The sequence below is a fragment of the Amblyomma mixtum genome, chromosome 3, assembly GCF_055824585.1.
Source record: "Amblyomma mixtum isolate Tamu chromosome 3, ASM5582458v1, whole genome shotgun sequence".
Classification (NCBI taxonomy): Eukaryota; Metazoa; Arthropoda; class Arachnida; order Ixodida; family Ixodidae; genus Amblyomma; species Amblyomma mixtum.
In genome coordinates, this window is record NC_143014.1 from 114,723,257 (window position 1) to 114,849,286 (window position 126,030).

At 48.2% G+C, this 126,030-nt stretch overlaps 4 protein-coding genes across 4 annotated transcripts; 2 read left to right on the forward strand and 2 right to left on the reverse strand.

The window, feature by feature from the left end:
- Positions 1–38,071: 38,071 nt before the first annotated feature.
- Positions 38,072–88,811, forward strand: LOC149351457 (uncharacterized). The gene is made up of 7 exons (XM_089577033.1): positions 38,072–38,152; positions 39,782–39,949; positions 82,326–82,404; positions 82,920–83,072; positions 86,862–87,032; positions 87,936–88,037; positions 88,749–88,811. The coding sequence occupies exons 2-7, from the start codon at positions 39,879–39,881 to the stop codon at positions 88,809–88,811; spliced, it is 639 nt and encodes a 212-aa protein (XP_089433159.1). The 5' UTR covers positions 38,072–38,152; positions 39,782–39,878.
- Positions 45,898–56,068, reverse strand: LOC149351458 (uncharacterized). The gene is made up of 6 exons (XM_089577030.1): positions 55,973–56,068; positions 53,739–53,745; positions 51,033–51,145; positions 47,670–47,846; positions 46,062–46,166; positions 45,898–45,981 (listed from the first exon to the last, which is right to left on the reverse strand). The coding sequence occupies exons 1-6, from the start codon at positions 56,066–56,068 to the stop codon at positions 45,898–45,900; spliced, it is 582 nt and encodes a 193-aa protein (XP_089433156.1).
- On the reverse strand, positions 64,791–81,762 carry LOC149351459 (uncharacterized). The gene is made up of 5 exons (XM_089577032.1): positions 81,068–81,762; positions 79,790–79,906; positions 77,561–77,728; positions 65,504–65,593; positions 64,791–64,862 (listed from the first exon to the last, which is right to left on the reverse strand). The coding sequence occupies exons 2-5, from the start codon at positions 79,889–79,891 to the stop codon at positions 64,791–64,793; spliced, it is 432 nt and encodes a 143-aa protein (XP_089433158.1). The 5' UTR covers positions 79,892–79,906; positions 81,068–81,762.
- Positions 88,812–91,541: 2,730 nt separating the features above from the next.
- Positions 91,542–102,268, forward strand: LOC149351460 (uncharacterized). Its single transcript, XM_089577034.1, has 5 exons — positions 91,542–91,613; positions 92,168–92,293; positions 97,195–97,371; positions 99,886–99,990; positions 102,206–102,268. Exons 1-5 carry the CDS (start codon positions 91,542–91,544, stop codon positions 102,266–102,268), a joined length of 543 nt encoding a protein of 180 aa, XP_089433160.1.
- Positions 102,269–126,030: the final 23,762 nt, after the last annotated feature.

Genomic DNA, 126,030 nt, shown 5'->3' on the forward strand with positions numbered 1-126,030 from the left:
AGAGACGGGCAGTTTTTGCAGCGATAGGACGTGATGGTCGCCGTTGTTCACAATAGCTGGGTAGTTCACTTTAGCTGCAGCGTACACAGCCGGCGAGACTAGTTTCGCATGTGCGCCATGCAGTGTTGAGGGAAACTGTTGCACGAACGCAGCTTTCTTTGGCAGAACACTGAACGGCACCTTATGGACGACTTGGGTGGCCGGCAGTTTGGCGCTTAAGCCGGCTGAAGCATGTCCGTCGAGAGCTTTAATCTTTGCCAACTGAAGGCTCTGTAAGACAGTTGCCGTATGCAAAGGAGTAGCCACTAAGGAGGCTTGGTCGTACTCCCCGGAAACAGCCGGCAGCACGGAAGGAACGGAATCCGCCAGTTTGGTGACCGGGTACTTTGGTACTGCAGTCACATAGCCTGGAACCTAGCCACGTTAAACAAAGAAACAAAAACAAAGTAAAAACTTTGTGAGAAGCAACCAGCTTTATAATATATACAGAGCACTGCACGGGCCTCAATTTGAGGCCCAAGCCCGGCCCGGGCCCGAGACCTGAAGCCCGAGCCCGGCCCAGGCCCGCGGCTTCAAGCCCGGGCCCGGCCCAGGCCCGCTAAATTATTGCTCTGGCGAGCCCGGCCCGGCCCGTGAATCCCGGAGTGAAGCCCAGCCCGGGCCCGGCCCGGCCCATTTCACAGTAACGCTTGAGGTATACTGCTGGAATGACATTTTTTTTAGTGAACGCGATCTCACAGGCTGAACTCATAGCCGAACTGGTCGCCTTTCAGCAGAAACGAAAAGCTAAAAGGCATGAGTATTTCACGGTGTGCGGTTTGGAGACTATAAGCGTCCTAAACTAATATGTCCTTCATGAATGCATTTCTGATAGTGTATAGGTATGTTTTGGGATGACGAACGATCAGTGGCTGATTAAGACCGGTTAAATTTTTCTCTTGCTGGTGGAGCAGAAGATAACGCGTGAATCACGTGATAACTTACAGGGCAAAACGTCTGTCATGTCAACCAGGCTGAAGAAGCGAGGAGGGATAGATGTGGTTATGAGATGAGATTTAGAAACTCTCATGAGCTTTTGTGGCTATTTCATTTATGAGACGTTCCGGTCAGATGATCAAAAAGAAAACCAAACGCGCTTTAGTTTGTCAATTCTCACTTGAGAAAAATATAGCTATAAAATAAAAGCTATATTTGTGGGTCTTAAGGGCCCAAGGGGAGTCAAGCTGTAAGAGACACCGAAGCAGAGGGCTCCGGATCATTTCGACCACCTGGGTTTCTTCAACGAGCAACTACAAAGTACAGTCTTTGTCAAAAGTAACCACGCTGCATGGTTGCTTCTAGCTCGTACAGTGGAGCGCTTACAGCTTCCTTGAAGCTGTTATGGTCGTTAAAGGTAAGGACGGGGGGGGTCTTCTTACCTTCCAACAACTTTTGATCTTTAGGAAAGTCGCATGGGCTCCACTATACAAGCTAGAAGCAAACCATGCCGACTGGTTACTTTTGACAAAGGTGGCACATGGCTGTCACGCTGGTCGCCTGAATAGAAATGCGGCCGCCGAGGCTAGGAGCAAACCCTGGTTCCCTGGCTCAGTAATCAAGCGCCTTGACCACTAAGCCACCACGGCGTGGAAATAAGGAAATAAATAAGTCAAAGAATAAAGCTTAGTTTTTTTTCTCAGCCCGTACTATAACCCATAGCTCATCCGTATCGCTGCTCCAATGCCACAGTTATGTACTTCACTCTGCAATAGTGAATGAATAGTCGGACACCAGCAGTTTCTATACGAACCCAAGTCCGGCTCGGGTCCGCAGCTTTAAGCCCGAGCCCGGCCCGGGCCCGCAACTTCAGGCCCGGGCCCGGCCCAGGCCCGGCTAAACTGATCATGTCCCGGCCCGGCCCAACCCGCGGGCCGGGCCGGGCCCGGGCTTTCGGGCCGGCCCGAGCCCGTGCAGTGCACTAATATATACTCCGCCATCAGCAACACTGAAAGCAGGTATTCTCATGTCAGATTTGCATATATTACGGTATTGAGCAACTTAGTACGCGCGAAAGCCACCAGATTTCTACGGTGGAAACCTCATTTTCTTTTAACTACACCTGACAGCTGTCCTGCATATGGATCCCAAACAGTCTCGTTGGCATCGTCTTTCGAGGGTCAATGTACGGCGCCAGAGAAGGTGTTCAGTTTTTAAAGGTGAAACAGTACGAATCTTGCGGCAAAGCATGCGAGTTTTAGGCGGAAGAATTCAAGGGGTAAATTTGCAAAACTTGCTTTTTTGTCTCCTGCGACGTCAGACAGCAAAAACAAATTTAGCACTCTTTTACATGTTTGCGCACATTAGCAAAGCTGCACCTTTGAATGCGGCTTTTTCGTGCATTTCAACGTTGCTAAGTCTTCATCATGCTTATCAGCAGCCCTTATCTTTTAAAGTCGTATCCTTTTCACATGACCTCAAAATTAGTCATGCTTTCTGCGTGCGTGGCGAAGTGTTGTTAGACCTCGTAAAATTAATGTCTTGCCGTGTGCAACTGTCATGAACTGGCTCGGCCAGGCGGGAGGTAAAAAGGCGAAGACAAGACATGGTCAAATGCAGGACACATGAATTTGTGCTTACTTAAACATTTTCAGTTAGTTCAGAAATGCCAGACATTTTGAAAGGCCCCTTACAGATTGAAGTCTTGTATTACTCAACGGTAACTTCTTGCCGTACCCCAGCAGCGCAGCTAATCGACCCAATACTGGAAATGTATTGGCAAAGGCCGGTCCTACAAGGGACCAGAGTGGAACCATCAATTTCCAATACTGGGCCAATTACCTGTGCTGCCATGAGACTATGTCGATGGATGGAGCGTGCGGATATTGAGCGACCTTAAGGTTAATTTTTCTTGCGCCACGTAAAGTTCCGTACGAAGTTTAGTCGCCTGTATTGTATTAAAGTGAGCTACAACTAGATGGTTGAGGAGCAGGCCGCTAGCAGGCCTGCCACAGCTGATATATCTCTGAAAAGTGCATGCTTTGTAGACTTTTTTTAATAATCTCTAGCCACGTGTATAGCCTCCATCTTGTACTAAATGTCGGATACAACTCAAGATTGTAGCGGCAAACACCACCCAAAGGAGGTCCTTCAGCCAATGGCGTCCACCGATTGTCATGGCGTCATCCTATTTCACGGAGGCACCTGGCTGTCACCTCCAATGTCATACTAGGGGACTAAGCGTGACGTCTTGACAATCGGCCGACGCCATCGGCTGAAGGACCTCCTTTGAGTGGTGTTTTCCGCTTCAATCTTGAGTTGTATTCGACTACAGATCTTTCTGTCTTGTTTTTCTCGTTGGTTCCCTTTCAGATTGAGCATATCGTTTGAGTTGAGCATATCGCTCCTGGAATGAAACGATATCGTCGTTACTTCAGCAGGAGCCTAAGCTGCGCTCAACAGTGCTGAGCTTTACTGGGAGTGACTCCTCCAAGTTGTGACATATCAACCTGGCTGTTTTTTCTTCCTTGTCTTCATGTTTACGGGGAAGTGGAGTCAAGTTATATCCCGTTTCTATGTGATATGTCTTTATTTTTAGGGAAGTTGGTACGTGTATGAAAGGTTTTCGATCTCATGTGCAACTCAGTTGGTTTGTGGGTTTTAACGCTCCAAATCGACTCAGGCTATGAGGTGTGGCGTTGTGGATGGCCCCGTGATAATTTCGACCACCTGGGGTTCTTTGACGTGCATTGACGTCGCACAATACATGGGCCTCTAGCATTTCGCCTCCATCGAAACGCCATCGCTGTGGTCGGGATCGAACCCGCCTCTTTGGGGTCATCAGCCGAGCACCATAACCACTAAACCGCCGCGGCGGATCATCTGCAAATGGTTGCCACCAAACGAAAGCTGACACTGAACAGGCAACTATTTTCAAAAACAGTCCAGTTATGTTTAAAAGTGATGTGCTCGCAGCGCCAAGTGCAGCGCGAACAAGAGAACTGAAACGCGGACAGCAAACAGCACAGCGATATCTTTCTAGAAGGACACTGAATACTATAACGCAGTTGATTTTCCAAAGGCGCTAAGGCAGCTCTTTGTAACTGTCGATGCACCCCGACTGTATTTCCTGCCCAGCAGCTAAAATTTTTGTGCTTCTGTTGTCGTGTTACAGTAGCGCTGTTCGCATTTCATTTGACGCCAATGGTACATCTTTTTCAAGCGCATATTTTTCATTGTACTCCGGCCGGAGTAGAACGGCGCGAATAAGCAGAGCGCGAAACCATAGAGCGAGAGACAAAACTACGCGCGCAGCCAGCCCCTGAAGGTCGCATTAAGCGACTGCTTCGCATGTCAGAACGCAATCCTCCCATGGGAAGCGCATGTACTTGCGATGGCATAGACGCATGTTTGATTCGTATGGCCTGCAGCAAGTTGTATCGGGCCGAAAGGTAGGCTGTAGTTTTATGTCTCGCCGATGGAACTATCGCCGATGGACTATCGCCGATGGGACTATCGAGTTCGCCGATAAGCTAACCCAAGTAACGTGCATTTTACGAAGCCATCTGCAGTCCCCGCCTTATTTTGTCTTCCGTGGAGACGTTTCTTTAAGGTAAGATTAATTTTTGCGTCTACTGCACGTAATGGAAACCAGCGGGCAACTCACCTGGTAGCTGCTGAAGGGGTAAAGTGCGCTCAAGGAAGCCGTGTCCTTGTAGTAGTACGGCTGCCCTTCGGAGAGTAGCGAAGAAGACGCGTCGCCGAAGGAGAGCCCTTCGCTGCCGCGGAACAGGCTCTGGAAGCTGTCGCTGCTGTACGGCCCTGAAGAGAGGCTGGTGTGGCCCCCGTGGTCCAAGTCTGGAGGAGCGTGCCAGCCCTTCTTGCCATACCCCTGGCCGACGCTCACGTGGTAGCCGGGTTTCCCGCCGTGCTTCTGCAACGTGAGCGCGCACGCGCATGCGCGGGAGATAGATCACACGGACTATCTGTTGTTAGGGATCCTGGTGCTTAGTGTTGTAGCTGCATTAAAGGCGCTGCTCAGAGATTTAGCTCAAAGGTGTATTCTGAAAGCCCATGTAGTTATCACGGATATGCCATTCGCAGTAGAAAGGCGCATGACGGTTAAGCAAATCATGTGACACGACAGCTCGTCCTAAACCACAGAGGTCTGTGAATTATCTAAATCTACCGCATTAGATCAGCCAATTGCGCACAACTGTGAGGACATTTCGCACCCTCCTCCTCCCGTTTTAGCCACATCTCGTGGGCGAAGCCCGTCGCGTAATTGGTGCAGGTCCAATGCATGTATATGCTCAATTAGAGAGTGATGATGATCGATTTATTAAATGGCATCTGACCTGCCCTTCAGGGGCGAATTTGTCCGCAACGAGCGTTATTTTTCGTATTTGGCTTCAAAAGACTTTGCAATATCTCCGTAGGGGACTCCGTGACAAACGCAATGTCAGCATCGCCGTCGTTGGCGTCCATCATCCTGGCCAATTTGAAATGTTACCGAGGGTGCGGTGGACCTGGAACACGTGGCCTCGGAGTGAGCGCCCTCATAGGCTGGCGGAGAGACGGTGCAACCGTCGCCCTTACTTTGCTTCCCAAAGAGACGGGAGAAAGGTTTGGCGGTCTTTCCCGCTGCCGAGAGCAGAGCCTCCCTTACCATCTTGACGCTAAGCCCCACAAGGTGGCCGTCGTTGGCGGTCACTTGCGCCGACAGAAAGCCCCGCTTCGCCTCGAGCAACCGGTGCGCCAGGTGCTTGAGCCGGGGCTCTGGCAGTTCAATGCGAGCAAGCCCGAGCCGGCGTTGGAGCCGCGGCGTCTGCGGGAACGATGACCGCGCGCTGAATGTTCAGACGACTCACCACCGCCACTGGGGAACCTTGCCCGTTTTTAAAGAGACCACGAGCATAAGAGACCAAAACGATAGGGTAAGAATTTGTGGGGCTAAGCTTGCCGGCTTAACACATTATTCAGCGAAAGCTATTTTAGCTTTGGTTTAGCCATTTAACCCTATATTTGGCCGGAGAATTTACATCGTAAGCCGTAAAAGAAAACCTAGTCATGCTCATGCGAACCAGCGAAATGTGATCTCGCCACGCGTCACCTCCCACCCTCTCTTTTCACTCTCGCACTTTTCCTCTCTCTTCTCTCTCCTAAAAGGGGTTAGGCGATTTCCCTTTCTCCTCTCTTCCACCTGTGGAGGCCACCTGCCTCGGGTGGAAGGTGACAAATTTAGTTTTATTTCAGTTTAGTTTAATTACCATAAATACATTACATTCATTAGGTTAAATTAATTCACCAAGTAGTTAAGGTCTTACGGATGACTCTGGATTCCAAGGTAGAATGCAGGGCTATATGGCAAAACAAAAGCTATAAAATCTTTTGCTGTAAAAAAAAAACAAGGTTGGAACCATTGCTGTCGTTCAGTGGTGTCCCTGGCTCGCAGCCCAAGTGGGATGGCAATGCAATTGAGGCAGACCTCTTGCGTCACAGAGCGATTAATATAGCTTAGGGCACGCCCTTTCGTAATGCTTTTATAATGCACAGGTGCCTTTCTCTGCATCCATGCTTTCTGCAGCTGGCAAACGTGGCGTTACAGAGAACGACTTGCCCCATCTTCTACACTGTGCATCATTTCTGGAGAGCCCAAGTGTCGCAGATGACTGCAAATATTAAGATTTCCCGCAAAAAAAAATCAACTGTAAGAGTATCTATTATAGTTTGCTTCAAGCTAACAGCAGTAATGAACAATAAGCTTTTGGTTTTATAGGGTTTAACGTCCCAAAGCGACTCAGGCCATGAGGGACGTGGAAGGCTCCGGAAGATTTCGACCACCTGGGGCTCTTAACGTGCACTAATATCGCACAGTACATGAGCCTCTAGCATTTCGCCTCCGCAGAAATACAACCGCCCCGGCCGGCATCGAACTCGCGTCTTTCGGATCAGCAGCCGAGCACCATTACCACTGAGCCACCGTGGCGGCAAAACGGGAAGGATTGATGCTGTTATAGTCGGATACAAGTTAAGAACGAAGCGGCTTTTCCCCCTCGAAGAACCCCCCTTCAGCCAATGGCGTCGGCCGATTCTCATGACCCTGCTAGGGTGACAATGCAGGGAGCGGCGCCACAATGGAGAGGGGTCTATCCCCGACTATGGAGGGAGGGGACTGTCTCCTTTCATCTACCACTCCCTGCTTTGTCACACTAGCAGGGTCACGAGAATTGGGTAACGCCATTGGCTGGAAGGGGTCCTTTGACGTGGAAAAGCCGCTTCGTTCCTAAGTTGTATCCGACTATAGTACGCATAGTTTTCAATTTGGCTAATTCATATTGACTGAGGCGAGTTGTCTTTCTTTAATATATATTTGCATTGCGTTTCACATTTGACGGGACCTTTAATTCTTACCTTATGAATCTTCTTGGTCTTGACTGAGCTAGAAGTTGCCAGCGTTGCTGCCGCAAGGGCAGCGAGGATGCATATCTGCGAGGGAAGGAGAGGACAACGGCTCACGGCGGCAGAACAGAAAGAGGATGGTAGTCCCGGGCGTCACGGACTAGCGACCAGTAAGGGGCCTTAGCGATGAGGAGCGAAATGCACTCCATCGGTAGTTAACACAAACTAACGGTAGTTCATCCACCGAAGAAAAGATTTCTCTGATTTTTTTAAAAGTCGAAAGTGGTTATTCTGAATGAGCTAGCTGGTTCCTGTGCATCAGATGAGTGCAATGACCGCCTTTATTTTGTACGCATACTAAAAAAAAATATCGTGTGCAGATTTGCTTATGAGGAGTAAGAAATATGGCAAGCAGTTCTGTTACGAAATTATTAATACTGAAAACATCACTCAACGTTATGACAAATTAGTGCTCGCAATGAATAAGTGGTACTGTGGCCATGGGAGCATCACCAAAAGTGGGATGAATCGGGTACATTATATTTGCATTTGCAAGGATGTAAAAGATACATAAAGCTCGCGAAATTTAGGTCATTAATTCAATGTCACCCTGTTAAGGCAAAGGTAAAGTACAAAAAATACATTAAAACTAAAGACTAGGCTGTATGCTAAGCCGCGTCGATAAACCTCGAAATAACTGAGCACATTCTTTTACAGTTACCGCACGAGCACATTATTTATGAGGCAAGTTTTACCTCATGCATACAGCAACAGACGCACCAAGGGGATCTGGTGGTGCTTTTTCGGCAAAAATATTTGTTGAAGTGGTGGGTTGTAACTGGCCGAAGTGCAATGCGTGCCTGCCTTTTTACCTGCAAGCATCGTTCCCTTAAATAAGCATTGTTAGCAGCAGGTAAACACGCTTTTTCAGCGAAATGGAAATGTTGGACTTGAAACTGGCTGGGGTAACGGCATGGGCGCTCGGGAATCTCGACGCTGATTATCAAGATTCCTCAGGGCTCCCCCGGCAGTAAGCCATACTCTATGAATCGTCTTTGACATGCTACTCTAGGAAGTTATTACAGATGGCTCTTGCCCCCCCCCCCCCCCCCCCCCCCCCCCCGGGTAATATATAATCGTTAGAGCAGTAAAAGCTAACTAGGCGGAAAGTAGGCGCCATCTGGAATAATAACATGGTAAATATCGAAGCGGGAATGAACCACGCAGTAAGCCTGAAGGCAGCACGGAGTAAATACGGCCTAAGCACTGGCAGAGACCAGTTATCAGTTATAAGCGAGAAAAAAAACTAAGTAGGCAACACCAAAAGCAATTTGGGTTATATAAGGCAGCATGATTTTGTAACAATATCGATAGTGAAATAAAATATTCGGGAATAAAACTGAAGCTGTATTGTTGGCGATTGCCTAGAGGAAGCAAGGGCTCATTTATCGATTCATTATTTGCCCTTCTGTCATTGGTTAGTACCGCTGGTGACATGGGGCGTGGCCAGTAACAGGCAGCGTCTTCATCGGATCTGGTATCAAAGGCGAGGCTGAGACATGAAGCGAAAGAATGAATCGGAAAAAACAGTTTGCACGGCTCGAAAGCCATGTACTACCTTGACCTGTGTTGATTTACCTGATTTATTTTTCTCTCTCCCAGGTTATGCAGAAAAAGATATCGCCGTATGTTTTTACACTGCTGTGACCGTGCCCCGATGTTTAAATATGGAACCGTGAAGAACGAACCGAAACCTTCGAAGAAGTTCTTCAAGGTAAAGTGCAGGCGCACCTTTACGGTGACCGCGTCCTTGTGTGCGCCGCAGCCCTTATTCCCGCTAAAGTCATCAGGGTCACACGCACGCTATGCCGTCGAGGGGCAACGCTGATGACCCGCTTTCATTTCTGGATGCGTGCTTGGAGGGACGGACCCATTAGGGTAGGTGATTTTCAGGCGAATTTCACGTACGTAAATAAACTGCATGTTTGAATAAATTTATGTAAAATATTGTTTAATTGCATAAAGGCGTGTGACGATCCCTGCTCGGCGTGGGAAAGCTTTGCGCTACTGAAACCAGAGCTTCCATTTTCAGTTCCCTGATCGGAAAATATGGAGATGTCCGCTGTTTTCCACTCTGTAAAATACTTTTTGTTTGTTCCGATTACGAATTGTTTTATCCAGTTCCGTGGCTTCCAATGCTAGCATTATTAGCCTTAGTTCCTTTTCTCATGCAATTGTGATTACACATCATTTTGGCGTTTTTTGTTGTGCGCTGAAGGTCACACCTGCACTGCGGATGATGACATGAAACCTTCGCCTCCTTTGTATGACGTGCAACAAATGGTTCTTTTTTTCTTCGATTACTGTTAAGGTTCATAGCGTGAATGATAACTTTATCACTGTTTCGCCTCTTTTTTTCTTTTTTTTTTGCTTCTGTCAACCTTTTTGCGGCGCTTTGACATCATACTTTTGTTATATCGATAGTTTTATCCTTGCGTTGAAATACCTGCGTGATAGCCGCCTGTCTTACACAAAAGTCTTATGGCTCATCGTTTTTGTTGGTGTTTAGCATGGACATGAACTAGAGCTTAGGTGGGAACCATGATCACAGCGTATCATATGAATGATCTTCCATGAGATTCGCGCTCGAGTAAGTTAGCAGTTCTAGCAATTTATGCGGCCCGCATCAGCTATTTTTAGACATGGTACAACAGCTGACACAGCTAAGATATCGGAATCTTTATATTGCCTAAAAGAAGCGAGTACTTTTCACAGTCAGTCCCGAATCGCAGCCGTGTTCTGCGAGATTTGTCTTCCGGTCCCAGTTCTTCGGGCGTATGAGCACAACAGCGCCGCCGCATGAAGCCGTGCCATCATTTGCATAACCACGTTCATTGACTCAGTTGGTCGACACTTCAGACGTGTGGAACTGAAAGTTAGCGTCGCCAAATTCAGCCATTTTAGCAGCGCTAGAAGGGAACTGCGACTTCCAACATCATTTGCAGTCTTGGTCATGAGGCGGACATACGGCCGTCTATACACCTTTTCAACCTGGGCGCTGCCATATTGTTTCCGGCGGCGGAACCGGTTTCTAGCAGTCCAGAGAGGAGGCGTTTCGCCGCTTCCACCGTGCTAGCGGGAGGTGCTCACTGCAGTCCAGGGAACAATATGGCAGCGCCCAGGGAGCCCTTTTTGGAAAGGTCTATAGCGCAGCCAGGTTCTTCAGCTTCAAGTGGCCTTCCTTTCTGGTGCTGGTTTCAAGCCCTGGTTTTGTGAGTCATAGCGAATAACTGAAGCAGGAACCAAGAGCTCCTGTAAACGGGCTGAGTTGCACTGGCATCCTTCCTGCCGGACGGCCCACAGCGTCAACGCTGGTGATCCGCTTGTGCGACCCAGCCCGCCGGTCGGCGCGCCGGTCGAGCAGGGTCCCGCCCAGCGCCCGCAGCGTCAGTTCCTCGATCACGGGACGGTGGACGACCGACGGCTTCTGCGCAGCCGCTGCCCGAAAGTGGCACATCGCGATGGGAGCGGCAGCCTCGCCTCCACAGCGCAGTATTTAAAGCGCACGCATGCACACAGTTAAGCTCGGAGAGCGCCACTCGGCGACGCCGCTGACGGCGACGAGTTTCCGCTCGAAATCGCGTGTGAATAGAAAGGACGCCCATTATTTCCTTTGGCAGTTTCCCTACTCGGATCCGAGGCGACGCGTGTCGATAAGCGGGAGGCGGTCGCACGGTTACGGCGATATTTATGTCCGGTGCAAGTTTAGCTTGGAAACTCGCAGCCTGACACCCTAGGGGCTTGGGGCAACGTGTGCAGTGTACGCAGGCTTCGTCACACTGCACGCGCACACTCGTCGAGCACCATTTCTCTGCTCCTGTCGATGAAGCGTCGTCAGCTGCATACTATATGACAGCAGAATGCGCACAATGATTGCTGTGGGTTCAGTTTATCCTCGAGGACTTCAACATTTGTTTATTCAAGCCTGTTTGCTTCCTCAGGCACGCAGAATTGCTCGAAGTGTATCATGTATACTTGGGTTAAGAGCGACGAACATTCTACAGATACGTTACTACATCAGTAACCCTACTGTACTCCCTCTAGCGCTTCACTTCCTAGTGCCTTTGGAACTACAGTTCCATATTTCTGTCTGCTACAAGCACTCGCATTTTCTGGGTCTCCAGGTTTCGCCTGCTAGCTCTTAATTAACATGTGAGAGAATCCTAATTCGTTACTTGTAGTCTCCGCAGTTTTTTCTTCTTTTTTTTTTTACAGCGATAGCTGCTCGTGCGTCGCTTCCCCCGATGCCAACGCGTGCGTCCACTCACACCGATCACACTCCTGCACGCGCCTCGCCCTACTCTCGTCATCGGGTGGGGCGCGCGCTCACCCGTGATCGCGTGACCACCACCCTGTCGTCGCGCTTCGCGCAACCTTTGTCGTCAACGGATGGGATCAGCAATCTTAAGACGCCGTAAAACGCTTCCAAACGCCTCTCGAACGCTGCAGGTAGCCGAGAAGCGAGAGCCCGTAGACATGCGGCTGGTTTAACACAAGAAGCACTCGGTAAGGACGCTGCCCAAAAACGAGCTGCCTGAAAACTCCCGCATGTCTGTCAAGTGACAACGTTTGCGTCATGCTGCGTAGCGCAGGACACGAACGTCCTCGAGCGCACTGCCGAAGCCACAGAGGGTTCCCGCCTGCGTAGGCGTTACGAGTGTAGAAAAGACATGGTAGCAGTCTCACAATCGGTGGACACCTGGTCCGCACCGGGAAGAAAGGGATTAAGGAAAAAGAACCTTTACGCTACCTATCGTTGAATTCGCGATTCATGTAACAAGCGTAAACATCGTAAAGTATCAAAGATCTCTTGTTGGATATCACACAGCTGACATTAATGCAGTGTACCGCTTTCAGTACACGAGCACGTACAAAACCGTGATGCCGGCAAAATGAGAATACGAATGTCAGGATCTCCTCAGTTCACGTATAAGCATAAAAATAGAGATTTCGACAAAGTGGTATTATTTCATTTCCTAGCCAAGTACGCTTGAAAAAAAAAAAGAAAATAGTTCATCCTCTTTTTTTTTTTCCATTTGTGTGGAGTTAACTGTACACCGTGAGTCGCGAGGGGACAGCCCCAAATGACGGTTTTCTTCTTATCAAGCACAAGTACTTCCTCATAAATGAGGAGTGGCATTTTACTAGACTTTTCAGTATGCAATCTCGTTGTTCGTCCGTGGTCAAGTCTTCTAAATATATTGCCACTGCGCAGACGTTTTCACGGTTAGTGGGACAGACTAGCAGAACAGGCCGACACATTCTCACAAAGGAATTTACAAACACAGACAGCACCTACGACCAAACTAATGCGTTAAGCTACTTTCAGTTGTATACGTATCTTGCGAACTTTTGTGCTTTTTTTGCTCCTGTTCCACTCCTTTATATTTCATGCCAAGCACCAACATTATAAGGAAATTAAAAATGAACCTACAATGCCAAAATGCTAATTATGTAATTTTCTTACAAGTGTTCATCAAACCACTTCACGGAATTGCTTCAAATTTCGACATAAAAAGCCTGCTCTATCTGATCGGCTTCGCTACGAACACACAAAAAATAAAGAAATACAACGACTAGGTATCAAAGGTTCTGCTACTCAGATTACAATAAACGATAACCAAGATTTAAGTAACTCCACAACTTCTACGCGGTAAAGGCTTTGGTAGCTAGAAGTCAAGCATGTAACACAGAGAGTGACTAATAAACTTCAGGCAACATTACTAATGCGCGCTATTCTAAACTAAGCAAAATAAACAAAATCACATGCCGATTTCTTTTTGTCAATTCCCAGGAGTTGTGCGTCTCTGCATTATGGAGCTTTACTGGTGTCAGTGCCTTAATAATATGTAACCACGAATGAAATCAGTTTCGCGGCAGTGAACGCAATGAAAAAGAGGCAACCGCGTTAGCCGAACTTTCTTGTTCGGCATCCCGTGCATGGCCTTCGGTACGGCAAGGTTCTCGGTGTCGTCTTTACACACCTTCAGTGCGAAGATGCTGCTCGGACCAGCTTCGCCTGCCGACGAAGCTTGGTTGCCTGCACCTCCAAGCCCTGATCTTATAGCGTACAGCCGAGAGCAGAAGTTTACGCGATGTGAGTGTGCGGAGCGAAGTTCATTTCCATGCAGCGACGCCAGTCAATCGCCTAAAATGTCTGCAGCTAGGAGGAGACGTGCACGCTCCATCCACTGGTATCAATACGAGGCGACTGGCAGCGCTACAATAAATTTGTCTCCCGGGAACACGCATCCCGTGAACTTTGCTGCTGACTGCACAATTGACGCTGCCTTAGTCGGCCTCTTGCACTATCCTGGCTCTCCTCTCTCACCGCTCTTTCCTTTTCACCTCTCTTGAACAGTTTGCTGTTTATGTTACTACGTGCTTCCCCTTCGCAATGAACTCTTCTCTCCACCTCTTTTGGCGGGCATGATTCCGGACGCGTCTTTGCGCCACTTTCGAGCAGATGGAAAACCGGAAGACGGGAGCCAAATGCGGACGCCCTCAGAAGTTGTTTGTTTTTGCGGATGCTGTAAGTCATCGGCACTTACACGCCTTGCACACGGCCGCTGTACTCTGCGGCATCTCATATAGAGTACGCTTGCTCCCCGCAGCGGCAACGCACGTAGCATATCGCGAACATATCAGCGTTGGCATCACAGACCAGCTTTATCGGTAATAATCACTTGTTCCCGCAATAGATAATGTCGCGGCCCACCAAGTGGGACAGCTTGAGGAAGAGTGGTTAGAATACGCTTCCGCCTTTCGGCGAGGCTGGATAGGTTCGCGGCACACCCCAATACACCATACGCAACCGTAGACGTCTGCCACGCCCCAATAGCGCACGAAGCCATTAATCCATGTTCTTTCCCCGGAGGTTGCAAGTCAGCTAGGAGATCTAAATATGGACACCAAAAATAAAAAACAGCCATACTAGCAGTAGTTTTCCTTAAAATACGGTGGAGCAATAAACTGAAACGAAAATAGAAAGATCTAGATGCATTGCGCTTTACCGCAGCGCAGATGCATAAAGCACTTCTCAAAGATGTAATAACCGATAAATGGATATTTTTCACGCATGAATTTCTCGGTGCAAGTAAACCCAAAAGCTTTTGCGTGCAGCTCATCATCAGATACGGGCACTCGTGAAGTTACAATTGTCATCACAAAACGCTGCAAAACGGCGGCCGTGGGCCGACGTAGATAATTCAGGTATCCTTATTCAGGTTTAGCTATGCACAGCATGATGCCGGATTCCACACTATGCCCTGATACCCAACCTTGAATCAACTTTACTTACGCACAGTCCGACGCCAATTTTCAGGGCAGTTCATCCATGCGCTGCTGCATTAAATGAATACTAGTATGCAGTAACTTGGTTTGGGACTGATACGGCGAAAAATTCGAAGCGTGCCGAGTATTTTCCGTGACACTGCATTGCATAGCATTTTATCATTCGCTTGCAGCGTTTGCGATGAGAATATACATGCCGCAGACATAAGAGCGTATCGCAAAAGACACGAAAGCCGCACAACCGAAGCCTACACCACAGGCGCGTGTCCCGGTTCTTCGTCCTTCGTGATTTTTGCGCAACACAATTATGCCATGGATTACCGACTTGCACAAGTATCCACCCTGTTCCGCAGCCCTGCATGTCGAATCGCTAGTCCAAGCATCTGTTCTTAGTCTGTTAAAAAATTTGTCCAATCATCAAGATTTGCAACAAACTATCAGTGGATATGCGTCAACATTTTCGATTCTGCAGTCTTTGTGCATCAGAAGAAAACAACGTAGGCCCAGTTTTAGCAAAAGTTATCTATATGCCCTGACGTTTTCTTTTTTTTTTTTGCAAGCTTGGACGCATTATAGTACGGCATAAGGATTGAGGCCATTCGCGGGCTTATACCGGCTGCGGTTCCACTAGGCAGAATAAACTGCAATAAACAGAATAACCCCTTATGTAACACCCCCTGAAAATGGGGCCTTTAAGGAATAAAACTGAACTGAACTGAATAAACTGTAATAAGAGGGTAATCGCTCATTATCATCTACCCAAGCGCAGCCATACGGCTACGGCTTCAAACATTTCACTAACACCTTTTCCACTCAGAGTTGTTGATAAATTCGCTCTCGCCCTGCCATATGCTAGCCGTCCCGTTTAGTTCAGTTGGTCGAGTGACTGCCATGGTGAGGCGATCGTCCCGGATTCGAACTCCTGACCAAAACGAATTTTTCTTCAGCTACGAAGTTTCTGTGGAAGCTGTACAACTTTCCTTCCTAGCCGTATGGCTGCGTTTGGGCGGATTCTGATGGGTAATTACCTCCTTATTACTAATTTACTCCACCTTGGGAATTCCCTTAAACTATAGCAGAGCAGAATGGTGGGCCTGCTGGTATGGCATGTCAAAGAAGAAAACCAGCCAAAAAAAGAGGAGCACAAAAGGAGAGAACCAGCCTTTGTCCATGTGTTGTTCTTTCCTTGTGTGTTGGGCTTTTTTGGCTGGTTTTCTTCTTTGAAATCCCTTAAACTATGGACCAGCAGAATGAACTGGCGTGACAGTCAAACGTGTGCTGAATTTTGGTGTTCAATTCAGATTTCTTTAGTGTTACTCTTAATTTGCAGCCTCCAGAAGTTTCTGCTATCAGTATTTACTTGGCATAAAATGCTCCTTTGCTCCACTGTGAGCTGCACCTATGTTGATGCCTGAGAGGGCATATCGCAGTTTTTCGAACAGTCTTCGAATTCCAGCCGTCATATCGCTCACTGGGTTCATATAGTTCGGACAGCAAATAAAAGCCACACACTAGTGGTCGAATCGGAAATAGACGAGTCGACCTCTTGGTTCTGAAAGCGGCGCTCTGTCGATGGGATCGTGAGTCGATCAGCGCAAGCACGTGCAAAAAAAAAAATGGATAATTAAGCTGGCGGACCGCTCAGCAAGACAACGGAAAGCGCGTACCAAGTCTCATTAAGAAATTCGCGATGGCTATGAGCGCGCAGTGGACATCTTCAAACGATGACCTCCCTGAAGGTCCTATTCATTTGATGCCGTTGCTTTGCATCCAGATACATTATTCCTTCCAAGTCTTTCAAATGAAATGATGTTCCCATGCGGTCCCTCGACTTTCGCGTCTAGGCGTCTCAGAGAGTAGCAGTGAAAGTTGCTTAACTATGCTAATCGATAACCGACTAGGTACTGTATTATATTAGAGCGATACGAGAGCCAAAATGGAGCCATCAATTGCAGCTCCTCGAGATACGCTCATAATTTTTTTTCATTATCTTAGTACCGTATTCGCTGCGTGGAGGTTCAAAAATTGTTGCTGTGACTACAAGATTAGATCTCCGTCGAACTTTCTCTTCTGTCGTGCGCTTTGTGAAGCAGAAAAATTATATAGATTCCTGTCTTCCCTTGCTAATTAACACTATGTATAGTGAACGGTTTGACACAAAGAACTTTCCTTCGCTGAGGTCCGGCGAAGGAAGGCCTTGTAAGTAAAAGAACAAAAAAACAACTGTTTACTTCTTCGTGCTTTGGAGTGCCCGAGAAAAAAAAATAGAAACGCATTTTGTTCTAGCTTAATCTAATGACGCAGCTTCAGCAGCGGATAAATTGTTGACTACATTTCTGATTTACTGTAAAAGGAGTAACTGCGGTAACAGCACTTAACCTATAGCAGAGAACAAAACGCAATGCACATATGCTGCGTGTTACTGACACCGGTTTTTCTTCATCAGAAACGAGCGATCAAGAAACAAAACTGCCAAAGTAATTGTTTGTCCACAAGGAATTGTGAATAATGAAAAGGGTTAGTTTCGACTCACAGCTGCACTGATCGTTAATACGTCTAGCATATTGGGATGGGGACGGCGCAACTTTCGGGGAGCCAGAGAGGCAGTAGGTGACGCTGAAAATCTTATTAACAAAGAAAAAAAAATTGTGCTGGGCTGGACGAAACACCTGATGCCTCATTAGACTGCAGAGTGTTCGTCCAAGTAGAAGGAATGCTTACTGTTCGCATGTAAATCCCTCCTTGTCGAAGGAATAAGCAAACTTAGGTGCGGCATACGAAGCAAACGTGCTTCGACGAACAAAATCGGGGCTGCAGACGCAGCCTATGAGCTATCGGTTGCTTCACCAAGTTTTGAGTTGGGGAAAATGGCACGAAAAATGCACAAGAGAGCCTAGGGGGTAAGGACTCTCCTGCGTTTATTTCGTGTCCCCCTCCCACGCCTTTCTTTTTTCCCCTCGCGGTATTTTCGTACCCTCTGCACAGTCACTCCCATCCTTTTTTCCAGCATCACCGAACCACTTCGTTCTCTTCGATCATCAGGCCGGCTTTCTCGCACGAGAAAAGCGGGCACATTTCCCGTAGCGGTAAGCGACGCATCCCAGGGCAGCAATGACACGTGCGGTCTCACTCACACGTAGTGCCTGCATCCTGCCAATGAGCAGAGGCGCTCGCCGGAAACGGTTGGCTCAGAGGCCGGCTCTCGCGGTCGCACTGGGGCTGCTGATCTCGCGACCCGTGCTGTGCCGGCGGCGGGGTACTCCAGTCGTGGACGCGGGTGGGCGGAGTGAGCGGCACCTGCCACCTGGGTGGCGGACAGCGCGAACCGGCGACCACAATGCGCGCGCGCTCGGGCAGCAAAGTCTTGTGGTTCGGAAGACATGAGTGTTATATACCGGGCCAACGCCCTTCGCCTCCGCCGACCAGCGCGAATGCAAACCTTCGCTTATTAGGGCTGAAAGCGAGAGGGAAGAGGCGAGACAAAAAAAGAAGAAAACGCACATATTATTAAAGGCTGCGCCTCGTCTCCGCGCGAGGCGTCGTGCGACTCGGCACAAAGGGGCTGCCGTTAAACGAGGAACCCAGAGATCGGATGAGGAAGGGTGTCAGAGCCCGAGAAGAGAGAGCACGCCGGCGCTCTGTCCAGCCAGGAGGAAAGGGCGGCGCTCCTGGCGTTTCCCTCCCGGAAGCCTGGCACTCTCATTTGCTTCTTCCCGCGGCCGCCTCCCTGTGCGAAGATCGCTCCCCGATTAGTTGTCGCGACGAGAGTCGCTATCGTCGGATCGGTCGCATCCGCCGCATCACCGCGCGCCGTGCGTGCATGGAAATGCGACGTTTCGGTTACGACGCAGCCGGCTTCGTACAAGGGCCCGGTCCACTTGGTTGCATCAGCTAAACACGCGTAAGCTTCGAATAATAGCCGACCGTCACTGATCGCGTGCTGGGCTGATCGGCTGCCGGACTGGTCTGCATGGAGCCATGGCAACGCGATTAGACGCTTCGCACCAACGTCCGTAATCGTTCGCCGGCTTTCAATGGCGCAGAAAATGCCGGATTTGAAATGCGTGACTGTCAGGTCAGTCCTGCGCTTTCCATTCCGATTTTTAAACAAAATCTTACTATCTTTACAGTGAAGAGCATAAAGTTCGCCTGGGCCCCATTCTCACAAGACTGCTGCTAAACGTGCTTCTCAACGTCAATTTGAAACTGGCTCTAAAAACGGTGCCCCGAAACCGTTCCCCGAAAGCTATTCCAGTGACGTCGGCCGCCAGCGCGCATTTTGACCATTTTCATCCACGTCAGAAGGCACGCAGTGACCGCAATGGTCGGTCGGCGGCTGCGGCGTTATCCTGTAGAGAACGAGCTCGCTGTTTGGATACCTAACTGGGGCGGCCGCATTTCAGCAGATGTAACGCACAAAAATGCACGACGACTGCACAGGCCACTCCCTGGTCCACCTGCATAGCATTCTTCACGGACGGCAGTCCAATGCGGGAGTTTTCGATTACGGCAGCCAACGCCGTATATGCCGAAAAAGTCACCTATGCAGGTGTCTCCCCCCAAAAAAATGAGCTCGAAACATCGGGCGTCGCGTTGTTATATTTATCGCCTTTTTTTGAGGTAGTCTCAATGCGATGAAGTCATTACCGGCATTCAAGACCGCGGCCATGCGTAGGCACCATTCACATATGTGCGCGCTGCCTGGCCGAACTTTTTCTGCACGAGTCCGACCTTGGTCGTACATAGCCGCTACAGGACCTCACGGGCCAATGTCGCTCGCTGCCGCTTCCCGGGGCGAAAAGTCGCGCAAATCAACAACCGCACCACAAACGTGGTTCCGACGCCGCACTTCACGGACCTGCGCTGAATTTAGAAAAGCGGCGGTTGCAATTTTTACTGACCACACCGGACTGTCCTCAGCGCCAGATTTTACTTTGCGATCTTGCACCAAAGAAGAAGGGTGGATAGCTGGCGAGTTGGTGACAGTAGTTCATTGTGGGTGGTACAGCGCGAAAAAGATGAAAGACGAAGTAGAAGACGACACGGACGAGCGCTCGTCCGTTTCTTCTTCTCATCATCATCTTCTACTTCATCTTTCGTCTGTTTCGCGCTGTACCACCCACAATGAATCATGCAACATCCTCAGCAGTGCAGTAGAACAACGCTCACTGAAAGCATGCTTATCGATGGCAAGCAGTCCTGAATTCAATGAATGTCCAGTAATATATAGCAGGCACAGTGACGTCAGCTCTACTCCATCTATCTTTTATTGCACTACGAGCGCTCTGGCTCGTACAGTTTCACGGAAGCCACGCGCAACCTCCAGCAGCACAGCACAACCTCACTGTAGCACAGTTTTCGAACGCTAACTGAGGCCATGTGCTTCATGCGTCTTTTCGTTTCTGTGCACGAATCTCGAGCAAGGCAACTAGAAGGGCATCGTAAGTGTTCGGATTAAGAGTGACCGCCGCTATAGAGACTATATACCGACTGAATGTGTACAAGCGATCCGCGTGGAAACAAATTTCTCTTGTTTGGAGCTTTTATTAATTGCAATGACGTACCCTAGACTTCAACATTCCTTAGCGGCCCTGCAGCCGCTGCGGTGGCTCAGTGGTTGCGGCGCTCGGCTGCTGACCCGAGAGACACGGGTTCGATCTCGGTCGCCGCGGTCGAATTTCGATGGAGGCGAAATGCAAGAGGCCTGTGTACTGTGCGACGTCAGTGCATGTTAAAGAACCACAGTAGGTTGAAATTTCCGTAGCCCTTCACTACGGCGTCCCTCATAGCCTGAGTCGCTTTGGGACGTTAAATCGCCACAAACCAAACCATCCTTAGCGGCCCCTAATAAAAAGGATTAGCTAAATTTGTGTAATTTAGTCAATGAGCGCCGAGGGGTGCCCAAATATGCTGTTTGTTCTGACAAGCCCAATTTTATCTGCTGTTAGTTTCAATTAAAAGGAATTCCACGGATACATTGAACAATATGGTCTCGCTCCCAGATTGCAGTTATCGCATGAAAAAAAGAAGACGAATGTATTTTTTTTTCTGAGTATACTTTTCTCAGCTTACTGGGCACACCCCAGTGGTTGAATTCGCGGATTATAATAATTCTACTGGCGGTGCTTTGTCAGCATCCACTGTCCTGCTGCAGCGATCGAATTCCGGTTGCATTTCGATGGAGGCAAAATACAAAAGCGTCCGCGTGCCGTGCTATGTGCCGTGCTGTGGCATACGGTACCGTATTCCATCATCATCAACACATGCTCAGCCCCTGAGCGCTGACCCTGACCTGCATGCAGCGACCGCAGCTTATGCATGTGCAAGGCCCCCAACGCGCACCGAAAAGGAAAATGGTCCGCCGTTTCTCTATGGCACGTTTTCTCAGACGCTCAGTTCTTCCGTTTGTGTTGTCGTCGTCAGACGTATTCAAAAGTTGTTTGGTTTCTTGAATAACGTGCTACGGCATTAACCGGCAGCCGCGTTCTAATCAAGATGTCTCATTACATTTACCCTGGATATCTCTGTTAACGCGATAATATACGATAACTGACGGTTGCTGCGATAACTGACGGAAGCGAAAAGATGCACCATCGGATGTCAAACTACAAGCATATAGATCAATAGTGAGACCAACTCTGGAATACGCAGCATAGTTTGGGATCCGAATCAGAAATATCTTGTAGATAAGGTTGAACGTGCTCAAAGATTGGCAGCAAGATTTATATTTTCGTCTTACCGAAGAACGCAGTCCGTATCAGAACTTCTATTACGAGCACAGTTACCAACATTGGCTATTCGCAGAAAAATTACTAGGCTAAAGTTTTTTTATCAGCTTTATCACAATATGTTCAATCTGGATTCTACCTTGTACTTGCGCCCACCCGGAAGACTGTCATCGCGTACTAACCATCCCTTCGCAGTTATGTCATACATGCCGAGAGTTGATGTGTATAAGTTTTCGTTTCTGCCTAAAACAATTACAGAATGGAATAACCTTAACCGACACGTATTCAACAAAATTTGTTCACTTGAAACTTTTGTAAAAGAGCTGGAACTGTGTTGTACTGAATGACTATACCATTCCCACCCTGTAACAGCCCGCAAGGGCTGACAGTATTTGGAAATTAATAAATAAATAAAATGCAAGCATGATTCAGTGAGGGCTGATGACGTTCCAGTGTCATCATCAGTGCTATGGTGCCCTGAAAGAGTAGAGCCCTTTCTATTGTCAGTGTCGCTAGTCCCTTCACCATTTTCCAATTCGCTGCTCAAATCCGTTACGCCGACGTCGCCCGCAGACAAAGTTTCAACCAGGCCACCGTTCTTGAAGTGCGCGCGGCAGCAGCAATTGAGCTCCACGCTTCGCTTGCCCACTCGTCCGCCTCGCTGAATGACGGCGTCCCAGGAGACCCGCGGGGAAAAGTTGAGCCCGGCTTTGTTTAATATCGGTATTTTAAAGCACCGTCATATATGCTGCATGCCCAGCATGGCGCACCGATGAAAATATGAGTAAACAGGACAACTGTTTTTACAGCAGAAAACCGGGTTGCCCTTCGAGCTAATTTTTAATCGAAGACTTGCTGCTGTCCATTCCCCAATAAATTCATGCCCTGACTTACCCAAAATGAGGCGCGGCGTTATTAAATCTTGGCCTGCGTTAATCATAACATACGATACAGGACTATTTGACGCAAAAAAAATAAATAAAAACAAGCACCCTTTTTTGTTTTCATTTTTCTTTCAGTATATATTTACCGTCATTGATTGATTTTGCCCTTTCCTGCATCATTATGCTTGTAACACCGGTGTGCCAGATATTGTAGCAACATATAAACGTTAAAACGCAGACGGTCGAATGATGATAGCGCAGACTCAGCATGCCGCTGTCCGAACTAGACGCGAACACGACACCCAATGGCGCTTTCTGTCGCCTCCCGCCTCTGCCAGGCGGTGCGCAGCCAGAGCTGATTGATATGCTACGCTTGAAACGCAGATATCGTATCCTGGACCGGATTTTAAGGCTGGATGCTATATCGCTGACTCTTCGGATAGTCTCTCTCTCGGCCATACCGTTCCAGCAGATTCGCCGTGCGGAAGGCCCCGTTCATTGAGCGATCGGCTAGCGCGCGGGTATGGCATTCAAACTAGCCGGAAAAAACGTCGCAGTTCTTCCATCGGCCGGCTGGCTCGCGGCGCCGTTTGGTTCCCGTTTGGCTCAGTGCCGGACCTGCAAAGTACCCCCCCCCCCCCCCCCCTCTTTCGGCGGCACGCACGCCGGTCACCACGTGTGAGGAGCAACGACGTTTTTCTAGGTCGGGCCGTCGACCGCCACCACTGGGCGCGCGCACCACACCCGGCGGCAGATTACCTGACCACGTTCATAAGCCGCCAGGCACCTGTGGCATTGGCGCTGCTATTGCGGGTGCTGCGAGACACTCCACGCCCCGGGGACACGTGCCTCACTGGTCTCCGAGTACGCGCTGCCCTCTTCCGCACAGCGCACGCCCTTCGCGGAGCTTTGCTTGGCCGCTTGTCGGGTTGCGTGCTTGAAATCAGCCAGGAAAGTCTTTCGGCGCATCGGCCGACGCCGTAAGAGCTCGCGCAGTGCCGATTTCTGTGCGGCTCGTGCGCGGTACTCCCTTGCCTGAACGTTGCGAGTAGAGATGTGAAGGCCTGAAAAAAACACTGCAATTTTGGAAAAAAAACGGTTTTTTTCGTTTTTTTCAGACGAGGAAAAATGGAAAGAAACATCGAAAATTTCAATTTTCAATTTCAAAATGCAATTTGAAGGTTTTATGGTTGCTTGCTTTCAGTTTAGGTTTTTGTTTTTGCTTTGAAAACCATTACAGCATGCATCATTAAAAGATTGGAGAGCAGTCGTCATCGCCGGTGCCAGGTAGTGTTTTTAAAACGTTCGTGCGGCGAGTACGCGGGTTGAAGGCCAGGTCACATATAAGCTCCAGGCTTGACTTAGAAACACACTAATAGTTTGAACAAAATGGCTGCAAATTCTACAGCGCTACACACACGGCTTAAATAACATAGGCTGCTGTGCACGTAAGCGGTTTCAGCCAAATACAAGCCTAGCTTCTTGATTTCCAACGTAGCAGAGTACAGTACATCCGCAGGAATTTGGTCCAGGACAGGGGTCTTCAGCGAAGCACGTGACCCCATCTACCTGGTGGCAAGACCTTTGCACCAACCAGCCGCTAACTCGTCTGGCTTGCCGGCTGCGGCAGATACCTCCATCATCCGCCAGCTGCGAACTAAACTAGTCCCGTTTCGGAAACGTCCATACAAAGATTCGCAACAGGCTTTCAGGGGAACGCGTTCGAAAGCTTGCGTATGTGCAGTCGAACCTAGCTGTGGACACAGCTTCAACCCTTGCTGCTGCGCGTAGTGCCGCATCCAGCGACAGTGACTCTGAGTCCGATGTGGAGTGAGTTATAGATTAGTTTTCATGTTCCCTTTCTCTTGCAATAGAACAAGAAGTTCGTTCCACAAATATGATATTTATATTTCCATATTCGCCTGAAGTGGAAATCATTATTTATCTTCTCGGTGCAATAGAAAAAGAAGTTTGTTTCACAATATGACATCTATAACTACATATTCGACTGAACTTCGGAGCATTATTATTGATCGTCGTGTTGTTGCAAATAAGTCTGTTTTTGTAATGTTTTGCAAAATTTCCAATTTTTCATGAAAAAAACCCTGAAAAAAACGTTTTTTTTTCATGCCATTCAAAATTTCATGAAATTTTACATCTCTAGTTGCGCGTGAGGGATTTTGAGTTGGCCGCGGCAGAGATCGGTGGTCGTCCGAATCTGACTAGGCAGCAAACTATCACCTACCCTCCGAACGCCAGCACGGCTACTTCTGGAAGACGCCAGGCTGCATTTCGCCTCATCCGTTCTCTAATTATTCGATTACCAGCCGGCTCACCATTTCGTCTACTGGAAGCGCTATGGAGAATAGCACGCTCCTCACTTCTATACCGTTTTTCCCTTGCCTGCTGTGGGGAGTTTCGCCAGGATGGGGAGTTAGTGGCCAGCTTTCGCGCTGCTCTGTGGGCGCTGCAGCTGCTTCAGGCGTGGGAGCACGGCTCATTTGAGGCTTGTAATGGTCGCATTTCGTCGAGGGAGCTGCCTACAGATTACGCCAGGCACACTCTTCGTACTTTTTGGTATCTGAATGCAAGTTGAAGCGCTACAAGTTTGTAGGTCGAAGCGAGAGGCCTGCGTAATTAGCATCCCTAACAAAGCAGAGAAGGCAATGAATGTTTCGTTATGCGCTTACTGATGGTTGGTAGGGGAGGATACCGGCTGCCTTCCAGACGATCTGGTTTACCGGATTGCTCAGTGGTTCTATAGTTGTTCGAAATACATGAATCTCCTTTCCGGCGCGGCATTCTTCCTAATTTAGCACGCAAGAATGCGGAAAGAGTGCACAGAGATTGAGCAATCTCCTTCCAACACGAATCTACATATTCGTTATTCTATCGACCTCTGTTGAGTTGTTGGGGGCACGTGTATGGTAAACATAGCTAGCGGACGACTTTCAATCTCGACTCTCACCACCCCGCCGAGCTTCAGTGCGCACAGACACACCCTTTTTAGTTCACTTTCTCTTATCCTCCTAACCTGCGCAGCTCATCCATGATGCATTTATTTCGTCACTGCCAAAAGCTGCTGCGAAGTGCCTGGAGCGGCACCTTTACTCGGCTTTATCCGAAGCGGCACGTCGCAACAAGTGTTCGGCGGCGAGGGGTGGAATCGACGTTATGCTCCTCAGGACCGACCTCGCTACCTCCCCCCCCCCCCCCCCTCCCCACCTCTCGCGCTGAGCAACGCGGGCAGCGCAATTCGCGGACATGGTCCAATAGGCAGCGACTTAAGTTTGCGGTTACGATTCTGCACTGCCACGGAACCTATCGCCATTGCCGCGGCAGGAACTTCGTGACAGTGTTTGAATCGCTCAGTGTGTGACCCAACCGTTGCACAAGTTAACTAAGCAGGACGGCGGCTTTGTGAGAATTTCCGCTGCGCCTTAAAAATGCCAAAACATCAGAAAAATCGGAGGCCCTCCACTTGGACGCGCGTATCAAAGCATGTCCTTTCCTTTCCTTTATTTTTTTTTTACGCTGACAACTCTGAGGCACACTTTGCTATGAAGTTCGTTGCTTATGGCTAATTACCCTAACGCAGCGAGGCATGGCGCTGATAACTGGCATGCCAGCTGTGTATCGAACTCACAACTGGTCAGTCAATATTCAAGCGCCCTACCTTGGAGCACAGGAGCCATTAAAAAAAAAAGCTCCCTGTTAGTCATGGGGCATTTCACTGTCGGTGTCCGCACTCCTCGTTACAAGTTCGACTCATTTAGCACAGCGCGTTGTGAATGCGCTTCCTGTGTACATACAGAAGCAAATGCCACGATGCCTACTCCTCATGTAATAACAACTGATGAGTGATTGGCTGCCAAGGGCTGTTCTTAGTTGCACAGCGCCACCGGAGCTAATATGCGGTGGCAGTTCTTGTTCGCCTAATCTCAGAGGACAGCGAGGTTATCCGAGCCTGCGAAGCGGCCTTGTGCGGCCCTGTGATGCCTTAGAATTCCCGCACTTATGGAGATGCGACGGCATCTCCATAAGTGTCGAATGATGGGCAAGGAGAGCTATCGCACACCTCGTATGCAGGTTCCGGCAAGGAGTCTCATTTTTTTTTTTTTCTGTGTGGTTTCAAACTATTCAGACAGTCTAAAAACCATGGCTATATTTTCATGTCTATGAAGTGCTATGAAGGAAGTGCTATGACTATGAATGGCGAGCTGAGTGATCGACAATGGGCAACTCTAATGGGAGAGCTACTTGAGACTGCTGCGCAGGGGCTGATGGATACAAAAACCAACTAAGGCATGGCAATATTTTCCCCACAGTAACGTTATTATTGCGCTGCTCTACCCAATCGAAAACGTGCGCAGAGGCATACAATGGGTGTCGAATAGTGATGACAACCGACGCTGAGAGACATTAAAAAAGTCTGACGTCATGTGCAAGCCGGTTTGCAACTACATACAAAGAGATGAGCAAAGTTTGGTAACTATACCCACAGTCGTCCTAGCTGACCAGAATAATGAGACAGGACAGCATATTCCAGTAAATGAGACCAACATGTACTAGCACCTTCGCAACTGAAAGAATTCCTCTCAAGAGGACACGGGTCTTTCATGCCCACCCATAATCAAAACGTCATAATCAAATCGCCGTCAAGTATTCGGGATTGGCCTAATATAAATTTTTGTCCGTGTACAGCGGGACGGTCCTCCTAACTTCCACGGTATTTGCCACCCTCAGACGCGCACCCAGCAGCAACCAAGAAAAGGAGATGTCAGCAATGACATACAGGGCGAACAGGAATGACATTCACGAGCGGAAATGAAAAATTTCGAGATAAAGAGCGACAGGAGAGCCGGCTGTAAGTAGGGCCCGTGTGCACAGAGCACACGGTGTGCAGAAGCACTTATCACTGACGCACCGAGTTAGGCAAGTATAACTAAGCATGCATAATTATTACATAATCACATAAATTTGACCTGAAACAGAACGAGAACCGTAGCTCTGAGAAAAAATGGTGGCCGATTCAGCATTGTTAAACCAAATGTGAATTAGGTGCGCTAGCACTTCATTTTTCACCTCAGTTTTGGTTTGAGGCTCAGTTTTCAAGGTCAAGCAAGCTTCAGACAAAGATCGACGAAATCGGACTTAAGCTCCGCATTGAGGGTATGGCGCGATAGCATTACTGTGTTAATGCCCATGAATACGGAAATGGTCATTCTCTACTTTGCATTCATAGATCGCTGGGAGTCCTCATACCTCTCCTGGCTCAGTGGTGCCGCTGTAAACCGATGAGCCACTGCCCTGCGATGGCAATGGCAGATGCTGCCACTGGTGAGGCTTGCACGTGAGACCCAGGTTGCTCTTCCCGAGCAACCTCATGGTCACGGAGAGGTGCTTCGTACAGACAAACATCGGCGAAATCAGATTGGGCAGCTTAGTGCTGGTACACTAGAACTGGTGGCGTGGGTGGGACTTGAATGGCGCTGGAGTGGCAGAAGTTGCAAGCACACGTGTACCTCACATGCCACGCAACGCGACTCTCCAGGATGTACATCCTACGTTGGTAAAACTGTGAGCAAGTGCAAGGGAATAACAGTAGGGATAGCGCGTTTGGGTCATGTCTCTAAAAAATGGTCTAAATCTTCCTTTTTATGATGCCATGCCACTTAGAGCCAAGGTTCTCACAAGGGAAACGATGGCCATCGCCATCGACGACATCAGCATCAGCATTAGTGGAGGACGAAGGCCTCTTCCAGCTCCTGCAAATGCATCTGCCCTGCACCAGCCTCTTTGACCCATGAATGACTTTGCACTCTGCTTCTATCGCTCGTCGGCACCTACTTCGCTACTATTGTCGACTTGTCTGTTCTGTGCATCGCATAGGTGTCCTGCCCACATCTCGCTTTTTTTTTTTTTGCTTTGAGCTACATGCTATTCCCCAACGTGAGTTCATACACAATTTCGCTTGCGCCACGTTAAAATGAAGGATTGGAAAGAAGAGGCGACAAGCGCACACTTCCAACGAGCATACTTGATCAAAGCAACCTGATGTCGAAAAATCGTAATTAGCTGTTCAGCCGAACATCGTGAGCTAAACTAAAGGAAACAAAGACACTGGGCTCGTTTTCCTCAACCTTCGTGTTCATTTGAAGTGTGCACTTGTGGCTCTCGTCTCTAATTACCCGTACCTCGCCCTACTGCTGCACAAACGAGGATACGGATGCCCACAATCAGCTATAACCCGAAACTACACGTTACCAACACGACTTAGCTCCCTGGCACATGCTGATCTTTTCATATGCATGACTATTTTATGCATATGAAATATGCATAAAATACCTGAGCACCGGCACGATTACACACTACACTGCGGCAGCAATAGAAGCAACAACCGCTAAGCTAAACACATTTGTGCGAGCTAGTACGTACAGTGGTGAGCAGCCTTGTCTAGAGCGCTTGAGCAGTGCGCACTTGGTAACAAAAACCGAAATTAGAGAGCAGCCCCTCATTACAGGGCAAAGTTTTCGTGCCTGCTTTGTTTACGAGGCTATCTGGCGCTACTTCCGTGCAAGCGTTGCAGCTGGACCCTAGAGGCTACCACAAAATCTGGATTTGTTTGCAAGGAAGTGCACCGCCCGAGCGCTCTAGACAACGCTGCTCACCACTGTATACGCGTATCCGACATGTACTTAAGTGATAAATTCACTGTAGCGACCGGCTGCTGGCTTCGTGTGACTCGCTCGCCGTGGGATAAATAGAACCGTGGGAAAGAAAGAACTGCTCTCACGTCATATAGCCGGCTCACTCACTCAGGTCGCTAGGGCTGCGTCAACGTTCTTAAAGTCATCACCGAGTACGGCACATCTGCTTGAGGCCCCAATAACGGAAGAAGGCAACATCATTTGCGCACCCGATCACCAAAGTTGCTCTTATTCTGAGCAACGCTATCTTAACGACTTACACTATTTAGCTTCTTTCTCTGTTAGAGCGCTATTAGTGTGTTCATTATCAAATTGCGCTGGAGTATTTGGTTCGTACCATTCGTTTGTCTCGTCGCCGCTCTGTTTGCTCGTTCTCAAATATTCCTTGCTGCGTACTATACTTTCTGCAACTGGCCTGCTCACTCCCTTCCGTGTCCTCCAAGGAATCCATGTTCGCTAGCAAGCCCTTGATCATATCGATATGAACAGACCCAGTTAGCATGCGTATCTGTAAGCTCTATATTCATGTCTGGTTTTATTATTATATTTTAGGATAATACAACCTGTTTAAAAAAAAAAAGCAGTACATCAAGTGCTCGTTTTGTTAATGCGAAACGTCTCCATTTAGGAACAACTCAGCGCTAAAAAAAAAAAGGCGTGGGCGAAACAAAGATTAAGACACAGCGAAGTGTTGTTCTTCTGCAGTACACGTACTTTCTTCCGGGTTGGTTCGCTAGTTACAGACCAGCAACTTGAACGGGCCTACTACTGCCTCTTTCTGGACTCCTGTCTTGAAGTTATCGGCAATAGTGATTCTTTAGGTTGCGACGCTGCTTTTTGTCATTTATTTTACAGTTTAATATTTCAGTTTGTGCGGCTTCCTTTTCTTGACGTCCCCCTTTTCTCCTTATTCTGCTTGCTGCAGAAGAAGAGCCAGAACAAACGAAAAACACAGGAGAGTAAAAAGTTATTTTTTTCCTGTAATTCTTCAGCCTCTTAGTTCACTCTCTCCGCCGTGTGTCCGTGCTTGTATCTCCAAAATCATTTCGGGCCTCGAGCTGTGTATTAATGCTCGCCCACATTTCTTCAGCTGTTCTCGAAAGATCGGCTGCAGCTCACCCTGACTTTGCAGGACGCCGAATCCTTATACCCTGTCGCACTGCACCGTTTTTAGTTACCTACCCACGCCTGACGCTGGGCGGCTTACCCTTCTTTGCCTAACTTCCAGGCATGATTGTATCTCTGACAGTTTAAGCGCAGGACTACGTTCCTAAAATGAATAACCCGGAACCGCTTCCCCTTTCCAGCCAGAGTGGTCGCACCACTTCTCTTTTTTGTATCCCGACACCAGTGCGCACTTTACTACCGTATTAACGCAGAATTAAGCACCCCTTGTCTTCTGACGACCTCATTTCAGAAAAAAAAAAGTGAAGCAATGAACCTAAACGCGTTTCGATTCTAAGGAACTTGCATGCTCTCTATGGTTACAAGGTTCATGGGGGGAGGGGTTAAATTTACGACAATGCGCGCTATAGCCGCGTTTCTCTCTCTTTTCACGTGAAAATTTTCTTCATGGGTTTTCAGACACCTTTGTCCTTTGCGCTTGCATTGCTGTCGTTGTCCTGTGATTACGAACTCCAATCTGTCCTATACTTCTGATTTTTCCTTGCTATCGTTGCAATACCTGTGTACTTCTTTTCCGCCCAGATGGAGCACCACAACTAAGCAGGAAGAACGTGGTTTTTTACTTTTATTTTCGTGCTTAACATTTACAGGGCTAGCCCTCGGCACTTTTGTGACGGGTATCCAGCGTCAGGTATTGCCTGGATATAAATGCCCACACTATATATTAACAGGACACACGGCTGCTTTCGTATGCGCTCTTCCCGCAATACGTTCGATTCTCTTAGTGCAATGCATGATGAATGCGTTTTCTGCTGTGTGCTCACATAAGCTACCGCAGTCATGTCTGCAGTTCATGTACTAACTGCTGCTGTATGATTTGCTGCAAGAGGGACTCAAGAAACGTCGCATAAATAGCTGTACAGCGCCACAGGAGCAACGAGTGATGACGAAATGTACTCTACCCTGACTGAGCCGGGGACCGTGGACGTACAGTGTTGAGCAATATGAAAGGGAACAATCGTTTTGCAAAAATTGCGAATTTTCTGGGATTTCGCCACTAAATTGATAACGGCTTTTAGATATTATACGGAAAATTAGTTAGAAAACAGAAAAAACTTTGCTTGTCACACAAAATTATGGAGTAATCTATAAATGAATGCCCAAACTTTCTTCCCTTTCGTACTGCTTACGACTGTACATTTCTTAAAATCGCTAGTAGCCTATACCTAAAACACCGAAGCATAGTGTGCGCTGCACACGCTAGAAGATGAGACAGGGCGATGCATTTTTTTGGGGAAAAAAAGTGTGGATATGTGGTTACCGGTGAGAAAGGAAGAGGGAAGAATGCCACCGGCAAAGAAAGCATTATTCTCTCAACAACTGGTGTTCATCGATTTTCGTGCCCGGTCCAGGTACCGCCGTTTGCGACTTGATTTTTCATGCTTCATGCTTTGTTGATTGCTGGCGCTAAGAGGCCGATTATGCAAGGCCTTTTCTTCGTAATCGGTTCCTGCGTATTCTAATGTGCTGCTTTAATTACCGCCTAAATTATTCAAGGTTAAACAAGAAGCTTTCCATAGCTTGCACCCAGACGCACTGGCTATCAACGCACACCAAGGGTACAGCAGCGACCGGCGCCCGCCAGCAGCATTGTCGCTAGATTCGTCGTCGTCGCCGTAGGAAGTGGCCCCGAAGTAGTAGCGATCTCTTTGACCCGAGTGGCGCGTCGCTACTCATTGAGTCAAGTTTCCCACCAAGAGGTCCGGCCTATTCCTCACGTCTAGTTCAACAGGTAATCCGCGCAGCCCACTTGCCAGCAAAAGATACGCCAAACCAAAAGAGAAAGCTCGCTGAGAGTCAAATGCGTTCGTTTAATTTTACGCTGACACGCGGCCTGGTTTTTCTTCTTGTCCCCAGCGATGGTTCCGCATAGTTGCGACGTCGTCTCGTATCGCGAACCGCAGCCTTCCCACAGGCCTTGCGCATAAACTTGGCCGTATCGGCCGTATATACATAGATAGGTCCGCAGCACTCGTCCGCGCACCCATCGTTTCGGTTCCGCGTCCGAGCCAGGGAGGCACTAAGGAGCGTCAATTTTTCTCTGTCTTGCTTTGCTTTGCTTCTTCGTTTCGGCTTCCACAGTGCAGACTGCGTCGTAGCAAAAGTGAATCGAGCGAAGGGAGACAAGCGGGCAATTACAGCGGCGGCGGCGGGAGGTGGCACGATTAAAGCAGAGGCACAGTTCCGCTCGCGCGCGCGACGTCCGGAAGCTAAATCTTTCGCTTCCGGAAGAGAACACGGTGCTGGCGGCAAAGCAGAATTTGGTTAGAAGGGAACGAGGCGGCCGGCTGGCCGACGCAGACTGATTCCGCGCGAGTTGGCTCGGCACCGTTTCTGCGTTGCCAGCGAGATCTGTATCGATCCTGTTTGGTCATAGCACGCATATAATGCAGATGCCCGCCGAAAGCGGGCCGCACTGGGCTGCGTGCGAGGCGGCATTTAGCGCCGGCCTGTGCGTGCCAGCCTCTCTGTCTGTCTGTGTGGCTGCCTGCATGCCTTCGTTGTAACTGTTTTTCTCCCCCCCGTTCCGCTTCTCTTGGGGAACTGTTGACGCGTGTGCTGGGCATTCCTCTGTTGCTCGTTTACAGCTTTCCTCTTCGCTTGCCACGGATTCGAGGAGAAGACGAGGAAATTTCCCTGTGGTATGGAAGCCCTGTTTTCTCCGTTGCGTTGCGTTACTGATTTCGGCAGACGGCGGCAAAGGGGGATCGCGAGTGCCCTAATTAACGAGAGCACCTCTGGCAAGATGCAAACATAGTGCAACTGGTCGGCCAGCTCCTGTCAGCGGTGCTACCTGCGTTAGATGTTCCAAAGGCGAATGAAGGCCAGCGTTTGGCGTATACTATAGTGCCAACGCAATCGCACACATTCACACACGCGGTGGAGAAGATCGACCGAGATTAATGTTATTATTATCGCGGGACGTTGCGCCACTTTCAACTCCTTCATTTTCTTGTTCGCAACTTCCGACCAGCTGGACGGAGGCAGAAAGAATTTATCTATTTAAGTACCACACCTTCGATGCCTTTCTTTCTAAATAACGCTTTTGACGCTGTTGCCACGCAGCAATATCTAAGGGTTCGACGACGTATCTTTATCTCTTCGTTATCGTACAAAGTTAGTACTCCATTTTGCATAAATAAAATGATTTCAAGCTTACGCAGCCGGAAGTTTCCTCTAGACCTCGTATGGTGTAACCGGTCGGCTACTTCCTCATAGGCAATCGCTGGCCTTAATCCAACTTTACCTTTATCCGGTTATAAATGTACCCTTATAGATTATCATTTATGCAACAACACTCCATGAATGTACAAAGGCAAATATGCTTATTTACACGAAAGCAGGCAATAATAATGCAGCTTTATTCAGTTTTAACACCATAACTTGGCCACCTGTGTCTGGCACTAAATAGAATGAGTGTTAAGAACAGGGAGAGCCAGAATGACAGAAATCGTCGATAAGTACAGCAATAAAAGGTAAATAAATAACTAAACACCTGTTTCTTTTATGTGAGTTTGCTACAAGTAATTAAAAATAAAGTTGCTCTTACAGAACGCAACAGCCTCGCCGATATCTTGAACAGATCATTAATTGGCGAGCATGTGTAAGCCAAACAATATCGAACTAATTGTCTTCGTGTTTCCTTTCCCTTGTTGGTAACAAGACTACAGATTATCATCTGGCGCGAATTAAGGTTCACGCCAGTATTTCCAGATGGCAGAATAAATAGTTCGTTGTCAACGAGCGTCGGCGTTCACATTAACTTTTCCCTGTGTGTTTACGTTGTTTCTTACACGAGGTGCACGTCTCGTGCAATGTTCAGTGTCACGGAATGGGCGCCAGTTGCGTCAGGCACCAGTCGTCGCAAATCACATAGCGCCTTTGGCATAAAATTTGCCTGATATCTGTATTCTGAAAAGGCAAGCCGTAAAGAAGCTGTAAACTAAAAACTGTGACGACGTCAAAAATGCATTCGCACGAATGCAACCTCCTTGTACAACGACACGAGCTCAGGCATCTTCTGCCAGCAAGTTTCTTCGTTTGCTTATTTGCTTGTTGCTTTGTTTGTTTTTGCTGCGGCACAATGAGAAAATTTATACCTCACTAAGTCCTTACTTCGCACGCATATACTTTATTTTTGCGGCGTGCGTTAGAACTGCTCGAAAAGCAGCCGGCCTGCTCCTCTCACCGGCGGCGCGGCTCGCAAGTCGGAATGCTCCGATATCTGTGATCGCGTCTTAACCCAGCCCGCAAGCAGCGAACCATTTTTCGAAGTTCTCTTTTCAGTTATGAGGCCTGTTCGAAATGATAAGAATGCAGGTAAGAGCGCTAATATGGACAACAAGAAAATCACATAACGCACAGCTAAGTTAATAGCAAAGCGCTGTTACTTATCCTTTAGGCATGGATAAACGGCTTCTTCGTGATGCCAACATTGTCAGCGTGCAGCGCTAAAAACAACTGGCCGCTGCTTTCATTTTTTTTTTCACGTCAGTAAATATAATTTTCTTATTATTGAATGTTAAATTCGAGCATTTCTTTCACGTGAGACCACCGTTTTGAACAGTGAACGCGAAACTTGTTGACAGAAAGTCTGCCGAAGGCACCGACTGCACAAGCGAGACAATCAGGCCCGCCAAAGATTGCATGATATTATTACAGTTCGAGCGATGTGGTGAGAGATACATAAAAATTCGGACAGCTTTATTGACAAGCAGAAACTGAACTTATCTTACTCTAAAATATACTGTTTGTGTTTTTGCAAGCCGCTGACGCTGATCTGCTTATACACTTGGCACGCCTTCAGAGGTGAGCGTTCTGCTCAACCTGTTGACCGAAAACTGTGTCAGCGATGGGTGATATAAAGAATGCGTTCCCCCTTCTTATCCGCCGAAAGTGTGTGCGCAGTGTTCATCAACTTGCATGCGTTACACGGGACTTTGCGCCTTCTCGTGAAATCGTCGAGCAAGGAACGGGAAACCATAAGATCAAGAAACGGTAGTTTATAGTCTGGAGAGGTAACGAGTGGTCACAACTGGAATATTTCATGCATTTCTTCCTTATTCACCGCAAATTACAACGTAGCGAGGCTCACAGTTCATTTCATTTTTCCCTTTGTTTATTCTGGCTCTATCTACTTCTAATTTCGATGACGCCTTTCACTGTAAGTAACCGCTTGACCAACTCTCATTGCAATGGACGCCGATGGAGGCAAGAAAAGCCAACAAACATAACTCCACCCGTCCTCGGTGGGGTCGTGTTTGAGCTGCCGTCATTGCCTGTGCGTATTAAGTTCACAAGAGAAAGAAAAGGGCCTACGTCACTTGCTCATGTAATTTGTGTGGCATTACGGTGGAGCTGACACCTTTGATTGTTTTCTCTTTTTTTTATGTAGCAAGACGTGGAGTTAAAATTCAGGGAGGGCACTTAAGTCACCTTACGTACAGCAAGGCGAAAGCCTCTCTGCCATCCTGCTGAGCACTCTGGAGCGCTTCTGATTCTTCATTATGTGCATTTGTTTGCTGTTATGCTCGTTATAACCGATTTTGAGTTATGGCATACTGCTCCTTCGTTGTCAACGTATACAGCGCAAGAATACAAATCGTTTGACACCACTTCTAATGTTCTGCGCCAATTAGTTTGGCCGTATTTAACGTATACAGCGCAAGAATACAAATCGTTTGACACCACTTCTAATGTTCTGCGTCAATTAGTTTGGCCGTATTTAAGTTTCAAGAAGTCACAGTTTGGGGAACCAAAGGTTGTCGGTTCGGATCCCTATGATGAACTACGCTTTGATTCGACTAGTAATCTGATGCCCCGTAACGCGCTGAATCGTTTGATACTACTTCGAACATTCTATGCCAATTAGGTGGTCCACAGTCTGTGTACCAATGGTACCACTTACTGGTCCTACTTGAACTCCTCACAGAGGAGTATATATAGGGGAACGAAGGTGTACCAACATATGCGGGGGTGCCGCGCTGTGCAACTAGGTTTGAATAACAGCTCGCGTGACATGACGTCAACTTGTGACATCACATGTTGATTGACAGGTTCTCGCGGACGGACACGTGGCGAGTCATGAGCCTATAAAGGCTTTCGCCTTAAATGTGTCACTTCGTGATCCTCTGCGAGGAAACCCGATGTGACTTGATTGTTCTGTTCCCGGTGTTCACTTTTCTGTTCAAATGTAACCCAATCTGTGTGATTGAAGAGTTTTCTGGCGGGGCAGTGCGTGATTGAAGTTCATTTTCGAACTGCGCAAAGAACAACCACAGTGCAAAGGACACCCACACAACACAAGCCAGAAGCTTTGCAGCCGTTGTAAATGCCCACGGTTCACTGCGAAGAGTTCTGTCCGTTTAAATGATCACATACCTCTGTGCTTCATTACTTTTTCGGCAATAAAACAGCACACAAACGCCAACTGTTTCAGAAAAAAAAAAAGCACGGGTCACCTAAGACGCACGAATGCCACAGGTTGCAGGTTGTCGAAGCCCCTCTTGAGCTGCCAGCTTCGTATTTACCTTTCTTTTTTTTTTCATGAACTTCCTTTAAAATTCTGCAACTTTTTATATTTATTCAGCTGATGAGGTTTTTATTCCTCTTGTATTTTCATATCAGGTCGAGTTTGTCTATTTAGCGAGGCTCTCAGCGTTAATATAAGCAAACATGCACTGCTTCCTCTTCTTCCTTTTCTTTCCCAGACTTGGCTATGACGTGGCTTTGCGCACCCAGCATCCCATGCTCGGACAAAGAAGAACAGAAGTGTTCCTGCTGTGAGCCGAAATGGAATCCCCGCTTAGTCCTCCGTATCCTTGGGTACGCACTGCGAGCAAAGCAAAAATAGTTAATGAGCTTTTCAAAGCTTACTCATGAGCGGCGCACGTTACCTGACGTTGGGTTGATCGTCGATGTAAACTAACTAAGGCGCAAGGCATCACTCCCGTCCTTGTATCGTAACGTATAAGAGGCCACATTTGTTGTGAGAATATGTTGTCAGCGCTCTTGAACCTCTCGTTTCCACTCCGCGCTCTTTATGCTCCTAAAATTGGTTGGGCTCGCTGTGGACTTTGGCCGGATAATAGGGTACGAATAATATACTGCGGTGGAGCAAGGCATGGGGAGGCCTTTTCGGTGCTCAAGGTCTTCGCATATATTCCTTAATTATGGCACCAATGGTAGCAAAGAAAGCGCTCGAAGCGGATTCCGAGGCCTTTATTTTTTTGTTTTTGCAGGTATTGTTGTCTTAATCAAAGACTAACGTTGTGGGTTGTCTCTGCTCCTCATCGAGTGCCACTGAAAACGAACTCGTCGCGATCCTTTATCAGGTATCCGTAATCGTTTGGCCAACTAATTGTCTAAGCAATCTAGAAATTATCCACTGTACAGAGTCCGGAGCGAAAGTGTGGCGTACCAAGCGAACTTCGGCTAAAACGCGTCGCAGTGCCAAGTTTTCGGCCTCTTCGATGAGCAGGAGCGTGTGCGGATCAAAACAAGAAAACTGACGCGTGCGGATAAAGATAGTCCCCCGTTCGGCTGTCTCGACACCAGGGGTGGCTGTGAAATTGTCGTATACTAACACAGTTCATTCGAAGCTCTCGCGGTTCACACAACTTTCGCTCTCGACAATACATTCCTTCTACAGTATTATACGCGGGTGATACATATGCGGCACCTTCCTAGAGTGCATATTGTATTTTTGTAAGAGCACAGTCTGGAATGTAATCTAAAGATGAGCATGTGGTGTTTAAAATGAATGTAACTGTTTTTGCTCTTATCTGTGCACGTTTCATCTTTGACACACGCCTTTATGTTTCTCCCGAAGGTAATGGATATTGACGTGGCTTTCCAGCAAGTAACAACGCGGTACGTCGGAAGCGTTCACGGGCTCTTCAACTTTCTTGAAGCAGTAAGTGTAAATATATATCAGCGCTCTAACTGGTCACGCTATACATCAGCTTCAGGTATTTCCTAATAGCACGACCACATAAGCCTGGTCTCTTGCTGAGCTTGATTCAGACGCATCTGAAGTGTCCGTGGATTGAGTTTAGTCTGCTGGTCTGGGTCTGCTTGGATGACACATAAGAGTCCGCCTGCGGCCGTGTTCTATAATGAACGTGCAACGACACTGCCTGCAGATATAAGTGAATTTCTTTCAATTACGGGAGCTTTTGCTACTAATTTTCCTAGCTCTAGTTTCTCGCGGCGGGAGTGTTGGCCGAGAAAGAGAGGAAGCTGATCTGATGATTATCTTGCATTTATAAATAGCCGTCCCACGCTTTGAATAATACAGCGGAGATGGAGTTTCCGTCTCCTCGGCTCTTGGGCTTGCTATCTTCTCGGGAAATGTCGATTACTGGAAATAGAGCAGCGTAACGTTACGTTAACTGCATGAAGTGCAGAAATAAAGCAAAGTCGTATCGAACGCCAATCCGAGGACGTAATCGGGGCGAAATGAATTGCTCTGTCGCGTGCACGCAAAGCTGTAGCTCAGCCGGTTTTGCGGGCAGTGAGAAAAAAAAAAAGGATTCTTAACTAGTTGGAGGTGCAGGATGGTTTTGCACTTTGCGGCTGAAGAGGGAAAGTGAATCAGAGCGCGAAGTGCAAGGTTCAGCTGAGGGGGGGAATTAAGTTCGGCGGTTTCAGGACATGGCTGTCCGGAGAAAGCAGCGAAAAGGAAAAAGAGAAAATTTTCTTTTCAAAACGTTCGCGCACAAACTTTCTATTTTCGCATAAAACTGCCGAAAGGAGAGGCAAAACAAAGCCCCCTCCGGGACACCGCTTCTTCGACTCTAGATATACAGGGTGTTTTCCCTAAGACTTTACACAATTTTTAAAAATAGCCTTCTTGAGTTAGAAGAGCGCTTTTTTCGGCATAACATTTTCAGCGGTGTTGTGCATCACAATACAACTAAAACGTGCTAACTAGCAGGCTGGTTAACTAATATTGAATATTTAACTTTTTAACTATTACTGTTAGGCTCCTTGATGAGAGGCGTGCAGCCCACCGCAGGTAATATCCGTGTCAGTTTTCAGAATTTCGAAAACGCAGTTACCCTCGGCTCTGTGGCCCCACAAATTTTGGCTACATCGTGCCAAACTATATAGGCTTTCGAGAAGCTTGCAGGCAAATCAACCCCTTCAGGGCACGTAACTCGTCGAAATAGCCAAAAATTTGTTGTACCACAGCACCGAGGGCAACTTCATTTTTTTCGAAAGTCTAAAAACTTATATGGATATTACTTACGGTGGGCTACACACCCCTCAATAATTAAGGAGCCTAACAGTAATAGGTAAGAAACGTAACTATTCAATATTAGTTAACCAGCCTGCTAGTAAGTATACGTCTTAGCTCTATTCTGATGTACTGCACCGCTGAAAATGCTATGTCGAAGAAAGCGCTCTTCTGACTCAAAACGCCTATTTTAAAAGAATATGTCACGTCTTAGGTGAAAAACGCTGCATAGCCACCCAGGTGAGGCTTGGTGGCAGGCGTGTGGGCTACGCGTATAACGGGCACCTTTCGTGGCGCGCACAGATCCTGGGCTCCATCATCGCCAGCCTGTACTTCATGTTCGGCGTCGAGTCGCGCAGCCAGCAGTTCCTGTACCTGACAGCCATGACGTTCGGCATCAATGACGTTCACTTCATCTTCTCCGCGCTGCTCTCGGAAGCCGATTCCACCTTCCTTCCCTCGTCCATCTACGTGAGTCACGCTTTGCTTTAAAAAAAAAGGGGGGGGGGGGGGGGGCTCGCTACAAGAACTCCCCGGGACTCGGATGATACCATCTGATAGTTCAAATAGTGCAGATGTCAATGTACGCAAAACAGGTAATTAGCTCCCAATGCAGTGTCCGTTTAGCTACTTCCCGATTTTTATGTACGTCGTTCACTTCGCGCTGTTTTAATTCTAAGGAAAACCACGAACCACTTGACAGTGCCTGTCCGCATACGCATTAAATAAATGTCGTTCATGCCAAAATTAATGTCCTTTTTCTCGGAGCAATTGTGGTTTCGAACCCGAGGCTGCGCGAACAGATCAGCTTCGCTTGCCTGTGTAGGAGAGCACTAGGCTATCGCCGCAGCCGATCACACCTCGTGTTAAACTGCAACACACTCTCGCGCTGTGCATTGCGCATCGTTGTCTTCATAACTAATACTGGTTGTTTTCATGGGGTTTAACATCCAAAATTGACTCAGACTACGAGGGACGCCGTAGTGGAGGTCTCCGGAATAATTTCGACCACCTGGGGTTCTTTAGCGTGCACTGACATCGCACAGCACACCGGCCTCCAGCATTTCGCCTCCATAGAAATGTGACCGCCTCGGCCGGGATCAAACCCGCGTCATTGGGGTCAGCAGCTGAGCTCAACTAATACTACTATCGAATAATGTCGTCGCCAGCTGTGCCAACGACTCAGCAAAGCAAAACCATGAGCCAACCACGCTAAATACAAGCTTTCGGATGTCTCTTTGGTTTAACTACGTTGAAACCTATACCACTTTCTAGAATTTCGAAAACGCGATTACCCTCGCCGCTGTGGCTCAATTAATTTGCGCCATTTCTCGCGGAATTCTAAAACCGCGTGACTGCGTGGTAGTGCAAAGCGACGTCCATCAAACTTGGTCCCTCCGTGCCGCATGTATCTCGTGACATTCTCTGCCTCGCCCATGCTGGAGCAGGGTAGCACCGCAGCGCATGTGAGCAGAACAGGCAGGATATGGCTAATACTAACGGCCAGCTACAAATTTCAAAACTTCAATCAGGCGCCTATCTATAATGATTCAAAAGTTAACTATTAGAATTTAGTTAACCACTGTACTAGTTAACATGATTGCTTTCTGACGATCACGAACACTGGTAATACTGTGCCGCAAAAACCTCCGTTTATCTTTAAAAAAAACCTACTTTTGAAAAATTGGCTGGGGCTTAGCTAAGGTTAAGCCTGGATACCTCGAAGCGAAACGCTGCGATGATGCTTATGGTTTAGCTTATGGTTATGCTTTATGATTTAGCCTATGGATATGCTTACGGTTTAACTGATGGATATGCTTATGGTTTAACTTATGGTTATGCTTATGATTTAGCCTATGGTTGCAAACGGTTATATAGCCGGCCTCCGCGATAAACACGCGCTTGCGGCGACCGTCAAACGATGACGCATAGCGCGCGGCAGCGTGCGCCTCTTCTATGGGCAAGCGCGCCTTATATACGAGGGGGTACCCAAAAGAAACCGGACTTATTTTTGTTTGAACTTATTTGTTCACATTTTCAGCACAGACCTTCAATATCCTTCAAAGTAGCCTCCACTTACAATGATACGTTTGTCGAATCTTTCATTCCATTTTTCAAAACATTCTTTAAATTCATCTTTTGTGATGCTTGACAGTCCCTCCGTCGTTTTTTTCTTCACCTCAGCAACATCAGCGAAACGCTTTCCATTCACCTGTCTTTTCATTCTACGAAACAAAGAAAGTAGCACGGGGCAAGGGCGGGTGAGTATGAGGGTTGAGGAACAGAGGTCATCCCATTTTTGGTTCGAATTTGTCGTAGAGACAGGGCTTTGTGAGCAGGGGCATTGCCGTGGTGGAAAAACCAGTCACCCGTCTGCCACAAATCAGGCCGCTTCCACCGAACACTGTTGCCCAATCTTTTCAAAACATACAAGCAGAAAGCCTGGTTAACTGTCTGACCCTGCGGAGAAAATTCTGAAAGGACGACTCCTCTCACGTCGAAAAAACAAATCAGCATTGTTTTGAGGTTTCATTTCACCTGACGAGCTTTGTTGAGGCGAGGTGAATTTGAAGTTTTCCATTGGCATGACTGTTGCTTTGATTCAGGATTTAATTCAGGAACACTTGAGTTGTCCCGATAGCATCGTCCTTGAACGTCTTTCTGAATATTTAAAGAGTTTCCGTTACACTTCTTTTTTTAGAAAAAATCAGAATTTCACTGCCGCACGCTGCTCACGAAAATCAGCCATTGCAAAAACGACACTCACACAAAACAGTCGTCACTCTAAAACTCTGCCTAAACTAGTCTGACCTCCTTCAGCGACGGCACTCGGCTTACTGACTCTGGAATGTTCGTTCTATGCACTCCTAGCGGCAAAATGCGGTACCACAGAAGCTGTGCCAATTCAAAAAATTATTCCGGTTTCTTTTGGGTACCCCCTCGTATACCCCTCCTTTCAAATGCGCACTGCGCACGGCTGCGGCGAAAGTTCAAATGGTGGCGAGGAGGAGAAGCCGCGGCGCACATGCGCAGTAGCCTTCGCCGTGCGTGACGTCAGTCATGCTCCGACATACGCCGGCTCACGCGAAGCGCGGTGTTGACTAGCGTAGTGAAGCTTTTCGCTTCAAAATTAGTTGCAGACTACCCTGAAACACCTGGTGTATGCTGTATACTGGATGGGTTCATCCGGGTCTCAATGCACAGGCTCCCGAACGGGAGCCGAAACGTCGTTTTTTTGTTTGTTTTTCTTGCTTTCCTTTTGGTCGGCGTCCTTTTTATGTGTTATTATGATTGTCCTCGACCAGACGAGATTTCGTCCAACCCTCGACTTCATCAATGCACAGTGTTTCTGCAGTATTGCGAAAGTGATTGCTGCTTCGTTCTGGTTTGTTAATTGCGCGAATGGCCGCTGATGAATCCAGTGGCGCAATGTATACGAAGACGAGGCCTAGGCAACTGTGCACAAAACGCCTTTTGCCTCCTCGACCATGGCAGCACTCTCTAAATTCATTGTGACTGTTATTCTTGTCATTCTTGTTTTGTACACACTTGTTAGGTCAAAATAAAACAAACGAACTACAATGGCACTGAGCACATCTCTTGTCTGATGCTCAACAGCATCGAAAGTAATGCCCAGCGCAGGTATAGATGCTGCTGTTTCCTGAGTATTTTCTTTATTATAACCAAAGCACGCGTCGCACTTGAACCTGTTGTCATATGGGCAGCGTCTTATCAACCGAGGCGTTTATATGGTGTGTGGTGCATACGGTGCCGAAGAAAAATTAGTTTAACACAGGAAAAGCTACGGGTTTCACTTCACAAATTTAACATCCTACAGCGCATGTATTGCATTACCACCTTTTGCCGCAGCATAGATCCGTAGTCCTTTTCTTCGTGATGCGCAAACGTTAAAATAGCCTGCAATGGCTTGCAAGCGAACCTAACGTAGAAATACTTCAAGCTCAGCACAGTCATCATCATCATCAGCCTGACTACACCCACTGCAGGGCAAAGGCCTCTCCCATGTCTCTCCAATTAACCCTGTCCTTTGTCAGTTGCCGCCACTGTATCCCCGCAAACTTCTTAATCTCATCCGCCCACCTAACTTTCTGCCGTCCTCTGCTACGTTTGCTTTCTCTTGGAATCCACTCCGTTACCCTTAAGGACCAGCGGTTATCTTGCCTTCGCATTACATGTCCTGCCCAAGCTCAGCACAGTACTCACGTGCTAATATTTTTGATTTATTTACTGTCCACTTTTAATGAAAAACTGCTGAGCACTGGCTTCATGAAAGCTAATACCACCAGAAAATCTACCGCCGACCACTATGCCCTTGAAGCGTTTCAGAGCGATGTATACGTGTGTTGTGTTTAGTATTTGTAACTCGGTTGGTTGCAATAATAACAACACTATCCTGCCCTGTGCTAATTTGTACTTTGTGGATTTCAGTTCGTCCTGTACCAGCTGACGGCGTCGTTCTGTTACATAATCAACGCCATCGTCATTATGCAAACGTACAACAGCCCCGGCGACTGCATCTTTGGAGGGGTGAGGAGCTTTGGTCGGCCGCTTTCCTGTATAACTCGGTGAGGTAGCAAACGTTTAGGCAATGCTGAGGGCTCATTCTGCGAAAAAATCTCATTTTACCGATGTGGAGCCCCACGTATGCGCTGAGCCGTTTGCGCTTTGACCAGACGCTACAGTGTTTCTTAGCGCAACGTCGGCCGTATGTCAGAGCTCTGGCGCACTCTTCAATTTGTTTTCCTTGCAGGTGGGTGGACTGGCATGCGGCATTCTCCACGCAGGTCATCTAATCTACACTCTAAAATGAATTGGACGCCGCATACTTGTACCACGGACAGTTTGTTGTCTACGTGAGCAGCGCGCTGGCCCCACTAAACTGGAGGCCACGGTAATAAGTCTTTCAGCAGCGACGTTGGCTGAAAGAGAAGTGCGCGTTCTCAGTTTTGTTCACATATGGAAAATAAGAGCGTACCCTATTGAACGAAGACCTTGCATCACGTACCACGGTAGTGAAAGCTGGTTAAACCAATCGCCCCGTGACATTATAGCCCACTGCTGGACATGAGTGTGATGTATATAGCGTTTAAAGACTGTATCCGCACCACCGGCTAGGAGGTGTATGTTTCTGTATAAGAGAGAGGGGGGGGGGGGGGGAGGCTGCAAAGCTTTCTTTCCTGAAACCCGTGCCCCACATATACGGCATATACACACGCACAAAAAAAAAACTAGGCGCTCTTTCTCGTCCCTCCTCGCCACATCATGAATTTTAGCTATGCCATGGCAGGTCCAAACATACTCGAGATCGTGTTATTCGGTTGTGAATGACTTTTGATTAGGCGTGCGAGAATATTCGAAATCTCTAATTGAATTCAATATATTTGTCATTCGCTTCACTCGATTCGAGAAATGGATACTGGAAAATTCCCGAATATTCGGCAGCGACTGAATGCCGCTGACTTACATTAATCCGACCGTGTGAGAACTGGAATGTCTGAGAAAATTTAGAAAATTGAGTTGAAAGTGTCGTGAAAGCGGCGCAAATGAGTACTTTGCTTTCTTCTCCGTCTGTCTCGTGGACCGCCCACATTTGGACGTTGCTAGGCCTAGCCCTTATGCGAAATTACGCAAAAGGGCTTTGCCGCATATCACACTTGAAAACAAGATGGCCGGCCACCCACTTTTAACACTCACAACGCGAAAGGTGCGGTTTCTTGTTTTATCTTTCCACAATGTGTTTCATGCCATATATTTGCCCGAATATAACGCGACCACGATTGTAACGCGAGAGTCGACTTTATGGGCGAGGAAAGGAAAACCTGAAAGAATAGGAATGTAACATGATGAACGATGCCGAAGCATGCAGAAGGATGTGCAGACGTTTACGAACAAAAGTTTCTCAACAAATGGCTTTCATGCGCCCCCTTTCAGTTCAAAAGGATATAAGACCGATACGAAGACAAATACAGAGCCCTAGCTGCCGCGTCGTCACCGCGTCGACCGTGCGCTTCGGTCTCCTCATCGTAAAAACCAAACTTCTCCCAGTCTGTCAAATGAGCGGCGAATCATGGCTCCCGAACGTCGGTGCCCCGCTTTCGAAAGCAGACTGACGCGTCGCCGGTCATTTCTTTTTCGTTTCATTGGCAGTCCCGCCGTTCCGGTTGGTTTCTTCGCATTCGTATTCGATTCGTATTGGAAAATGTCAATATTCGCACACCCCTACATTTGATACAACTCATCCTGTGGTTTGCCGGAACTTCTGTCGTTTGAAAAATTGCAAGTACACGGCCTTGCAGGTTGAAGGCAAACGCTGGGCGCTGGCAGTTTTCTTTTATTTATTTCAGGTGTGCTCCGCGATTTTCTACCACGCACATATGATATTGCCTTTCTAACGCGCATTAGTCCGGCTCAAGCGAGACCACAATCAGAACATTGATGATAGTGTGAACGAAATGGACCAGACCCACTCCAAGGCCAGTCAACTGCAAAAATGAGAAAAACAACAAATTCATTCAAGACCGCAATCCTCCAATGTTGGAGTGGTTTCTGGAATTACACTTACCCCGGCGGCGGCCGCATGAGGCAGCGGAACATCACGGCCGAACATGTACAGAAGGACTCCGGTCAGTCCATAGCCGAACCCGGCCAAACACTGGTATAAGACGTACTGCAAGAAACCAGTTTAATACGGTCTGTGACAGTCACATTTTCGGAAATAAATAAATGCAGTTCATGACATCCTAGTCGAAATCAAGAGGAACAAATGGGCTTGGGGAGGGCGTGTAATGCGAAGGTAAGATATCCGCTGGCCCTTAAAGGTAACGGAGTGGATTCCAAGAGAAGGCAAGTGTAGCGGGGGCGGCAGAAAGTTAGGTGGGCGGATGAGATTAAGAAGCTCGCGGGGACACGGTGGCCGCAGCTGGCAAATGACAGGGTTATTTGGAGAGATATGGGAGAGATCTTTGCCCTGCAGTGGGCGCAGTTAGGTAAGTTGATGATGGTGAGGATGACAGAAGAAGGAGGACGCGGACAAAACAGCAATGAAGCGCGAACACTGCAGTGAGCAATGTTGCAACAAAGTAGTAGGACGTGTTAGCATTCCCGGGGTTAAACCTAAGCGTTCACGATATGTCTGACGAATCGGTCTATGGCATTGAGCTTCACCATACACACAGAAAAATGCCGCTTTGGTAATTCTTTTGCCTCATACGCAGTGGAGAGGCCCCGTGAACTGGGCTCCAGGCAGAAATAAATGCGGCCACGAAAGAAAGTGGAGTGCAACGCTGGAGCGAGCTTTTAAGCGAAAAACTTGTGTCCGTCAGCGATCCTTTTGCATGGTTTAAATGCCTGACACCCTGGCGCGAGCTTTAACGAGACGTCTGTGCTCGCACAGGGCACTCGATGCAAACTACTGCCGACACAAACTCTTTTGCACAATGTTGGGTTAATAAACTCGCCCACCGTCGCTCCTTCTGTATAGAGTGAAGTCGATATGTCTCGTGGCCTCGGGGTAGACTCGGCGAGACCTGTGCTAGACTGACAAATATGGCCGTACGTCCGTGAGTACGTTAACATCGTAGGTGAGTGGCCGATGCCTCTATTTCCCAGCGCGCGCACGCCGAATAACCTTGTATTGACCTCCTGCGTACGAAGACTTGGGAAGAGAGTCAGGCGCCTGGTCCCTGACTTACAAGAACTTTTACACACAAGAAAGTGGTCGCGCGGCGCATGTCACGCTAGCCTACGCGGTGAAAGCCGATGCAATAGGCCGTCGCAAAGCGTCAATGTGCGACCGGCGTTATGAGTCCAGTTCCATTTCGTGGCGCGGCAGAACTGTATGCGATGGCTAATCATGCACCCTCAGTGCGAGCCCGTGTGCAAAGGGAGGAAAATGCAAAAAGAAGAAAAAGGTGCCTTAGACATTTTGCAACGGCTACACTAGAAGGGCGAGGTAGCTATAGCAGGATTGATTGCCGTAGCCGCTACATTCCTGCGGTGAAGAAACGAAAATTATAACCTGATGTCGGAGGACTGATGTTATTGCGGTTTAACTCAATGGCGTAGCCCACGACAGCTGTCATGGCATACGTAATTTGCCTTGCAGTGGCCAAATGTAGTATCCTGCTGGTTATATCATCCAATATCTACGTATACGTAGCAAAGTACTCACGAAAACGGTATGAGGGATGTGCATCTGCGTAGAGGGTGAGGACAGCGACGCTATGATGATGAGCATGTCGTTGAGAGCGTAGGTGAAGGCCACCAGGAAGCTGCCATGCGCGTACCACTCGTCCGTCAGGTAACGCACCATCAGCACGTACAACACCACGACGGCTATGGCGCCGCCCTGAGCCGCAGAAAGAAGCACGCCACTGCTCACGGGGAGTTGTAAATGGCGACAGGAAACGCAGTAGGCTGAATGAAGGAGCGGGGCGTGCAGCAAAGGCTGGCCAGCATGTGGTCATCGCTCAGCATTCGTTAGGAAACGATACACCAAAATGCGGTCCTGTAAGCTCCACAAGAGTGATTCACGAGGCTGCTATATATTGAGCAAGCTCGGTTCGTCACTGGTCAGAGCTGAACCATGCGAGAGCGAAGGTACCGGTTAATCACGCACCGATAACATGTGTGAAGAGTTCTGTGTACTCTGCCTGAGTTCCCGAAAGTAATTACAGTGCACTGCAACGGAAGTGACGCTCGGCGCACGCTTACGTGACACGGTTAAAAATACTGCGCACCCGCTGTTGCGCCTGGTCTAAGTATTAAAGGCTGTACTGGCCCCTGATTTTAAGTGTGCAGGTGCAAAGCCGAAGCAAACGAGACAAACTGATGATATGAATGAAAGCGTGGATGGTTTCAGAATTGCTGTAAACAAGGGACTTTGAGGATGCCGCCAGACTGGTCTTACTTTTTCTCTGAAATTTTTCCATTAAAAAAAAACACGCTTTGTTCCGGGTACTGAAATATCTGATTATGTGGCAGGCCACCTAGCGAAAGTTGAGAGGCGTGTATACTACTGATGTGCAGTCACGGAAAAAAGCTTGCGGGATGCGGGTTCACTAAAACAAAAACTATTTCTCCATTTCCTCAATAGCCAGTCATCCATTATTCTTTCATAGGATGAAACTCGCATGTCCCCTTGTTCTTCTATACTTTTCATTTTTGCCCGCGAACCCGTAACGCGTAAACTTTTGTCTAAGAACACACAGCGCATTACGCGGCGCCAGCGCGGTCTCGCGTGAGCGTAGCACGGCTTTTAGTTTTGCCAATTCCGTGCCCTGCTGCACACGGGCTCTGTTTACTTTTGAGTCCAGAGGCACTCATACATACGGAGATAAAGAATTTTATCGCGACGCAGCAAGCGTCGAGAATATCCTGCGCCAGAGTCACCAAGGCCAGCTGGTGCGAGGCTAGCCAGGACCACCACAATAGGGGAGAGGGGACATGGATAGCGGCAACGGGACAGGGGAAAAGAGAATGTTCCAGCTTAGCAGAGGGTATTCCAAGACGGTATAGAGGAGAGAATCAATTGAGGTCAGGAGCGTATTGAGGTGCATGCGGCGAAGAGGCGTAGCTGGGGTGTGATGAGACATTTGTCTGGAACAGGGAGGGTACAAAAGAGATTTTCTAGTGGAGTCATAGTGGAGATTTATTTCGTGTTTGTAATGGATAGTAGTGTCCCACGTTGCAGGGTAAGGCCAGGAGATGCCTCTTGTAAATCGTTTTTGAGTTGTGCAGGGTGCGATCCATGTGAACAGCGCTTATGGCTTGCATCAAATCGGTGCGTATCGTAGCCAGGGGAGTTAGAGAGTGCTTTGGTGAGGTCCTGTATACCGTGTGTTTCAGGGATGATTTTAAGTAATTCTCAAAAATAGATTTTTTGGAGGCAAAAACATGGCTTTTTCAGCATAGTATTACCAGCGATGGCGGACACCAGGAAAACGATTAATCGTCTTTTTAAGCTGGTTAACTAATTTTTAATAATGAACTTTTTAACTGGTTTAGTTGGGCGCCTAGTTGCAATTAGAGATTTGTAGCCTATTGTTAGTAATATACATATCAGTTTTTATAATTTCGAAATCGCGATTACTCTTGTCGTTGTGGCTGGACAAAATTTGGCTTTTTGGACTAGTTACGTGGACTGCAAAGGTTGCTTTGCCTGCGTGCTTTTCTAAAGCGCACGTATTTTGGCGCAATGTAGCTAAATTTTGTCGAGCCACATTGCCGACGATAATCGCATTTTCAAAATAATGTGCGCTGCGCGATGTCAGGGCATGTTGAAGAACCCCAGGTGGCCGAAATTATTCGGAGAATTCCACTACGGCGTCCCTCATAGCCTGAGTCGGTTTGGAACATTAAACCCTGTAAACCTTATCTCGAAACTTCGTCAGTTTTAACATCAGGGCGGCCGACAGCGGCAGTAATTCTACTCGAAGACTGTCGAGCACGTTTGGACCTATCGCCCCCGCTGAGTTGTTGATTTCTTTGTGGGTGCAAGTGTGCCCAATAAAGTTTTCCGTTCCAAAGCCCTTTGCTGTCCTCTTGATGGCCGGTCTGCCGTTGCCACCACGTGACAGTGCAAAAAATTATCTTTATTGTTTCTTCACATGTATCCTCTGGACGATAAGCTCGTGACGATCTCTGTGAAGTCTCGCTAGGGTGCCTGGACCCTTGCACTTTCCCAGAAAGATCAGAATTTTAGACAGCGAAGCAACATGTTTTACTACTAACAGCTTCAACCTATTATCTCATGCGCTCATGGTTAAGTCATTACCGCTTCCATCTACAGCAAGATGATCATAATTATACGGGAAACCTAATCTTACAGCCGTCCATGCTTCCTCAGTTAAAAAAAAAACTGGGACAGCATCACTTGGGAACGACACAGGTTCTATAGTAAGGGAGTAATTGTTCATTGACATCCACCCAAGCGACATACTCCGGTGAAGTGGTGGTCCCGTGTTCGAACCTCGGACCAGGACGAATTTTTCTTTAACTGCGAAGTTTCTGAGAAAGTTGTATAGCTTTCCTCTGTAGCCGTATGGCTGCGCTCGGGTGGATATCAGTGAGTAATTACTCCCTTATTACAAATCTACTACACCTTGGAGGATTCCCCTAAAAGGTTCTGTGTCGTCCTACTAGCTCTTGTCTGTTTGCATGGACGATTTCAAACTAGCCCAGTTGTCGATTCCTCTGCAGCTTATATCCTTAGTTGTAAGCCATGAAGAGTGTTGGAAACGAGACGGCTACATATGTTACGCCAAGGAGAAACGGAAAGCAAGACTCATAATTGATGCCTTTCCTTTTCGCGATAAATTATGACCATAGAATAAAGCGCCGTGTTTCTATGATATTTCATTATCACTTTGATGCTGAAAAGAGCAAAAGCAACACCAAAGCAACGTACAAAGCAACAGCTTTACCAAAGAAATGAAGCACATAGGAAGAGTCGCTCTTGCGAGTAATCGTTGCATTATGAATCAACGCGAAAACTATGCGCTTTTTTTTCGGTGCCCACTTAAAAGTAACGTACGGTCTCAATGAAGGTCAATAACCCTTGAGCTGATGCGACGTATTGCAGGGATAATCGGATGTGCTGTGGAACATCAGTGAAGTCATCTTCAGATTCTTCGTCGTACACATAATCTGCCTGCGGGTAGATAATGTTGATAAGCGCAAATCAATAAGTGATAAGTTGATAAGAGATAAGTGTCAGGATAAGCGCAAATCATCATGATTGGCAAATTGAATATATATCGTTTTCTTGTAAAAGATGAAGAAAGACTCAGTTTAAGTTACTAAACATCACAATTTCATGAATGTTTTTTGTATAACTTGAGTTAGGATGTCTTGCACCTTCTATTAGGTTGATCATCCGCGGGTGATATTAACGAAACTTCCGATTGTTTACTTGGTTAACAGCTTGCGCATGGTGAGCTGATTGAAACATTCTCTTTAGCGTAGGTCAATGGCCCAGGAAATACCATGTCAGTATTTTAAGGCCACTAAGCTTCATTTAAAGTAACTTGCGCAATTATAATAAAGCTGCGCCACAAAAAATTACTGTCGATTTGCGTAGGTAGGCCAAATGAGAATTGTGTGAGCTAGCACTTCGGTTTACACTTCGGTTCCCATGTTCGGATCCATCGTTCACGGTGGATTTTTTCGGGATAGCGGTATTGGGCTAATGCCCATATATGCGGAATTTGTCATTCTTTGGCCTATATTCATAGATCCCTGGGAGTCCACTCTTGACCATACCACTCTTGAAGAGCAGTGGTGCAGCGGTTAAGCGACGCGCCACTCCCCTGCGATGGCAGGTGTTGCCATCGATTTTTAGATTTTAGTTTTTAGATTCCGTGTTTAGCAGCCTAAACAGAGAATCGAAATAAACACATCAGTTAGCGAAAGCTTATTGGCATTAGCGGCAGAAAGGTCCTGAGTGGCAGGCCCATTTTGACGTTTCACACGCAGGTGGCTACCTGGTTGGGCGTCTTACAGATCCGTTTTGACGTCTATGCGCTCACGTGCACGCTCAGCCTTCTTCCGCTTGCGCTATTCGGTTCGATCGCATTCCTGGCACACTTCACGAACTCCAGAACCCGCTTGCACAAAGCATAGTTCCCAGTGTTGTCTTATTCGCAGTCTAAACCCCTTGTTAGTTCGGAAGAAAAGGCGCATAAGTGGGTCAGTGGACGTGTGCCCCTCAATCGGGCTGTGAGGTGTCGGTGGTGTCCACCTACAAACGAGGCAGTTCTGCACCTTTTCTTTTCTCAAAACGAACTGAGGAATTTGACTCCGGTCATTTTGAATAAAGAAAAGATGCATAAATGGCTCCCTAGATCAGTGTACACCTCAGTCGCGCTTTTAAGTACGCGGCAGTGGCGGCCACCTACGAAATGCGGCAGTTATGCGCCTTTTCTTTTCTCAGAACGAACGGAGGAGTTAGACTCCGGTCATTTTGAATAAAGAAAAGATGCATAAATGGCTCCCTGGATCAGAGTACACCTCAGTCGCGCTTTTAAGTACGCGGCAGTGGCGGCCACCTACGAAGTGCGGCAGTTATGCGCCTTTTCTTTTCTCAAAATGAACGGAGTGTTTCTGCGAAAAAAACGCGTTACGCGTAATGCGTTACATGGCTGCCGTTGTACTCCCTAAATTGCTTGTACAAAGCTATAACAGCTTTCTCTCTAAAACTAAGGACGAAATGTGATATTTGCGAATGTCGCCACCGTCGCAGCATAACGGATACCTGCTACTGCAGCTAGCAGTCCGAATATCGCGGCTGGTGTACTATTAATTGCAAAGAAACTGACACTAACGCACATAGAAGTTGCAACAGAAGCCGCGACAAATGTGAAATCTAACTTTATCGCATTGCATTTATAATGTGACTAAGCGTCCATGTAGTTTTAATTATCCACTTAATGCAGGTGGCGGTTCGTAATAAGTGGAAAGAACAAGTAGCCTGGTAATCGCGGCAAGTTTACAAAAATGCTATGTTATCGACCCACGCGCACTGCTGCAACTGTGAGGACTAAGCAACCGCATACAGGAGTCATAGGCACCATTTTTTTGCGAAAGCTCCGTCATGAAATCAGCGTCATTTTTATGGTATGGCATAGTATGGTATGATACGGTACGGTACGGTACGGTACGGTACGGTACGGTACGGTACGGTACGGTACGGTACGGTATGGTACGGTGCGGCACGGTGCGGTACGATACGATATGTAGAGTTTAACGTCTCAAAGTTGCATATGGGCTATGGCAGATGGCGTAGTGGAGGGCTCGAGATTGATTTCGATCGCCCTGGGTTCGTTAACATGCGCTGACCTGAAAATAGAATTGAAAATCATTATCATCACTGCAGGACAAAGGCATTTCCCACATCTTACCAATTAGGTAATACTTGTTGGGGGGCTAGTTGGTGCATGTTTCCAGAAAAGGGTTGTAGCGCCGAAACAGACAACAGACAGAAAGCTAGACAGGACAGGCGCAACTTCCAACTGATTTATTCACCGCGAATGCGAATGAATATAAGACAAACAATCAAGAAGGATAGCAAGAACCACACATGCGCGGGAGGGTTGAACAAAAATTGAAAAAAGCAACTGTAGCGACTCTGTTAGTACCCCCTCAATTGCCATATACGAGGTCTGTTAGAAAAGTATCCGACTTTATTTTTTTTTTGCGAACACCTGATGGATATGAGACAAGCGCGCTTGCATCAGGCGACCTTGAACCTTCAAGCGCATGCATGAATTTTTTCCCGCCTGCCAATAGCGTCAGTCGCTGGGAAGCAGCGTTTGAGTGAGGCAGTGTGCAGTGCTCTCGTCGGTTTTTTATTGCAAGGAAAATGGCGGAGTGAAAGGAGCAGCGCTACTGCAACAAATTTTGCCATAAACTTGGCGACAGCCGAGTGGAAACCATTCGAAATATTCAGACGGCTTTCGGTGAAGATGCTATGAGCAGCACACAGTTTAAGCAGTGTTACAGTTGTTTTAAAGATGGCCGCACATCGGTGGAGAACGAGCCACGCTCCAATCGGCCATCAACATGCCAAAATGACCAGGTCATTGCCGAACTGAACGCCATGGTGATGCGGGACTGTCGCGTGACTGTCCGAGAAATTGAGGAAGAGGTGGACATAAGCAATTTCTCCGCACATTCCATTATCACCGAAGATTTGGCCATGGAGAGAGTTGCGGCGAAATTCGTGCCGAAGCTGCTCACGGTGGAGCAAAAGCAGCTTCGTGTTGAAGTCTTACAGGACATGCTGGATTCCGCAAACAGTGACCCCGACTTCATCAACATCATAATCACTAGTGACGAGTCTTGGGTGTACAGGTACGACCCGGAAACCAGATCCCAGTCGTCAGAGTGGAAGCATTCCACGTCACCAAGACTTAAGAAGGCCCGCCAATTGCGCAGCAATGTGAAAGTGATGCTGACTGCTTTCTTTGACACCCTCTGTGTGGCAGACCACGAGTACGCACTCTACAGGGTCAAACAATGACCAAAGAGTACTACAGGGATGTCCTCCGTTGCCTACGTGATGCTGTGCGGCGCAAGAACCCGGAGCTGAGGTCAACAGGAAATTGGCGCACCCATCGCGCCAATGCTCCTGCACATTCCTCGCACTCGAATCAGATTTTTTGGTGAAAAACCAGACTCCTGTAGTTCAACAGACTCCTTACTGTCCTGATATGGCCCCTACGATTTCTGGCTGGTTCCCAAAATCAAAAGGTCATTGAAAGGAGCGCGATTTCAGACAAGGAAGAACATTATGGCTGCAACGACAGCTGAGCTAAACTCCCTTCCGAAAAGGGCCTTTTCGGAATACTTCCCACAATGGCAGCACCGCTGGGAGAAGTGTGTGGAGTCCCAAGTAGACTACTTTAAAGATGACTAGGTTTGCAACGCTCCAGTTATGCAAGTTTTTTTTCAACGGCCAAAGGTCGGATACTTTTCTAACAGACCTCGTATAAGAATGAAACTGCTTTTTTAGATACACGGGGGTGAGACACCTGTGTGACTCGCCTATCTCTTTTTTCAATTTTTCTACAACCCTCCCGCCTGCTGGCCCAAAAGACGCGGGTTCGATCCCGGCCGCAGCGGCTGAATTTCGATGAAGGCGAAATTCTAGAGGCCCGTGTGCTGTGCGATGTCAGTGCACGTTAAAGAACCCCAGGTGGTCAAAATTTCCGGAGCCCTTCACTACGGCGTCTCTCATAGCCTCAGTCGCTTTGGGACGTTAAACCCCAATAAACCAATAAACCAAACAACCCTCCCGCGCATGTGTGGTTCTTGCTATCCTTCTTGATTGTTTGTCTTTTATTCATTCGCATTCGCGGTGAATAAATCAGTTGGAAGTTGCGCCTAGCTTTCTGTGTGTTGTCTGTTTCGGCGCTACAACCATTTTCTGGCTTACCAATTAACCTTCTCCTGTACCAGCCGCGGCCACCTTATCCCCGGAAACTTCCATCATCCGCCCACCAATATTTATGCCGCCCCTGCTACGCATGCCTACTCTTGGAATCCACTCCGTTACCCTCAGCGACCATCGGTTATCTTGCCTTCGCATTACATGCCCTGCACAAGCCCATTTCTTCTGTTTGATTTTGACCAGGATATCATTAACCTTTTTCGGGTCACGTTAATATGGTGGTTATATTGCCGGTAGGTGGGTCGGCGAGGTGTGGTGTGGTGCAATGAAAGAGTTTTGATATTATGCAATAAAAAGTCGCATGGCGTGAGTGGATAGCTCAGAGCGTGGGCTGCATTTTCTCGTCGCATTTTCACTACGGTATAGTGCCCCCTATTTTAAATATTCAGCATTTATTACGTGGCCGACATGCATAAGTAAGACAAATACGAAAAGAAACGACAGGTTACAAACTTTAACACCGTATCATAAAGTCCACGGAATTCCCTGACATTGTGTTAAAAAAAAAAAAAAACAGTGCTCACGCTTTTCCTGGCTGCCTTCCTTGCGATGGTTTTCTTGGTCGTTTTCCGAGTAGAGTAAAGCGTTTTTCGCTTAACGAAGAGGCTCCTTCTAGACATCTTGGGTTCACACTGATGTCCAAGGCGCTGACGTGAGGATACTATTGGGGGATTTTATACCGTGCACGCGGTTGGGTCATAACGCTGAAACAGAAAGAGATTAGTAGTTTGAGTATCAGTAAATAGGTTTAAAACATTTGCGAGGATTATCCCTGCTTGAATTCACCATGTAAGAGAACTCGGCGCCGGAATCACAAATCTGATGATATACATGAACACATAGATATAAGCTCGGCTTGCGCTAACTGGCTCCTTGACGCTGTCCCGTTGGCTTTTGTCAGTCAGTACTTGTCACCATCGGGCATCGTCAGTACATATATAATTCGGCATTTAACTTACGCACAGAGAGAGCCGGGATAATGTGACGATTTTTTTTTTTTCAGTGATACTCCAAGTTTATTTCTTTCGCTGTCATTGGCTACAGCGACACCACGAGCCCACTATCGTCATAATCTGCGAGTGGACGCGGTGAATGATACCAGTAAAGAATCTTTACATGTATTACATTGGTTCGGCCTTGCTTTTTTGAAAGCGACTCTCGATGATTTGCAGGTTCTGACGTCGTGGGGAAGGGGGGCATTAAAAACGTTTAATCTTTAAAAGCCGGCTCTCAGCAGTGCATTTTATGATCAATAGGCGCGCGGAAAATGTTGATCCCCTAATAAACCTGCACGGAAGGCTTTTCGCTTATCTGTCGCTGCATATAATGATTTGCTATAGATGGTGATTGGTCTTGTAATCGCACGCCAGGCTGTCATGATTACCGAAGCAACAGGCGCGACCTATAGTAACGAAGCGTTCCTGTACGTGTGAGGCGTGTTAAGAACTCGTAAATGATCTCCTGTCACGAGCTGTAGCTTACACTTCAGCGCCAGCACGCTGTGAGGCATTGTACAGAAGAGGCTCATATTTGTACTATGCTGCTACTCCCTCCCCTCACCTCGTTGAAAAAGCCGCCCGCGATCCAGTCACTCGCCCAACACGCAGCCAAAGATTTCGCGGCGAGAGCATTGCAGCGCGTCAACAGCCAACTTCCGCTTGAACCTCGACCGCATTTCTGTTGGAGGATGTGCCTCCACACAGGGAAAAAAATCCGAAGAGGTATCAGAATTGTGTGAACAGTCGTACCTTTCAGCGAGAAGTGAGGAAGCGTCCTTCTCACTGTACGCAGACCGGAACAAGAGCCTCGTCTTCGTTTTCTTCTGTAGAGATGGATATAGAGTTTCGTTAGCAGCTGCCGTTGTTGTGGTCCTCAACGGGTAAATGGCGCGCACCCACTGCGGGGGATTGGCCAAGGCACAGGCGGTGACTGACAGATGCTCGAAAACATTTTTCAAATAAAGGAAAAAAATAATAAAAGAATATAGATTGGGAGATTAAAATTAAGATCAAATCGGTTGCTGTGAGATAGATGACCGAAAATGGGAAGAAGGGCTATACGTGCAGAGTTTTGGATTGTTTGATTACAGATGAATTTTAAACACGAGCAGCCAGAAGTTGGTGTACAAAACGGTTACAGGATGGGAGCCGTTTTGTGTCTAAAAGGAGGCTATGAATGGCGGAGTGCACATTCCTGTTGCTGCGCCCCAAGGGTAGAAGCTTTAAGAGAAAGAAAAACCTCTGCAGACACTCAGATGGAGCTGTTGAAACGGGTGTTCTACAGCAGGCGCTTTCGTTAAATAGGGGAAGCGGCGGCAGGACAAGAAATGATCTATCATTTCGGGTTCAGCAGTTACGAGCACAAAGGGGAGACCGCCAGACTAGATCTATGCAAGTAGAAGTTTAACGGAGGTACGCGACAACATAGACGCTTCAAAGAAACCTCAAGCTTGCGCGATCGCCATACTTTACTGCACCAGGGAAAGAGACGATGCTGGTAGTCGGGAGAGGAAGCAAGCGCTGAGGCTGCAAATTCTTTCAACCTGGCGGCTGTAATAAATGCGCAGGGCGGGAGGAGAGTAATGATTGGACCTTTCCAAGGTATCTGAAACCTCATTTAAACGGATTCCTCTGTGCCACGACACCCAAACTAACCGTAATGAACACACGTGTGGTGGTACCAAAAATTTGAGTAAGCGGAGTGCCTGTGACTCCTTAGACGTGGTTAGAGAGGAACATATGGATACTGAATCCGTCATAATTATGGCACAAGAAAAAGAGTTGTCTAACATCCGCAAAGCCAGTACCACAGCTCAAAATTCGGCCAAATAAATGGGGGTGTAGTTGGTAAAGCGGGGTGACAATGACCGATAGAGGGACAGAGAGAAAATGTCGACACCGGCTGCTTTTTCTTCACATTGTGAGGCGTCTGTCGTAATGATAATGTGAGAGCGAAAGGACATCAGATAATCTTATAAGCAATTGTTGAGCATACGGAAAGGCAAAAGTTTTGCATTGTTTGGAAAGACGGCGCCAAACACAATCTGAATGGATGTAGAGTTGGCGCACACCGGAGGAATGTCCAAAATGCAGACGTTTAAGGGTTCAAGGAGAGATTCCTCAAAACAAATATGTGCAGTATGAAAACGAGACCAACTTCCTAAAAAATGGTCCAGCTTAACGAAGAAAGGCCAAATTTGAGGCATGAAGTGACGAATCGCACAATTTTACAAGCGGTTGGACAGTTAAGAGCCAAAATCTGGAGGGCAGAGATGGAATCCGCGCCTCTATAGGCACAAAACGGAATTAGCCACAAATTTTGGAAGGCCCAGACTAAGGTGCAATACCTCCAGCTCCAAGCGAAGGGGGCGAAGTTTATACACAGGTGCTCCAAAGAACAAAGCACAGCCGAACACTAATACCGGAAGGACATAGCTGCAACACAGTATATGTAGCACTGCTTCTAGGGTGTGGCAGAGCCGGATACGTTGTTGCAGCGCTGGAGATCCGTTAGCCATAAAACACGAGGTCCTGGAATGAGGGTCTCACCTTTATTATTATTTTGTTTAATAATAAGCTACCAGTACTACATGGCTTGGCAACTATTTGCTCCTTTTACCCGGTTTCGAACCCGGTCGCGGCGGCCGCGTTTCTATGGAGGCGAAACGCAAGAGGCGCCCGTGTGCTATGAGATGTCAGTGCACGCTAAATATCCCCAGGTGGTCGAAATTATTCCGGAGACCTCCACTGCTGCACCTCTTTATCTGTTTCCTCTTCCATTCCTACCTTCCTCCCTTCCCTTACGGCGCGGTTCAGGTGCCCGCCGAGATATGCGAGACAGATACTGCGCCATTTCCTTTCCTCAAAAACCAACCAATGCTCGCGTGTGCCCATGTGGCCATCACTTAACACGCGAGCGGCACAACTTTAGGGCAGTTTACAAATGAAGAAATTAAATTAAACGCCGAACACAAATGGAAGGGGTTGGTGCGGCAATCTTATCGTGGTGTTATACATCGTCTTTCTTCAATCCTTTATGGGCTTAGGAATTAATTACTCATTAGCGTCCACCTGAGCGCAGCCATACGGCTACAAAGGAAAGCCATACAACTTTTTCAGAAGCTTCGTATTTGAAAATGAATTTGTCCTTGTCCGGGTTTTGAGCCCGGGAACACTCTACCAACTAATTCTGGCTAGCAGTGGTAGGGCAAGGCCGAACTGATCAGCAATTCGAAGTGGGAACGATGGTAATGCAATGCCTTTAGGGAAACTCTCAAGGAGGTGTAGATTCCAATTCGTTGATCATGAACCACCAACTAACCCAAGCTGTCACTCCTGCAAGGAATCCTAAATCAAATGCAAGTTCGTAAGAGTGCAGCCGCGTTCAGACAGCCAGACTGCAGCAAACTCAGTCAAAGCACGAGCTTTAATTATAGCAAGCCTTATTACATGTTCAGTTGCTTTGCAACACAGACAAAATCATATCTCACCAGGAAATACGTGAAATACTTGAATTCTCTTGTGTAGTGAGCGCTAATAAGTAAGCAAGCACGTTTTCGTGAAGACACCGAAGCTTGCTGTCAATGTATACTTGCTACGTTCTCCAGAAAGTTACATCTTCGCCTTCGAAGGAAGAACAAAAGCGCACTGGAAGCACGTTTCCGTTTGGCTTAGCGAAGCCTGACCCCCCTTCGGAGAAATTGGGGCTTAGGGCATGGTGTGGAAGGATTTTGAAATTTCTTAGGGCTAACAGTGTAGTAGTTGAAGCAACCAGCACAACAGACAGTATTAAGCATGAAATGCTTTAAGCTCCCGTTGTCAGCAGTGTGGTGACGTCACGCCGAGACCGAGAGCCAACATCCGGGCACTGAAATCCACTCATCCAGGCACTGAATCGAGAGCATCCGGGCACCGTACGAGATTTAACGAGACTCTCTAAGATAGAGGGCCGCTTAGAGCAAGAGGGGAGCTCCAGGGCGAGAAGGGCTTTGAGCGGAAAAACTGCTTCCGCGCCGTCCCCAAGGATGGCGCTGCGGTCCCACACTCACGCATGTAAAAGACCGACCGCTGGGCCTTCAGCTCATGACGTTTCCCCCTTTGGCAGGCAGATGTATACACGCTCGCGGAGTATTCGAACACGCTGCATATACATTCTTGTCAGGCATGCGTCTCGTCGTGTCCACGTACGCTTCTGCATCGTCCTGCATTTCAATGCCGCCACCGTCACAGCTGCTTAAGCCGAGCAATGGAGCCTGATGAAAGTAGAGTTAGGAAGCGTCTTGCGGAAAGCGACCGCTTTGCGAGTGATACGCCACAGCAGAAGACTGCTCGCCCCTGCCGACAACGCCATGATTGTGCGGCCGCTCCCGAAAGCGACAAGGCCGCCACGGTTCGCGGCTGCCTACCTAAGCCCGCACTATTGCAGGCGATCGCTTCGACGCAACAAGAAGAGTGGGGTGTGGTGTGGTGTGGTGTGGTGTGGTGTGGTGTGGTGTGGTGTGGTGTGGTGTGGTGTGGTGTGGTGTGGTGTGGTGTGGTGGGGTGCGGTGTGGTGTGGTGTGGTGTGGTGTGGTGTGGTGTGGTGTGGTGTGGTGTGGTGTGGTGTGGTGTGGTGTGGTGTGGTGTGGTGTGGTGTGGTGTGGTGTGTTGAACACTAGACCCATTTCAAGATTTTGACTAGTACCATCTACAGCCAATGTGTTATGCCCGTAAACATTTCATGCTTACTCTACTCTCGGTTACGGAAGAGGCAGAGATTTTTTAATTGCAACTATTGTAACAATCAGGAGTGCTTTTCTGCCACTCAGAAGAGTCCATTGGATCACCACTGAGCTGCTGCTGCGGAAGGCAATACTACGAACCACCTTAGCATTTAGGTAATGTACTACAAAAATTGAGCTGGGAGAATTGTGTCATATCGTTATTTTTCTTGTTATCGTGTATCCTTCTTCGCACAAGGCACACGTCGTAGAGAGCGCTAGCTGGAGTGGGTGTAGGAAACAAACTCGGAGACAAACAAAATTGGGAAACGAAACAAAACAAAGCAGAAATTTTAGGCTTTGGATTATTTCTCGTACATTAACTTGACTTTGCTGACTTAGTATCTGCTGCTGCTTCATTTCTTTTTTCATCGGTGACGAGTGTGAACTAAGAGCGCCGTCGAGCGTGACCGGCGCAACGAAAAGCTGTATTCTGAAGCGAGGATAAAACGTGCCGTTTTCGTGCTTTGCGAAGGCGATATCTCGGCGCCTTATTGCGCTATGTATGCGTGCATCGACGGTCGTTCACAATTCCATCAAGGTAGTACGTCGCGAAAATGTTGAGCTTCTGTAACTGTTTAGTACGAGGCTGGCTTGGATCAAACAACCCTAGCACTCGTGTCTTGCACATGTGGTGTGAAAAGCAGAGCTCTATGATACACAGCGAGAGTTGTGGGGTTTTTTCGCGATCGTTGCAGAAATGATCGTCGCGTTCGTCAAGCGTCCCAACACGCACCAGTTCATTACGTTTGCGGTTGCGTTCCTGTGATCGACTCGTAACGGAGAAAGGCTGGTTCACATTCGCGTTACTTATCGAAGTATTTGAATGAGTCATCTCCGAAAAATTTAAAAACCATCACGCTTCGTAGAACGGTTCTATTTCCGAAAGGTATACACTGTCACCGCTCGCATGTATAAGTACCTAGATATGTTTCTTGTTCCCACCGTCACCATTTGTGGTCCAATTCAGTGCAAAGAGAACATCTGGGAGATGCTTGGTTGCTTCACAGAAAAATGATGTTTTCCGCAGAGCCATCTGCCACCCCTTACAGAGATACGAGCAAGATCCGCCTTGAAACTTGTACGCGGTGCAGGTCGTCTCACAACAATAAAATAAATGTGTATGTTTATTTCACGAATTCCCTTACTTAAAAATTCATTTTCTGTTTTCCCTCAACTTGAGCTTCCGAAAGTGATGCCCCGCCTCCCAAGGCGGGCAGTCGCTGTTAAACAGTATTGAGGGATATGACGTCAGCGGAGGTGTGCCGGACCTGACAATATGCAGGCGGCTGCTTTATGATAAATTAAATCGCATAGAAAAGAACGAGATACGTTCGTGCTACATTTATGCACAGAACACAGAAAAAACTATAGCGCCCATCCTGTACGGATGATTGGATCACTGCGCTGAACAGACCATGCTCGAACCTCTTTATTTAATTATTCGCAAAAAACAAACGATAGTTTAGTTCGTTCCTTGAGAAACCTGCGCAGAGATGTTTACGGTCATGTACACCACCTCCTGAACGTGTTGAGTCGCCCCATTCAAGGAGTGGTTCGAGGCCTTATTAATCGAGAACGCCCAAGCCAAAATGGCCGTATTGTATGATGGTGACCAATCATGTCAGACTACCATTTCTCAATCAGGTTAAAAGTAATTTGATACCTGCCGCAGCGAGCTATTTCTAATAGAGGCGATGTGCGAAAACGCCCGTGCACAGAGATTGCGGTGCATGTTAAAGAACCTCGAATGGTCGAAATTATTCCGGAAACCTCCACTACAGCTTGTCTCGTAGTTCACAGCGCACTTTGGCGCGTAAAAGTTTATCCGTTTATAATTAATTAAAAGCACTCTAGTCGGGACATTTTAACGCGACAGCGTTCAGGAGCTCGTGTCGCAGAAAATCAGGCATCGTCGTCGGCGTCGTTGACCGTGAAAGACAATTCCTCGAAAAATCCCTAGAAAAGCAACCCAGGAGGCAGGTGGGCCACCTATATCACGTGACCTTGCGGCGTCACCACAACCTGCCCACGGGATAGTGAGCAAACTGCCCACCGTGGCAGATTGGTCGCTCGGCAAGAGCAACCTGGGTCGCAAAAGGGCCACCGGTTGCACCACCCTCCATCACCGGTGTAATGGCGCCTCGCTTTACCGCTGCACCACTGAACAGGAAGTTGTACGAGGGCTTCCAGGGATCTATGGATGTAATGTAGAGAATGACAAATTCTACATATATGAGCCTTATCCCACTTAACGCTATCGCGCCATACCGTTAAGGCGGAGCTTGTTTTTCTTCTCATTTTTGATGGTACGCATAATACTCAAGCAAAGGTTGTACGCTTATTTCGAGCCCATTGAAAACTTGGACCGAAATGAGACGCTATATATTATCGCGTAACCAAAAAGGCAATGCCAGCGCCGGTGGTGACGCAAGGGGCTGTCTCTATTCTCATTATTTCTCTGAGCCAGTTAAAGACCCGAAGCATGGTCGAGATATCTACTTGCGAGCTATACTGCACATTCCACAACATATAGCCGCAACAGTAATTTACTTTCTTTTAGATACTACAGGGCACGACAACGTACATGTTCAAAGCTCGAGGTCCATGGACTTCCACTTTGAGTAACCAGTGAATTGTCTGAAAAGAAATGACTAAAAAGACTTCCATACCTTTCGACGCGTTCCTTGAGAGAGGCCCCGTGCAGCTGTTCCTTAGTAGTGTTGGAAAAATTTTGTGTAAATGCGTTGTTAAGTACACTAGCACATAAATGTCTGCGGAATATTTACAGTCCAGTGAGCGACTATATTGTTTTGTACGACTTCGAAAGGGCTGCTACTGCTGACGATGAAACCAGCCCGCAGCCGGCTGGCTACATATGTGCTGCGCCTTGTAGCCAGTTTTGGAACGCGCCTGAAAGCAGTCGACGAAATGTACAACTTTGCAGCAAGGAGCCTACATCTACAAAGAGATATAGAAAAAAATATAAAATGCAACACGGCCAAGCAAGGATTCCTGCGAACAGAAACTTATCTGCCTCCTCCTCATCTCCTTTAATATACAACTTATTCATCTGGTACAGAGCGCGTAAAAAGTTCCTAGACCACAGGGTCGGCTTTTGAGCCCTGTAGTGGGGTATTTACGACACCGCCGAGTCTCAAAATCTCTGTTGGGGGTAGGAGAAACATCATTCTCACCACTGAGAACCTTGGTAGTTTCATAGGCGCCTCAGATGCCAAAGTATACTCTCATGGCCTATGAGCCTGTGTCCCTATGGCCCGGGAACTTCTGATGCACCTTTTACAATGCGCTCGTGTTTCTTGACGTGCGGCAAAAGCAGCAAGACTGCAAACGAACACAGAAATTGTGGTTGCTTTGAAAGGATCAACAGCACTGTATGAAGCTACGAGTTTTCAGTTTTCAGGGTACTGTGGCACAGCTCAACAATGCTTGTTTATGGGTCCAGCAACTTTGTGTGGGTGTGTGGGTTAAGAAAAACTGCAAGCATATTCCGCTAGTTTCTGAAAAAAAAAAGCATCTTGCATTTACTTCCCAAGGGCTTGCACCGCAGATAGCAGGCAGTGTTACACGTAGATCTTGAAGAAAAGGTGGATGAGGTGGAAAAAGTGACAGGCTCCCACCACCATAGAAATCATCTGTGGGAAAAAAAAGAAACGAGTGCATAAACAGTTATTTCTGCTCAGTACAGTTATTTCTATTCTGTAGAGAAACAGTTTCGACAGCCGAGCGATGGTTACGAGGTCAAAGGTCAGTGTAAGTCATGGGAGGCATGCAGAAAACTGGAAAAAAACAATCGCTGCTTCTTTACTCGTAGTGATTCCGGCTCTTGAAGCAGGCTGGCTTTAGCGCTGTAGTGAATTAAAATGACAAAGCAGCGATCATATCGCAGTGTTTTTTCATGCCTCACATGACATATACTGGCCTTTGACATCATAGCCGTCGCTCGGCTGTTGAAACCGAAACAGGTGAGTGAATAAATTCGATTATGAATTATTTACCCGTCGTAGTCGAATACCACATGTTGATCCATGCATACTAACATCTTACAAGAAAACATGGCACCGAAAAGTAAAACTCTAGTTTGGGCGAGTTGGTTCATGTTGAAAGAAAAAACTCGTTTCTCGCGCCATTACGTTTTTTCTTTCAACATGGCACCGAAAATTCAGCGCCTATACTACTTCAGGAATCGCATCAAACGACAGCGTCAATTCTCTTTCATATCTAGTCCAGCATTTCCGGAGATGTGCATGCAAGCTGTGCTTCCCCTTCGACTTACCCCCGCAGTGGTGAGGCTGTCCTCATCACTGACGAGCATCATGGCACCAGAGACGTACGCCAGTGTTCCGAAGCATTGATGGGTGGCGTACTGCAGTGAACCAGACGGCACAGATATCACGGCACTGTCATATCTGCGCAAGATGATTACCTTAGAACGATGTTTGCGCAAAAATTGTCTGAATTCAAATCGACTAGTTCAGTGCGTTCTTCAACTGGAGTGCTTGTCCAGAAACAAGCAGCATCCGATAAGACGAACTAGGTAGAATGAAAACTCGAAAAAAAAAACGATGCATATACCAGCTTTTACCAGTGCAATCTACAAACCGGAAAGAAAAAAACAGCAAAAAATATTCCACTGCAGGCAGCGCGTTCTCTTGTTCGAAACTAAAATTAAAGCTGAAGTGCACTGGCAGATGGGGCGTTAATTAGAACTGGCCTCATAGTGCTGCAACCCGGCTTCGTCTCAAAAAGGGAGTCAGCGAGGGTGCTATCCCGTCTTTATCCCAGGTAATTTGAGTAGAAAGAGTCGAAAAGCATTTCGGTGAAAGCAGCCAAGCGTCCGCTTTGCGAGGAACTATTCCTTGCGGACAGAATCGCGCGGGCACAGAGCGAAAGCGCCCGCCAGCCGGCCGGGTCAACCCATTTAAGAACGAGACAGTCGCGGAAGTGTTTTATATTACCCCTCCACCCCCTGTCCTCTCTCACTGTACCTTCCCCTTATTTCTTTCCCCCCTCACTGTTACTTTACTTCCGGCTGGCTGCAGCTCAGGTGCTTCTAGTTACGATAACAGATGACTCGGCCAGCAAAAATCGTTTCCTTCCTGTTGTATATTAGTTTTGAAAATATATCACTAATAATAATAACAATTTCCGATTACGCATTAGGTGTCCCTTTTAATATTACCCGAGCCACGCGCCAATTTTTTGTTGTTTTATACGCCTTATCTGATCTTAAACATTGAAATCTATTAAATAAAAGGAGAGAGCCATTCAGTCACGACATAATTGACTCACGTCGCAGTTCATCGGAAGAAGAAACTAAGAATATAATTAAGGCCCCTTTTATCGCTCGATGGTTTCATTTCATTTCTTTCAAAAAAGGCATTTTTACCCCTTCTTCGGTTGTGTATGTGTGTGTGTGTAAAAGAAGCCCTACGAGAAAAGGACAAAGAACTAAGACAAAAATAATTACGCAACGTATACGCTATGACGCGTGGTGCTCTAAACTCAACGAGGGCTGTGCTGCATGCGCGTGCTGTGCAGCTTTCTGCGGCTTCGCTAGACATTTGCAAACGCCATCTATGCTGAAAACAAAGCTACACAACCTCGCCTTCACCTATCTTGCACCGCGCACACCCTACCCAAACCCTGCTAGGAGAGTCCAGCGCGTTGGCGCTGCAGTTCCCCTCCAAGTTGGTACCCTCACACACTTCCCTCACTCGCGGACGGCGACGTGTGCGTCTTGAGGGACATCGCATATACAGCTCTCGCTGTGAAAGTAGAGCGGAAGGGAGAGATAGAGAGAAAATGGGAACCTTGAACGAAGCGGGTGGCTGTTCTCTCACTCGCTCGTCCAGTTGTCACGCCCCGCTCCGAAAAGCACCAAGCCATAGAGCTGCGATTGATAATAGTTTTCCTACCTCGATATCCTTTGTGACTGCGGATACAGCGAAACCAGAGCGGTTCACTTTAAGCTTGCATTGAACCTGCTATGTCACCAGCGCATGCAGCGCTGGTGAGAGAATAGTTGAGAGAATAGTAGAGTTGTGAGAATATTCGAAAGTTTCGAATAAAGAGTGAATATATGTGCCTATTCAATTCATCGAACGAATCGAATAGAGAATGTTCAAAAATTATTCGCAACTAATGGTCGGATATCGCCGGAGCGTAAAGTTGGGCTAGTTAGTTTCCCATGACTACCAAATCAGCGATAAAAACGGGACTACCAAATCAGCGATAAAAACGGGACGTAGAGAAAAGAAGCTGTAGTAGAACTTTTTGACGGGTTAGTTGGTACATTGTCTTGAAAGAATGTCGTACGCCAAAAAAGGACGAAACAGGAAGGAAAAAACACAGAACAGGAAAGAGGCGCAACTTCCAACTTTAATAACAGGAAAGGAAACCAGGCGCTCTTTTATAGCCGCTGAGCTGCATGAGGGTGCGTGAACTAAAAAACAAATGCGGTGGTGGACGAGTGATAACAACACTACAACACAGCACAACAAGTCATAGGGAGGTCGCTATTACAAAAGGCATGTTGATAACTCATGCGAGCGTGAATGATAGCACAGGTTGAACGATTATGAATAAGGCTAAGAACTACCTCTAAGATATTAACAATCATGAAACCGATTGAAGGAAGCAGGCGGACTTTGCAAAGGGCATCTAAACAGAACCGTCCAAAAAAGCTAGTTCGTTTCTGGTGAGGAGAACAGAAGGCGTGCTAACGCAGTTGTCTTTTCTTTGATCAATATAAAAAGCCTCAATGACTTCTCTTTCGATTTTTTCTTTTGCCCTGGCTAGAAACCTGGTCTCTTGAAATTTCGGAAAACAATCTTTACACCTGCTACAGTGTAAAGCTAGATTGCTTCCCGTCTTGCTTTTTAGTGTCACATTGTGCTGTCGAGCACGCTCATTGAAGCACTGTCCCGTTTGCCCCACATATACTTTGCCACACGTCAAAGGGATCTCGTATACCACATTAGTGGTACATTTTGTGAACACTGTTTGATGTTTGACAGTGCAGGCCTTTTTGACCCGCTTTCCTGACACCATCGGACATATGCTTGCCAGTTTGCAGGGGGCTGAAAAAACCAGCCGCACTCCGTGCCTGGAAGCCACTTTTTTCAAATTGTGCGAAAACCCATGCAGGTAAGGTATGACCTGCACAGGTTTGTTTCCAATGTCCCGCTTGTAGTCCGGTTTCTTCATTTTTTGAAGGAGGCTTTCAGACACACTGGTGACCAGTTGCAATGGGTAACCTGCTGACATAACTCTTCTGATCTGGTACTGGAAGCTTTCACTGATCTTGTGTGGACAAGATTTTTCTAGGGCCCTAGAAAAATCTTGTCCACACAAGATCAGTGAAAGCTTCCAGTACCAGATCAGAAGAGTTATGTCAGCAGGTTACCCATTGCAACTGGTCACCAGTGTGTCTGAAAGCCTCCTTCAAAAAATGAAGAAACCGGACTACAAGCGGGACATTGGAAACAAACCTGTGCAGGTCATACCTTACCTGCATGGGTTTTCGCACAATTTGAAAAAAGTGGCTTCCAGGCACGGAGTGCGGCTGGTTTTTTCAGCCCCCTGCAAACTGGCAAGCATATGTCCGATGGTGTCAGGAAAGCGGGTCAAAAAGGCCTGCACTGTCAAACATCAAACAGTGTTCACAAAATGTACCACTAATGTGGTATACGAGATCCCTTTGACGTGTGGCAAAGTATATGTGGGGCAAACGGGACAGTGCTTCAATGAGCGTGCTCGACAGCACAATGTGACACTAAAAAGCAAGACGGGAAGCAATCTAGCTTTACACTGTAGCAGGTGTAAAGATTGTTTTCCGAAATTTCAAGAGACCAGGTTTCTAGCCAGGGCAAAAGAAAAAATCGAAAGAGAAGTCATTGAGGCTTTTTATATTGATCAAAGAAAAGACAACTGCGTTAGCACGCCTTCTGTTCTCCTCACCAGAAACGAACTAGCTTTTTTGGACGGTTCTGTTTAGATGCCCTTTGCAAAGTCCGCCTGCTTCCTTCAATCGGTTTCATGATTGTTAATATCTTAGAGGTAGTTCTTAGCCTTATTCATAATCGTTCAACCTGTGCTATCATTCACGCTCGCATGAGTTATCAACATGCCTTTTGTAATAGCGACCTCCCTATGACTTGTTGTGCTGTGTTGTAGTGTTGTTATCACTCGTCCACCACCGCATTTGTTTTTTAGTTCACGCACCCTCATGCAGCTCAGCGGCTATAAAAGAGCGCCTGGTTTCCTTTCCTGTTATTAAAGTTGGAAGTTGCGCCTCTTTCCTGTTCTGTGTTTTTTCCTTCCTGTTTCGTCCTTTTTTGGCGTACGACATTCTTTCAAGAAAAGAAGAGCTCGTGTTTTCTCTATTTTTTTGTCTGTCCCGTTTTTGCGCTAATTCGATTCGTAGTGATCGGACATGTTCTCAACTTTTCGAATAGCTTCCGAATATTGGGCACAAAGTTCGAGTTCACCTGCCAGTTCACCTGCGACCATGACACCGCAGGTGACTGTCAGGTGCAAAGGGGTTAACCGCGAAGTCATGAGAATCGGTCGACGCCGTCCGCTGGAGGGCCTCCTTTGAGGTGCACTTGCCGCTTCGTTCTTGAGTTGTATTCGACCATTGATTGTTCGCTGTCGTCATCAGCAGCAAAAGGTAATTTTCCTATACGTATTACATGAAGGTCATAGAGTAAATATACTGACTTCGAGTTGCGTATCCCCGAGTGGAGATCAATCAGTGCTGCGTTGCGTCTTTATAAAGCTTCACCTACACACCTCCATAAGTCAAAACGCTGAACAGCATCGCCGCCGCTAGCGTTTCGCTGTTACACGATTTAGTTCTGTGCGAATGTATGCACAAGCAGCGACTATTCGTAAAAGTATTCGATTCGTATTCACTTCAATTAATATAATAATTATTCGCATTCTATTCCGTTTTTCAAAAGTACTATTCGCAGACCCGTAGGTATAGTGCGTTTGAACACAGCATTGTTAGCAGAAAGTATATGAAATACATAAACTTCGTGAGTCGCACTGAGCCGATCACATAAAAACGGCAAACTGTGCGCACACGTGTAGACACAAACCTAATGCAACCTTTGATCAAATAACGGGGTCAGTTGCAGTGGTCGTTCCGAAACAACATGGTGCAACATCCGGTCCTTCGTAATACAAGTGCAGGTTTAACGCGAACAAAAGAACTGAAATCCCAACACAAAAAACACAAACATATTAGCTCCTGGATAGGAAATACAAGCAAGGTTGATTATACATCTGAAGGTTAGTCCTCATGCTTTCGAATTGACATTAACCAGCGCTAGTACTGAGCTTACCCCGCCTAAGACCTCTCATGCTGAATTCCAATGGCAGGTCGAGACCGCTCCGTAGGATCAAGTACGGAGCGCGTCGGAGCGCGTAGCTTCGCCACCTCCCATTTTGCGATTGGAATACCAGTGCTCCCTCGGGAGCGCGACGCCAGCGCCGCAGCGGCGAGCCGCGGAAACTAGGCGCGCCGTCGGAGCGGACGCCCTGCTAGCTTCGTGTTCGAGTGCGACAGGAGTTGCGCGAGGCGCGATCTCTGCGTTGACAGACGCCGTCTCGGCGAAACAAAAAGGAGGTAGTACGAAGGCCGGAACGTAAAGCCAAAACCAAAGCGTATGTACAGGATGGTCCACTCTCCGTGAACACGCGAGTATGCGGCCGCGTTCTTCGGAGAGCCAGTGAGCCTGTCCCTACCGTTGTGGGTTTCTACGTGGACACAGGCCACCAACCACCGCGGGTTCGAGCTTCGCGCGAGCCAAGGGCCCCGATCAGCCGTCACCACACACCACTGGGACACCGACGCGGTGCACTCAACCTCCGCAGGGAGGAGAGCGATTCGCCGCAAAGAAATAGGCCTCCAAGTTCACAAAGGAGACGTTTATTCACGTCGTCCTTCAGCAGGTACACACGCACTCAATAGTCACCCCGTCCCGGGGGCGCGCGAGGAGCAAGGCTCCGCTGCGCGCACGAAGCGACTCGAGCAATGCGCGCCGCTAGCACGCCGCTGCAGGAGAATGTCCCCGCGGCAGTGCTGTGATCTCTCTCTCGTGTCGACCGTTGGGCCGGTTGCGAGAGAGAGTGGGCAAACAACGCAAGGTACGCCTGTCAGAGGTCGCTGGACCCCGCTGGACAGGCTCGAGCCGCTGCAGGTCAGAGGACACGTGCGGGCGAGCTCGAGTAAGCACTGGTCCGAGCGGCAAAGGCCGGCAGGGACAAACAGTAACGTACGCACCTTTCGCTGTCTCGGAGGGATCTCTCTCTCTCTGGGCCCCGCTCGGACGGTCGCGCCGTGCCCGGCCGCCCGTAGCGGGTCCCGAATTCCCGCCAAAAGGCGCCAATGGCAAAGGCCGTTGGGGAGCCGGGGCGGAGCTGTGGCCAAATGACAGTGATTAGTCACCCAGCCGCCTCTCCACCGCCTGAGGCGGGAGCAAGGGAAAGAGGAGAAACAACGCAGGAAGCCGGCAGAGCCGCGCAAAGGCAACGGCGGAAAGCCAGGATTCCCACATCCCCCTCTCCTTAAATGCCCTCCTACCCATCGGCAAAGCACGCGGCCAAAATAAAGAAATCAATACACAAAAAAAGCTACACTTCAGTTCCAAAATAAAGAAATGAATGCACAAAGAAACTAGCTACACTTCAGTTCCTGCCAAAAGAAACTAAAACACACAAACAAAGGAAAAACAAGGCAAACAAACAAACACTGCCATACGCTTGTAAATCAAAACAGCTTGCAGATTATATACACGCTACACAAGGCGATGTGAATTCAACTGTACAACTATGTGACACGTGGATGTCAGCCTCAAAGTTCGATGGCGCGGCCCAGTGGGCCGGTCGGCGACTCACCGCTCGCAGGCTTCAAGTTGAACGGGTTGGGAGGGCCGACGACTGATGGCGGTCTTCTTTCCATTGATGACGACGGGGCCGCGGCAGAGCACTAACCTCGCGCCCTTGGGCACGACGTCACGTTCGGGCACAAGACAGTCAGTACACCCCCCTTCACGCCGGCTGAAACGGGCGAGGATGTTCGGCGGCGTCCTGATGTGTAACCTTGGCCACAGCGAGGGGTCCTTCTCATCCTCGCGCTCACGCAGAAGCACACAACGGCACAACTCACAGGCGTCGCCTTGGCTCAGGGTTACGCGCGCACACAGTCACAGCCACAACCACGCATACACCGGCAAGTGCGCGGACGCTGGTCGGCGACAACGATCCGCTCATCAGAAGCGTCCAGAGGCGCCGCGGCGAGGGTCAAAGGGTGCACTTTCCGCCCCCCATCGCCCCAAACGCCCCGCCAACTTCCCCTCCATACGGGCCGCACAAAACTCGCACCGCGACACACGGCTCCTTAAAGGGGCTGCGAAACACTGCTTGGGGGGGATACCGGCTATACATCAGGTGGGTTCTTTATGTCACACAGATGCTGACCTAAAAAGAATTACAGGAATCGATGCACAGGAACGGGAGTTATTCAGTGAAGAAATTTCAAAATACAAGCAAACAAAACGCTTCCCTCAACTCGATTTTGGCGGGGCTTCCCACTCCTATTTCGCTCTCCCAATGACGGGACCTGGCGCAACCAATCAAAACAGCGAGCCAGAGCACGTCGCGGAAGTTTGTACTCCATGGTTGCCTGCTCTCTGTAACTCGTTCTTGCTGAGACTGGCAGCGTCGTTTCCATGCCAGAGCGCCCCTGGTGGTGTATTTTTATTTTACTTGCTTTGCAGGGCTCTTATCTAAGACAAACAAGTTGTTTTTGTTGATCTAATATAAAACACAGTCAGGTGACAAAATGTGTCTCTATTTATTCACACAATTTGCAGTATATTTACTGTTTGTCCGATCATCAAGCTCGCGCCAGGTGATGTCATATCCGCTGCGAAAAACCCGCCACTGTGTGGCGACACCATCAGAGCCATGAAGTTGTTTTTGGGAGGACATTAAAATATTAAAAAACGGAATGTACGCGGTATTACCGACGCTAATAGCACCATTATAACTCACTGTATGCAATCAACAGGCAAAACAGTTAACTAAGATTGTGTTTCTGGGCCCCTTTAACGAGCCAACCACCCACAGTCGGGCCGGAAATGAGAAAAGGCGCGCTGTACAAACGACACCTAATCCAATCTATTCCTTCTAGAAAAGAGCAAGCACGAGCGGGCTGAAGTTTGCCTATGTACATCTGGGTACGTTAGAACAAAAACAGACGAGCAAGCGGGGAAACGAAAGTGGCTAGAAACTGACTCAAGCAAAAACAAATAAATAAACTGATAAACACACAAGGCTGGAACTGATCATGCTGCCAAAACAAAACAAAACACACCGTGCTTCGCCTGGGTAGGGCCTGACGAGAAAGCTCGCCAGCTAGCTGAGGCTGCGTGCCTTCGGTTGCGGAAAAGTCCGCCGGCCGGCATCAATCACGCCGGTGACCGTCGCCTCAGATTGTACCGGTGCTCCGTACGCTTGCGTTCCGCAGCACCAGTTGTGCCTTTGCGCTTGCCTTTGATACCAATGGGTACCGGCGCAAGCTCGTCAGACCGTGACGCGTAGGCCTTCAGGTCTATGAACCCCTGCTTGCTTCTGGGGAAAGGCCCCATCAAATCGCAGGTGGCCATCTGCCACGGACGCACACTGTAAATCGGTTTGATTATTCCAGGCGGCTTGCCGCCCCGTGACTTCACCGCTTGACAGACATGGCAGGAACGGCAATAGCAGAAAATGTCACGCTTCATGCCGGGCCACGTCACCGATTGCCTCAGTTTTGCAAAAACTTTTGAGCCACTCAGATGACCGGCCAGTGGTTCGTCATGAGAGAATCGCAAAAGTGCGCCTCTTAGACTTTTGGGGATAACCACCTTCAACGGGTCGATGGACTCGTCATCGGTGGCTATTTACTTCAGCACGAGCCCGTCATGGTCCAGAAAATATGAATCCCCGGGGTTCGCCGCGACACACGCTGGATTCTGCCCCCCTGCGCCCGCTACAATACAAGTAGCGTCACGGCGCTCCGTCTCCCTGAGACCGTCGCTCACCTCGCGACAAAAGGGGTCATTTTGCTGGGCTTTCAGTAGCTCTTACGGCTGAAAACGATTCCAGTCATCCCAGAGGGGAGCATGGTCTCGTCCCCACTCAGGTTTGCAGCCAAAATTTCCGTTCGCGTCGGCACCTCCGAGGCGCTCACGAAGAGCTTTGCCTCTCGTCCGCTTTGCGAAGCGCTGCTCGCCTGGTTAGCGGAATGGGTTAACCCGTTTGCGGGTTCCCCCTCCTTGCCGCCCGGCGGCTCGTCCGCTGTTTCGCCCCCTCCGCCTACAGGCGTCAAGGCGCCGCTGGCGAGTGGGGCACGGGATAGCGCGTCAGCTACCACGTTTGTGCTCCCCTTTCGATACTGCACCGAAAAGTCGTAATGCTGTATCAGGAGAGCCCAGCGCGCCAGCCGACCCGCAGGCTCGCGGAGCCGCATCAGCCAACTGAGCGCACTGTGGTCTGTCTGCACCACGAATTGCGTTCCATCAAGGTAGACGTCAAATTTACGCAGTGCAAACACGATGGCGAGGCACTCCTTCTCGGTCACGGAATAATTCCTCTCCGAGGGCAGCAACGAGCGGCTGGCAAAGGCCAGCGGTTGCAGCACGCCATCGAATTCCTGTAGGAGAACTGCTCCTAAACCCAGATCGCTCGCGTCAGTCTGGACTACGAACTGTCTGGTCAGGTCGGGTAGCCTGAGCTGCGCTGTCTCGGCAATGGCTCTAGACAGGAGGCGAAAGGATCGCTCTTGCTCGGGCTCCCGTCGCCACGCGGCAGTCTTTCCCAAGAGCTAGGTCAAGGGTGCCTGCACGCGGGCACAGGACGATAAAAGTTGGCCATTCCCACACAACGGCGCAGGCCGCGTACGTCCTTGGGCGCGGGAAATTCGAGTATGGCTCGAAGTTTCTCCGCATCTGGCTCAATGGAGCCCCGGCCTCAGCGACTGCGCCCCTGCCTCAGTGGAGGCTTGGGCGGGTTGCACGAACGAGGGAGGCAAGGCTCCTAGTTCGATGAGCGGCGCGGTTTCCGCAGGGAACCGGGCCAGCGCCTCGCCGTTTCCAGAGCAGAATTGACTGCTCGCGGGGCACGGCTGCTGCTGTTCGAAACTGCCGGTTGCGGCAGCGTGACACGAACTGCTTTCGCACTGGGCGGAAAGCGTGCACAGCTGAGGCATGTGACCAGCGGATGCACCGCAGGGTGCTTCCGATACAGCTCCAATGGGAGCTGCGTGGTCGACATTTTGGGTTGTGTCGCCGTAAACCCCAATGGGGGCCGCGGCCAACCACGGTGTCTAGCTATTCGAAGGAACAGCAGCCAGCGGATAAAACGACGCTACAACTCCGTAGGGAGCCGACATGTAGCTGCCGAGTGCCCCGCTGGGGGTGTTAGACATGGTGCGCAAGCGTGATCGTCAAGGCGACCTTCTCGGCTAATGTGCCATCAAAGGCGTAAGCGCCAATGACTTAGCACGTTTGGCGCCAGTTGTGGGTTTCGAAGTGGACACAGGCACCACCCACCGCGGGTTCGAGCTTCGCGCGAGCCAAGGGCCCCGCTGGACACCGCTGGACAGGCTCGAGCCGCTGCAGGTCAGAGGACACGTGCGGGCGAGCTCGAGTAAGCACTGGTCCGAGCGGCAAAGGCCGGCAGGGACAAACAGTAACGTACGCACCTTTCGCTGTCTCGGAGGGATCTCTCTCTCTCTGGGCCCCGCTCGGACGGTCGCGCCGTGCCCGGCCGCCCGTAGCGGGTCCCGAATTCCCGCCAAAAGGCGCCAATGGCAAAGGCCGGTGGGGAGCCGGGGCGGAGCTGTGGCCAAATGACAGTGATTAGTCACCCAGCCGCCTCTCCACCGCCTGAGGCGGGAGCAAGGGAAAGAGGAGAAACAACGCAGGAAGCCGGCACAGCCGCGCAAAGGCAACGGCGGAAAGCCAGGATTCCCACACCGTTCACGAAAGAAGTGGCGGACGACGCGCAGGCAAGTCGCTCGCTGCTCGATTTTCCAGCCTTGCGACTGCGAGACGCAAGCCGCTGAACCAATCAGCGAGACAGTCGAGCTTTCGGCAACGACGCCGCCCGCGGACACGCCGAGCGACGAACTGCGCTGCCCCCGGACAACGTTTCTCCCTGGCTGCCGTAGTCGTCGCTCAGCCTAACTTTTTCATCGATGCCGCAGCTGAGGGCGCTTCGGCACTGGCCAGCGCTGTAGTGAAGGTGCTACTCGCGTCACCGTTTTACTGTGTTCCTCGTCTCATAATAAAATGAAGACATGATCGATTTCTGCGACGCCTCCAGCAGCGGAGCTAGCAGACAGCAGGCCAGCCGCACTGGGCATCAGGAAGAAATTTGCTTGTATCGCAGTTATCACTTCTACCAGCAACTCGGTATTGGCCAACGATCCGCAAAAATGATTAATTTTTTACGTTCCTCTACTCCAGGGCTTGTTATGAACGCGAACAAAGAATATTAGAGCATTTTTCTGACGCCGGCGGCAGGCATATACAGGCCGGCAGCTTCACGCTCGCTGTCCGTTTCAGACAAATCTTCACTGCTGGACTCTGAGCTTTCAGTGCCCGAGTCGGAACTATCACTTCCATGAAGCAAAATTAGTGCCGCACGGCTCGAAGCAAGATCATTGCCGTCCACTGTTGACTGGAAAGTGCCCGGCTGTCCCGGCTCACCACGTAGCGACGACAGGAACGAAGCGAAAGCGGCTGCTGCCGGTCGCGACAGGAAGTAGACGCGGCGGAAAAGAAAACGTCACGCGAGGTTCCGGTTAAATCCGCCGATTTCGGCGGATCAAGTATCGCTGCTCCACGGAGCGATCCGGGATTTACGCCTGATCCCGATCTGCCATTGGAACATACAACTCGCGCTCCCATTTTACCATTGGAATACGACTGATCCAAACCGAGCAGAAAAACTTGATCCCGATCTGCCATTGGAATTCAACATCAGTTTGTGCTTGAATTGCCTTGTTCACGTTCCTTTGTTCCCGTTAGTAGAACATCTCCGCAGCAAGTCTTGCTTACTTAATTTACAGGGTAAGTTCAAAAAACAAGCAAGAAAAGCAATCCTCCTCTAGTAACCGACACTATTTCAATTTTAAACTAACCAGACGCTTTTCTTTTTTAACGTACACTTGGCTCGCGTCACGGGGGACACAAAGAGACTCGAAGACGCCGCTCTGGAAGCAAGTCAAAACGCGCGTGGTTTCGGGTGCGTACAGTTAGCGAACGCATCTTACGAAAAATAGCCGCTGTACGATCACCGCAGACGAGTGGTTGAGGAAGCCGGCGAGGAGAATTTGTAGCCCATTCGATGCGTACGCGTAACTGACGGCGTACAAGAAGGACTCCGTATTGGTTCCCAGGCCGGACATGGACATCGTGAAGAACAGCGCGATGCCGCCCACCTGCATGGTCCGCTGGCCGCTAAGTGCTGCATTCGCCGCCTTTCGCGCCGCGCCCAAGTCGATTTAAACTTTGAAGATGCGTACCGTCATACTCAAAAGTTTCCAGGCCAGCGTGTCTTTTGCTAGTCTTCTATTAGGTCCAGTATGACCCTTGCCACTTCAAGGCTCTTGAGGGACAAGAAAAGCAGCTCGCTTCATGGTGCAGAAATCTCGAGCACTGAAGATGCGATACGAGCCGCATTGCCGGAGCACGGACTGTTGAATGAGTTTGCGTTGCATTTCCTTTAGACCACGAACGTACGCACACAAACGACGACAAGGAGAGACACATGGACAACACAAACGCTTGTATTGTATACGCACCTCCTTGACCTCGTCTGAGTGCACTCGTACGTGGTCTGAAGAAAACACACTGCAGGGTCCAGGAGCAGGGACAGTGGATGGGAATTTTCGGAGAAGACGGTACATGCATAGGTGCGCTACATAAGCTAATCAGCACTGACCGCAAGAAGTTCGTGCCGTCTAAGGCTGGACAGAGCTTGGCGAAATTAGTTAATCGCGATAAAAGATCAGTTTGCTTTCGCGAAGCCCGAATACTTCGGGACTCTTGCCTCGACCGCATGCTTTGCAGTTTCACGTCTCCAAAAATTAAGAAGGCCCATTTTTTCGCCATAATTAACACTCGTACAGTCGTCCACACACCTGTCTAGGGAGCTCGAACGGCGCGCTCTGTAGTGCATTTATGACAAAGGCTTCTGTATGCCGGGCCCGATGCAGCAATCAGTGGCAAGAGGAGTGAAACACTTTCCTTCAGAATGCGCATGCATGATAAGCTTAGGATTCGAGCCCTATACTATAAGCAAGAATTCGCCTATATGGGAGTAAAAAGAGAGCAAGCTGTCCTCTAGCAGGACAGCTTAGTAGGAGACGACTTTTAAAAAAAACAGCAGTTGTTGACATTGGGCCACGGTCAGCGGCGTACTGTACTACTCCGCTAGCCAGTCACAAAAGTAAACGAAACCAGCTTTTTAATCTTAATTTTATGAAACAAACCAGACATCAAAATTCTAGACCTTATAACACTCTTCTTGCGATTAACTTCTTGTTTAGGTGAGAGGAAGTGTTAACAATTGACGGACTACTTTTTTGTTGTGGATGATTTATGTGCGGAGGTCCTGAATGTGGGCGGAGCTTCACTTCAGACATAAGTTGTATCCGACTAGAGGACAGCGTGCTCCCTTTTTACTCCTTTTTGTTTAGAGTGTAGGCCACTTTTAAATGACGCCAGTGTGCTCCCCGGTGCGCCATTCGAGCGCTCTAGACAAGTGTGTGTGTACAACTGTGCATCACTCATGTAATTGTTATGACGTGGCTTCTCGCACAGCAATACCATGTCCAACAATTCTGGACTAAAGTTTCGAATATTGGAAGATTACAAGGTTGTGTTAAGGAAATATTGAAGGTAATGGTCCATTCTTACGATGTGCAGCAAAATTTTTCTTTTAAAGTTATTCCATCGCTCGCATGGAGCAGTTAAGACAGCCATAGAAAACTAATGGGGAACGCCTTTGACGATCACAAAAACGTGAATAGCAAAACTAATAGCAAAAAATTCAAGCCTGTGGGCGGTAGATGTGCGAATATATTATTGTTATAGTGAAATCTTGCAATATATGAAAAAATTGCATACATAAAATGTCCCGTTCAAAAATGCTTTTGTCCAGAATTGTTGGGTATGTTCCTGTTCGTTGCGACTGTACATAACATGCCACTTGTTTTCGTTTTTTTTATAGTTGTCTGCAACATGCAACAAAACATGGTAAACACACGTGCGATTATCTCGCAGTCATTAAAATTCGCGTCAGGGTGTGTAACAACATTCTGGTAGTCGTTTTTGTTGTGAGCGTAGCGCTACGGTTTTGCAAACAAATAAAGACCTGCTCCTCAAACTCTACTCGATTTTGTAAACAATGCTGTTAATTTGTTCACAGCTAGAGCCGTTCGCAAAGCCCTCTGTTGTAAACAAAGTGCACCTCGCGAGAAATGTATCAAAGGGCTCACCGTCTCGGCAAAGTTGAAAAGTCCATTAGATGTGGCAACATAATCCTTGAATGTGATGTCGAGTTTTAGACTTCTTTGCGCTGCTTCCAAATCAAAATCCATAGTTCGCCTGTCCACCTAGAAATTAATAATAAAGTGCAATAAAAGACGTATAAGCCAATAAAAAATTTGGCTTCTCCCCGCGGGATAATAAACAAACTGCATTTGGTTTCAGTGTTTTGATTTGCCACATAACATGACCGACTGACGTTATGAGACCAACACAGCAGCTTTGTCTCTTTCAACATGCAAGGCTAAGGTTAAGGATAATTTAATAATGCGTAAGCACTACTGGCTCATGCGTGGCGTCCACTGAAAGTGTGTACAGAAAGTGTGTACAGCAAGTGCGGACAAAAAGTGCGGACAAAAAGTGCGGACAAAAAGTGCGGACACTTTGCAGGGTTTACCCGACTTACTCCGTAGTAAATCGCGTAAGTTTGGGTAAGTTCGGAGGAGCGTCGCGCCATCTGCGCAAGAGGTTGCTCGGGAAGAGCAGCATGGGTCGCACAGTCCCTACCGGAGGCTGTGGTAGAAACAGCCACCTGCCAGTGCAGTGGCGCAGCAGTTAAGCGATGCGCCACTGCGCATCGCTGGCAGTGGTATGAGGACTCGCCGCCATCTAAGAATGTTAGAGAATGACCGATTCTGCATTTATGGGCATTAACCCACGGAGCTCCAAATGATGTGCGGTATGGTGACAAACCTGAACTAAGCTACACAAACCACATACGCACGAACGGAAACAGCAGTAGTGCACAATGCTTTCGTATTAATAGCACGTAAAGAGACTTAAGTGCCCTCAGGCTCGGACTTGAGCTGAAAAATAAAAGTTGTCTCACTCTCTAAGTGCCCTCAGTAATTTTTTGTTTTTAATTTGTACCTCGAATAATTTATAAATGCGCGGCATCGCCTTAAGCCGTTACTGAGAAGAAAAAAGTAGAAGACATGTTCGCTGCGTCCGAAACTCGTTGAAGGCTGAACTTGAAATTCGATTCACGCTTAAAAAGCGTAACCTTTAAAAAAATTTTAACTCCGCCCCGCCAAGTTACTGCGGGCTGCAAAATACAAATATCCATAATAATGAATACGATCCCGGCCAAAAATAGTCTGAAATGACAAGAAAAATAAAGTCTGTCACTGTCTCCACCCACCGAGCTGCGGCTCCACTCCACCCCCCGAGCTGCGGGGTTGAATTATTCTGGGTAACTTAAGTACATAAAATCCAATTTCATACTCAACCTTTGGCTTTCTGCTTCAGGCTTGATGAAGTCCTTCGTTCTGCATGTTAGTCCATGAACCACGAGATGCCTTCCCGTCCAAAAGTTTCCAGGCCGCCGGGTTGCCTCAGGGTCCTGCGGTACGCCATAGGGTAGCAGCTTGGGCGAATTGGGGACGCGTACGTCGATGTGAATAACGCGAAAGAGGCGACGGATATGTGACTCATATAGTATCTCTGCAGCTCTGCAAATATCGCGATCATGAGGGAAACTTTGCTTCTCGCCCCGTCAGAGCTTTAAATTGTCAGTGCGGTGGCACTAAACGGCCACTATGACGCCCAAAAGCAGATCCCGCCCTCGCGGTGCCTGAGGACTTTTGAAAATCATGGCACAGTTATTGACTCCAATCGCATAGCCTCGTCTTTTAGCTTTTACTTTTTTTCTGAAGCCTAAAATGCCACCAAGTAAGTATCATATGCCGCCGGTCAACTTAGGAACACTCAGAAATAATGAATGCGAGCGCAGACAAAAAGGCAGCGCATCTGGCGATCCGGGCGACAGACTCTGCACTCCGATCATTAGGGGCAACTACTACTCCTGGCTCCATCAATGGCGTGGTCCCGAAAGCGTGAAGCAATGCTTTTGAGCTTCAACTCACAATAGGCCTGATGATAGCGCAACCAAGGGGCAGCCAAAGAGTTGACTGTGGAAGCCGTCGAGAACAAAACATGCGCCATGCCTGCGATGATGTGCTCCGGGCGTGAGCAAGAAGGCAAGACAGGCATGCATGGTCGAAATCACGGTTATTTCCTCTTCTAAGATGCTCTCACTTGACAGTTTGTTGATGATACATTTAGGCAATGTGGCACTTGTTGTGAAAGCGCTGTGCTGCACACGGCAGGCAGAACGTACCTTGCAATGGCACGGTATCCAAATGATGATGATGATGATGTCCTCGGGCTGAATGGCACAAATGTTGCATGCTCTGGGAGACATCAGTTTCATAGATACGAGCGCGCGCTTCGGAAAAATTACACAAACTTTACAGCGCGCCAGTGTTTTGCCACACGTGTTGGTCAAACAAGCACGAAAATTAGAGAATGCACTGGGAAGACCTGAGCAGAGTTCCTGTAAACGCAAGAACATTTCACGGTGTCGTGAAAAAATTAAGCACGGCTGCAAAGCGTGTAGGAAGAGAAAAACGAAGCGTCGGCAGGCGCAGCCCTTGGTGCGCGCGATTGTTCTTGGAAAACATCCACACAGGCGTCCCGCTTTTCTAGGAGCAAGTCATCGACCATGGCCGTTCAGCCCTCGCAGCTTTCCCTCGCCGAGGACATCGTCGTTGACCCGACTCCCAGCGTAAGCAGCACCACGCCTTTCTTCTGCATGCGATCGCACCACCCTCCGTAGCGATGGCCAAGTGAGCAATCAACCCTTTCCATGTGTGTAGGAACAGGCGCTACGCAGTTACGAAAGAAGAAAGACGCAGAATGGGTACACCATATGGGAGCCACCTAAACTATGTTTCAGCTTTACGAACCTTTCGAAACCGACACGAATGTAAACGTTCACGAGGACCAATGATTGCCCGTAGGAGTGCACAAAGGGCGTTTTAATCCTCAACACATAAAATGGGTGGTGGGAACAGTTTTTAATGTGCAATTATAGCAGCATATTAAGCTTATCTGTATACAATGCCGTGACACTTTTCCTAGACAAAATTGCGTGCCATTTTTCTCATCAACATTTATAGTTTATTACCAAGCAAGCTAGCTCTAGAGAACAGCCGTGGTCAGCTGCTAATTTTGGGTGCGAGCTACACTTTCTTTTCTCGGGGTGATTGAATTACCTAAGACGTTTTCATCTCTTTCCAGGTGCATTCGAGTCCTCGTGACAAGATTTCGAGTCCTCGCGACAAGAAGCCCCAACAGGCTCAGGATCCCATTGTGGAAGATGCGCTGCAGAATCTAGAAGCGAATCCAGGGTACATCACCACAAGGCAGGGGATTCTAACCGCCCTTGAGACGGTAGGTTAAACGGCTGCGGATGCAAACGTAATATTAAGCTTGGTAGCTCAGTGCGAAATTTGCTTTTCACATCACCCATTACTGTATCATATCAGTGCTGGTGCGTGCCTGTTATCCTCAGCTGCTCATGTGCAACGTGCCACATTTCCTTCTCTCTAGTTAACCACTTACCGTCCCTTCTTTTCTTGCGTTCCAAACTTCGCTTTGACGGGCTGCAGTCTCTGCCGCCTTGCATAAATCAACAGCTTTTTCAAGAGTTAACTTTTTGTCCCTTGGCACCTTCTTCCGAAGTCTGTGTTAGTTTCTATCAAAAACGATTTAGTCATGCACCATGTCGTCGACCATGGTGCCTAAGTTGCAGCACCTGGCTTGTTTCTTCAGGTTGTTAAGAACGGCGACAGCAGGTCTCGCTTAGAAGCAGCCAGCACCCACGTTTCTCCTGTGCGACTCCGAGTAACCCCTATCCACTCGACTATGAATGCGGTCGAAAAACCCACTTTTGATTTTTACGCTCGTAAAAACCTAAATAAACTCAGTCTCCTTCCGCCACCAACGACCTCCTTTCCTCGGCGGCACTCCTGTCCTGGCGGTGGGAACGGGCGTCGTCCTGACCGTGGTTCTAGTGAGCCGCGACCCCGAACCTCCTATTCAACAACTCCCGCAGAAACTGTCCGAAGGATTCCCCCTTGCTATTTGAGGCGAGTGCGAAAGATGCATCTTTCGTGCACGTCATTTTGCTGCTCAACGCAGTACGGTTCGAACTTGGCGACCACCGTGTCGGAGTTCTCTTTGCTTTCCCCTGAGGCAAAAGTTTGGTTTGGCTTGGTTTATGGGGTTTAACGTCCCAAAGCGACTGAGGCTATGAGAGACGCCGTAGTGAAGGGCTCCGGAAATTTCGACCACCTGGGGTTCTTTAACGTGCACTGACATCGCACAGTACACGGGCCTCTAGAATTTCTCCTCCAAAGAAATTCCAGCCGCCGTGGCCGGGATCGAACCCGCGTCTTTCGGGTCAGCAGCCGAGCACCATAACCGCTGAGCCACCGCGGCGGCTGAGGCAAAAGTGAAATTATTGAAGACCTCTAACGCACCTTCACTCGCCAAGTTGAGCAGCTGTGCAGTTTTCACGGCGCTGAAGCTTGACTTTTCGCTGCACGACGTTGCATGACAAAAAATTTCAAACTTTTATTTGAAGAGGTTCCAACTCTTAACGATGTCTCCGATGATGCGCAGTTGTTCCGTTGGTCTGATGCGATCCATTCTTGGTGCTTGAAGTTGCTGCATGAAGTAATTGCTCTCAGGCGAGGGTGGCTATCCCACTTCTGACACCATGTATCGGCTGTGGACCGGAATGATGACCGGCACAGTCAAGGAACAATGAATACTGGTTTATTGCGGTCCGTACTTTTTTTTATACAGCCATGTGGAGAGAAGGTTTTTTTTATTTATTACAGATACCTCAAGGGCCCTTGGGCGAGGGCTTTACATGAAAGGTTGAGGGCTTTACGTGAGGGGCTTTTCATGAGGTAAGTGGTTAACAAGAGAGAAGGAAATGTGGCACGTTGCACATGAACAGCTGACGATAACAGACACGCACCGGCACTGATATGGTACAATTACTGACGTAAAGTATGCCCATGTATTGCTTCGGCTGAAGAATGGTGGTGATTTGGGCTTGTTGGTTCATCACAGAAGAGGAAAATATGCAGCGCAAAAAAAAAAACGCACGTACGACAAAAGAAGAAAGCCACAAGCGCTGACTGCCAGCTGAAAACGGTTTTATTTGTACTACGTGCAATAAATACTGTCGAAGGAAGGAAAGATAAAACACCACGTGATCGAGCAGGAAGTAATCCAAAACAACAAAAAAAAACAAAGTGAACCACAAAGAAAACAGTAGGATGTCATGCGTCAAAAAACATGAAACCCGCTTTGTTGACTGCAAGATTGCGGTCGTTTACGAAATTCCACCAACCTGTGGCCGCACGTACGTCGGTCAGACAGGCCATTGCTTCAGTGACCGGCTGCGCGAACACGTAAATTCAATGAGGGCAGGAACAGGTAGCAATTTGCCATCACACTGCAAGAATTATAAAACCGTTTTCAGTTGGTAGTCAACACTTGTGTTTGTCTTCTTCTGTCGTCTGTGCGTTTTTTTGCGCTACATATTTTCCTCTTCTATATTGCTTCAACAACGGCGAGGTATGAAAACTCTCAGGCCATTATGAAATTATACACGTACAAACGTGGAGTTTACTTTTGTAATGGAACAGCGCAAAATAACTGGACAGGACAGGAGACAGGCGCTGACTTAAAACTCAGTTTATTCCGAATATACACGGTTTCTTATACCATCTGGACAACCACATGCGTCATACCGTCTTGTCTCGTTGTTTTGCGCTGTTCCATTACAAAGGAATAACCAACATGCACAATCTGCTGCCCTGGAGTGTTTACAACAAATGCATATTTCACGAACGGTAACAGTGCATCAGTATGTGCAACCGCCTCTGCCAACATGAGCCAAGAGCTGGGGGAAAAAAAAAAACTGGTTCAGGTCGTAGGAATGAAAATGAAGCAGAAGCGTTGTCAGTCGTCAGAGCAAACAGTACTATGTGTTCCTGCACACTTTTTTCGAATGCACTGTAGGTACACGTGAGAAGTTTTAAATGAAAGTATTAGAGTCAGAAGAAACCATCTAGAATGAAAAACAGCCCGAAACCACACAGAGAACATATAAAGGGAAGACGAGACACAGGCGCTGTGTCTCGCATTCCCTTTGTGTGTCCTCTCTGGTTTTGCGCTTTATTTTATCCCAGATGAACAGTCAATTAGCGCGAAATGTGTTGTTACAGAACACACCACAGGTGGAGTAATTTCTGGAAAGATAGCTTCAGTTTTAACTCCTCTTCTGCACTTTCAGTTATTCACGCTCAACCAGAGAAGAAAACCAGGGGCGGAGCTATGCATCGAGCTGTTTCCAGATTCATACATTTTGTTTCGCCTTTCCACCTTTCGTCAGCACTCAGCCGACTCAACTTTGATACCAGATCCGACGAACAGCATAGCTTACTAGCTGTCAAATCTGACGTCAGAGGCGGCAGGCCGCCAAAGATAAAGAAGCACAGTAATAATTCGGGAAAGGGTTCCTTACAAGGACGCTCGCGCGCAATTGCAACAACTGCGCGGCGCAAGTCGGGCGCGCCGAGTCGAGGGTCAGCGCGGAAGCGCTGCTGGGTCTGAAAAGTTGAAAACACGCGTTCACGCTCCGAACAGAGCGCTTTCCGCGCGCTTTATGTAAATTTCGCATTCCAGGCACTTTCGCAATAATGCCGAATCAAAACTGCAGCTTTTTCTGGATTATATTGACGCTCTGCAACTTTCTGCTGAAACATTTTCGCGTACCTTCTGCGGTTTAAAACTTTAATTACCATTCATCAATTACTTCAAAATACACCTTCTTGCCGCAGACCATCGTAAACAATAGTGCTCTGGTTTCATTTCCATATTTTTTTTTCTTACAAGTAGTCTTTTTAAATCCTTTGCTCTAGATCGCTGGGGTGCCATCTTTAATGACGAGAAACATTTTCAACGCTGTGGCTGTAAATTCGCTCCACAAAAATTGAGAAGAACGCATGCAGAAGTGTCAGCGTGTGTCCTGACCTGGGAGACTTGCACATAAGCTTAAGATATCAACGTCCATCCGCTTCCGTCAAACGACGGATAACAGGCCAAGGTTGGCGGCCAGCATTCTTCAATGGCCGATGTGTGTGTCCGTCTGGAGCGCAGGTGGGCGCTGCCTGGCTGATGGTGCTGTACCTGCTGATGGGGAGCAGCATCACGTGGTACGCGCACGCGACCTTCCTTCTCGCCTTCACCTACTGCCTCAACAACACGCTCATCATCATTTCAGCCATGGCCTCACCTTCCAGCCAGAGGAACCTGCCCCTCACGCTCTTCGTACGCACGTCCTCCATACGCTCCTCGCACACAGTAAACTGTTTGCCTTCAATGGGACTCTATGTAACGCACTCCGCGCAGAGCTCGCCAGGTATAAGTGTAACACGTGAGCACGCATATGCAAGCTCCTGGGACGCCTTTAGTCGGTGATCGGCCGCAATATATCGGCGAGGTTATGTCCACGTGCTGCGGTATTCGTCCTCGAGGCATAGGAGAGCCTGCATGCGGATAGCAAGTGGAACTCGTGACAGAATTGTTGCGATCGCGAATAGGATGACTTGCCTTGTTGGCGGCTTGTAGAGGCGCTCGGTTTCTGTCTTGTGCCGCAGCTACACGTAGCGAAGAGACGCGCAAAGGTATATCCAACCAATGAGAGGAAGAACTGCAGCTTTGTTGGCCATCACGCGCGGATGGTGGCTTTAATGGCCATTCCTGTGACCAGCGAGGACACCAAAATCAAACGCAACAAAATGAAGCAAGAAATACGAATTCCTGGTAGCCAACGAATCGATTTTTCACCTTTTAATCTTAACTCTAGAGGCCAGGGAACGTCGGTGTTCCCATAGCCGGGCCTTGCCACCGCTGCGTGTGCTCGTATCCTCCCAAGGCGGCTGATAATCGGCAGACAGCGCGTCAGGTACTTGCTACGCGTTGCGCGCTCTTGCCGAGCTGTTATGTATAAGTAAACTGTTTAGCGTCTGTTTGATCAGTAGTGCCAGTGTAGAAGCGTGCCGTGAAAGTTAGACGCTAGATTCGATCTACTCGATGTAGCTTCTAACACTGATACTTTCAACATGGAACAGATTCACACTAGCTCTTTTATTGTGCTGTAGCAAAGCTTATCCCAAGCACACCATAATGACAAAAGTCTACTTTTTTTTCTCTCTCTCTCCGTCTCGGCAGTACTCGCTGTACCACTGCACAGCTGGCCTTCTCTTCCTGATGGGAGCCGCTGTTTTTTACAGTTTCAGGAATGACGACTTGCCGTATAAGGGCTTCATGGGGGTAAGTGCGAACAACTGAATTGTTTCATTAACAGCGACCGCAGAGCTTGTGTAAGTGACAATCTGGTGCTTTTGAGTGTGAAATCACATATGGTCATAACTAGTCCGTGGTTCAAGTCGGTTTTATTGCCCTCTTGACCCAAGCGGACTTAAGTAATGCTATATGACGTACGTGCGCAGCCGCGGAGAGACGTCGCCATTTTGGCACCGCAGGTCATAGCAAACACTGGAAAACTTCACCTGAAAGTTAAAGCCCATTTCAAAGGAAACCTCTACATAACTTCGAAAACGGCTGTTTTAAACAAGGAGCCCATATGACTGCGAGGGTGACGGTGCGCTTCGATTTCCCTGTCATTATCCATTTCTTTCCACTAAGAGTTTGCACCTTTCATTAACGCTTTTATTCCTTTCCATGTCTGTGCCACGCTGGCGGCGAGTTTTGAACAAACGTTAATAGGAATGACCTCTTGCAAGCCTGCACATTGTGGGAACACATCCCGTCTTTGAACGGCAAATCTAGTCGAGCAAGTTGCGTTAAATGACCTCTGACCTTGAATATATTAACTGTGTATATCCGTGCTCTTCCGCATGCCCTTGCTGCAACGCACGCTCACTACACGAGAATCTCTCATAGCTCATGTGCGGCTTTAGGACGTTCCGCACACCATACCATACCAAAGTCGACGCTGTTTCTTTCTTTTTTTATTTTCAGGTAACGCTGTTCGGCGTAGGGACACTTCATGTGTGCCACGGGCTAAGCAACTTGGCGGTGTGAGCGGGCGGAGCGCATTCGCTGGGGTCCTTGCCGATGGTGCAGCCTCGATGGTGTGTGTGCACACCAACCGCTCTGTTCCATCGATTATGTCCTTGTGTGCTCTGAAATCTTTTCGCTTGTGGCTTCGATTAAAACATCTCGGATGCTCTCAACCTGGACGTGCGATATCTACATAATCTCTTCTGTGCCCATGCTGGGTGAAGACACTCTCAACAAAATTCTCCACCTTCCTCATTTCTTGGTTAATGAGGCATCAAATGAGCAACTGAACCAATTTTAGTGGCAGTATGGCTTGGCACTGAAATGAGCTGCGAGCAACCCAAATGACGACCTCAAACAATGTTCTGTTGGATTCTTGCGCGTGTCCTGATGCGACTGCGGAAGTCGTTGCATTTACCTTCTCTCAGTTGTTAAATGGCAGCTAATACTTCCCGCCTGGCAAAGAACCGTACTCGTAGCTGCATGCGACCAGGTACAGTCTAGCTTGATCTGAAGGTTACCGCGTTCGTTCTGACCAAGAAGGAAGAGTTTTTTTTTTTTTCCTTCCTTGCAGTCGTCTGCAATAACAATGACGTCGCAGGAAAGAGGAATCCTTCGGTTAGCTACCACACTCAACACGAATACGCCTGTATGGAAGTACAAAGGAAGCAAGCTGTCCTCTAGTCCACTCCCTTTTATAAAAGGGATTGTGCTAGAGGACAGCTTGCTTCCTTTCTTACTGCTTTCTGTTTAGAGAGTAAGCTCATTTACTTTTTTCTGCCTTGCAAAAATAAACCGCGTTAGGTTGGTTTAATCCGAGTAGGTTAAGCCTGAAATGATCACCTTCCATTTGCGTCAGACTGCACAAGAACACGTGCGCTCACGTTTCGATAGGTTTTGTGAAGCAACACAACTATGTTTCGATCACGGTTAGTTTCACATTTCACATTGACGTGGAGAAGACATGTTTCGGATCAGCCCGAGGGTTTTCATTTTTTTTGGCAATATTGCACTAGAGAGAGAGGGAGAGAGAAGTTTAATGATAGGAAGAAACTTATATCTTCCTCTATTCCATCTGCGGCCACAAGAACCACCCGCGAGCCATATTCGTCAAGCACGCAGTCACAACCAGCGACCCGTGCCACTAGCTATCCAAGCATGGCGATGCTGAGCCAACAGGCAGACAACTCTATCATACGGTGAATACTATCGTAAACCTACTCATCAGGGTATCACAGTAACGTCATGAATGGCGCCACAGGCTGTGCTTAAGCGCAGGAATAATACGAACGACAACACTGAAGTGATTTGTACAAGCGATGTACCCAAAACACACGCACACGCACACGCACACGCACACGCACACGCACACGCACACGCACACGCACACGCACACACACACACACACACACACACGCGCGCGCGCGCGCGCGCGCGCACGCACACCACATTGTTATCGTAGCGTAGCACTCCGCAGCCGGGTACGGCTCAGGTCAGCAACGGTAGCGCATGACTAGCGATTAACATTCGTCTTTGTTGTTTCTGTGCTTGCGCCAATTCTACCACTCTCCTTCTTGTTGTCTTTCAACAATTCCAGCGACAAACAGGCATATTCCAAATGATACAGAATTAGTGCGTCCATTTGCTGCAGAAATAGGTTTCGACCAAACGGGTGAGTTCGCAGACTTCACATTCTACGCACCTCTTGCACTTCTTTCTTTTCTTTCTTCTTTCATTTGTTGCAGTTCACCCTCCACCACCATTCATGGCCATCGGAGTCATGTTCTTGTTGTTATCCTTGCACGATGGAGCCGCCGCGGTGGCTCAGTGGTTATGGTGCTCGGCTGCTGACCCGAAATACGTGGGTTCGATCCCGGCCGCGGCGGTTGAATTTCTTTGGAGGAGAAATTCTAGAGGCCCGTGTACTGTGCGATGTCAGTGCACGTTAAAGAACCCCATGGGGTCGAAATTTCCGGAGCCCTCCACTACGGCGTCTCTCATAGCCTTAGTCGCTTTGGGACGTTAAACCCCATAAACCAAACCAAACCAAACCTTATGCGATGGCGCATGGCCACACAGAAGGATCGGCCAAGAATCATGAAATAAGGACAACACCAGGAGCAGGGTACTTGTTGTTGTTGTTGTTCACCTCATGGGATGGCGCATACCCACAGAGGGGGATCGGCCAAGAAGAGGGGAGCATAGAGAGTTTTTGAGATTTTTTGCTTGTTTGTTTGGTTTTGTTTTACTTCGTCTTTATTTTGATTTACCAATAAATGTTTCTACTTCTTCCACCACCATGGGTCGCCTAGAAAGCGTGAGGCGAGTTGTAAGGGGCGGTCACTTGATATTATTATCCTTATTATTCGATTCTAAAACACAAACGCAGATTAAAAGTAAGGGAAGAGTTTGATTTATTGATTTGATTTATTAGGATTTAGCGTCCCGAAGCGACTCAGGCTATGAGGGACGCCGTAGAGAAGGGCTCCGGATATTTCGACCACCTGGGGTTCTTTAACGCGCACTGACATCGCACAGTACACGGGCCTCTAGAATTTCGCCTCCAAAGAGTGACCGGTCACCCATTAATCCTGAGGACATCATCATCATCAACATCACTTTACTCTTCGCGTAATCAAGCGCCCATCTGCCTCGCACACATACATGCGCTTTCATCCTGCTATCAGCATCATCGCCTAGCGTGTTTCTGTCAGCAGGCGTCAGTTCATCTGCTGACCTCTGCTAACAGCCATGGCCACGGCACCGGCAACCTCCCCGTCGCGCGCCCCCGCGCCGGAACTCCTGGCGCCTGCCGGCAAGGCGGTGAGGGAAATGCTCTACAAGCGCGCTTAAAAGTGTCGTAGGTCTCCTACGCATTAGCACATTCCTGCCAAGGAACAGAAAAGCAGTGAACGAATGCCACAGCCAAGCTTTGCGCTTGCAGTGAGCGGTCTCGCGTGACAGCAGCATCGAAACGGGCTGCGTTACTACTGTCCCTTTGCGAGAGACAAAAGGCACGCTGCTATGTTTAGTGGTCATGTAGGACTCAGCTCTGTGCAAAGCTCGCCGATGATTCTGGACTGTGCATGCACAGTGTGGGCAGCGCAACGCAGGCAAGACAGGAGACAATAACATGCGCGCTGTGTTGTCTCCTGCCTTACCCTTGTCCCTGCGTTGCGGTGCACACTGTAGTCCCGGCGAAACAACTGTAGCCAGCCCGTGCCTATCGTAATCGCGCATAACTGCCGTAAAATAAGCCGGAAGGTCACGTGCTGTGTTCTGCGAGCAGTGGGAGTTTCTTCTCCCAGCTGCTTTAGATTCCAGCTGAGGGAACACTGCGAAGCTGAGCACTGGTCGCCGTTCCCTTACCCTCTCAGACGGACGCTGCGGGAGGAGACGCAGGGGCGCAGGAGGGCGGTGCGGCCGACGACGTGCCGCAGCTCATTGAAGTGAATCCGCGCTACGTCACCACAGCGCAAGGCACGCTTACCTGTCTGGAGACAGTAAGTGATGTGTCTGCATTCAAGTGCCAACAGCACGATGCGCTGTACGTACCGAACCATATGTGCAGGCTGCGTCTCATTGTATTGAAATGCTTCCCTATAATGTGCATCCATACCCATGAGTTGTTCTCTGTATCTTTAAGAACTACGGTTCATTTTGAACATTCGCGTGTCTTGCGCAATGGCTAGTAGACAGGATGCAAAAATATTATTTTACCTACAGCACTCGCAATTCCGCGCTAAAATCTCGCGGATATTATTGTATTCCGTGGCGGAATTCGTCAAGGGCCGCGTGTCGTATGAGTACAGTCGCCTCCATAATAATGCGGAGCACGCTTCGTCAATCAAACCGCTCTCACGCCTTGCATGGCAAAAACAGGGTGGTACATACAGAAGTGAACAAAAAGATATGATAATTCAGTTTTTCCAATTTATATTTTTTTGCCACACTAAAATGTGCGCACGAGTTTGGTAGGATGACCATGTCAGACTTTCTACACATTAGCAATCAATTTTTAGTCGTCATAATAAGCGACAATTGGTCCCCTGCAGCAAATTTATTGAAGAACTGCCTTCTTCGCTGGGTGTAGGTATCAGCGATACGTGTTATTTATTACAAAATGAGACAACAATTTCGAGAATACCTTTCCACAGTAACCTAATGCGTCAGTACTTCTCACGCAAGCTTTTTCCGGCAACAATTGCTTAACTCCGCCGAAGCATGGAGTCCAGGAAGGTATCAGTAAACGTCTAGTTCATGTTCCTCCACTTTTGCAGCACCTTCTATACTTGAGCTCGGCGCTGCTGGCTTTTTTGTCCATCAGACTATGCTCGATGCTTATTGAAATATATTCAATTCAAATAATCTCAGTAGGCCTGCTTGGCCGCTCCATAAGGTTCACCGTCCTTTTCTTCATCCAATTTTTCACGAGCATAGAAGAGTGCTTAGAGTCGTAATTTTGTTAAACACATATTTAGATCCCAGATTTTAGCGTGTGTATGGAGGCGTAAACTGATCAAGAATGCCCTGATCAGCCTCTTCACTCATGTTACATTTCATTTAGTCAAGGAGACAAACTCTACGAGCGCATAATCAGCCTCTTGCAATTGTGTTCCTGCTTTTGTGGTTTAACGTGGGAAGTTGATAACGAGTTCGATATAAATTGTGCTTGGGGTGACTTATTAAACGAATGCCATTATTCCCGTGTGGCAAGAACTTCGATTCGTCCAAAGAAATCACTCTTTTCCATTCGTGACCTATCCACACCGGGTGTCCCTTTACCTACGTCATCCTGGAATTAGCGATTTTTTTTAGGAAAGGAAATGGCGCAGTATCTGTCTCACATATCTTGGTGGACACCTGAACCACGTCGTAAGGGAAGGGAAGAAAGTGCGAGTGAAAGAAGAAAGAGAGAAAGGGGTACCGTAGTGGAGGGCTTCGGAATAATTTCGACCACCTGGGGATCTTTAACTTGCACTGACATCGCACAGCACACGGGCGCCTTTTGCGTTTCGCATCCATCGAAACGCGGCCGCCGCGGTCGGGTTCGAACCCGGGTGCTCCGGCTCAGTAGCCGAGCACCTTAGCCACTAAGGCACCGCAGCGGATGTCATGCTCTTGGAAACTCAATTCTTTTCGCAGGTGTTCGGGCACTGCTGGGTTTGAGCTGGGCACCTGTCGTTTAGATCAGCGCATTGCGCATGACGTCTCACAGTCCATGGCGTTACTGTAGAGCCTGATAACAAGGTCAGATCTTCGCAAATGTCGATAACAGTCAGTATAGAGTTTTTTAGGCTCGCGCGAACGTCTTTCTCAACAACTTGGTTGGTCGTTGTGGCGTGTTTCCTGCGAAGATCGAAAAACCAAAGCTCCTCTGAACCTATATCTTTCAAAAAATTTGTGAAGGCGTGGACTGCGCTACTCTGAAATCCAGTGAAAGCTGCTGGCGTTTCATCCCATATTTGTAGCGACGGATAACTGCAATTAGAGCAGTCTCGATGGCGTTATGTTAACTTCACACTCCGCCAACCGCTGACAAAAATATGCCGTAATGCATGTAACCACAGAATATGCCACCTGAGATTGACAGCAAGTTAATAATAATTTCGAAGACTGGAAATGAACGCAATCGGAAGCGCTGATCAAAGGACAAAAACTAAAAACGAACTGAAGACACAGTTACGCCCTCAACAACTAATGACGGGAGAAAGGGTCATTATTTCGTCATAATATATTCAGAATTAGCAAACAGATGTCTTATATTAGTGATATTTTGAATTTATACGAAAAAAATGAAAAATCACATCTTTTCGTTCACTACTGTATATGCGGGCAAATGCAGCTACTGCGCTCGCGTATAACCGAAAGAGACCACCTAATGAGTGAGGAGAGTTAAAGCATAGCATCGTGGTCCACAGTATTTTGGCCATGGTTGTATGCTTAGCACCGCGAAAATCGAAAGCACGTCGTGGCATGCAGGCTGGTCCTTCAGCGTGTACAGCCGCCCTGATGTTTAATAATATAGCGCGAGCGTCGACCGAACTGCTAGTCAGCGCCTTATAACGGCGATAGGCGTGCAACAAAGCGAGAGTTCGCGCACGCGCACGAAGGCAGAGCGTCGTCTGCTACGCTGTTCCGAGCACGAGGACACACGCCCTGCCACAATATCTGTTCGCAAGATCTCGCCAAGCCGTAGAGCGCATGCGCATGATTAGTATGTGAGACTGCATGAGACTTGATTTCATTCTCTCTCTTTTTTTTGTCTATTACGGGAAGCCAGCCTGGCGATGAAAAGTTATGATAGGAAAAAATAAAAGGAAAGAAATATAGCAGCACATCGAAACCATTGCCTGGATCGCGATAAACGGGGTTCCAACCAGCTCCTTAATCAGCCTTGCAGTGTCTCGACGGTATAAAAAGGCACGTCTCTTGCAGTCTCACATACTAATCATGCGCATGCGCTCTACGACTTGTCGGGATCTTGCGAACTGATACTGCGGCAGGGCGTGTGTCCTCGTGCTCGGAACAGCGTAGCAGACGACGCTCTGCCTTGGTGCGCGTGCGCGAACTTTCGCCTTGTTGCACGCTTATCGCCGTTATAAGGCGCTGACCAGCAGTTCGGTCGGCACTCGCGCTATATTATTAAAAATCAGGGTGGCTGTACTTAGGCTCTGCCGTGTAAGGTGGCTTATACCCCTTCATTGTGAATGAACTAGGAAAACAATGACGCCAAGCGTAGCGTTGAAGGAAACCGGTCTCAAAATGCAACCTGTGTCCGAGAGTTCAAGCAAAGATCCTGCACTCTGCACACATCATCCTTTTTCCAGACCCTAATGATAATGCAGGACTGCGCACTTAGAAACGCAACCTAACAGTTGAGTTGAGTTTATGCGCTATCAGCGTCAAATGAAACGAACAAGACATTTGAAACACGAACTGCAAATTACACCATGTTAAGCAGAGAAAGCTCAGTACCAGGGCAAATTAATTTCACATCGAAGGCGCGAAGACTGTGCCTTAGAAGCGCTAATCAACCGCGTCTCTATTTTCTCTTCCGCAGCTAATATATTGGTGTTTTCGTGTTGGCATTTCAGTTCTCTTCGCGTTTCATCTGACGCTGATGGTACCATTATGCGAGCGCAGTCGTAGCGAACTTAAATCACTTAGAGGAAGTGTCCAATGAATAAAACGAGGAGGACCTGCACAGAAATCCTACCCCGCCTTGCCATAGCTCACTGAGACTGCTGCCTTCGCGCGCGGCTCTCCAACCCTAAATCATCGCCTTCCTTCCGGTTTAATTCATTCAGCACTGTAGCATAACTTTGGTGTGTGAAAGGACGTTCTACACCTGCTCGGGCTCACGGATGGCATGTTTCTGGATACTTGATGCGATTCCGTTTCGGTGGGCCAGCTTGAACACTGGGATAAGGACGCGTCTGTCATTCTCAAAACATCCTTTCGATGAAGGACGAAGTGATTCTGTATGTGAACAATGTGATCTAGAGTACGTCTTTAGCAGGGGAGGCAAAGAAACTGCTCTACACATTTGAGTCTTGCAAATGAGTGCTATTTAATTTATCAGCAGGTGATCTGTTATTCGCTTTCCCGTATGTGTCAGCGGAAGAAGCAATAGATAGTCAAAGTGCAAATCATTCCGAGTGCAGATTAGACGTTGAAATATAATATTACACAGGAGAATCTTTCAAATATGCAGAGAGGAATTGGAAGCTGTCAGAGTACGACCACGTCAACATAGCATGACAATTGCTGCTCTTTCAGCACTACAAACAGAGTCTGGCTTTCTACCCGCGCCGTTTGTTTACACCGATCACACATGCGTTGATATAGTTCGACTCACTCCTGGCGTGCACAGGCACGCCGGGCCAGCGACGGTTTCGCGTAGCTGCGACAGCCATGTCAGATAAATGATCTCAGACCAAGCCATTGCCCAATAAAGAAACAGTCAAATGAACACGATTACACAGCGCAGCTAGCGACTGCTCCTGTTCAGCCAAACACAGCTGCCGCTGGCCTCACAAGATAGCATAGCTGTCATGACCGGACCACTAGATTGCATTACTTCTTCAATGTCAGCGCCCTTGAGAAAATGCTGTATACACTGTGTGAACACATTTTATTGAACTATGTAAAGGCTACAGCTACGATGTGCTCCACTACTACGCCCGGAGCGCCTATTTACGATGTCGACTCGCTGCGGAGTAACCCCTTACCTTCCGATGTATCCACTGCTAACGCACGCATTCGTTGGTTTCGGAGCATGTATGTAGGCTCTGGCTCCATGACCACGTTCTCTGCAATTCTCATCTCTGCATAATCACCACAGTAAATGTAACTATGGGCCGGTTTTCTGAGTACTGAGCGCGTTGATTGCCGCTCGCAGCTCGGCGCAGTCGCCGTCATGGTGATGTACCTGCTGATGGCGCACAGCATCACGTACCAGTGGTATGCGCACCTGGCCTTCCTGCTCGCCTTCACGTACTGCTTCAACAACACGCTCATCATCATCTCCGGCGTGGCTTCGCCCTGCACGCAGATGCACCTGCCCGAGACGCTCTTTGTTAGTACGCCCGCCGCTTCACCATGGTACCGCGTCAGTGTTTGACCGGGCCTCACTTAAACAGCCCGGCCCGGGTGTCGCCCGCCACCTAACGCTGGTCGCAGTGATCCTCATGAAGCATATTCCAGTGATATGCGAAAATGTCCTTTCTTGGTGGAATCGCTGACGATAGTCCGCAGTTGATATGCAGTGAAACATGCAACAATATTTATGCGAGCAATCGTGTTTCAGGATATGTTAGGACTGCAGTCGCGGCGACTGCACTGCACACAAGTGTCGCTGTGCCCGCCGCAGTGGCTCAACAGCGCTCTCCTACCGCAAGGGTAGATTCAAAGGGTGGAGGGCGGGCTCGGCATTATTCCAACTTCACCTCCGTGAGATGCGGCCGCTGCGTCTGTGATCGAACCCGTGGTTAGCACATCAACGATATAGCCACTCAGCAGCCACGACTTCCCTTTAAAAAAATCCTAAAAGGCACTTGCCTTGTTAGTAGGGGTGTGTGAATATTCGAAATTCTCTAATAGCTAATCGAATATCCTCCTATTCAATTCGTTGTACGAATCAAACAGTGCATGCTTAAAATTATTTGGAAAGAATCAAATTGGTTGTCAAGTTTTCGAACAGATATCGATTAACTGGCACGAAGGTGCAGTTAAGCGCGCCGAATAGTTTCCTTCGGTAGCTATTTCAAAAACAGCCGCTCCCACCCACCCACTCACATTCACTCCAACGCCGCAAAGCATGCTGCTGCGAACGGCCTCCGTGATAAGAAGGGTTTAATGCCAAGACCCTGCCCAATCGTGTAGCGGCGTTCATAATGCTCATGCGTATCAAAATAGGGCTATGAGGCAGGGCTCAGGCAGGTTTGATGCCCGATCTCGAAATCATTGACTTATGCATAACTCGCGCCCCTGTAATCTACTGAGTTGTCAGGCTAGTTTATTCGCTGCCCTCTCAGTTACGAACAGGCAATTTTCTTGAACGCTTGAGATGACGAGCGCAAAGTTAATGCACCGACTTCATGTTGCATATCCCCTAGTAGAGACCATGCAGTGTTGCATCTTTTCGACAGCGGTTTAGCTACAGTAGTGAGCAAAAAGATATGATATTGTCATTTTTTTTTCGTATAAATTCATAATGTCACAGATATAGAGGACCTATTTACTATTTCTGAACATATTACGATGCAATAATTCGCTTTTCTTTCGTCAGAAGTTGTTTGGGGAATAACTGTTTGCTTGTATGTCATCGGCGCTTCCCATCGGGGTTATTTCCTGTCTGTTCTAAATTATTATTGACTTGCCGTGACATTTCTATTGTTACATGTATTCATGCAATTTTTTAGCAGTGGGCGGAGTGTGAGCTTAACATGACGTCATCACAACTTCTCAAATGACAATTATCCGCGGTCACAACTATGGGATGAAACACCATCAGCTTTCACTGTATTTCAGAGTAGCGAATTTCACGCCTTCACGCGTTTTGAAGAAATACAGGTCAGAGGTGGTTTGGCTTTTCGATATTCGCAGGACACGTGCGAGAAAGACAACCCAAGATGTGCACAAAACAGTTCTTGCTAGCCTAAAAAACACCAGTCTGACTGTTATCGACATTTCCGAAGATTTGGCCCCGTTATCAGTCTCTAAAGTAATCCCATGAACTGTGAGATGTCAAGTTCAATGTGCTGATCTAAACGACAAGAGCCCAGCTCCAAGCCCGAGCATCTATGAAAAGAATTGGGTGTCCAGGATGATGTATGTCCAGGATGATGTAGGTGAAGGAACATTTGGTGTTGATAGGTAACGATAGAATGAAAAAAAAACGAATTCATTTCAAGAATCGAAGTTCATCTAGTGCAGGAATGATGGAATTCGTTGTATACATCGCCCCAAAACACAGTTTACATGGACCTCGTTATCAACTTCCCACGTTAAACCACAAGGGCGAGAACGTAATAGCACGGGGCTTATTCTCCGCTAGTGGAGTGGGTCTCCTTGACTTAATTCAAAGTACCGGTGACACGTCAGTTTTGCTCATCTTTTTTAACAGCTAATAGTACCACTCGAGTGTCGAACAAAGACCGTACAGCGCTCTGTGACAAAGCAGAGCGGCGAAACAGGCTGCGAACGGAAAGCAGTTTGTGTGCATGTGCGTATTCTCGCCTGTATTCGGCGCTTCGTTTCGTCATAGGTCGCTGTACAGCCGTTTGTTCGATGTTCGTGTGACACCGTTATGGAGAATTGGCCGGGTGTACGTTTGTCAAGTTCAGTATTAGCACTATTGAAAAAACACGGTGCCACGATAACCAACCAAAATAATACCCTCGTGACATGGGTCAACAACCTCTCGAGGTCGATCTGCCAATATTTCGCGATATGAGATGCACGAAAGAAATTCAGCAATGAACGGGTGCCCAGAAGCTCAGGCAGGACTGGCCGATGGGAACTTGCCGTGGGCTACGCGAAAGAGCAAGCCTCATCACAGGCACGAATATTTTCGCGCTTCGCTTCGCAGTACTCGCTGTACCACTGCATGGCCGGCCTTCTGTACGTTGTTGGAGGAGCCATATTCCACAACGTCCACAAGCACGACGACCTTCTTCTCAGGATCCCTGCGGGGGTAAGAGCGCGCAGCCCTGTGGCATTCGCTGCGGCTGAATTCATAAGAGGAAATGATGAGGAGGAGGCATAGCTTGTGCATGCACTCCCATGAGCAAAAGAGAACGCGCACTCCCACTTTGAGCTTCAGTAGCACTGCTGCTGACGAATTTGTTGATATTAATGCGATATGTGCATTAGAAGAAACACGGCGTGGTTAGTCATAAAATTCGCTGACTGGTCGCGACAGTGATGAAGCCAAAGTGTCACGACCGAGCGCCAATTGGTCGACGGGGTGTGTGACATCATAAGCCATGTGGCAGAGATGAGTTGACAGGTGCGCTGACAGGTGGAAGTTTGCGGGTGACGTAGCCGAGCGCTGATTGGTCGCCGAACTGTGTGACGTCATGAGGACACGCGACATGACTGAGGGCGGGGGCAGGTTCGGCGGCAGTAGGCAGCTGCGTTTGGTTTTGTGCAGACGTGTCTAGACAGCTCCGCGTGTAAGGTTGGAATAGAGCCAGAATCAACGCCGCTTGTGTCTACCGTAGTAGAAAATCCCGCAAATGGAGAGGGCAACCACTGAAATATGCCGCTGAAGATGGAGTACGGGCGGCTGCACAGGCTCAGCGCATGAGGCGAGCAGCAATCACTGAGGAGGAGAAGCTGGCCGAGGGTACTTCAAGCTTTAATGCTATCGCATTCTCCACACGTAATCTAATGAAGTGCCCCCTAAGTTTTTTTTTTTTTATTTTTGTTACGTGCTTACTTTACTCACAAAAAATGCCCAAACTGATCACTAATACCTGTGTCATTTGAGGGAGAGAATACGCTCCGAACAGAGATGAGGGGTCTCTTACTTTTGTTCGCGGTTATGTGTGCATGTACAGTGGCAGTCAGAAGAATATGGACCACACTTCGAAAATTTTCTGACGCATTACCTAGCCAAAATTAATGAATGTTTGATGGATATGCAAGTATACAATTTGATTGCGGCCTTGCACATAAAGGTAGCAAATACTTCTATTTCCGCCACACAGCGCAACAGGAAAGTTCCAGCGCGGTCCATATAACTCTGTTCATGACTGTACATGTGTTGCAATGGTTCACTGGAGAAGGCGCCTGTGACCGTAGTGAGGGCATGGCAAAAAGACCACTCAGTAGTCGCTGCCACTCGCTATTTTTGCTACCAACGATTTCAAAGAGTAGGCATTCTGCGATCGCTCACGAACCCGCGTGAACAAATTAACCGAGGCCCTTTTCACCAATAAACGCGTGCGACTACGCTCCGGCTCCGGTCGTGTTTTCCTCGGAAGTTTTGCAACAAGTTGAACGTGTTAATTTGTGCGCCTACCGAGACACGTGCGACAAACACCTCGGTTTATTTAGCTTGCTACCACATGCTGCTATTAATGCAGCTGTTGATACTTACGGCGTTTACGGCATTCCCACAGTACTTCCTGGGGTAGCGAAAGGTACCACGCGAGCCTGCTAGCGATCACGCTGAAAACGCCCGTGTCCTGGTCGGCCAGGGCTGTGGTCGCTGTCAAGAATGTGCCGCCCCTGTGCGATCACTTGATCCAGGTCCGCGGTCTATCTGCGCTTCGGGGAGGGCCCTGTCGTAGGGGAAGAGAGGCGGTAATATTCGGGCGCTTCACGAACGTCACGATCGTTTCTGCAATGATTTCTCAACGGCTCCACAGCTGTTGTTTTAACACATTTTACGGAATAGCGCAAGTGGTTCATTTTACAGCGGTAGCTGAACCTGAGCTGCGCGTACTCCGGAAGCACCTGCCAAAGCCGCGGTGGCCAGCTAGGAAAGAAAGGAAGATGAAATCCCATGAGTGCAGCTGCGCATGCTCACATCCAGCCCATTTCGAGCCAGGTGTTCTCGCTAGATCTCATGTGCGCAGTCCAGAGCACGTCATCCAGGAGTTCTAGACAAGCGTTTTTCCCTCCTTACCATGTCCTGCGTTTCAAGCGCCTACATACGTCCTTGAAGCAGGAATTCGAGTAGATACAGCAATAAAAATTCCGCAGCTTGTGACTGACTCTCTCAGATTTTGACGTGTTTTAGTCTGTTTGGTAGAATAAATGCATTAAGATAAATTCATTAAGTCTGAGTTAAGTTACGTACGCATTAAGATAAGTTAAAACGTCATGTGAGCATTCGCACAAAAATTAAAACTTGGCGTGCCGCACGTGAGTTCCCCTAACGTTTATTTCTTTACTTCCAGGTTATTTTGACCGGCGTCGGAGTCATCCATTGTTTTCACAGTCTTGTAAACTTCATCAAATGAACATAGCAGCGTATTAATGCGTTATTATTGTTAATCCCTTCAAGGAAACTACTTGCTTTGTCTCTGAATACACTTGTTCCACTATATAAACTACTTAAATGCTGAATTTCATCTGACATGACTGAAAATAAAGTGTGCATTTCGAAGCTCTTTGAAACGTTTGTCCACTCTCTTCTTTCCTTACTGAATTAATTGCAGCATCACGACTTTTCTTGAAGCTGCTTGCTGAATCGCTACCGGTTAACTATATGCGCAACTGTGCCTGTGATCCCCGTCGGTCTGCGACACGCGTTTGAATTCGAATCTCCCAAGCCCCCACCAACCCGAAACACGTATACTGCATCGTTTCCTACAGGCCAATAAAACTAAACGCATATACAGGGTGTTCCACCTAAGGCTTTGCACAATTTTTAAATGGGCTTTTTTAGTCAGAAGAGCGCTTTTTTTCGGCATAGCATTGTCTGCGGTGAAGTACATCAGAAGACAGCTAAGATGTGCTAACTAGCAGGCTGGTGAACTAATATTGAATAGTTAACTTTTTAGCTATTGCTGCTAGGCTCCTTAAATATTGAGAGGTGTGTAGCCCACCGTAAGTAATACCAATACCAGTTTTTAGAATTTCGAAAACGCGGTGACCTTCGGCGCTGTGGCCGAATAAATTTTGGCTATTTCGACGAGTTACGTACACTGGAGAGGTTGCTTTGCATGCAAGCCTCTCGCAAGTGTATGTATTTTGGCCCGATGTAGCCAAAAGGGATGTGTATATGGCGAACCAAATGGGGTATAGGTAACGATTACCTCAACGCTGTATTTTGCGGCTGTGAACAACACCGTGATAATTGCGGTTGTGAGGAAAGCGACACAGGTTGCGTCATCGAAACAACTTAAGCCACAATGACGCAAGTGAGGATACTCCTTTTCTTTCGTCTTAATTCTGCGCTAATTGGGCAGAAACGACGCCATTAAACTCCAGCATAGGCCGCTGACGAAGATAATGAAAGGGAGGTGCCATGCGGATCGGTAAATTTAGAAGGAAGGGCAAGGTTCGAGGTGGGGCGCGACCTCATCCCCCTCTCATTTTTTTCTGCAAAGACAGTGCAAGAACTTCATTATGCAAATAGCATGCTGTTAACCGCCCCTCTAACTCGGCGAACATGCGCATTTCTCATATGCTGATGACCTCGTAAGCTATGCAGGCACCCAGATGTGAAAACTTCCAATGAACGCACTCACAATACTCGTCAAGGGATGCCTATGCTAAAGCCAATGTTTGAAGAGCAATAGACTCATAGAAAATGACAATCACCATAAGGTGACAATACCTAACCGCGCCCAGCAATCGACGGTGGGTTCTGTTCGACCGCCGCTGAAGGCTAAGCACGCCGTGTGCCATCTGAACTTCGCCACACCACTCGCTTGTGCTGAGGTATAACGGGCGGCTCGAGCGAGGCCTGTAGCGAGGCCTCGTTCCAGCTGTATTTTTTAATCCCATCAATGCAAGACGAAGGCATGCACTAGGAGCTAAGCGTGAGGGCTGCATCGACCTAAATTGTTTCTCTGGTTTGTGCAACGAACCAGATCCGACCATCGAACGCTACAAGCCGCCGACTCGATCGTATCTTTCGCGGACTTCCGGAAAGGAAAGAAGAGTTCACTGCGCTACCGTATCGATGCAGCGCTTGCGCGCAATGCAGAGGTCATGCGGCATATCTTAGATATTAACGTCTTCCAGAGATAGACTGCTTCGCGGTCAACCAGGGAGAGGAACAGCAAGCGTTCGCACAAGCTGTGTTCGTCCATGAAGCGGCTGCGTTTGGAAGAGCTGAAGCCACGCCGCTGCGGGAAAGGCAAAATACTTTCCACGATTATGAGACGTGAAGTGCAGAAAAAGACGACAGAAAAAGAAAAAAATTTGCCCCAAAAACACTTGCAGTGCAAGATGTAAAGAGAAGAAAAGATTCACCGATCTTTACTATTTAGAAGCATGTATTCTTTCAAAAGAAGTGCGATGCGTTTTTACAAGTCTAAAAAATCCAGATTAATTTCGACCACCTGTGTTTAGCGCCAGTTTGTTTCCGCAGTTCGCATACACTGTAAATGGCAGCCGAGGCCTTTTAAATTTCCTCTGTCCAGAGAAATTTCAGGGGTATCGAAGATGCGTGGCGATTTCTGTGTCAAAGTGCCTTCAGTTTCTTTATCCGCAGAGGAGTTTCCATAGCTTGCGTCAACACCATAAATCATTCGTTGCTGTCCACCACCTTCGCGATTGTGCGACTTTTCTGTGTTTATAACTCCTATTGTGTTAACGTTACCGGTTACCGTGTTACCGGACGCCGCACTTTTCGGTTAGCGCTGCGCACGCTTGAAGACGTTTTAGCATACCGTCTCTTCCGTAACTAGTTACCGTAAGGCGAAAACGAGTGACGATGGTGGCAGATGCCCCAGCATTAATTACAAACAAAAATACTCATGCATTGCAAGCATTTCTTTGCAGTGAGATGCTACATGCACTTTACTTTTCTGCTAACAATTTTATTGCACAGGACGCACTAATCTCGTGCATGCTGCGTTCACTGCGTTGGGAACGCTGCAAAAAACGCAGCTACGACATCCTCGTTCACCTTGCTAAGCGTCGCTTGATGATGATGATGATCATCATCATCATCATATAGTGGCGCCATCTAATGACAGTAAGCCAAAGGGCTCCAACTCGACCACGGCCGGTAGGGATTTTAGGCCGGTCTCGACTCGCGCGCTTTCTCGGCCGTGACTCGACAGGAGAAACTTTCTGGCGAGGGCTGGTACCATGGCCGGTACCACGCGCGTCTGCCACGCACAAAAATACGTCATAGTCACGTAACAACTCTTTAGTGACGTCATGGGCTGCGCAATTTCGGCTACTGTGGCGCGCTTTTAGATTTTTGCGCTTCTCTCAAGTTGAAATTTTCCTTTTCATTGCATGAACATTGTTACCACCACGGCGGCAGCTTGGCTTAGCCATGGCGAAGTCGAAGCTCTAGCCAATTTTATTACGCGAAAGGAACACATCTTATCAAAAACGCCGGCACGTGAACACGTGCCCAGGAAATAAAATCAAACTGCAAAACTATCGCGTTGTAAACCATCCATTTCGGGTGACACTCGATTGCGTGCTTTGGCTGAGCTATGTTTATTGTTTCTATGTTTTATTAGAATGGGCCAGCCCAGTTTAGGACTATCGTTTGCAACGCGATAGTTTTGCAGTTGTTTGATTTCTTTCCTGGGCACGTGTTCACAACTTCCCGTGCCAGCGTTTTTGATAAGATGCTGAGATCGCTTTATATACGTCTGGTGTTCCTTCGTGTAACATAGCTGTTAGTCTGCGTTTGTGTGCGTTTGCCTCTTCGCCGCCTGTGTCTCATTTACGCAGTTCTTTCTTTGCATCTCATAAAGGGCCCTCTCTTGGACTCATTGCAGTAGAAGCCTTTAGGCTGTAGACTATTAGCTCTGAAAACAATTTTATCAAATTTGCTTAGCAGTTAAAGAAGTTACAATAATTTTTTTTAGGAACAGAAAACCCCTTCATGCATACGAAACAGCAGGAAGCGTATGCAATATGCAAACATGCACTGATCGCAACTTTGCTTAATGTTCCTGGTACTATCGGCAGTCGCCTTTTCCTGTCCTCCCCTTCATCTTTCACCTGACTTGTTGTTGTTATCCTAACAGAATGGCACATGCCCACACAGGGGCATAATTAACTGTCCTATCTCCTCCTCTTTTCTTGCTTTTTCATTTTGCATGGGCGGCTATAGGCTTAACCTTTTGTGTGGACCTGCCTTGGGTGACGCCATATTTTTATAGTTGGGGCATAGCATATATATGGCGTGCACGCCAATGCTGTAGCGTATGCTGCAGACACCAATGCAAGCACTGCCCATGGGCAGGGATTGCGTGCAAGTTCCTGTCCCGTCCCTTCATTTGGCTCCGGGGTGGGCCGCTAGCTGGTACCGTGGCCGAAAAAAGCAATTCTTTATCTATGGCTTCCATGCATGCATCAAATGATCGGCCTCAAAAAAGAGGGTGGACCGAAGTAGCAGCTTAATTCTCTCAAAAAACAAAATGCCCACATTGAGGCACAACTAACTGTCCTTTCTCCTCTTTTCTTGCCTTTCCATTTTGCATGGGTGGCTATAGGGTTAACCTTATGTGTGGAACTACCCTGGGTTACGCCATATTTTTATAGTTGGGGCATAGCATGTATATGGCGTGCACGCCAACGCTGTAGCATATGTTGTAGACGTCAATGCAAGCACTGCCCATGGGCAGGGCTTGCGTGCAAGTTCCTGTCCCGTCCCTTCGTTGGCCGCAGTGCCAGAAAAAAAATCTGTATCCATGGCTTTCATGCATGCATCAAATGACGCCAATGCAAGCACTGCCCATGGGCAGGGCTTGCGTGCAAGTTCCTGTCCCGTCCCTTCGTTGGGCTCCGGCGTGGGCGGCTAGCTGGCACTGGGGCCGAAAAAAAAAATTCTGTATCCATGGCTTCCATGCATGCATCAAATGATCGCCCTCAGAAAAGAGGGTGGACCGAAGTTAATTCTTTCAAAAAACAAAGTTTTCCCAAGGTACCATGTGGTACGCATATAGTGAAACAGCAGAAAAACCAGCTCGAAGCATTTAACTTTTCATTGCGTCTAAAAGCTTGACCGATGCCTCAGGCCTTATGGCTACACGGTTATGAAACCACTGCAGCCAGCAGCGCGACCTGCACCTTGAGGTCTGAGTAATTAACAATACTCCATACTCCAATAGCGACCCACCTTTGTAGATATATATCCCTGCCTCCATGATGCGCTCACAAATCATTGAAAACAGCCAAAGGTGTCATTTCGACCTGAACATGATTTCTTGACTCTCACTGAAGAAGAAACGTAGGAGGGTCTTAGAGACCAGAACGTCACCGATGTCCAGTGTATAAAATATCCAAAAAGACAACAAGGAAACGTTGCCTCCAGTCAACTCCAAATGGGCAGTGAATCTCCCTTAGACGTCCTGAAGACGTCCTACACGTCCGCAGGACGTCTAAGGGAGTTTCAATGCCCGCGCTCTCCCCGAATCCATAAATACCATTACATCCCAAATCCCAAACGGTGCTTCAAGTGTCAAAATTCGGCTATGGCTCAAAGCTGTCGCAGCAGCCAAACCAGGGCCAAATGTACATCTGATGAACATAAATTCAATTACTACACCTCGGCACCAAAGTGCGCTACTGTGGCCACCCTGCGTACTCGAGATCATGTGCATATATCCTACGTTGAAGAGAGCTATGCCTCCGCTGAAGCGAAAGCAAACTTGGCATTGTGGCCATCGCCTCCCTAGAGGCACGCACTGGAGGTCCGCAGAGTAGCTGCGGGTGCACGAGTTGCAGGCCTCTCCAGATGGCGGGAAGCCTTCAGGGCTGCCAACCCAGGGGCCCTTTGTCAGAGGTGGCCGGGCAGCCTTTGCTGTATCTGCCGGGGACGCGGATATGGCCCTGCCTCAGGCTCACTGTGTGTATTGACCGGTGTGGTTGCCCGCCCCGTCGCACCAAATCGGCGAAATTAGTTTTTCCTGTTAGCAAGAACGTTCTTTGTGTTTGTGTAAACCGTCTTCGTGCTTCCTGAAATGTTATATTTTCCTTAGTCTTAATAGTTATCCCTTTTCTTCCAGCTAGAAATGAATGTGCCAGTGACAATTCCCTTTGTCCTAATTGCTGTAGCAGCATGAGGCGTCGTTTTTCCGCTGCACTGCCTACCAAAAGGAGAAAATCATTTACAAGTACAAAACTCCAACAACACAAACTATAAGTCAGCAAAAACTGTTTTAATTGAGCAAAACCAAATCCTGGGAAGTCGCCGCAGGAAAAATTCATCGCCGGGGAAGAAAGCTCCTCAGCCGCCAGACAAAGATAAAGCCAGTCACCTGCGCATTGGGGACGCGGTTGAATTCCTCCTCTTCCACCACGCCAAAACGTTGAGCCACCTCCTGTAGCAAGTACATATGTGAACATTCCATGCACGGCAGCAGCAGTATGCAACCCCACCCGCGCAAAGCATCTATTCGCCAAAACTCTGCAGTACCAGTTCCCTACTATGCTCGCTTGTTGAGGTTGTACGTGTTTTTCTTGCACCTTACACCACACTCCTCGCCGGTGGCGAAAGTCATCCTTACAATCCTTGATTTCATTTCACCTCTGCTTGCACAATGCCGGTAGCAGTCAACCGAACACCGACTCTCCTTAGCGTGCAAAGCATCCGTAACAAGGCCACCATCTTCCAATGGATCCATGCCTGCAGCCTTCGTTCTAGACTGTCCCATTTCCGACAATTTCTTTCAAATCACCGTTTCTCGATCATTGTCATCTCAGAATCCCGTCTGCGTACCACCATCCATCTTTCAGGCTATACCGTTCTGAACTCGATGACCGGTGCTGACATTAGCAAAGTTCTTTTAGCTGTTCGGAAAGACGTGACCTCTTTTGCAAAACCCATACCTGCCGACTCACGTAATGAATATGTTGCAGCCACCGTCAAGATCATGAACATGTCCTTCACAGTGATCGTCAGGTACATAGCTCCGCATGTTAACTTTGACGTTGACCACCTTCAAGATATTGTACGCAGTACCCCTGCACCGCCCATCATAGCGGGAGACATCAACGCACACCATCCTGCTTGGGGAGGCGTTAAATCAACAGCCAGAGGTCAACAGTTATTTGATTTCGCACAGTGCAACAATTTAACTTTACTCAACACCGGCCAGGCAACTTTTTATCAAGGTTCGATCCAGTGCCCTTGACACTTCTATAATTTCTGCGCATCTGTCGTGTTCAACAACTTGGAGTGTCAACATAGAATCTCATGGCAGTACCTACGTACTACATTCAGGTTGGGGGTGCTTTTTTAAGTTCCCAGCGGCGTAAGGTACACTACACGAATTGGGAAGTTTTCGCTGACACAACAGAAAAACTGGAGCTTCCAAACCTCGATTATGAAAACTCATTGATGCTGTAGCGCGTGCTAAAACGTCCAGCACTAAGGGTCCAGCACTCTACCAAAAGTGCACTCAACTGTAGATGCTGAATATGAGCGACTTAGAACAATTAGCCGCAGAGCAGGGAGGCGAGCATGCAGGACGAAATATAGAGAAGACATCAGCGTTGCTAGGCGCACACAGAAACACGTTTAGTGCCATTTGGACAAGCTGGCAAGACGGGAATGGCGATCCTTTTGCGCGAAGCTTGATCCCAGATAGCCTCTTTCTAAGGTGTGGAGCATAGTATGCAGCCTCAGCAGTCCGCGCCACCAAATACTTTTGAGTGCGTGGCTGCAAATGCGAATATTTCTAGCGGACAAGGGCGTCCGCAGAACTTTTTCCAGGGATGGGGGGGCACCCGATGTCCGGGGATGGGGGTGGCGGTAAGTTAGCACCAAAAAGGAACTAGTGCATAAATAATATCCGTAATTCCAAGGGGGGGGCAACCGCCCCCTTGCCCCCCTGTTGTGACCGTACTTCTGACCACGTGGGCCCGATCAAGCATCTACCGTGAACAATCAGCAAGGCCGACAACCTCGCGACGGCGGTGGGAAGTGGGATGCTTGGAATGCCCCTCCGAGCCTCAGCGGATTAGTGTAGCAGGAATGTCACGGGCCATTGTAAGCAGTAACCCCAGCGAAATTCTTTGAGCGGAGGTGACCACTATAGCGGCGAAGGCCGGAGACGCGCCGGAGGTATTGTCCGAGCGACCACAGCGGAGGCGACGTGCCGGCGCCAGTCACGCTGGCAGTTAATTGAAGACTTCTGTGTTCCCGTCTCGTGTTCTGGACAATCGGCAGGGAAGCAAGTTCATTCACCTGCTGGAAGACTTCGGGAGATTCCTGGATGAGTCAGCATCTCCCCCCCCTTCCAATCGACCCAGCTGCGAGAGAGTGGAAAAGCCCGCACCTGCCCAGCCGTGGGTGGTAACAAGAACGTCCCCTTCGGTCCACCCGATTGGACAGTGCTCGTCGAACCTTATTCCCCAGCCAGGGATCTGGGGAATCCGAACGATATTTAACTCGGCCGTGAGTGTGGCCGAAAGAAGCCTGCTAGCTCCAGTCGACTACGGTTGACGAAGACGTTCCCCTTCCACTGAAAGCCATTCTCAGTCCCGCTCTATGTAAATAGTGTAATTAATCCTGTAACCATGTAAATACAGTTTTTTCCTTCACTTCCCCTACTCCCCGTCTCCGGCCCACGTTTCCTTCCTCCTTCGGCAATGTGGCGGTGCTCATGGACCCGATGCCTGGTGGGACACGCTACTAGTACGGAAAAATATATCAACTGGTTGGCAGCGGCGAGATCTTCCACGCTTGGTCCTGGCTTCAGCAGTGGTGAGCGCTTGACTTTCTTTAAGAATCTGCCAGGCTTGATAACTCTGGAAATTTATCAGTACCTGTAGATTAATCTTCTGCACGTGCTCGCTAAAGCATTTCACGTAGCAGCTTATTGTTGAAAGTCCTCGTTCGGAAGTTGCCATGGATTTGAGCAAACTAAAGAGCCAGATTTGATGTTGCTGTGTGAAAAGCTGGGTATTGAGGCCAGGAAAAGTCACAGAAAGCCGCAGCTGATTGAGGCTATTAAGGAATGTGGTGCTAAGGAGGAGGGAGACAAAATTTTGGAGACCTGGGAAGTCATTCAGGAGGGAATCAGGAACGCTAAGGAGGAGGCCGACAGGGTTGAAAAAGAGCGCAAGGAGGAGGCCGACAGGGTTGAAAAAGAGCGCCTTTACCGCAAGGAAGCCGCTAAGGAGGAGGCCGACAGGGTTGAAAAAGAGCGCCTTTACCGCAAGGAAGCCGCTAAGGAGGAGGCTGACAGGTTAGAAAAAGAAATTGCTCTAAAGCGTTTGGAGTTGCAACAAATTTTAGAGGCAAAGCACGCCGAGAGGAATTCAACACTAAATCAGGAGGTTTCGGCGCGAAGTGAAATTAAAATCGTGAATGAAAACTGCGTGTCTTTGCCCATTGCCCGCGTCGCAAATGAGAGCCCGCTCGGGGTGCGTCTGACCGAGGCAGCCATCTCCCAAAACCTGCCTAAGCAGCATCACTCGATTTTCTCAAATCGCTCGGATATGCTGCCCAAAGAAAAGGGCCTTTGTTTTGGAGATAACGCTGCACAGGTTCTTACCATTTCGAAGGCTCGTGAATTCGCAGCGCCAGCAGAGCACGTAGTTGAAGAGGGCAAACCTGACAGCGACTGTGGAGCTCCAAACCAGAGCGCGGCGTTAGCTGAAAAGCGCGATGCCGCGCAGATTGCCCTTTCAAACCAGAAAGACGTAGGCGCAGCGCAAAAATGTCGTCCTCCAGAAAGCAGTCGCGCGCTGAAAGCGGCAACCGCAAGTTCTATTGTAAGCGAGGAATGCGCCTCAGCGCTGCCTCGAAACAATGATCAGTTTAACAATGAGGGAACGACCGCCGCTCGCGACCAAACACCCGAAAATGAGTTATGCTCCAATGAAACCAGCGTCTCTGCCAACTGGCCGCGTCGCGATCGAGAGCCCGCTCGAGGTGCGTCTGACCGAGGCAGCCGTCTCCCAAAACCTGCCTAAGCAGCATCCCTCGATTTTCTGGAATCGCTTGGATATGCTGCCCCAAGAAAAAGGCCTTTGTTTTGGAGATAACGCTGCGCAGGTCCTCACCATCTCGAAGGCTCGTGAATTCGCAGCGCCAGCAGAGCACGTTGTTGAACAGGGCAAACCTGAACCTGTAAGCCTGATAAATTCTCACGGTGATGAGCTAGAGCAGGCTTTATTGCAAACTGTCGACGAGACGAACGCAGGCGACTTAACCCGTGACGGCTCCGCGTTACCTAATGACGAGCCAGCCCAGGACTTACTCACTTCTAGCACAGGGGTAAAGAGCATCGATAGTAGTGCAGGCTATAGTGAGTCTTCCGAATCAGGCGCAAGTGATGAGCTGGGGCTAGGTGAGGAATTCAATACGAATCTAGTGTTGCCCCACTCAGATGGCTTTCTCGAACTCCTTCGTGTGGACAGAGAAACGTTCACCGCTGAGCAAGAGAAAGACCAATCTCTACGCAACTTGAGTCACCAAAGTGACATAGGTGTGTCACGGAAGAACATACCTTTCCAGCTCCGTTCTGGCCTGCTGTACCACCAGTATAAGGATAGGAAAGGTATCCAACATGACCAACTTACTGCCCGCGTCGCGATCGAGAGCCCGCTCGAGCTGCGTCTGACCGAGGCAGCCGTCTCCCAAAACCTGCCTATGCTGCATCCCTCGATTTTCTCAAATCGCTTGGATATGCTGCCCAAAGAAAAGGGCCTTAGTTTTGGAGATAACGCTGCGCAGGTCCTCACCAGTTCGAAGGCTCCAGAATTCGCCGCGCCAGCAGAGCACTCGGGTGAAGAGGGCAAACGTGGTCCTGTAACCCTTATAAACTCTCACGGTAGTGAGCCAGAGCAGGCTGGATCACAAACTGACAATGAGGCGAACGCCGACGATTTAACCTGTGACGGTTCCGCGATGGCTAGTGACGCGCCCCGCAAACCAACAGCGAGGGTTTCCACGGAGCGGAAGCGTATAGAGGCGGCCAAACGGGAAGAGTTAATTAAGGGGAAAGTGCGGCTCTTGTTGAATGCTCGACTAAAATCCGAACCGCGTAGCCACCCCAATTTGGCACCTCGGTGCTCAAGAGTTCGCACCCGCCCCGTGGGAACACAAGCCAAGAGAACGCAACGCGCGAACCCAATCCGAGAGAGACGGATACGCTGGCACGGCATTCGCACTCGTTCGCTCCCTTCTCGCATTCTGCTTTCTGAGCGTCAGCTAAACTTCAGAACCGCGAGACTTGGACGAAGAACAGTGCAGGGTCCGAAGCTGAAGTTTCTAGCCTTGTGTCCTGTTGCATCTGCTAGAGTAGCTATCGGACCGCGGCCGTGCAGGGGGCGGCTGAAGAATAGGGATCCGTAAATTCCTCTAATCGTAACGCTGTTTCTGGACGGTTTTGAGGAATAATCCTATTCAGTTTATTGCTTGTTTCTTTTTGTTCATTTAACTCTCCTGTACTGAAATGCAAGCTGAAATTCCTAGCATTATGTAATGTCTCATCTGCTAAAGCAGCTGTCGGACCACGGCCGCGCAAGGGGCGGATATGACGCATAATCTCATATTGAGTTTAATGCTTGTTTTTTGTCTTTTGTTCATTACACTCTCCTATGCGAAACGAGAGCGAAATTTTGGAGCTTGGCATTGCGGGACTCAGTTCACATGCGTTGCAGAAACGTAAGAGATAATGGCAACGCTGATGGCGTCAGCCGAAGCTTTCCCGTGTAATGCCCTTTCCTGACTCCCCGGACGTTAATCCGCTATGCAAATTTGTATTTTGTTTTTTTGCTTTAGCGGGAATCATTTTTTTTTCTCTGTTTTGTATGTATGTTCAGCAGCTCCACCTTCCCTTTGTGCTCTCACGGGAGGTGGCTTTCTGTGACAAAACCCGTGCTACGGCACCCCCCCCCCCAAAAAAAAAAAAAAATTTTAGGAAATTTTTCCCTTTTGGCTAATCAAGCTCTGTGTATTCTGGTTTGGTCAAACTTGGAAACTTTCGGAGGAGGACGTAAATTTCCCGCGACAGCTCATTTTCTCTAAAGAGACTTTGTTGACCGAAAACAGCTTGGCAGTTCTTAAAGTCGGTTTGGCGCTTTCTGCTTGTTGGGCTTTGGACTTTGCTGGTTGAGCTCGTTACAGCTGTCGACGAAGCAAGAAGAACCTTTGGGCCCAGCTGTGACCAAAAGCCGAACGGACACAACTCCAGGTCTCTGCGCGCAGCAGCGTTGGCTGCAACCACTAGAGACCTCTTCGGGCGGCGGACGAGCTGTTGTGACCGTACTTCTGACCACGTGGGCCCGATCAAGCATCTACCGTGAACAATCAGCAAGGCCGACAACCTCGCGACGGCGGTGGGAAGTGGGATGCTTGGAATGCCCCTCCGAGCCTCAGCGGATTAGTGTAGCAGGAATGTCACGGGCCATTGTCAGCAGTAACCCCAGCGAAATTCCTTGAGCGGAGGTGACCACTATAGCAGCGAAGGCCGGAGACGCGCCGGAGGTATTGTCCGAGCGACCACAGCGGAGGCGACGTGCCGGCGCCAGTCACGCTGGCAGTTAATTGAAGACTTCTGTGTTCCCGTCTCGTGTTCTGGACAATCGGCAGGGAAGCAAGTTCATTCACCTGCTGGAAGACTTCGGGAGATTCCTGGATGAGTCAGCATCTCCCCCCCCTTCCAATCGACCCAGCTGCGAGAGTGGAAAAGCCCGCACCTGCCCAGCCGTGGGTGGTAACAAGAACGTCCCCTTCGGTCCACCCGATTGGACAGTGCTCGTCGAACCTTATTCCCCAGCCAGGGATCTGGGGAATCCGAACGATATTTAACTCGGCCGTGAGTGTGGCTGAAAGAAGCCTGCTAGCTCCAGTCGACTACGGTTGACGAAGACGTTCCCCTTCCACTGAGAGCCATTCTCAGTCCCGCTCTATGTAAATAGTGTAATTAATCCTGTAACCATGCAAATACAGTTTTTTCCTTCACTTCCCCTACTCCCCGTCTCCGGCCCACGTTTCCTTCCTCCTTCGGCAATGCGGCGGTGCTCATGGACCCGATGCCTGGTGGGACACGCTACTAGTACGGAAAAATATAACACCCCCTTCCGGACGCCCATGGCAGTGGAGGCTTTCTGTTCTAAGATCAATGCTCGATTAACAGCCATATTGCTGCCATTCCCTCTCCAAAGCTTTACCCCTTCACCTAACTCTGCCCACCTTGACGAACTGTTCACTACGGAAGAACTGCATGCGACCAATAAAAGAACGTGCCCTGGACTGGACGGTTAAGCTACACCGCCCTTCCTCACTTGAGAAGTAAGGCCAAGGTTCAGCTGCTCGCAGTTTATAAAACCTCCTGGGAGTCCGGCTGCCTTGAAACTTGCTGGAAGCGTGCGCGTGTCATAACTATCCTCAAGCCTAGAAAACCATCAACTGACTTAAACGCCTACCGTCGCATTGCGCTTGTAAGCTGCGTCGGAAAACTGATGGAGAAAATGGTACACTCCCGCCTTACCTTGGACCTGACGAACAAGGCAATTTACCTCCGACCATGTCCGGTTCCCGAAAAGGATGCAGCAGCATTGACAACGTTATTGCCCTTACCAATTGTGTCAAACGCAACAAAGCAGAGTGGTCTATGACCATTGTTGTGTGTCTTGACGTGAAGGGAGCCTTTGATAACATCACATATGAGGCAATTCATTCTGCCTTACAATCGATTGGCATTGGTGGACGAATGTATATCTGCCTGGGTGGCTATGTGCACGAAAGATGGATTTTCATCTTGTAGACATGGTTTTGGTTTTGGTTTTGGGGGGTTTAACGTCCCAAAGCGACTAAGGCTATGAGAGACGCCGTAGTGAAGGGCTCCGGAAATTTCGACCACCTGGGGTTCTTTAACGTGCACTGACATCGCACAGTACACGGGCCTCTAGAATTTCTCCTCCAAAGAAATTCTAGCCGCCGCGGCCGGGATCGAACCCGCGTCTTTTGGGTCAGCAGCCGAGCACCATAGCCACTGAGCCACCGCGGCGGCTCATCTTGTAGACATATAAGAACGTCTACAAGCGGATGGAATAGCGCTGCCGGGTTTTGCTGGGCGCGCAGCGTGCGTACGACGCCGACTTTCGCTGAGCAGATGCGTGTATCACCTAATTTTCGGCCCGTTTGGGGGGGGGGCTCCGCGGCGAGGCGCGCGGTGTGACGTCTTGCCAGTAGCCACGGCGAGCGCGCGGCGTCCGCCAAAAAAAAAACAGCAGTTGTTAACACTGGGCCGCGACCCGCGGCGTCCTGTATTTCTGCTGGCCAATCGCAGCAGTAAAAGAAATCAGCTTTTTATGTTTGACTATATCAAACAATCCACGCTTCAAAATTCAAGAGCTCATAACTTTTTTTCTTGCTTCACTGCAGACGGCTCAAGGTCGGTCTCTGTGCCTCCTCGGAGCCCCGCCACAGCGAAATCGCAAGTTTTTGTCCAATGTAGCTTTCGCTACAAAAGCATCAAGAAGCAGTGCGAGCTGGAGCCCGCTGCGCCCGTACTCTTAGTCAGTTGCATACCCTTGCATGGCGCTCTCCCTGAGAAGAAACCCTTGCTGATGCTAGCTCAATTGCCCGCTCTCTGTAACTATCACAGTGGCATTAAATAACGCACGGTTACTTAGGTATCACCCTCCTTTGTGTCCTTGAAAAGGACTCTACCAGCGGTTAGAAAATTTTAAAGCTTGTGCTTTCTGCTGATATGTCGAAAAGATCCTTACTTCCGCATACGGCTTTGGTGAAAATTATGGTAAATACTTATGACAGGCCCATAACGCGAATAGAAGAAATGTCCAAAAACTCTTAAATCTACAAAAAGTTGCTTGTTCTATTCCATAAAGAACATGAAAGTTTTAATGCTCTGACTAAGAAATACCGCGCGCTATAAAAAGTATTTGCTGCCTCATAAAAAGCAGCTGTTTTTTTTTTTTGGAGGTGTTACAAATTATATCTTGTCTACAAAATTTTTTTATCCGGAAAATGGTGGAAAGTACTGGCACATCTACTAACATCAATCTTCTTCTGAGTGATACTATTTTTAATTTATTTAGTCATACTGTAGGCCAGTACAGGCCCATACAGGAGTGGGTTGATAAAGGAAGACGGAGATGAAAGCACAGAAATCCAACAAAAACTGCAGCCCTTATACTATGCAAAGGAAAAGCAACAAAAGCAACAACAACATCTAATGTCTGAAATAACAGTTCAATTTTTTTTTTTGTGAATACATCGACGGACATGGTATTCGCAATGTCATCCGGCAATGAATTTCATGTTTCAATGGCAGTGGTAAGAATGTTTAGGTTTAGTTTTATGGAGTTTAACGTCCTGTTAAGGTCGACGAACACGGACCTGGGAAGAATTAGTACCGGACGTGACTCATCGCGAAGCAAAACATGCGGCGAGGGCTTGCGACAGCAGCAGCAACGGCGGAAGCAAAGACGACGGTGGCAGCGGTAGTGTGGCCGAGTCTGTCCTCAGGTCACCGGACGGGGTGATGCTACGCAAGGTCAAGCTGAGGCTGCTAATTGAAAGACGCTGTGTCCTCGACAGAGGTCTCGTGCTTTGGACATCCGGCGGGGGAGTTCGAGGACGTTCATTCACCTGCGCGCAGGCTGCAGGATACTCCTTTCCCGCGGAGGCAACGCACAGAAGACTTGCCGCAGTGGACAAGGCGACGCATCAGTGTTTGATGACTATGTCTTCCGCTTTCCATCGACCTAGCTGCGAGAGAGCGAGGGAGCCCAGCACAGCCCCCTGCCGTGGGTGGTACCACCAGTGTCTACATCTGCACACCTGATTGGTCATCGTTGTCCGAACTTTATTCCCCAGTCAGGGATCTGGGGAATCCGAACCCTATTTAACGGGATGTTGTTTTGTGACCGGAACACTCCCTTCTCGACTGTAAATATGTAAAATAAACCTTCTGTACAGTTTCCTCGTTAACGCAGTTCGATACCGTTCTTCGGAGCCGGGACCTGCGGGGCTGAACGAGTCAGGCATCTCCAGGACCCCTCTGTCTTCAACAGTCCCAATGTGACTCTAGCTGTGAAAGACGCCGTAGTGGAGGGCTCCAGATGATTTTGACCACCTCGGGTTCCTAAACGTGTACTGACATCGCGCAGTACACGGGCCTCTAGCATTTCGCCTCTATCGAAATGCGATCGCCGCGGCCGGGATCGAACCCGCTTCTGTCGGGTCAGCAGCCGAACGCCATAACCACTGAGCGATCGCGGCGGCTAGAATATCTAAATGTATTACATTTTGAAGCAATGGGCCTAATGCACAGTGAATTATTTAATCTGCTGGAACGCTAGAAGGGAGGTTTCAGCTGTTCATTTCTGTCTATGTTTATATGGTTGTGCTGGATAAGGAAAAGGAACTTCATTGGTGCAATGCGTCGGCGACATTGCAGGGTCAGCACGTGCACTTGGCTGCACAGAGCAGTGACACTGTCCTGGCGTGAGCAGCGAGAGTGTATGAATCTGAGAGCTGAATTCTAGATCCTTTCAAGTTTATCAACTATACACATTTGATGAGGATTCTGCTGTATTCAAGTATTGACCAGATAAAGGTCTTTTTATGCTAACTTCGTTTCAGGGATGCCGCGGCAAGTTTTAAGTGTAGAAACTATAATTGTTTCCGTTCTCGCACAACTAAGTGTCCCTTACCTGTTCATTCCATTTTAACGTATCGGTAGATGTCAATCTCAAATATTTCACTGTGTGTCCGTGTGTCAAGACCGTCGCCATTAACTCATATGAAAATTTTTGAGGATTCTTTTTGTGGGTAATGCCGATAATGTTTTTCTAATATTTTTTTGCATCCCCCATTCGAGGCACCTGTCAGCAATGTTGTTTAGGGACGTGTTTAATTTTATCTGGTCTTTAACATTTCGCACAGGAGAGTAACATCGTCAACAAAGAACCTAACCGTTATTCCAGGTTCAACGCAGGCTGCAACACCATTTACATTATATGCATATAAGGAAAAGTATTGGCCCTAAGGCTGATCCTTGTGATATTCCAGATAGGACATCAATAGTATTATATTGTTCATTATTAGCCTGAACAAACTGTGTGCGATTTGAAAGAGATGCGAATATCCAGGCTATTGCTCTCGAATCTACACCTATTTACTTAAGCTTCTCAATTAGTTTGCAGTGTGGGACGCAATCGACAGTTTTCGAAATGTCATTAAGGTTTGCTTCTGCCTGAATTTGTGAGTTAATTATTGCTGCAAAGTCGTGACTTATTTCAGTAAGCTGGGTTTCTGTAGAAAAGCCTTTGCGGAATACATGCTGCATTGATAATTTGTTATCCTCCAAATAAGAAATTACTGACTTATTAATAATATGTTCTATCATGTTACAACAACAGCTTGTTAATGATATGGAACAGCATCAACAAGCAGCCTTTTGTCACCCTTAAGAACAGTAATTATCTTTACGCAGAGCCAGTCTGTAGGAAGTGTCGCAGCCCTGAGCGACAACTGCAAGAGTTTGCACGTTTAAGAAATAGATTCGAAATATTATCAGGGCTGGGCGACTTTATTGTGCTGATTTGCCGGAGAAGGTTAAGTACACCAGGGGCCATATTCTATAAGCTGTCCATTTCATAACGGCCATTTCACGTCCATCTGGTCCTGTCATTGGCCACCCAGATATACGAGCGGCTTTCAAGCACCTATGGGAAGCGACCCGGCAGCGCTAATGCTGCACTGCAAGCCGGTGTACAAAATTGGCGTAAAGCATACGTTATAACATTTTCAATGGGACTTAAACAAGCAAATGCACAAAAAAAAAAATCAATAACATTCAGAGCTTCAGTTGAGTGCTTCCTCGAGAGCAGTTTCTTGGTAAAGTACCGATATGCATTCTGTCTGTCGATGAGTTGAACGTGCAGTTTGCCAAGAGAGGCCTGAAGAAACGCACAGCCATACAAGCTTCACCGGTTTTACGTAGACGGTGCATCCCATCGTGATCGTCTCTGCACTCCTTATTTATTTATTTATTTATTTATTTATTTATTTATTTATTTATTTATTTATTTATTTATTTATTTTCAATACTCTCAAGGCCCGGAGGCATTACAGAGAGGAGGGGCATACAAAATCAAAAGTAATTTCCTTGAAATGTTTGACATCGGTGATTGCAGCGATGAAGGCAGGGAGGTGGTTTCAGTCATTTGCAGTTCGAGGAATATATGAATTCAAGCAAAGGGTGGTTCTGCAGTGCGGGATTCTTACCTTAAAATTATGAACAGTGCGCGAGGATATATAAGATGGAGGAAGCATGTAACTGATTTTTGAGAATAGGGTTAGTATAATAAATCCGTTGGAAAAGACATACGCGAAAATATTTACGGCGCAAAGATAGAGCTGAAAGACTAAGGGTTGACTTTAGTGCAGATACGCTTGCTGTTCGTAATTTGAAACAATAAAGCGGGTGGCGCGGTTCTGAACGGACTCTAAAATGTTAATTAGAGATATTTGATTGGGATCCCAAATAGAACATGCGTATTCTAGTTTCGGTCTTATTAACGTCCTGTACAAATGAAGCTTAATGGAACTGTCTGCAGCTGTGAAATGACGGCGTAAGAAACCGAGTGTGCGGTTAGCCTGGTTAGATACATAGCTCACGTGCATTTTCTAAGAGAGATTGTGAGTTATATGAACACCGAGATATTTGTACGATGAAACAGATGATAATGGAGTGTTATTAAAAAGATAGAGAGCGGTGTTATCATAAGTTCGGCTAGAAATACGCATGTGTTTGCACTTAGTAGCGTTAAGTTTCATAAGCTTTTATGCACATCCAATGTTGTGAGTGTATTAATTAGGAGGAGTTGGATTATTTTTCATGTGTACTCAGCAAATTCTCTTTTTCAGCCAACGAAAGTTTATACCTGATGAAGACGGCAAGTTCGAGGTGGATGCTTTGGAAACGTCTATCGGCTTCTAGGACAGGCTCTAGTTCCATGTTCGTCATGCTCAGCTCTCGTATCACCTTCGGCTGCAAGTCCTTTCTCAACCGTTGCCTTTTTCCCTTAATAAAATCTTCTTTGAAGAGTTGACTGCACACCTTAGTGTAGCACGACTTATCGTTCAGTGTCCTACCACTTCGTCGAATCGCGACAAACCATTTTTATCTCAAGTGAATATCAGCTGGGACTTTGTGGAAGCACAGCCTTGCAGTACTCTTTTGCACCAAACTTTCCCACAGAAGAACTCAACAAGACATTAAGTGCACTTCAACTATACGTTAACACGTAAGCACACTCATCATGCCAAAAACAACGGCTGCAACGAACGTCTCACCAGACAATTAAATTATTGAAAAAAAACCGCGCGCGCGAAAAGCCTCTTGCTTCAATTTTCTTTAAGTGGCGCCCCCATGCGGCCGCTAAGCACGGTGAGAGACAGAAAAAGCAAATAAAAACATGTATTGAAACTAGCCATGTCCGGGTCCATGTTCTTGAGAGAGGCGCGGCAGTGTTTTGAGGCCGAATTTATGAGCGCGTAGTGTGGGATTAGCAGTAGCGTGCAGCGAGTCGTGCTGTTTTGAGGCATTGGATGATTTGAAAACGTAAATGAGTAGGGGTGTGCAAACATTCAAAATTTCAAATATCAAGTCGAATATTCTCTTATTAGATGTGCTGAACGAATTAAACAATACATGTTCAAAATTATTCGAAACGAATCAAATACAAAAACTAACAAGAGGTTCGCATTGGTTTTCTTCGATGGCTGTTTCTAAAATAGGGATCCGAAGTCGCATAGAATGCTGCCGCGGTTAGCCTGCGCGTTGCGGTCCATTCATGCGGCAGCGTTCATGATGCTCAAGCATATGGCCTCCAGTAAGACTGGACAACGCGACGAGGTTCAGCCAGCTTCAGGTAAATTGGTTTTTGAGGAAAGGGAATGGCGCAGTATCTGTCTCACATATATCGGCGGACACCTGAACTGCGCCGTAAGGGAAGGGAGGAAGGTAGGAAAGAAGGAAGAGAGAAAGAGGTGCCGTAGTGGAGGTCTCCAGAATAATTTCGACCACCTGGGGATCTTTAACGTGCACTGACATCGCACAGCACACGGGCGCCTCTTGCGTTTCGCCTCCATCGAAACGCGGCCGCCGCAGCAAACACTGCTTTCATGCAAAATATCGGAGGCCATGGATCTTAACTATCGCCTCTCTCAATTGAGATGTGGAGTTTGCTCGCAGTCATCCTCTGTAGCAAAAGGCAATTTTTCAATGCAGGACATGACGATCACCGAGTTAATACACTGACCTCGTGCTGCGTGTGGAGATCAGTGTTGCGTACTTCGACAGCTACCGCATGAGTTAGAGCGTCACCGCTAGCGCGTCGTTGTTTCGCACAAATATACGTTCTATACTAATATTCGCACAAGCAGCGAATATTCACATAATTATGTGATTTGGTTATTTTAATTTTTCGATTCATATTTGTATCAGTTTTTAGCTACACTAAATGTATTCGATTCGGTTTCCAAAAAGTGCTATTCACACCTTTAGTTATTAACAGTGCGTAACTTCGTCAATATCTGCACCCCACTGAGCACGTCTATGGCGTCTGTAAAAAAATTTCTAGCACTGCGGGATCTTATATACCGATATTAACAGAGATTATGCATCCAACCAATTCCGCGTGCCACCAGTGCGCACATGCCGATTGGTACCGATGCGGCAAGAGTGCGCGCAGCTGCAGTAACTCTACAGCACTTGACGTCATCTGGCATCCTAAGGGCGACCTGAGCATGTGCACGGGGCCTCCGCTATTTCTAGGGGTCCTATACCCCCGCGAAAGCGGATCACAGTAGCGGCTGCGGATCATGGTATGCTAAATTCACTCGGGGCCAAGAAGAGCGAGCTTCGCTTGCTATCACTTGCTTCCGATCCTGCTAGCGCTCTTCACTAGCTCCTGGACTAGCAGAAAAATGCGCACTCAAAGGAGCACAACACTTGCAAAGAAAGGAAACGGTTGATGGTGACAGATGTTTCGGTGCTTATCAGCGTTGGCGCAAAAGACAGAATAACAAGCACAGCTCGTCACATTTCAAGCCTTCGTCTTATTTTATTCGTATATTTGTATTTTGCGCTACTGTACACATTTTAAAGCTAACTTGCCAACCGTTGCACACTGTACCGCTTTGGGCAAGCATTTTCTCATCTCGATACCTTAGGATTTCCGCGCAAATTGATGATTCCACATTTGGAAGCTTCCGGCAGTATTGCTGTTCAGACACCACACACAGAATGGACCTCCTTTAACCTAGCACTCACGGCCACATTGTCGTGCGCCCTGTCAGGCGCTAGCAGAAAGCGCGAAGAGAAAAGGGGCGTTTTGCAGTTGCTCACCACAGAGGGCGCCACGTGTACACTTGAAACATCAGCGCACGCTACTTCCCCGAAAATGACGTGGCCTCCCACCAAGTAATTACCACGTGCGAGGAGGACAGCGTAGCAAGCATGTCCCTAATTATGCTCCTACAACCTATTGGCAGCCCAACAAACACAAAACCTCCTCAAAATCTCCCAAAAATGACCCATCGGGACATCTGGAATCTCCCCAGGAGGTGCTCATTTTTCCCGAACACATCTAAAAAACGTCCCCACAACTAGCAATGTCCAAAAAGTTGTGCGTCCCATGGAAAGCCCCAAAAGGTTAATGCTCGATTTCTCGGCTCTGGTTCAATAAAATTGTTCCTCCTTTTTCATGCAACCTGCAGGCATTCCAGCGCACATATGTGCCAAATTTCAGGTGCATACTTACGTTACAGGTGGTGTAATCCACCTTTCCACTCGTCTGAATGCGTGCTGGCTCGGCCGTTCTGCACTTATCCGTTTACGTGAAATGTCCTAGCATTTTGCACACAAAGGAAATATGAACTCAAAAAGTAACCCGATTTGGCCCATATAAGAGCAAATAGCAGCGCCATACAGAAGTAATTTCAGTTTACTAGCTGTGCTCTTAGCACGAATTGCATCCTGTCGTCCATGCCGGCGACCGCACCATACACCACCACAATCAAAATGCATTCATGTTTCAGTCAAAGAAAAACAATACAGACCGAATTGAAAGTCCGTGCCGAACAAAACTTACGTTCAACGGCGCAAATCTGAATGAATACAAACAGCAGACGCAAACGTATGCACCATTTAATACACAGTGTACTACATAACACTACGGCGCCATGCATATAATGATAGCCACTTTTTTCTCCAGCCCTGAGAAATCTGCAATATGAAGCAAGTAAAACAGAATACAGGCTGAAAGTTGACGCACCTTAAACGAGCATTCTAAGGGCTACAAAAGCAGATATGCACACGCAAAAGCAAACGTATGTAAAGAGCAACTTGGGTGACAAAAGAAAAGACGAGATGGGCGTACGCTGCACACACGCAGTTTCAGGTCACCGACTTTCTTCAAGTTGAAACCCCCTCACGCTTAGACACTCGGAGCAAGCTTCAGCGACGTGTTATCAAAACAGAAAAAAAAATATTAGTTCTACTAGGCGAAAATAAAAAAAGTGTGAAAAGGGCCTGCAGTATGCTTAAATAAATAAATAAATAAATAAATAAAATAATTAAAATAAAAAAAAACATACCTTGACGACGTTGCGTACCGAAACCCAGGGATGAAATACAAGGCTGCAACAGCTGAAACCATAAATTAAACGCAGGCTTCTGTCCTGCGCCTTCTCACAGCACAGCGAGCGCTCAAACATACGCGTGACACCCTCGTAACGATCCTGGGAGTTTTATTTTCTTGTGACTAAGTGTGGGGATAAGACTGCTTGGAGCCAGGCGGGAAGGTGATTGTGTTCAGGTACGTGCGGTGGCGCGCTGCATCCATGGTGCGGCAGACCGCGCATGCGGCACAGTCCAGCTTGGGAGTCGAGATCAAGGCACGATTAATCCAGTGGGAGAGAGTCAATATAACCACACGAACACTGCACAAAACTATACCGCTGCGGCAGGATGGCTGCGCGGTGGCGAAGTAGGTAGAGCAGGCTATAATCCATGGGCACTCGCAGAAAGAGAGTGGTGGCCGGTCTCCGAAGGTCCTTCCCGCCTCAGACCGTAGTAGACGGCCACGCTGCCACCACCAACGTGTCGCAGTCGTCGGAGGCGCTGAGGAATGCAGGGTGCGTGCGAGGAGTCACCTATTGCCACGAACTCCGCTGCCGCGAACGCCGCCTCGAACAGCGGCATCAGTAGCGCCGTGGAGCTGCGCAAAGGACTTGCGATGCGCCGCCGCGGCCTCAGTTCCAAAAGGAATGTTGTGGGCACGCCGAGGTGCGCGGGAAAACTTCCATGAATCCGTAGCTACGAAGTCCACGACAGCCCAGTTGGCGCAGTGACGAGAGCAAGAACTGCCGCGCGCTGGGGCTTGTGCTCGAACGTCTCGGGCAGCGCGAATAAGCGCGCGCAATATGGCGTCCGTCCAGCGAGGAAGCCGGGCGAGCGACGGGAGGCCATTACTGCATTTCTGCTAGACAGCGGCGCAGCGAGGAGTGCCGATAGTCGGAGAAGCCTGGAGGGACCACCATATAATGTTGAAGTTGGGCGCAAGCTGGGAAAACGCTAGAAGACGTAAAAGCTGGTGACCGCCGCTGCCGGCGGCGCGATGAAAATGCAGACCGCCGCCGCCTGCCTGCAGCATGGAGCCGACGGCCCACGTGCGAGAAACGCATGCGCCGAGAGGGATGCGGGGTTTACCGTTTCCTTCGGCTGTTCGAATGCAACTGCCGTTTCATCTCTCAAAGCGACGAGTGCAGGAGCAAAACCTTTCTCCCCGCAGCTTGTGGCGCGAGGGAGAGAGAAAAGAAAGCAAGCTGTCAATTTTTATTTCTTGTTGAAAACCATTGGTCCCGAAAACGTTATACCCAGTTACCTTTCTGGGACCAAAATGCATTAATTCTTTTTTGTTGCTGCTTAAAACTCTCGAAAGAACGTTTTTAGACCTTTAGTGGGAGCACTGCCTTTTTTCTTGTGTTTCTATGTCTTGCCTCTATGGTCTGGAAACGTTTTATAAACGCTGTACTGGGACTGGGACATTCCGTCCTTTTTTGGAGTTTCTGAGGAGGTTT

Bases quoted from the DNA above. Each gene is read 5' to 3' on its own strand.
- LOC149351457 (XM_089577033.1), top strand. From the start codon at position 39,879: ATGACGTTCACTTCATCTTCTCCGCGCTGCTCTCGGAAGCCGATTCCA. The intron at 82,405-82,919 runs GTAAGCAGCACC...ATCTCTTTCCAG, and splicing joins TCGTTGACCCGACTCCCAGC to GTGCATTCGAGTCCTCGTGA. The intron at 83,073-86,861 runs GTAGGTTAAACG...TCTGGAGCGCAG, and splicing joins TTCTAACCGCCCTTGAGACG to GTGGGCGCTGCCTGGCTGAT.
- LOC149351458 (XM_089577030.1), bottom strand. From the start codon at position 56,068: ATGTCTAGAAGGAGCCTCTTCGTTAAGCGAAAAACGCTTTACTCTACT. The intron at 47,847-51,032 runs GTACGTTACTTT...TCTGCGGCTCAG, and splicing joins TATTGACCTTCATTGAGACC to GGCGGCGCCATAGCCGTCGT. The intron at 46,167-47,669 runs GTGAGTACTTTG...GGTTTCTTGCAG, and splicing joins ACATCCCTCATACCGTTTTC to TACGTCTTATACCAGTGTTT.
- LOC149351459 (XM_089577032.1), bottom strand. From the start codon at position 79,891: ATGGATTTTGATTTGGAAGCAGCGCAAAGAAGTCTAAAACTCGACATC. The intron at 77,729-79,789 runs GTGAGCCCTTTG...CGGACCATGCAG, and splicing joins TTTTCAACTTTGCCGAGACG to GTGGGCGGCATCGCGCTGTT. The intron at 64,863-65,503 runs GTAAGTCGAAGG...TTTTTCCCACAG, and splicing joins ACAGCCTCACCACTGCGGGG to ATGATTTCTATGGTGGTGGG.
- LOC149351460 (XM_089577034.1), top strand. From the start codon at position 91,542: ATGGCCACGGCACCGGCAACCTCCCCGTCGCGCGCCCCCGCGCCGGAA. The intron at 92,294-97,194 runs GTAAGTGATGTG...TGCCGCTCGCAG, and splicing joins CGCTTACCTGTCTGGAGACA to CTCGGCGCAGTCGCCGTCAT. The intron at 99,991-102,205 runs GTAAGAGCGCGC...CTTTACTTCCAG, and splicing joins TTCTCAGGATCCCTGCGGGG to GTTATTTTGACCGGCGTCGG.